Here is a 139,634-nt window from a genome sequence, read left to right as displayed (position 1 = left end):
CCTTGCAAGGCCTTGCAAGCCACACTTTTACAACAATTTTTTTTTTCAAGGGATGGGGATAGGTATTGTGTTAAACACATCATGAGAATATGTAGAAAGAAAAACTGATTCTACTGGTGCCAGAGGCTGTGAAGAAATCCGATGTGTATACGGTGATATGGGGGTTAGAAGGAATTTTTAGATGTTTGGCTGGGCAGCCTCAGGCCAAACATCGGACATTAGGCACAAGTCCCTCCCGCAAGCGGGAGGATGCTTGAGCCCCGCAAGCACAGGGAGGAACTTGTGTTAAGTTTGCTCCCGCCTGAGGTAAATAGCGACCCAAATGACTCCCCCGGTGGAGCGTCATTTCTGGGTTTGGGGCGCTAAACATGGGATAGCGACCCAGTTTAGTGCCTGCAATGGAGATTCTCTAAGCCCTGTGGAGAGCCCTCCAGGAGGGGTCCCCCGGACCCTCCGTTTGATTAGTTAAGCTAGACTAATATATAAATAGTATCACTCTATCCGCATTGCTCATATCACTTGCAACACCACTTCAACCACTACTAGATATCCTGAGTGGGATATCCAGTAAGAAATCCAGGATACCCTGTATCCCAAAGCACACTCTGTAATTGTTATAGGAGTGTGCCAAAGCACACTCTGTTATAGGAGTGTGCCAAAGCACACTCTGTTATAGGAGTGTGCCAAAGCACACTCTGTTATAGGAGTGTGCCAAAGCACACTCTGTTATAGGAGTGTGCCAAAGCACACTCTGTTATAGGAGTGTGCCAAAGCACACTCTGTTATAGGAGTGTGCCAAAGCACACTCTGTTATAGGAGTGTGCCAAAGCACACTCTGTTATAGGAGTGTGCCAAAGCACACTCTGTTATAGGAGTGTGCCAAAGCACACTCTGTTATAGGAGTGTGCCAAAGCACACTCTGTTATAGGAGTGTGCCAAAGCACACTCCGTTATAGGAGTGTGCCAAAGCACACTCCGTTATAGGAGTGTGCCAAAGCACACTCCGTTATAGGAGTGTGCCAAAGCACACTCCGTTATAGGAGTGTGCCAAAGCACACTCCGTTATAGGAGTGTGCCAAAGCACACTCCGTTATAGGAGTGTGCCAAAGCACACTCCGTTATAGGAGTGTGCCAAAGCACACTCCGTTATAGGAGTGTGCCAAAGCACACTCCGTTATAGGAGTGTGCCAAAGCACACTCCGTTATAGGAGTGTGCCAAAGCACACTCCGTTATAGGAGTGTGCCAAAGCACACTCCGTTATAGGAGTGTGCCAAAGCACACTCCGTTATAGGAGTGTGCCAAAGCACACTCCGTTATAGGAGTGTGCCACCAGGCGGTGGATGCTACTAGCTAAGTCTCCTGAAGCTTGTGAATGTTGTTGGCAATGGAATGATTATTTTCTCTCTTTGGTTGTAACCCTCAAACAGCAAAGTTTGAGTAGGTTGCCACAGGATCCCTCGGAAGGCAATTTGTACCAAGTCCTGCGCTCCACTACCAAGTCAGCAGGAGGAGAGGTGCTACGGCTCCGCGGCCCGGATGGTTCTATTGTCCACAATAAGGACAAACAAGCTGAGCTTCTCTTCAGAGGGACTTCGGTCACTAATGTACCTATTGACTTGGAAGACACTCATTTTAAGCTCTCAGTTTGTTTTGTCAGCTAACCGCCAGTGACGGTTGCGGAAATCCATTTGGCGATCCAGAGAATCAGACCAAAGAAGGCGCTGGGCATAGATGGCATTGCTAATGAACTTCTTAAGTCTCTCTCTGACCACATTGCGGGAAACCTAACAAGCCTGTATAACAATATACTAATGAAGAGCAAATTTCCAACAATCTGGAAGGTTGCTGTAACAGCTATCATCAGGAAGCATGGCAAGCCTGATTACACCAATCCCTCGGCGTATCGACCAATTGCTCTGCTCAGCACCATGGAGAAGCTATTTGAGCTGATTGGGGCCAGGTGGATCACTGCATGGGCAGAGGAGTTGGGAGTCCTGGCGGAAGGGCATTTTGGCGGTAGGAAAGGCTCAGGGACAGAGGAATCTCTGTTTGCACTCAAGCACTGGGTTAAATCCAAGTGGCAAGAGGGTAAAGTGGTGGCTGGGCTTTTTTCTGGACATGAAGTCCGCCTATCCCTTGGTGCACCCAAAGAGGCTCATCCATTATCTTTTCCAAATGAAATGCCCTACATACCTGGTAATGATCATTGCAGACTTTTTGAAAGACAGGTCAACCACCATAAGACTTGATGACTTCATGTTGGAGGTGTTCCCTATCCAGATTGGCTTACCACAGGGTTCCCCTTTGTCAGTGATACTCTACATATTATACTTTTTTTTTGCTGAATCAATGTTTTTCCACTTCCCTGGACACAGTGTCAATCGGCTATGTAGACAATGTTGTGCATTTGGTATTGGCGCAGACAGCGGCAGCAACTATGGAGGGGCTTGCCAAGGAGGTTCTTTGATCTCTCCAATGGGGTGAAACCCACGGAGCAATCTTTGACCAGGCCAAGGCGCAGTTCTTGTGGTTGACCAAAGGTAAACCACCCAAGGGGGAGTTTGTTTTTTGTGCTCAAAGACTACCATTGATGTGCGAAGTCAAGTGGCTTGGAGTGTGGCTGGACAGGAAGATGCTCTTCAACAGGAATTTTAAGGCTTTGGAGGAGAAAGATCACAGAACAATGAATCAGCTAAGGATTTTTGGAAATACTAGATAGGGTTCCAGGGAGGTGGACCGTGTGAGGCTGATAAAAACTCTTCTTTTACCCAGGTTGACCTATGGAGCAGCGCTGTGGGCCACGGGTCCAAACAGAGGGAAGGTAAGCTGCCCTAGCTACCAAATTGGACAGACTGGAGTGGCAGCCATATTCATGTTGTAGGTTTTTTGCTCAACGTCGAACGCTATCATCCAATTGAGATCCACGGCTCCAGGTTTCCAACAGGAGGCTATAAGGACTAGCTTCTCTTTCTTTTATAGGAAATTGATCACAGTCAAAGCTAACAACACGGTCCAAATGTTGTACAGTTCAAAAGTGTTCCTGAGAACCTTTTGCTGAGTGTGGAAAGGGATGAATGAGGTTACCTCTGCCTTTCATGGGTCACTAGAAACTAAAACAAGCCCCCCAATCTACGATTGGAAGGTTTATGTAGTGATAGTGGAGGTGTATCAAAAGATAGCCTACTTTGAGCAGGTGGCTTAAGGGTTATGGTGATGTAGCTGATGAGTAAATGTTGTAATGAGGTTGTAATTTGTATGTGAGGGTTTTATAACCACAATATAGAGTGGGGCTAATACTGTAGAGTGAGCAAGTGTTGTACTGTTATGGGGTAAGCTGAGTCCAAGTAGTTTGCTGAGAGAAATTACAACTGGGGGGAGGAGAGCCTCCTTAAATAGAAAAGAGTGAGACATTTTAGCTCCAGGGGAACAAGAGAATGAGGGGTTTTAGCTGCCCTGAAGACTACAATGAGGTATTTTGGCTGGTGGTTGACAGGTCACATGAGGTCATGATGTCATATGAGCAAATTTAGCTAGTGAAAAATAGGAGGTGAGATGTTTTAGCTGGCCTGGCCTGTCAAATGATGTCATCTGTCAACTGTCAGACTGCAGCCCCTATTACACTAGTCTGCATGCACCTGCATAAGACTGTATAAGCCTGCATCAAGTGTGCATAACACTGCATGACACTGCATGACATGTGCATAGCACAATGAAATGAGTGCAGCTGATGAGGTAAAGTATATGTAAAGGTTTAGACAAGCTGTCAGGGTGGTCCATGTAACGGATTACATGTCCTGGGTAAGTGTGGTTCATGTAACGGATTACATGACCTGAGTATGGTGTTTGTGTGTGTGAAACTGGCTGATGATGTCTTGAAAGGGTTTTAACTGGTGGTCCAGAGGGGTGTAAGATGTGTTGTCCATGGTGTCCTGTGTAGTTTTGGCCGTAGAATCCAGTGGTGCCGCCGTATTGGTTGATTTGTGAGTGTACATATGAGAAAAAAGGAAATTTTGAAATGGGCTTAGATGGGCAACCATAAAGCATACCACAACATTCATCCTATCAAGCAGGGCCAATTCCACGGCTAGATTTGCTGATTCGGTGTGAAATGGCTTGGCAGCGGACTTGGTGGATCAGGCAATGGCCAAGGATCCAGAGACCATCTCTCTCTCTTTCGAGTTCGGGAGAACCCCATCAAGGGGGCTGGAATACTTGAATCTTGGGTTGTCAAAAGACAAGGCAATATCCTCTGTTAAGTCTTTAGTTTTGTCTCTTGCTTTGCATCCGGGGACATTGTTGGTTTTCAGTGATGGGTTGTTTCACCCAGAGAAAGGAGGGGCGGGAGCGGCAGTCTGCATTGAGGCCAATAGCTTTAGCACATACTCACTAGGGAGTAAGGCAACTTGTCTCAAACCACAAGAGTGAGACAGAGGGGATCTTGGCGGCTCTTGGGCTGGCCAAGAAACTTTTTGTGGCTTTGAGACACCAAAACCTTTTGATCTTTGTCAACAATCAAGGCGTCATCATCAGGACCAAGGATCCAGCGGCGCCCAGACCGGGACAGGACCTGTTTATGCAAATTGATCATGCTCTCTCCGAGTTCCCTGAAGGATTGAAAATATCATTTTTTTGGTGCCCAGGCCACAGAGACATTGCGGGCAATGAATTAGCGGATCATTTGGCTAAGGAAGCGCTGGAGTCCCCCTCCTCGCCATCCCTTAGTGTTGGAAGCAATTTTAAGAAGGTCCAGCGACTGATGTTGGCAGTCCCCTCTCCAACAAAAGCCATCCCTTCAAAATTACCTATTGCTTTCAGCTCGTTGATCCATGAGAGCGGCGCCTTTAGCTGTACATTGTTCGGAGCGTCAAGCCATGGGGGGTTCCCTATGCTTGACCTCCTAGGGCGACCCAAGCGTCACATTGCTGTGAGCGGCTCCAGGCCGCCCAATGTGTGGGTCAACTGCGTGAGGCGGCCCCTCGAGGCTGGGCAAGGCGTGGGATTACCATAGCTTTCTGCCCAGCGCGTCTGCGCGCACATTGCGCGTCAGGCGGCGAGTGGCCAGTCCTCCGCGAGACAGCTTGAGCGCTTAGCCGAAGGCTTCTTTGAGGAGGGCCTAATGTAAGCCCCAAACCTCGGCTTCTGAGAGCCTGAGACATTAGGTAGGCCCATTACTCTAAGAAGGTGACTAAACGAAATGATTCCTTATGGGTAAAGGAGACAGGATGAATTCGACCACACACAAATTACTAAAGGAGAGAGTTGGTTAAGATGGATAAGGCGGAGGCCTTCTCCGCCGGAGAGCAGTGTCGGATATACAACTCGTAGCCGCTAGACGTCCATCTGCCTAGTCGGCAGATCTGGGGTACGGGGACTCCTAGAGCGTGGCGGAGAGATGCGCCCCCAACCCTAAACGAGTGGCCTGAGAGGCCGTGGAAACCTCCGGCTTGCAAGAGGGCTTGGAAGGCCTGCACCATGGCGGGGCGAGTCAAGTTGAGGCGGCTTGAACCGTTGGAGTAGCTGAATAGCTAAGGGTCACGCAGGTCGGGAGGTTGGACACCGGTGATGTGTGGAGCATAGCGTCCCGTGCTAAGAGGGCAGCAGCCTTGGGGGGGTGCCCTTTGCTTACAGTGTAGGTTAGCTCGGCTAGCCGGGCCATCCCCCAGAACGCCACTACTGCCAGGTCCAAAAGTGCCGAGTTGAAAGGGGAGCTCCCCCTCGAGCGACTTGCCAGGTAGAGTAGGTGGTGAATTTGTATCGCCGTCTTGGGTGTTCGGGCGGTTGAGGCGGCATCTAGCCAGGCTGAGGACCGGATTATCACGACTACTTTTGCGGCTGACTCGTATGGGTACCGCATGTCGTGGTATATGTGCCAGGCCTTCAGGCCAAAGAGGTATTGTGAGATGGTCCGCGCTGTCACCTCCCTTGGTGCTTGTTCCCCAACTGCTCGGCCTGCCCACCACAGAGGAAATAGATGTCGTGTGGTGAGGCGGGTAACAATGATTGGGCGGAGGAAGTTTCCCGCTTAAAGCGGATGCACTTTTTCACACCGGTGTAATTTTTAGTATAATCCAGAGAGAGAACCTATGGTGACAGCAGTTTTGTATCGGTAAGCAACAACGACGACAGTGATTCAGACTCCCAGCAATAACACACCTATGGTGACAGCAGTTTTGTATCGGTAAGCAACAACGACGACAGTGATTCAGACTCCCAGCAATAACACACCTGCGATAACGCAGGATTGTTTTTGGTTTTTGGTTTTTTATGGTGAAGGACGCGCAAGAGTTTTTAGTTAGTCTCTTCTTCACTTTGATATTGTAAACGCGTGAATTTTATTTCAATGATAACAACAATAATAATGTAAGAAAAGATAAGCGAACCTATGGTGACAGCAGTTTTGTATTGGTAAGCAACAACGACAACAGCGATTCAGACTCCCAGCAATAACACACCTAACAAAAATAGAATAATTGAGAAATAAAAGATAATAAGAAACATTGATTAGAAAATAAGTTAAGAACAGTGAGGTTGATAAATGGGAAAGGCCTACCTGCGATAACGCAGGATTGTTTTTGGTTTTTGGTTTTTTTATGGTGAAGGACGCGCAAGAGTTTTTAGTCTGTGATTGTGTTTGATATAGAGAGGGAAGAAGGAATAAGGTAGATAGAAGATGTTTTCAGTTGTGTTGTCTTGATGATGAGTTTTTCGGGATATGATGAGAAAGGGGGTTGCTTACTAGTCTCTTCTTCACTTTGATATTGTAAACGCGTGAAGAAGAGACCAGTCCGGTTGTTCGCTTGAGCTTGGTTTTGACGGTGGGGGACAGATCAATTAGGTTAGGGTTACGACCGGTACTTTTCCGGATGCGAGTGAAAATTGGCTTTGCTGCGTATATAATTGGTACGCGGAGTCGCGCAAAAATTATATGTATTTCAACAGTCCCCCTCAATTTGAACGGCATCCGATAATCCAATCATATTTCGGAATTTGATGAATGGGGTTTTTCCTAGATTTTTGGTGAGAATGTCGGCGATCATGTTGGAAGTGTAAACGTGTTTCATTTTGAAGGTGCCCGCGTGAACGTGTTCGCGGATCCAATGATGTTCGATGGCTACGTGTTTTACGCGTCCGTGATGGACCGGGTTCTGTGCTAGATGGATTGCGCTGAGATTATCGCAAATCATTTCAAGGGGAACTTGGACGGGAATATTCAGTTCCTTCATGAGCTTGGTTAACCATAGTGCCTCTTGACCGGCTTCCGTTATTGCGCGATATTCTGCTTCGGTGGATGATAGTGCGACGGTTGGTTGAAGTTGACTTCTCCAGCTAATGGCTCCGTCCATGAATTTGAACACATATCCGGTAGTAGACCGGAGAGTAGATTTATCTCCCGCCCAATCGGCATCGCTTGCAATTTCCGGAAATGTCCAACTTGGATTCGCTGATAGATCTTTCACCCGCTTTGACCTGTATTTGATTTGAAGATTAATAGTTGACTTTAAATATCGGAGTACATGAATAAAGGCGTCCCAGTGCTGTTGATTTGGCCTCTCCAGGAATCTTGATAGGACGCCTACCGCGAAACTAATATCGGGCCTTGTGCAAATTGCGATATACATCAGCGATCCTACGGCTTTGCGATATTGTTGATTTTGTTTTGTGAATGCGAGCGAATCTTCTTCGGATGACTTGGTTAGCTTTGTGTTGTATCCAAAAGGTGTGCTGGTGGGTCGGCAATTTGACATATTGAACTTCTCCAGGACATGCTTGATCATTCCTTTCTGGTGTAATGAGTAATTACCAATCTCGTCCCGATCTATTTCAATCCCAACTGCAAACTTCGCGACTCCTAAGTCTTCCATTGCCCAGCGCTGTTTGATCTCGTTTTTCACAGAAGATATCTCGTCTCCTGTGATTATCATGTCGTCTACATGTAGATATAGAATGCTTTCTTTGCCGTTCCGGCATCGATAGAAAACACAAGAGTCGGCTTCAGTCTTGATGAATCCTATTGTTTTGAGAAATTTTTCCACCTCGAGGTGCCACAAGCGGGCCGATTGCTTCAGTCCGTAAATCGATTTGTGCAAACGCCATACTTTCTCCTTTCCGCCTTGTTCGAAACCTTCCGGTTGTTCCATGTATATCTCCTCATCGAGATCACTGTTTAGAAAAGCAGCCACAGCATCCATTTGCTCAATGATCCAGTTTTTCTGTGCTGCCAGTGCGACAATCAGTCTTAGGGATGAAGGCTTGCCTGTCGGAGAGAAGGTTTGATCGTAGTTGACCCCTTCTTCTTGAGTGTATCCTTTAGCGACGAAACGAGCTTTGTATTTTGAGATGCTACCGTCAGGAATTGTCTTGACTTTGAATACCCAACGGCCTTTAATTACCTTGCGGTTCCGAGGGCGAGGAGTTAAGCTGTAGACATGTTTAGACTTCATGCCTTCAATCTCTTTATTGCATGCCTCCAACCATCTTGACTTGAATTTCAATAGTTGCAGGTCTTTGAATTTCTTCGGCTCGAATTTTGGGTCTTCATACTTATCCGCTTCATCCTTGATTTTGCCTTCAACGAGATATGCACGTCTTGGAAGTTGACTGATACGGGTTGATCTTTGAATATAGTTTGGGTGGTCCGGATGGTTGATTGGTGGTTTTGGTGGGATCACCTTGAGTCTTGGGGTATTTGAGCTAATTTCTTCTGGTTGATTTGGTGAAGTATTTGTTGGACTGTTGTCCGAGGAATCGGAGTCTGAAGCGGATTCAATGGGAACATTTTCAGGTGATCCGGTCGGTTGATCTTCAGTATTGGGTTCAATCAAGAATTCGTTGGGTTCTTTGTCGCCTCTCTCGGGAAAAATTTCTTCATCGAAGGTGACATCATGCGTGTTAATGACGCGATGGTTTTCGTAGTCAAAAATTAGGTAATTTTGATTGAATTCATCAAAACCAACAAGGAAGCCTTTTCGAGATGTTGGGCTGAATTTGTTGTCCCTTATCTCTCTGCGATTATGAATATACGCTAAGCATCCAAAGGTTCTGATGTATTTAAGATTCGGTTTGTGATTGTACCATAACTCATAAGCGCACTCTGGTTTACCGTTCCTTGATCTGTTGAATATCCTGTTTTGTATGAAGACTGCGGCGTCGCATGCAAGGCTCCAGTATCGTGTAGGGACTCCACTTTGCAACATCAACGATCTGGCTTTAGTTGAGATGGTGCGCATGAAACGCTTGACCAATCCGTTCTGTTGCGGTGTGTAAGGAGCAGTTGTGTTCTTGACGATACCAAGGGTTTCGCAAAAAGGAATCAATAGAGAATTGATGAACTCGCTGCCTCCATTGGTAGTGATCATTTTAACTTTTCTCTTGCAATGTCTCTCAGCTTTGGTTATGAATGAGTTTATTGCTTCGAAGACCTCTTCCTTTGTTTTTGATTTCAGAAAAATAATAAAAACCATACGAGTATATTCATCGACAATTAACATAAAATAGGAATGATTGAAGATACAAGGCGCTCTAATTATTCCGCTGAGATCAATATGTATGTTGTCTAGAGGGAACTGAGAATACGGCTTAGTACCGGAGAATGGGAGTTTGGTGGATTTACTCATTCGGCATGTTTCACATGATTCGGTTTTTGTAGAGCTGTCGTCTAGGGTTTTCCTTAGATATGAGGGGTTCAAGTGTCCTAATCTATTGTGATCTGTGTTGAATGTTTGATAGTCAGCGTCATTTTCATTTGAAGCAGTAGTTGAAATTTCTCGTACCGGTTCAATCTTGACGATCATCAAATTGTTCACGTATCGGCCTCGAAGAAAGGTTTCATCATCAAAGGCAATAATAAACTTTTGAGAGTCACTAGGGTCGGAAACCTCGATTGCACCCTTTTGCTTGAGCGCGCCAGCGGCGATCAGATTGTTTCTGAGAGCTGGTATGTACAGGGAATTTCGGAGTGTGAATTTATCGATTGTAACTCCTTTTATCATGACATCGCCCGTGGCTTCAACCTTGAGTTCTTCAGATCCGGCAGTCATGATGGATTCTTGAGTTTGGGCCGTGTTCTTGACGTTGTGAAAGAAAACGTAATCGTTGAACATATGATTTGAAGCTCCGGAGTCCCAGATGGCTTCAAACTTTGGATGTACTAGATTCACTTCGTTACCAAAAGCTGCAAAAACTTACTCCTTCTTCTTGGGTCCGGTATTCACGACAGTATGATTTGCTGCGTCTGGGATTGAGTTGACCGGCTGAGTGACTGATTCGGTTACTTGAGTGTTATTGGCGCGCTGCTTTGGGGGAAGAAGACCTCGGGATTCAAACCATTCCTTCTCTGCTTTAGCATTTTCGGGTTTTTTGAAACATTTTGACGCGGGGTGTGGGCCAACGCAGGATGTCGGTGTGCATCTAGGTCTGTTGGGATCTCGAGGTTCCTTTTTGAATGTGTTGCTGGCTAATTTGAGTTTGCTGAGTCCATCATTGACTTTTCCGCCTGCAGTGAAGTTGAATTCGCTGTTTTCGTCTTCGTACTGTTTGAGTGCCGAGATGACGGCGCGGCTAGTGATTGGCTTAACTGTGCGGAGAATGTTTCTGACTTCGGCCATATGAGTGTCGTGTAGAGAGTGGAGCAGTCGTCTGCCAAGGTAGGATTTGTCGTAAAATCCGCCTCGGTTCAAGAATTCGTTTTTAAGTGTTATGAAATTATCGATGTGGTTGGATATCGATGTTTTATAGTCTTGTTGGAATTTTTCAATCTTGGCTTGGACGAGGTAAATGTTAGCTTCGTTGTCTGATTGGTGAAAATCTTTGACTAATTCCCATAGGTGTGCGGGCTCGTGGTTCATTTCGGGTACTAGTTTTCCCGGTTTTGCTTGTGCTTCTGGGTCAGCTTCGAGTTCTTCTTCTGTCGGTTCGACCATTTCTCTAACCCTAGCGATATGAACGTCTGGTAAGGATGATCTGAATCGGTTTGAGTTATTGTCATCCATTCTGGAGAAAAGACAACAACAACGACAGTGATTCAGACTCCCAGCAATAACACACCTGCGATAACGCAGGATTGTTTTTGGTTTTTGGTTTTTTATGGTGAAGGACGCGCAAGAGTTTTTAGTTAGTCTCTTCTTCACTTTGATATTGTAAACGCGTGAATTTTATTTCAATGATAACAACAATAATAATGTAAGAAAAGATAAGCGAACCTATGGTGACAGCAGTTTTGTATTGGTAAGCAACAACGACAACAGCGATTCAGACTCCCAGCAATAACACACCTAACAAAAATAGAATAATTGAGAAATAAAAGATAATAAGAAACATTGATTAGAAAATAAGTTAAGAACAGTGAGGTTGATAAATGGGAAAGGCCTACCTGCGATAACGCAGGATTGTTTTTGGTTTTTGGTTTTTTATGGTGAAGGACGCGCAAGAGTTTTTAGTCTGTGATTGTGTTTGATATAGAGAGGGAAGAAGGAATAAGGTAGATAGAAGATGTTTTCAGTTGTGTTGTCTTGATGATGAGTTTTTCGGGATATGATGAGAAAGGGGGTTGCTTACTAGTCTCTTCTTCACTTTGATATTGTAAACGCGTGAAGAAGAGACCAGTCCGGTTGTTCGCTTGAGCTTGGTTTTGACGGTGGGGGACAGATCAATTAGGTTAGGGTTACGACCGGTACTTTTCCGGATGCGAGTGAAAATTGGCTTTGCTGCGTATAATTGGTACGCGGAGTCGCGCAAAAATTATATGTATTTCAACAACCGGCGTTGTACAGGAGCAGTGTGTTCCATCTCCACCCAAAAAGGGTGTGCAAGTCCAAGGCCGAGGGGGTTTTTGCACTCGTCCCAACAGAAAGAAAAGCCACGATGCGCGGGAGGTGGTATTGGGCAGGCATGATTCCTAGTCGCCGAGAGGAGTACAGAGATGATTGGGTAGATAGTTATTTCTTAGAGGGAGGTAGATCCAATGGGTAGTAGGAAGGATGCATGGTAGAGGCCTGCAAACCCAATGCTTAAATACAAGAGTGGCGTCGTGCCTACGCAACCTCTGTTAAGAAGGGGGACAAATCTAAAGGAACCGCCACCCGGATCTGGTGTCTTGCCTGCAAGCCTGCGCGGTCTCCACGCGACAATCCGTCTGCGCGGTTGTTAGCCGAAGTAACCGTCCGTGCCATCAAGTCAATGTCCTGGGATATCAGGAGGTCTTGTATGACCTTCCACCCCCCGTTAACGCATCTGGTGCTTTTGCTTCAACCTTGATTGGTCTTATCTTGACAGCCCGCACGTGTGGTTGTGTGAGGAGTTGAATCTCAGCTAACAGACCGACCTCAACAGTGATGAGCGGTTTCTGAATCTACTTCTACCCCTCTAACACAGCGACTTTGTCTGCTCTTGACCTGCCAAACCTGCGTATCATCAGCAGAGAATGGTTCCGAACAGAGATGGACAATGCATAAATCATGCTGGAGGCAACATCCAAGTCAAATTTCTTCATGATTTTAGGGTTCACATTATTGGGATCTTCCCAATGGGGAACGACTGTCTGGGCTCCTGTAAAAATGCACTTTGCAATTTTCAAATCTGATTGATTCAGGCTTTCTACGCATCTGCGGAAGCAATAAATTATATGCTTGTAATATTGGACAGCTTGACCCAAGCTCCATCGGCTGGCAAATGTACATAGATGTAAGTCATATTTAAGATTGCGAATCTACCCAGATTGAGGATAATACCGGCAAAAACTTACACTGTGGGATCGGATTTGCTGTGGTGGTCTGGGTAGCAGCCTGTGGCTCTTCAACACTAAACACAAGAGGTAAATCATTGCGGGTTGATAAGCCTCCTCGGGCATACTGTTCAAGGGTGCATGTACTCCTAACAAGGCAGGGGCTACAACTCATTGTGGGAAGAAGGCTTGGAAATGCACGTTCTGGACCCGACATCGGGCAAGATTGAGGAGATCAAATGTAGGGCGAGTCGCGGCTGCGAAGCCTCACCGGCAGACGTGAGAGGTAAGTCATCACTGGTGGACAGGGGCTGGGGTATGACTGCAGTTGTTGGATTCGCCGTCCCTCCGGCAAGGGTAAGGAGGTCTGAGCACTTGTCTCCTGAAGCTCTGGGGACTGAATCCTTGGAGAGAGATTCGGAAATGGTTCGGTGGATGATTGTGGACGGTGGATCGAGGACAGGGATGAGGTTGGGTCTGAAGCTTTAGCGGGTGTCAGAAAGAAGATAGGTGTTGAAGTCGAGTTTCTGAGGGGGTAAAAGGAATGAGATAGTGGAGTTGTAGGGTTTCAAAAGGACTGCGGTTGACTTCGGATGGAAAACTAGAAAACAAAAAAAAAGGAAACTGACAATGAGCGATACGCGCTCTGAGTCAAGAATGAAGGACTGAGTGAGACTGGTGTGGTGGCAGCCGCTGAGTGTACCAGTGGCATAAATACTCACCTGTCTACCCTGGAGGACCTTGGAGCGCCCTTGTGCGTTGCTGTGGTTGGTCCTCCAGTCCGCTTGCTGGTTTCTCCGCGGTACTCGGTCCGAGTTTGTCCCGCGTAGCTCTGCTTTGTCGTACGTGCGCGTATCGTGGGTTGCGGTTCAGCTAGGTGTCCGGCTTCATGGGCTTGTATGAGCGTCCATCTAGCTGTGGAGTGGGAGGGGCGCCTAACATGGACCTTAGCCCCTTCTGCTGCGCGCCAGTAACTCCCAATAAATCAACTTGCATTGGGTCATAGCGCGCTGAAAGGATTTTTATTTTGTATTAACAGAATTTTTGATCCTCTATGTCCCAATTGCGGGGCTAGGGAGACAGTCCTTCACTTCATGAACTTTTGTCAACACACAAGAAAGCATTGGACAGAATTGCAGCAACGACTACGAAGATCAAAACTTCACTTCAAAGCTGACCGGCTCGACTTAGTCCTCAAGAATCGGAAAGCGGAAGACGCAGTGGCCCAATTCCTGCTTGAAACCAATTGATTCTCTGATCACTGGAATTCTTAAGTCTTTGTGACTTTTCTTTTTCCTTTTCTTTTATGTCTTGTGTCTCTTAAATCGTGTTTAAACATCAATCTCTCAACCCTAATTTTTTCATCTCGCTAGCGGTCTCACGTAGTTGTGTTTGAAGATTGTTTGTGTCTTGTCACTTTCACAAAGATGTTACCTAGTTTCATAGTGTGGAATGCCATAGGCCAAAATTCACTTAAAAAAAAGGGCCCGATGGGCGTGAGAGTGGGGAGCCCAATCCGAGAATCCGACCAGATATTCCGGGTATTTACCGGATATCACGTGACCGCTACAGGATATTCCGCGCGGGAAATCCAACAGCATGCACCTGTGACAGGTGCCCACGCGTTGCATCGGTTGAGTATCGGATGACCTGTACATAAATATGTAAACAAAAAATATGAAGATACCGGTCACAGTCACCCGCAAGCAGCACTCATCAACGATTTCCCTGGCGAAGAACTCGCATGGCTTAGTACGATCCGAAACAATCATCGTTGAATTGCAGGGAGGGCTTGAATCCTCGTCAAAAGATGTCGAGGCGGACGATCCCCAGACAGTACTAGAAGGCGCCGAAATCGGTCTGATAGACCTGTCGAATTTGGTAAGTTTCCTAGCAAATCCACCTGCTGAGAGAAAAGAAATGGGGATGAAGTGCACATGATACTTATCAACCTTTTGATCCTGTTTCTGCAAAACCACGCAACCAACTCCAAACATACCCCGTACATTGGATATCCAGGAAAAGCCGATGTTACGAATCGGGAATCATGAGCTTGAAGGCAAATGTATCAAGCTTGCAAAACCATTGGTCGTCATGCGCAGACAACAACTAGTTCAGATTAAATACCCAGGGATCGATGAAGCGCAGAATTCAGCGGGTGGAACCAAAGAGACGACCAACAGATTTGACATTGTGGATGTTATCGAACGAAAGCTAATATTCTCTAAAAGACCTCAACCCATCGTCGTCCTTTAGCATCGGGAAGTGTACATACATATTTTCTGGGAGCAGTTGAACCCCTGTATCTCAAACCATTCCGAACACCCGTCACTTCAACCTTAGCCAGTATCCCGCGTGGGATATCCGGCAAAAAGTCCGGGATATCTGTTGAGGGACCGCGGATCAAGCCAGATATCTGAAACCCGAGGTTCCAAAACCTGCGGATATGGGCGGATATTTCTGGATCTGAAGCGGGGCCCTTCGGGATGCAGAGGCTCAGCGGAATAGACACACGCACAAGACAAGAGGAAACTGGCAAATGGCCGGAATATGAAAAGGAACTGAGGGAAAAAACCTCTGCAAGAGAGAGGATGCCTTGTAAGGGCACCTCAAACAGAAACACAAGGACAAACAACCACAGCCGCAACACCGCAGGGCTAATTCAACAAGGCTGTGGTGCCACGACTGCGCGGCCGTATTCTTCAGCGAGCTTAGCTAAGCCTCTCCAAGAAGGCACGAAGCGTCTCTGAAGGAGAGGTTAGGACTAAAGTCCCACTCTTTGCCTGAGGCTAAAGATGGCAAACGGGTACCCGCCCACACCCGTTTGGGACCGCCTGGCGTGTCCGGGTCCGGGTACGTGTGCCTGACGGGTACGTACCCGGGTACCCTCCATTCAAACCCGCCAACCCCGCCCCCGGAGGGGGTGGGGGTGGCGGCGCTGTGCCCGCGTGTACTACTACTTCATATCAAAGCCCGCCATGATATCTGCATATCCAGCATCTCACCCGGAACCAACCACCATGTCAGGCCGCAAGCAAAAAAAACCAAACACCTCACTTGAATCGTCTGTTGCTTCCTCTCCAAATCCTCAATCTACTCCAAAAGACACCAAGCCCGATGAAAGCAAATCGGCTACCGCAGAGCCTCCATCAGGAACTACACTGACCAATTGGGAGGAGCTAGGTTAGTAATCATGATATATTATTTTATCAATCAAGAAATTGTGTTCTGACCCTACCTTTCACTTCCTTGAATTTCAGAAAAGGCCCAGAAGATTGCTGCAAACACCATCAGCGCAAGCTATAAATCTTACTCAACACCGGAGCTATCTAATCAAGTAGACAAGCATGGCCGCCAAATGATTGCATATCCATGCAAAATGTAAGTAGTTTTTTTTGTTGACTGACTACTTGCTGAGATCCCAACTCCTCCCTGATAATCCCTCAAATCTGACTCCAAATGTGGAACCAAGATCAACCGCCCCACCGGCGACTCTTCTTGCAGCAACTTGATCAAGCATGCTGCAAACTGTCTTTGGAAACAAAACAAAAAAACAACCACCCGGTTGCTTGCAAGTGTTGGAATCAAGGGGACGGGGGATATCAATCCCAAAGAAGTAAGTCTTCTAATTTTTGACAACAAGCTGTAGACCTAATGTTTATCTTTTGTTCTTATTTAGGTTTCACAATTGTGTGCAACCTGGTGTGCCAAGGCCACAAGGCCCTTTTTGGCGCTTGCTGATGATAGCCATTGGGTCATCCTCCATCCGGTTGTTGTTGCTCATTTACCATCCAGAAGGACGGTTTCAAGGGATATCCATATAGAGATGGCCACGGGTATCCAACACCCGTGGGCGGGTATCCGCTTGGCGGGTGCGGGTGCGGGTGTTGTGTTTTGCCAGGAAAAAATTAGCCGGTACACCTGCCTGTCTCAGAGTTTGTGAGCTTGTGACTTGGGCCGCAAACCCCAAGACCTTGTGCCGCAGTGGCCAGACTTTTCTGCAGCTGCAGACAATTTTGCCAGGAAAAAATTAGCGGGTACCTGCCTGTAAGAGCTGGGGGCTCTTCACTGGGGCTAGGGCAATGGCACACAGAGAGACAACGGTCTCAATGTTTCTGATGCCAATGGGGTCTTTATTTCATCTAGCTCAGGAGAGATAGTAAGTTGGTTGGGGATCTCTCTGTGTCTAGGTACAACATCAAAGAAGAGAAGGAAAGGAAAAGAGAAGAAGGAATAGTGGCTTACCTAGCTCAGGAGAGATAGTCAGTTTGTCGGGGATCTCTGCTGAGCTAGGAGGGCGGAGGCGACAATGCTATATGGGGTCGAAGTTGGTTCTTGTGTAAGGTTTTGTGAAACCCGTGGCGCTCGCGGCGCGGGGGTTTTACAGTCTCCCCCCTATATTGAGAAGAAAGAGAGGGTGAGGGACATAACGGCGAGAGAAAGGCTGGTAATTGGTGCGGCGAAGGTGCATAGAAGGGGGTAGGGAGTAATTCAGAGCAGGTGTGAAAGGAGAACGTGAGGTTTGGGGTGCGGGCCATTGAGAGTAGCCATGAAGATCGGGACTGGTGTTGGCTGATTGTCTACATGTGTTAGCGGCCCTTGTTTTGCAACGGTGTGTTATCCTTGGCGGTTGGCTTGGGGTGATTGGACAAATGAGGTCAATTGGAAAGGTAGAGTGTAAAGGAATGATTGTTACGGTGGGTGCATGTCGCAGTAGCGGTCAATGGGTGGGAGTGATGTGCCGGATCAGAAATTTAGCCGTCAGAGCTTCACAAACCGTACCTCGTAAGCACCTGCCCGCATGGAACTGATGTAGAACCCGGTGTGGTGATTTATATAGGCGAGCGCGGTAGAATGTCCACGCGGGGATAGCGCGGGCGGGGAATGCACAAAGCCGCTCAGGCATGGTGCATTCCGGTGACATAAGCACTGAGGATGAGGTCAGGAAAGCACGCTAGGAAAGCTTACGGAAAGTCATGCGCGGATTGGAATGCACGGATTGCGGATTTCGGATTGGGTATTTGGATTGGAGCGGAAAAAGACAGGGCTGGACTGCGGCGGGACTACACACGTGGACTGGTAGCAGCGGCGCGTCAGCGGGTGAGCCATGACAGCTCGAGTGGGTTCCATCAGCGGGTGGAACCGGGGTGAAGGCAGTGGCAAGAGAACGACTGACGGGGGCTAGACAGAGGACGGTGGGAGGGCAAGCGTCGGAGAGGAGCGGAGTCTGGGAAAGTGACGAGCGGGATAGCGGGCGGAGTAGGCGGACTAGTGCGGGAAAGTGTCAGACGTGCGGTATTGGGTGGGAACGGCGATGTGTGTGGAGGGGAGGACGGAAAGGGTTTTTTGGCTCTCTTTTTGAGAAAGGGGGGAATTATGATCTTTTATCTAACGTATTACGGATTACACTCATCATCATTTGTACTTAAAACTACGGACGTACAAGAGTTATTGAGAGATTATCTGTGTTCTTATCCTTATTCGAGAGTTACTTGCGGATTATTGTGCTTGCGAATTATTGTGGAGCTTTATTCACTTGCGGATTATTACGCTATAGATCAGGCTCAGTAGAGGAGCGCTGAAGGCTAGCGGAAAGTAGCAGTGCGGAGCCGAGTTACCGACAATCACACAGCCCGGACATCAATATTCTTGAAGGAGGCGGTTAGCGGACATTCTTCACCAGCCAACCAGCTTTCATTCTCACAAGTGGGGGTCTGGCCGGGAACCCAACTTTGTGTTGTTATCGGATACTCGGGAACTAGACTTGCGCGGAAACGTTGAATGAACCCTTCGGAAGGCGAATTCTTTACTCCAGGCGATGAAGAAGCTCAGATCGGATCAGGCGGCTCGGACAGCGGAGACACAGTAATTGCGGAAAACGGAGAAGGCTCTTCTTCAAGACCTGCCGAAACACAATTGTGGTTGGGCTTAGCGGGAGGACCGAGACTAGGACAGACATCTTTTTCGCTGGTGCGGAGCCAGTTTTCACCTAATCAGTCAATCGCGGCGAGGAGGCGACAGCTGTATCAGCGGAGCACCCTGAACAATTGACCAGCGGTGTCAGCGGGAGGAACGACGAGCGGAACTTACGGAGTTCGACCAGAAGAGATAGAAGACGAGACCATGGAAGAAGCGCTAGGTGGACAACAACCTGCGGCTCCTGCGCCAAGCGGAGCAAAGATACGGCCCAGGGATTATCTGCACCTTAAGTTTTCAGAGGCGGAGGTGGAGCGTTTTATCGACCGGTTCGAAAGAGCGGCTCTGCAAGAAGGTCTGACGGATGCGGATAAAGCGTACCAGGTGGTCAACTTCTTTCCGGAAGGCAAGGACTTGCGGGAAGTGGAGGACATGAAGGGGTTCGAGAGTAAGGATTGGACCAAGCTCAAGGAGGAGATACTTGAAAGGTGGGAAGATCACGGACCCAGGTATCGGGAGAGTGACTTGGAGAAAGTGGCTTTGGAGCGTGCGGAAAAGGGCGGTGTGCGGACGAGAGCGGAGTATGTGTCCTACATTACCAGTTTTGACCAGGTTCTGCGGTATCTGGAGCAGAATGAGATCATGACGGCCGATATGGGTACGACAAAGTGGATTTTCTTGAAGGGATTCGACCGGACTTTCACTGAGAAGGTGCTTTGGGGACTTAACAAGCAAGGACTGATGGTCAAACCACGACTAGGTGGGCCAAAACTGCTGCCCAGCATGAAGGAGCTGCGCTCCGCTGTCAAGGCGGAACTCAAAGTGTTGGAGCTCATGAACGACAGCCAAGGAGATGCAGTTGCAAGGGCGGAACCGGCTCCGCAGGTGCCGGTTACGGTCAAGGACGTGAGTGACCTGGCGGATACGCTGAAAGAATTGAAGCTGTTTATGCAGAGAGCGGCGCACAAGCAACCAAAGGAACAACAGACGGTCGTGCCACCAGCAGCCGCTCCCGCCGCTCCTCAAACGGATGGTGCTCCGCAGGCTGGCGGGATGCCGCCGTGGAGGCGAGGACCTCCGGTGTGTGACTACTGCAAGGAAACTGGCCATATGCGGAATCAGTGCGAGTACTTCGAAACGGACCGGGCTGCGGGAAAAGTTTCCACGTGGGGACGCGCTTTCTTTTGGCCGGATTGTACGCCAGTGGATGGACCGGTTCCTAGGGACGTGGTGCGGGCCGGGCAAACTTCGGCGAAGGGAAAAGAGGTGGAAGGGAAAGTGAATATTGGGATGGTCAAGGGCATGGTGTGGAAGCCGCCGGCAGTGGCCAGCAGTGTGAAGTGCGTGCAAACGGGGGAAGTCTTCTTAGGGGAGCGTTTGGAGAAGATGGATTTGGATCCCGTTCCCGCTCCTAGAGCCAGACCGGAGCCGGTCAAGCAGCTTCCGGTAGCTCCGATGGCGGGGGGCAATAAGAAAAAGGCGGCAGAAGTTGCACGGCGAGCAATGGGCGCGGAAACCACGGTAGCCCTTACCTTGAGGGAGCTGGCGGCAATCTCCCCGGTGATGGCGGACGAGATGATCAGCGTGTTGAAGGAGGCGTCAGGTGAAAGGAAGCCAGCGGCGACGGCTGTCACCACTAACGCGGAAAGTGCGGAGGTTAAGTGTGCGGAGTTTGGACACTTGCTGGATTCAATTCCCGTTCTACCATCTACGGCCGTATCCTGTCCACTGGGATACGTGAGTATGAGGGTAGGAAACGTTACAAAATGGGCTATGATTGACACAGGGTCCATGATCAACATTCTCCCAGCGGATTTGGCGTCGGAGGCTAACTTGGTGTTGCAGAAGACTCACATAAAAATCCGCACAATGGGCGGGTTTACTTGTGAAGTGGACGGGATAGCGGAGGCGGAGACCGTGGAGGTGGCGAAAGTGGTCAAGAAGTTATTGTTCTTGGTAACTAGGTCTCACAAGATCATCCTTGGTCAACCAGCACTGTTTGCTTTCCGAGCGCAACTGCGTTTCTGTCCCGCAAGGCAAGAGGAAGTGATGCGGGTGGAAGGGACTCACGGGAAGCAGTACAAGATGATCATCTGCCAGCCTAAAAGCGGAGATTGGGTGACGGAGGTGGGCGAAGGGGCACCGCAGCACTGTGCAGAGCCTCCTGCGGAGGATTTTTAGTTGTTGGCCGAGCTATCCGGGCGGAGGGAGCTTTGACTCAGCCTGGACGGTCGACATTAAAGAAGCAGGAGGGTATTGGCGGAAGTACGGCGAGGCAGTCCAATACCAAAGTGAGCTTTCCAACGTGTGCATCTCTGAGTGTGGAAGGATCAAAGCACTACCCCAGCGCCACTGTGGTGAGCCGTTACTCTGCGACAGGGACGAGTGACAAGCGGAAAGCGGGAATGGATGAGGGCGGAAAAATCGGTACGGAAACCGGGAACTGCGTGGCGGAGGCGAGTAGTGTACAAGTAAGTCCTCCCAAGTATGCACTTCCGAGTTGGCTTTCTACAAAACCCTACCATTGTGCCACGGTCGTGAGCGAAATGAGACGTCCGCGCAGGGGTTTGATTGTGGCTAGGACAATCGGCGACGACGGTGAAGCAAGAATGGGCCGGGTCAACGGTGGAAGGTATAAACCGGTGGCGAGGAAGGTGCGGCCGCGGAACGTAGCAATGCCGCAGGAGCTCAACCCGCCATTGAGGGAGATCAAGTGGAGCCGGGATCCGTTCAAGACTCCTCTGCATCGGGTTCCGCCAAGGTTTGAGCCGACAAAGCGGATTACGGCGGAACGGATGGCCAGTCTCAACTTTGGGCCACCGGAATGGCTCCACGAGGAGGAGTTTCACTTATTGGCCGGAGCTATTACGTTGCGGGAGAAGGCGTTGTCATTCAGACCGGAAGATCGGGGCTTACTCAAGCGGTGCATTGGGGATCCTTATCAAATCCCCACGGTTCCGCATGAGCCATGGCAGATACGGCCTATCCCTATACCGGCGGCGATTTGTGGGGAGATGACGGAACTGGTGCGGGGACGGTTGCGGACAGGGTTGTATGAGCAATCATGCTCCAGTTACTCTAGTCCGATCTTTGCGGTAATTAAGCAGGACAAGAAGAGTCTGCGGATCGTGCACGACTTGCAACGGCTTAATTCGGTCACTATACGGGACACTGGATTACCGCCACGCATAGAGGAATTCATTGACACTATGGCGGGGCGGGTTTGCTATGGTCTGGTGGACGTAATGGGCGGATACGACCAGCGGGAATTGCACGCGGAGTCAAGGCCGCTGACGGCGTTTGAGACACAATTGGGGCGCTTGCAGCTTACTCGGCTTCCGCAGGGGGCTACCAATTCGGTGGCGGTGTATCGGGCGCAGATGTCCTGGATCCTTCAGGACGAGTTACCTCACACGGCGCAAATATTTATTGATGATGCGGCCGTGAAAGGACCAAGGAGTGATTACGGCGGAGCGGCGTTGGCGGAAAATCCTAATATTTGTCGGTTTATCTGGGAGTATGCAGTGGCGCTGGAGTGGGTTTTGTTTCGGATCAAGGAAGCGGGTCTTACGGTGTCAGGAAAGAAGTTTGCGGTTTGTGTACCGGCGCTGGAGGTCCTAGGGCACGAGGTGTCTAAAGGCGGACAGCGGGTCGCGGAACCTAAGCGAAACAAGATACTGGATTGGCCGAAACCACGCACGGCGTCTCATATCCTGCAGTTCCTTGGGTTATGTAGTTTTGTGCGCATGTTTATCGAGAGGTTTGCGGAAATTGCGAGTCCAATGCGGAGATTGACACGTAAGAATGCGGAGTGGAACTGGACCCAAGAGTGTGATGAGGCGTTCGCAATGCTGAAGGACATTGTCAGACACTGAGACACTAAGTCCATGTGTCTACAATGCAGAGTACATGTCTTATAGCCTAATGGTTAAAGACTTCTTTAATGATTGACTCATGTACATAAAGTCAAGAGTTCAATTCCCTGTCATTACATGAATTATGTACCTTTTATTTCAATGTACTATTATTATGTATTTAGTACCTATTTCACACTCTTTTGAGTATGTAATTAATCTTATTTCACATTGATTACATATCTGTTTATACAGAGAGAGATAATCTTATCTCTCTGTGTATTTATCCTGATTAAGCTGAATATATTTACAAATAGGGTGATTACATACATATTTATGTAAATCCCCTTCTGAATTCCGTGTTCACTCCTCCTTCGAGTTAAGGATCCCTCAGGACCTTGACTCAAAGGAGGGAGCTGATCCTGTAATATAAAAGGGGGGATCTTTCCCCTGGAGAGATTTCCCCCCAATATTATTACACATAAAAAACCCGCCAACCTTACTACAATCAATAGTGAGTGGGGTTTATAATAATCAAACTAACCTTATTTCTCTCTACAGTCTTCTTTGCCTTCAACTTGTGCATTTTCTAGTTACAGGTGATTTTTATCACACCTGTAACTTAGAAAATAATCCTTCTTTGTTCTAAAGCTACGGCGCCGGCTCGAGTCATCGCCGCGTCCCCTTACTTTTGTAAGGGAGCTAGCCCCTCCGCTACCTAGCGTCGAGGTGTGGTTTATTCCCACTGGCTCTTTGAGCTATAGTGCGGCCCCATCTCCGCTGGCCGCTGCCCAAGCCGCTACAGCGTGAACTTAAAATCCATCAGAGCCACGTCACATAAGAGACGAGCCCTGACAGACATAGTAGGCCGAAAGATCTTGTTAAAGGAACTCGACTACAATAGCAGCGGAATTCGTTTGGCAGTGGACTCAAGTGAATTTGGCGCGGGCGGAGTACTCACCCAGGAAGAAGACGGGAAGGATCGGCCCGTGCTGTATGAATTGGTGATGTTTACGGATGTGGAGTCGCGGTATTCCCAGCCGAAGTTGGAGCTGTGCGGAGTGGCAAAAATCGTGCGGAGATTGCAACACATACTGTGGGGCGTCTATTTCGAATTACTGGTCGATGCGGAGGCGTTGGTGCGGATGATCAATTGTCCGTCGCTGCCTAATGCCCCAATGACGAGGTGGGTGGCATTCTTGCAGTTGTTTTCTTTCGAAGTGGTGCACGTGCTGGGCAAGGCGTTCACAATGCCAGACGCGCTTTCCCGCATTCCCCTGGATGACGATGAGGATCAATTCGCGCTGGCGGAACAGCTGGACGTGGAGCGGCGGATTCTCGACGTGCGAATGGCGAAGGACGCGGTCGCGGAGGAGGGTGGAGGCTTGCCAGTGACTCAGACGCCGAGGTATGAGTACTTGGTGGTGTTCCTGACGACTCTTCGTTATCCTGCGGGAATTGGTCCAACAGTTCATCGCTGGATCAAACGTAAAGCGGCGAATTTCTTCGTGCATGAGGGTCAACTATGGCGTCGGAGCTCACCGGTGCAACTGGTGGTAGTGACTCGGCGCATTGATCAGGAAGCTGTCCTGCGGAGTTTACATGAGGAGTTGGGTCATCGAGGCAAAGCGGAAACTAGACGGAGAGTTCAGTCGCGGTTTTGGTGGCCGAGTGTTACAAGGAGTGTGCAGCAATGGGTGCGGAGTTGCGAGCAATGCCAGAGGCGTAGTCAGCGTTTGCCTAAAGAGATCGGGAAGACTACGGAAACGGACACGCTATTTAGTAGGATATCAATGGATGCGGTGCACATCAAGGCAGGGAAGTTCAAGTACCTGATCGTGGCGCGAGATGATCTTTCTGGTTGGGTGGAGGCGCGGCCTCTGGTGAATCTTACGGCGGCAAAAGTCAAACAGTTTTTGGAAGAGGACTGGTTTGCGCGGTTCGGGAGTGTGCGACTCATCACGGTGGATGGCGGTGCAGAATTTCGTGGCGGCTTGCGGAAATTGGTGGAGTTGTGCGGTGCCAAGTTTGGCAAAGTAACAGAGTACTACCCTGAAGGTGCGGGAATGGTTGAGCGTGGCCATCAGCGGATAAAGAGCGCTCTGGTGAAATTGTGTGGCGAGGACGGTAAGAAGTGGCAGCAGTATCTGCCCGCTGTTTTGTTCGCAGATCGGATTTCCACTAAGCGGACGACGGGGTATTTGCCGTACGGGATGTTGTTTGGGTGCCAGCCGGTCTTGCCGGTAGATATAGAGATGTTCACGTATCTGGCGGTGGATTGGTGGAAAGTTAAATCGGCGGACAATTTGCTTTTGGCGCGAGCGGAGCAGTTGTTGCGGCAGGATTCAGTTATCGCGAAGGCGGCGGCGCGCCTTAAGGAGAGTCGTGCTAAGGCGGTCCAATACTGGGACCGTCGGTGTTCTCATCGCTTGCGGGATTCTCTCCGCAAGGGGGAATTGGTTCTTCTTTACAATCGTAGCCTCGAGTCTCAGTGGGGCAAGTTGTTTGCTAACCGGTGGAATGGTCCTTATTGCGTTGTGTTGCAATTCCCTGGTGGAAGTTATCAGCTGGAGGAACTGGACGGGACGCTTCTGAAGCGGCGGGCGGCGGCGACGCATGTCAAGCGGTTTTACGCACGGGGTTCTACGGGTTTCGATCAGACCACGGAATCGGATGACTCTGAGGAGGAGGTTCGGGTCCCTGAGGACGCCTTTTCTTCAGGGAGCTCAGAGGGTGCGGAGGGCCCGGGCGCGGCGGCTAGCGACGAAGATTCCGGTTCGGAAGCTGCGTCGGAGGAGGACGGTGCGGAGCAGACACCTCCGCCGTTGCGGCGGAGTCGGCGTTTGCGGACCGCTGGGGACAGCGCTAAAAACGCTGGGGCGGGGAAAGCCGTGGCAGGCAAAAGCCACAAGTGATTATTGGTGAGGGGGTGCGCTATCTGGTCTACAGCCAGGTTACATAGCCACCCCAGAATGTTTGTTATCTTATAGAGTAGGTGCGGGGTACGGGGATTTTGTGCGGAAAAATCCTTCTGGGGCGGACCAGGTACCTTGCGGAATTTCTCTCTCGTGGATTGCGGCTTTTCTGGTTTTTCTTTTGTGGATTGCGTTTTCTCTGGTTTCTCTCTCTCATGGATTGTGGTTTCTTTCTGGATGGTGTATGGTAAAAGGTGGTAAAAAAAAAAAAAAAAAAAAAAAAAAAGAAGGATAAAAATGGAAAAAGGAAGTGCGGGGACTAAGTGGTTCTCATTCTGGGGCGGTCCAGGCACTTATAAATATTTTTTTCGGGACGGCGGACCTCTGTTTTTGCTTACTTTGCTTTGGATTCTTGGTAGCTCTCTCTAGGCGGAAACTATCCGGGTGCGGAACATAGACTGCGCGTGTATTACGAGCATTGTTTCCGCAGGATAGGGCTATATACAAGGGGGAGACGACAAAAGAAAGAGAAGACAAAGCGGAAAAAAAGGGAAGCTAGGGAAGTCTGGAGTCAGAGGAGCGGCGGGTACGCTCCGTACAAATGCGCTCCGCAGGGATAGGAGTGTCATAGTCTGCGGCGGTGGGTTGTGCGGGGTGCGGCTTGTTCCATAACGCTTCCTCCATGTTCTGTTGAGCTTTTAGAGTACGTTTGTCGGCGGGAACGACAATGGCCAGCTCGAGTCGTTCGACGAGCTGGTTGATGCCAACAAGGAAGAATGCGTACCTACGGCGGCGTTGTGCGGGTGTTATTGCGGAGATGTGGAGCAGAGCGCGGTACATATCTCGCGGAAGGCGCCTATGAAGTCGAGTACGGCGGCGGCGGGGAACACGGCTTGTTCCCAGAGGGGGTTGTCGGGGAAGGTGTCGCGTAGTTCGCGGGAGATTTCCGCGAGTTGTCGATTTAGCAACGCAGCTTCGGTGTCCGCGGCAGGTGGATGGGTACCAACGAGGCTTGAGGGCGTGGAGTCGGAGAGTCAGGAGATGCGGCGCGAACAGTAGCGGCTGACGGGGCAAGGAGGCGAGGCGCTTTTGGAGTGGTATCAACCGGCGGAGAAGGCGGGTCCGTGGACTCCAACGTGTGGATCGAGGCCGCGCGGGCGGTTCTGGCTTGCGGGATTTCGGCATGCGGAACGGACTGCGGGGAGCTGGGCGGCGAGCCAGAAGGAGTATGGGACGAGTCTTCAGGTGCCATCTCGGTGTCCCTTGCTGGGGTGGCTGGAGCGGAAAGAGCGGTCAATGGTTAGCGACGGCTCAACAAGTAGAAGCGGAAAGTTACTTACCGGGAGCCTGGGGAAACGTGGGCTCTGGAGAAGGAACGATCGGCGTTGGGTCACGTGGACGAGCGGAAAGACGGGCCGCAAGACCCAGAGTCTGAGAACCGGCTGGGCATGGACGCTTTGAGGATTGATCCGTAGAATCTGCCGAGGGGCGCTTTGAACCAGCAGTGGGAGAAGGCGCGGCAGCCGAGGAAGGTCCAGCAGCAGGTGTTGATGCGGGTTCTTGAGGACGTTTGAGACGCTTGTTGACTAAAGGTCTGTTGACGCCGTGTTTACGGGCCCACACCTGGGCTTGTTGGACGTATTCTTTGGCGCTTGAGCAGTTGGCACGATTGGGTGGCGGCGTCATAAGATCTTCACCGTGTGCGGAGGGCTACTTGGTGCGGGAACTGACCGAGATAACAGACGGGGAACGTTCCGCACGAGAGCTTCGGGATCCAGACGGCGGTGGACGGTTTTGAGATTTGCGGTTTCTGCGGGAGCTGTCGGATTTGGGAGTGAAGGCAGAGCAGCGGCGTTTCGAATCCCTACAGTTGTTACACGCACGACCAGCGCGGGAGTAGACGCAGGGTAATCCGAGTCGAGTACAGCAATCGCAAGCTACCATATTGAGCGGGGAGAGATGTGTGGGAAAGGAGGATGATGTGTATGGGGATGTATGAGGAGTGTGGGAGCAGGCGAATGTGTGGGAAGATCCTGGGGGCAGGACTTCAAAACTGAGGCGGATGTGGTGATTTATATAGGAGAGCACGGTAGAATGTCCACGCGGGGATAGCGCGGGCGGGGAATGCACAAAGCCGCTCAGGCATGGTGCATTCTGGTGACATAAGCACTGAGGATGAGGTCAGGAAAGCACGCTAGGAAAGCTTACGGAAAGTCAGGCGCGGATTGGAATGCACGGATTGCGGATCGCGGATCACGGATTGCGGATTCCGGATCGGAGCGGAAAAAGACAGGGCTGGACTGCGGGGGGACTACACACGTGGACTGGTAGCAGCGGCGCGTCCGCGGGTGAGCCATGACAGCTCGAGCGGGTTCCATCAGCGGGTGGAACCGGGGTGAAGGCGGTGGCGAGAGAACGACTGACGGGGGCTAGACAGAGGACGGTGGGAGGGCAAGCGTCGGAGAGGAGCAGAGTCTGGGAAAGTGACGAGCGGGATAGCGGGCGGAGTAGGCGGACTAGTGCGGGATCAGGTGGGAACGGCGATGTGTGTGGAGGGGAGGACGGAAAGGGTTTTTCGGCTCTCTTTTTGAGAAAGGGGGGAATTATGATCTTTTATCTAACGTATTACGGATTACACTCATCATCATTTGTACTTACAACTACGGATGTACAAGAGTTATTGAGAGATTATCTGTGTTCTTATCCTTATTCGAGAGTTACTTGCGGATTATTGTGCTTGCGATGTGCGGAGCTTTATTCACTTGCGGATTATTACGCTATAGATCAGGCTCAGTAGAGGAGCGCTGAAGGCTAGCGGAAAGTAGCAGTGCGGAGCCAAGTTACCGACATCAATATTCTTGAAGGAGGCGGTTAGCGGACATTCTTCACCAGCCAACCAGCTTTCATTCTCACACCGGCGGCAAGGCAGACAAGGGAGTACACACCCAAATTCCTCATAATTTTCCTTGGAGAATTCCCCTTCTACTCTATTGAGCAGCAAGGAGTCGAATGCGGGGTGCTCCAGAATTAAGGCCTCTCCTTCCGCGAACAGGTGGTGCTCCGCATCAAGGATCTCTGTGGTTGCCATGTAGGCCGACGGGTTGTCATCCGGTGTGGGGATTCTGGTGTTCATCTTGTCGGCAAGTGATGATTTGATGTCGTTGAGTGTTGCAATGGCTGCCACATGGTACTCCTCAAAGTCAGTGTTGTCGTATATGTCAGCCGATCCCTCCTGTGGTGCCTCTCCATCGTCAGCAACGGCTGCTACCCCAGCTGGACGTCCCGTTGGTCAACCCGGCTGCGCCAATCCTGCTTGTGTTCCTGCGCCGTGGTGCTACATATTCCGCTGGTTTGGGCGGCACCTCAAAGGTTGGGGGGATGTCAACGGGTCCACGGTAGGCTGGTCCTGGGCAAGTCCCGGCTGCATTCCCGCAGTATTGTTTACAGTGGTGGCATTTCCCCACCGAGTCTAGGTATGAGTGGATTTGCCAGATGTATTCTTCGCGGGGGACATTGCCTATGTTTGGGTTTTGTTGTGATGATGTGTTGGCAGCTCCCGCCCTGGGGCAATAAGTTTTCTTTGGGAGGGCGTCATAGCAGTTTCCCACTTGTCGGATAAACTCTTTGAATTTGAACTCTTTGCATTTGAGGAGATCCAGTTTGTTGACTTCGTTCTCCAATTTGGTTGGGAGTCCAAACGCCATCCCCTCCGCAAGTTGGAAGTCGGACAGGGAATGTTGTTTGAAATTGATCATCCATTGGAGCGTCCGAGCACAGGTTTTGTACTGGCTGAACGTTTCAGAGGCAAGCATTTTCAGATATCAGACCTTTTTCTGTAGTAGTGTGCCACTGCAATGGGAGGACTGCCTCAAAAAGATCTTCTTTGACTTCAGGCCAGGTCCGCGCGATCATCTTCTGGGCTTCAGCTTGAAAGAACGAGAGCAAGTTGGTTTCCAAGATTAAGCGTCCAATGATGAGGATTTTATCCCAATCCTTTGTGACATCCTTAGACGTGAAAAAGATTTCCACACCGTTGATCCACACCAGAAAAGGCTCAATGTCCATGTATGGGCCCACGTACTTTGGTGCGTCAGATTTGTTGAAACAGCAATGTTTGACATGGTCTATTGCTACCGTCTGGGAGCGTCCAGTTGTTAGGGGTCCCTCGAGTAGTCTCGCAAAAGCGTCCTCCAACCGCGCTGCGCGGATAGCGGCCGTTTCCTCGGCCCGTGCCATTCAAGCTGCATATTCTACTTGATAGTGTTGACGGGAGCGTCCGACATTTCCTTATTGGGGGGATTTTTTGGTTGGCTGTCTTTGGGAGGACTCGGAGAAGAGGGGTTGACTGATGGTTCTTGAGGATAATGTGTAGGGGAGATTTGCAGGCCTGATGGAAGGGACGCTGGTGCTGATCCAACCACCAGTGGAATGTCGAAACGGTTTGTGGCGGGGTTGATATTGACAGCGTCGAGGGTTGAGTCTTCAGTCCCGCCGGGTCGGTCAGCTACTGCAGGTTCGCGGATTTGGGTGGAGGCTAATGTTTCTTGTTGGAGTCGCCTCTGCTCTGCTCGTGCTCATTGCAAGATTTCTTCAGGACGGGATTGGTTTATCCAGCCAATCCACGATCTGCATGATCGGGGCATCCAATCACCTTGACTTCGCGCAGAGCCTCAAACATTCAGCCAATTGGCTGAAATTGGGCTAGTTTGTACGCAAAAGGCTAGCTCTATCCTGGTTGCAACAGATAATCTCCTTGCTTACACCCTTGGATAGCGGTGAGGTTGTGGGTTCAACCCACACTTTTTGTCCGGCAGCAGGCTGCACAGCTGCAATGTCACAATTGGGACATGGTTGGGTGAAGGTGGGGGACTCCGTTGTGCCAACGTTTGACCCACCATTCCGCTTTGGGGATGTTGTGGTTGCAGTGGACCCACGTTGGTCACCAAGCCAGAGTGTTTGGTTAGCCCAACCATCCAAGCACACGTTGGGCCAATGTCCCAGTTGCCTGTTGCGGTTCTGTTTTCTTTTCTTTCCTGTTTTTCTTTGTCCTGTGTGCTTCCAACGTTTCACTTGTCTTTCTTCATTTCTGTGACATGTTGTATGTAGGCATCTAGCTCAACGGAAGTACGTGGAAGTTCCCTTTCCTCATCCTTCCACGCACGTACTCACCATCCTCGTCCGTTGAGCTAGGTGAGTCTTTTCCTTTTTCTTTTTCTTTTTCTTTTCTCTTGTCATTGCAATGAAACTTATCCTTCCACGCACGTACTCACCATCCTTGTCCGTTGAGCTAGTTTCATTGCAAGATTGCCCGGTGGTGTAGTGCTTTTGGGTAGTACTAGTATGCGCGGGTATTGGGCCAGGTCCTTGGCGCCATTGGGACGTGGGGATCCACGACACCCCAGAAGGGTACACCACGGGCAAAGCTCAACAAAATTATTTCTATTTCCAACCATTATGGTTGGTCTGCCTGCAAGGGGGGACCGTTGCCAGACGGTCGGCGTTTCCACTGGAAAATTCCAGGAACCCTGCACGGTGGTTGCGGGAGGCCGGCAAAAAGGGTGGAAGTTAGGAGGTCAATTTGACGTACCTTGCCCAGCAAGCTTTGACCGTTGAAAAACAGACCTCCGGTCAGCCGGCAAAGACCCCGTCAACATTGCAACCACCCCACCTATCCGCATCAAGTCAAACCACGGGCAAACTTAAGGGTTGACCGACCGCAAGGGCAAATTGGCCGCCCAACCCAAGCCTCAGCAGACCGGGGGTCAGGTTCATTTGACCCTATTCAACGGCTATTTGCTGTTCCATCACCCCTCCCCGAAGCGAAATATTGGCTTGTCCCAGCTCATCAGCTGGTCACACCTCCTCATTGATCATTTTTGATTGTTTTCAGCTCACTCTGCACCAGGAACCTCACTTGACACACTGAGCAAAGTCAGGTGAAGAAACACAGGCCACCAGGGATTTTTTTGGGTTTTTATTGCATTTTAAACTTTTTTTTAGGCTTTAATACAGTTTTTTCTACTTTTTTTTGTTTTCATTTTTTGGCTTTTTTTTTGAGTAATGATTAATGAGAAGTAAGAAAAGAAGAGATGAATCAAGGGTGGTATAGATGAGGAAATCACTTGAACCAAACGCAATGAGATCGCCTGTTCTAATCGGCAAGGGGAACTTCTCTCATCACAAGAGCATGGACCTTGTTGTTTGTCGGATTGGGTCTGAGTTGGGCCATCATTGCCCGGGCCTCCACATTGGTTTAGAGAGGGTTTGGGATCTGCACCAGTTCAATCGGAACGTTGGTAAACATGAGATTGCCGGGGAATAGCTCCCAGTCCCTGCGCAAAATGAGCAGGCCATGCCTAAGTCACAGTTCCCAGATTTATTAGTATACATAAAGGGGCTCGAAGGGGCTGGTGATATGAAGAACTGAGCTACTCACGCTTGTATTTACAGATACAACTTCTCCTGCAACACCTCCAAATGGTCATCAATCAGGTCCCACTGGGACCGCATATCTCTGGGTTCATAGTGCACAAGCGGCGAGTTGAGTTGTGGTTGAGAATTAAGTTTGGTTCAAGTATTGTCGGCGATTCACAGCGCTGTTCGGGGTTGAAACTGGCAATCTATTTGCACAACTAGTTCAAACAGCTTGGGGGTCAGCCCCAGCTCTCGTACTTGGGTTCTTGCCAAACATTCATCAGAAGCTGTCCGCGGAGAGGCCAGGCAAAAAAAAAAGGCTGGGTTAGCGCAATCTAACTAAAAAAAGGGAGCAAACGTACCAAGTTCCGCATGTGAGTCCGGTTGTGCTTGACCATGGCTTGCTGCAGGAAGGTGATAAGGCTTGCCTTTGCCTCGTGAGTGTTCAGAAGTCCTGGGGGGGGGGGGGGGGTTGTCCTCCTGAAAGCGACTGGTTGCTGTAAAACACTTCCGAATTGCTTTTGTGTGCAATTTGGAATGGTTACGGGCTGTGACGGGTGGTGATTGGCTCAAAATGGGGGCCACAAAATTCACCCAGCCAAAAGGGAGGCTTGAACCAGCAACATGTTGCTGATCTACCTTCACCGGAACTCCTTCACCACTACATCGCTAAACAAGCCATGTGGAGCCAGGCGTGATTTGTGCTTATGAGCCTGCATCTGCGAGGCTTGATTGGTCATGTACAGAAGTTTTCCAGGAAAAATACAGGAAAGAGATTCCAGTGTGTATTTCCTGGAATGAAGTCAAAACGTTTTCGACTTTGTTCCAATGCGACCCTTTTTTTGGGGGTTTGGTTTTAACCCAAATTGTGATTGGAATGATTCCGGTCCTTTTACCATACCAGAAGCATTCCGATTGGTTTTTGGTCCTTTGACCATACCAGAATGATTCTGGGTGGTTTTCAGTTTTTTGTACCATCCAGTAAATTTACTGGATGGAAACTTTAAAACCTCGCCCGTGGTGTACCCCAAGGCGCCGTAATATCTGGGGGCGCCCACAGGCGCTTTGTGGCGCCTCTAGAACCTTCGGTCATGATGGCGCCCCGTACCGTCCCAGTGGCTCGAGGGTGATGGGAGGACCCTGGAAACCCCCTATAGAGGTGGGTAACCAAAATGTATGAATTTTTTGGCCAAAACCAAAAAGGGTACTCACCAAATATGTATGAATGGCCTTTTTTTGGCATGAGGGTACGCACGGAAAATGTACTTTTTTTCTCATGGGCTTGGGGGGTTGGTAACAAAGATTGTATGAAAGTTCAGGGTTGAGCAGAAAAGCACCCCGGCAACCCCCCCCCCCCCCCAAGGCCAGTCAACAATTTGTTTTTTTCAACTGCCCGCTGGCAAGGAGGAGGGGTTCTAGGGGGTCTGAGAGCCCACAACTAGTAGCCGGCTTAATCCTGTTTAATCTAGATTCTACTTGAATACACAGAAATTCCAGCTAATTCTCAAAAAGGTAGAAACATGTCCGGGCTCATCAGAGCAAATCAGAGCTCATCTGGACTTGTTCAGAATTATCTCCAGCCTGGTCCAGCTCATTTCATTGCATATCCCTTCATTTCAATCTCCAGAAAAAAATCCAAAGTTCAATTCATCTTTGTAAAAATGTTGGTCAATACTATTGTTCCAGATCTGTTTGACAAATTCTTCTCAATCTCTCTATCAGATTCACAGATACCTCGCGGAACACAAAATGACTTAATCTTTTGGCAGTTTAGCTCTCCTGCAAATATCCCTGAAGATGAGAGAATATGGTATGTTGTGAATAAAAGCATGGATGTGGTCTTTGGTGTTGAAAACTGCAAATAAAATCTCAGGTGTGGAAATTTTGGCATTGAAGTTGTGCTTGAGTACTTGAAGAAAGCTCTTGGTCATCCCTCTTGGAATGCGGAAAAGCTCCCAATTAAAACAGTCACAATTGATCTTTTTTGGTTTTTAATCTATTTGTTTTTCATTTTTTTTTGACTTAAAATGCTACAGCTGCCTATAAAATGCTATGCAGTGAAAAGAACGGCAAGCTGGCTGCGCAAAAAGGCCCGCTGTGGGGTTTCTGGGCCAAAAAAAAGGGTACGCACCAAATTTGTATGGATTTTTGGGCAGAGCCCTGAGGCTACGCACCAAACCGGTATGAATGCCTTGTGAAAATGTATGAATTTCGGCCAAATCTTGGATTTTTGGTTACCCACCTCTATAGGGGGTTTCCAGGGTCCTGTGATGGGATCGACGCAGCGACATCAGCCGATCCCCCCGGCTGTGTAGTTGAGAAGGCGTTGACACGGGTGTTCACTGCTGTCATGATCCAAATATTTATTACTTGAGAGAACGCTGCACCGGCCTAATCTCAGAGTCAGGCAATCGTTGAAGTCTATTTGTCAATATTTTTCCAGGTCAAACTTCAGTCAACCCACCACAGCCCTGTGGTCTTCCGGAGGGATGAATTATGGAGATGATCAGGCGGATCGAACTTTCAAGGCGCTATCTCAGAATAAGCTGATCTTGCCCCTTCGCGGCCATCGTGCCGGCCGGCTGACAAATATGCACCATGACCGGGGATCTCAGGCAAAACCTCATCAGCATTTCCATCGGATCCTTTGTTGGATCAGATCACTCTTGAACCAGCTTGGATGCTTGCGACCAATCGGAGGATGTCCTCCTCGGACTTTCGGGGTCTCCGGTTGATGTTTCCTTTTTTTCAATAAAATAACTCACCTTCCCACTCGAAAAGTGGGAAGGTTGAAGCTTGAGTATGCTTGTCTGCCCAGGTTTGCCCCAAAACACGAAGGCCGCTCTAAATTTTTATACATATCAGGCGGTGTTCGAGAAACAAGACACAACGGTGACACCGATTTGATCATATCATCATCATTGTTCACCCTTCCCCCTCTTCAGTCCCGCAGGGCCAACCTCCAAGCTTATGATGAAATGGCTCGATTGTGCGACAGTCAGACGACTTGACCTTGCAGTGCGCTCCCCCCTAGAAATCAATCTCATCTCAATTGAAATGAAGTGAGCTGTTGCCTTGTATTATTTTCAAGAAAAGATTGCACGCTGTCCTGCCGCGTGTGGCCGGCACTGAGATCCGGTGGAATTCCAAACGTGCATATCGGATCCACAAGTGACAAAGGCATTGCTTCTCTCCCTTGCGCAGGTTTTTTTCTTCGTTCTTTTCATTTTTGCGAGTTGCACTTTTTCCACAAAACTGGTCTTTAAGTTTCCCCTTTTCATTTGGACTTGGATAGCCGAGAAGAACAAGAAGTAGAGTAAAGCTATACCATCATACTTGGTCAAGCTGCAGAGCTGTGTAAACAGATATTCCGAATGATCGAGTAAATATGTATCGGAACGGGAACTCCCGGATTTCACAGGACCCGGATCTGGTTGGCCGTTGATGCATACCATCGCCTCCTCAGTCATGCAAGCTGGCCAGCACCCGGCTTAAACCACTCATCGTGACGCGCCCTCCACCGCATTCATTTTTAGAATGAACGCTGTTTCCCTGATGATCGACTGGCAGGGCCAGACTCGCCTCCAGCCATGGCCAGACTCGCCGGCTTGGCTGGCGGAAAGGAGAGAGAAATTCATAGTTCGGGCGGAGTTGCTGGCGGAGTCATAGAACCAGCAGCCAAAGGTGCTTGAGAGACGCGTATAAATGCACCCAACTCATCCTCTTCTCTAGTTGTTTTGCACCAGACATAGCATTAAATAATAATAGTCTTCCATCTGGTACAATACTCATTCCAACCCCCGTTCAGCATAGGATACTGCAGCAAGCGCCAAACAATCTTACAACTGTTTGCTTCTTTTCTTTCCTCGGTGATCCCAACGATCACCTTCCGGCCCAGTCGCCAGAGAATAGTAGCGATATAAATATCGGAGCTAAAATCTTGTTCGAAACTATCTAGGCGATTGGCTATTACTCGCTGACCTGTGCTGTCCTGATCATCCCAACCCGCCGAAGGAAAAACTTAAAAGTAATAGAATACATATCTGAGGATGTGGACTCGTCCCTCTTCGCCCATTTTGTTCTTCCTTTTCTATTACGCTGTTGCCATCATCAACGCGTCACCGCTTAGGCCTTCTCAGTATGCTCCAGCGGCTTCAGCCCATCCCCATCAATATATCTTAAGTCCACACTTCGACATTAACGCCAAACCGAAAACACGCAAATACACCTTTCATGTCACTGAGACTACAGCTGCTTTGGATGGCTTCCTGCGACCGGTGTTGGCCATAAATGGTCAAATACCTGGTCCCCTGATACAGGTTTGTGGGCGCGTATTTGTGGAATCTACCCGGAAGCTAGTCGTTGATTATAAGGCTGTTCTAACTGTAATAAACTTCGGGTTTTGGCCTAATCCCAGGCAAATGAAGGTGATCGATTGGAGATCACCGTAATAAATCAGATGTCAGTTGGATTGACCTTACATTGGCATGGTCTCTATCAGGCGAGTATTCAAACTTGCATTATAATTTATGCGATTTTGTTTGGCAGTTGCGTAAAGTTTTAAACCAGACTTGCTAATACAAGCTTTATTCATGGCCTTTATACATCCCAACCTATCCTTTCTACGTGAATCTCGAATCCGCATAATTTCGATCGTATGTATAACATCTCTTGCGTCTGTGAATGCAAATAGAATGGAACAAAGTTGAGTGATATTATACCTGTTTTGCGTTGAAACCCCGAGAAGGGAACCCCGTTGCTGACTCTTTTTTCTTAGCTGGGAAGACGGTGTGACTGGTAAGTATATGCAAACTTGGCAGAATCGAAAGAAACGTTTAATTCCTCTCGCCTGGTTTTGAAAGATTGCTCTGCTTTTTCCTAGGCGTAACCCAATGCCCTATCCCTCCCGATGGGGGAAGTTTCACTTACGAGTTTAGCTTGCATGGACAGTTGAGTTTCGATGTTTTTCAGTTGTGCCAAGGACAAAAATGCCAATGGTATTGATACTGAAAAATGTCTTCACATGAATTTTTTTGGTCATCTAGGTTCGGAACGTTCTGTGAGCATCAATAGCCTGCATCCATCTACTACCGGTCGAACAAAGTTAAAATCAGAAGAAAACTTGGGACTAACCACAAAATCTGTTGTTTCTTATCATGTAACATCGCATCCTACTATGCCGGCGCACAGGGTATCAGTGAGTTGGGAAACACTTTTTCTTCCTCACCGACAACGGCGCTCATGTGATTGGTTTTAGTTCTCACCACCAGAATTTGATGGCCGACGGGATAAATGGCCCATTAATCATCCATTCGCCACGAGATCCACTCAAGAGGCACATTGATTTTGATCAAGAGGTCGTTTTGATGCTAGCGGATTGGTATCACAAGTTGAGTATTTACAGCATCTTCCTTGAAATTGCATCCATGGTCTGCAGGACAGTTGATCTTGTTGGGTTTTTCTGTCTTCATCAGCACTTCGACCGATATTGTTGAGCACATGCTGAGCGAAGCGGGTTATTTTGGGACGCCAGCTGCTCCCGGCGCTAACTCTGCACTAATTAACGGAGTCGGTGAATGGAATTGCTCGCAAGCGAGTAAAGCACAGGAATGCGAACAGATACACTCCCCGCCAGAATTCACCTTCAAGGCCGGCGATAAGATAAGATTTCGCCTTGTAAACGCAGGCGTACATGCTATGTTCTTCTACTCCGTCGATGAGCACACCCTAAACGTAACAGAAGCTGATGGAACCGGTGTATATGGCCGTAAGTTCAGGTCATCAGTGCTTACACTGTCTTTGATCCTTTTCCTGTTCCCCGGACGGCTTGTCTCGCGTTTTGACTAATCTGTCTGATATTATAGCTTCCGCTATGCACCGTGTCTGGCTCCACAACGGACAGAGGTATTCCGTAGTAATCAAAACAAAGAAAGAAGACGCAGGCAGAAGCTTCTACCTGAGAGCTACTATGGATTCTGATTGCTGGGCCTGGTAAGCTTGGATGGTTTTTTATTCTTCTCAGATTCAGATACCCAGTTACACAGGCTTAACAATTTCGTTTTTATTGTTATCAATTTTGAAGGGTTCCCGACGATATTCAACTCACTGCGTTTGGCATCCTCAGACTTGTTGATGGCGAATCCAAGAGACAAACAATCTCCACTGCTCGACCGCAGACACAGGACTGGCCAGACGAAATCTTAGGAGACTGTGTCGACCTGCCGACCAGTAGTCTTGTTCCTATTTTGCAAGAAAGCGTCCCCACTTCAGTTGCAGGCTTTGGAGGCTTTAAGGCTGGTTTCGGGTTTCAATTTATCAACAATACTGCACTACACATAACACGTGCTGAAGCGGTCAGATTAGCCCAACAAGCCAATTCCAGCGGCTTGTCTCTAACCACTAATCCACGAACGGAAGAGCTTGAAACATCAAACGACCTGGGTAGCTTTTTGAGGAACGGGAGTCGGACCAGTCGCACGTTACTCAACGCGCGAAGTAAAACGGTGCAAGGTCTCTGGAAGGCAGGTGACTTTGAAGCTTCAAATCATGATTTGAGTAGAAGACAAGTGTTAGTTGGCCAGGACGATCTACCCCGCGGGAATAGAACCAGTCCACTAGGAGTTACCCGCACAGGAGGGCCTCCTCCAACTCCTGTAGGGACGATTGGGAAGTTCTTTCTGAATAATATCAGCTGGGCCAGTAAGTTACTTTCTGAAGACTATGACCTGAACCACGCAAATCGCCTTCGCACGAAACGACGTGCATTTACTGATTTGGATCCCTCCTAACAGCATACCCTTACCGACCCGTGCTACATGATTTGACACCTGGCGGTGTGGGGGCTGTCAATGACTCCAACGTGGCCAATGTTATAGTAGGTTTCAAACACTTGAGGACTCATTCGAGCTCAGCCCGCTTATTTACACGCGCCTGTTTTAAGTATCCGACCTCAGATTGGTACGATCTTTATCTGGCGAATATAGACCCGGCGGGGAGTCATCCTTACCACTTGGTAATGATTATTTCGTGTTTCATTGAGACGGCGGTCGAAGTACATATATTCCAATCTGACTTGATGGTTGCCCTACCCATCAATCAGCACGCGCTGGACATGCATATCGTTGCAGAGGGGAAAGGCTTACCTACTCCTGCAAATCTTGCAAATGTTACTTATAATACGGTCAATCCCCTCCGAAGGTATGCGGTGATTTCGCACGATGCTCCATTCGAATTTTCCATGCCGACTTAAACTGTTGATCTTCCGTTCTGACTTAATGACATTTGGTCGTGAAATTACAGGGATACAATTGTTGTGCCTCCAGCTTCATTCACCGTGCTTCGACTTCGCGCTGATATTCCGGGTGCTTGGATTGTCGTATGTCCCAGTTTCAACTTCCAAGTTTCTGCGTGTCGCACATTTTTACACATCACCATCTTGTTTGCTAATTTCTACTGCATCAGCACTGTCACATCGGATGGCACATGTGAGTAGCACGATCATTCCATTAATCAGATTCATTCGCAAGTCCATTTCTCCCTACATTCAGCAAAACTGACTCCAGCTTTCCACAAAAAAAACATCGACCATGGCCCACAGAGCTGCTGGTGCGTGTTTGAATATCCATCAACAAATGTAGGTTGCTTTTCGGAGAAGTTAATGCTGAATTTTGTTCCATCACAAAATGCGCATATGTATATCCAGGTTTCGCGGGTGTTGTGGTTGTGCAACCGGATGCGATCAAAGAATTCCAGATACCGCAGAAGAACTACGATCTCTGCAAGGCTCGAGTAGGACCATTGGATACTATCGAACCCGGATTGTAAAGTATCAAATTACTCCGGGAAAATTAGCTCTCGTCCTACTTCTATCCACCTTCAATAAGGTGCTTTTTTTCTAACTGGGACACACCTGCGACAGTTTCTTCACAGCTCATATTCAAAAAATGGAGGAATGGAAAGTAACATGTGTAAACACCCTCCTCTAAAATCCGGCCTCAGAATCGTTCCTTGTATTCCCCCCTCAGAATCGTGTAAAAAATAAACACTTCCCATATACTTTCGTCTTACATCTTTATTTATCTTGCTTATCCATGTCTAGTAATCTGCGAAAACTCCACCAATTTCTGGAGTATTTTCAATGAGAATATATGTAAGTACTGTCGAGTCTTTTGCCGAGTTGGACAATGCGAGGGTCCCTGCGGGACGGAGCCCGTCGACTCAGTTAAGTTAGAGTGATTTGCGGAGGCTCGCTTCGCGAGGGGTACATACTTCGCGTCAGCCAGGCTGCACCAGAGTCTGGTATTAAGTTGGCAAGTCACTTGACAACCATTTTGCTTCTTATCCAGTCGATAATGATTTTGTCGCTGGAATCACAGGAAGAGATGGGATTTTTGGGCTTGGATATGTGCCAAACCTACAATTCTTGAGCCCTCCTCCCGGGTGGTCGGTGACAGGAGTTGCGTCAGCTGCGTGGTGCAATCTGAAATCTGTGGAGCGGCATGTAAATAAGTCCGAGTCGTTCCAGTCACCACCCTCAATATAGCCCTGGCCGAGACTGAAGGCTATGGCATCCTCAACCGGCGGCAAACCAAAAAAACGGGCTCACATCGTTCGTTCAGGAAACGCCGGAAACTCATCCAAATCAGCCGCTCCCGCTCCGCCGACCGAACCTGACAAAGACCGGCCCCCACCTCTATTTCCACCGGGCTCGAAAACCCCCGTCCAACTTCTCCACGAGCGATGCCGACATAACAACTGGGAGAAACCTTCAATCGATATTGTGTGTTGACTGTTTCTTCATTCGAGATGCGCTTGCGAACTCAAGGCTATCGAATCCGGCTGACTTGAAATGAAGAACTTTCTGACATTAGAGACGGTATTCAGAAGGTTTCACAGCTGTGGTGTCGCTGGTAAAGAAAGACAAAAAGGATGCCTCAGTCAGGCATACCGTCCGAATGGAGCCTCGACCACCTCTCAACCGAGCGACAGCGGAGGAAGCGAAACATTGGGCAGCAACTTATGCCCTCTTCAGGGTAGGTAATTATTTGTGCAGAAATCATGATACCAGTGGGATTATCCGCTGCTCCCAATACACGTCCGATTTTCGCTTGTCTTCCTGGAAAACATCGCGGTTGAACAACCTTTCTGATGCTGATATCTTTTTTGGTACCAGTTTTGTAACAACATGCCTTTGCATCGCGTGCTCCCGCCAGGTCCAAAGGATTACTGGGTAAATCTTGAACAGGAGAAAAAGACGGCTCCCACTCATCGAGATTGGGAATTCGACACTGATCCCTTCCAGGCTGCCGTTGAAGTCAAAAAGCGGCAACAGGTACGAGAGCAGAAGCATGAACAATCTACGATTACTCAAGAGGGCGGGAACCCAGGCGAAGGGAAGAAACCGCTCCCAAAGTGTTGGTCTCTGGCACCTGAGGTCAAGATGGACCACACACTACGAGATCGAATTGAGCAAATTATTAGAGGCCTTCTTACTCGTATCCACATGTCTGAAGCTGAGCCGACATCCCAGAACGCGCAACTACATATTCAAAACATTCCCCAGCCGTCTGCCCTTGAAAGCAAACAACTTTCCGACGAATTAATCAAAATAGGATTCCGGCCAGGACACGTCGCCACAGCTCTAGATCATCTATCCAAGATTCGTAATGCCTCGGAATCGGCCTCTAACAACAAGACATCTCAGTTAGCCCGCACACTGCTCAAAAGTTTCCAAGGATCGAGTGATCGCGATGCACTGCTTCAATATTTGACTGTTGTAGTTCCGGAAGATGATCTCCCTATCCGATTTCGCCCAACCGAAAAATCCGCATCGTTTGTGACCGCGATGTCAAGTGGTGCACGCGGAGGATCTAATGGACAAGATTTGGAAATAAGATGGATGGTGGAGCGACTTCATAGGCTACATGGCTTTCCCTTAGAGGCGATCTCGACCGCGCTCAATGGTCCAGTGGGAGCCCGGGAAAGTATTGCTTTGGAAACTTTGGCACGCCGGCTCGCAGGTTGGGATATTGATAGTCCGTTGAGGCACGCCGATATAGCAATGCAGGAAACCGACGAAGTGAAGAAAATGCTTGAATCAAGAGACCAGAAACGTGCGATAGAAATGGAAGCTTTAGAATCTATTTACGGCGGTGACCGATATCGAACGGTACAGGACGCTCCTGGAACTGACTTCGAAATCTTGATATCGTCTGTATCGCCTGCGAAAGAGGATCTATGGCTACGGATTTCATTTCACACATACTCATTGTACCCTACCGCCACGTCTTTGACATCTACACCATGCATACCCACATTCTCCATCGTCTCATCGACTGTTCCTTCATACTTAAGACTTGCTCTCCTGAAGAAAACTCTCGAACAATTTGCCGATCCAACAAGCGGATGGTGCTCCATGATGGATGAAGGTGAAGGGGGTGTAATCTTTGAGATGGTCAACTTCCTTGAAGAAACATGGTCTCTTCTGGCCAAAGAACCACCGGATGTCGCCGATGTTATGTACAACTTTGTGATGGAGAAGCAACTGCCCCAATCAGCATCTACACCCCCGGCAGTGGCTTCGATCAACCCTCGCAGCAAATCGAAGCAACAAGCAAACGTACAACCGCTAAGGCGGATACATGAAACAGATCACCGTCTAATGAAGGAGCAGTGCGCTTTGGTCGCAAACCCCGCCTACGGGTCAGTCTTTAAAGATCGCCAGGCTCTTCCTGCATGGTCAAGTCGATCGGAGTTTCTGAAGGCCCTGTCAGATCCTGTCATCCGCGTTGTAGTTGTTGCTGGTGAAACCGGTAGCGGAAAAACTACTCAGCTTCCTCAATTTGTTCTAGAATCAGAATTCGAGGCGGGGCGAGGTAGCTTAGTCAACATCATTTGCACCCAACCACGTCGAGTGAGCGCGATTGGAGTCGCGACGCGTGTTGCCAGTGAAAGACTCGAGAGTATTGACGAGAAAGACGGAGTCGTGGGATATGTGATTCGAGGCGAGAAAAGGAGTGGACGTCACACAAGTAAGCTATCTATTTGTTGGCAGCTACAAGTGCATTAATTTCATTCAATCTTGAACAGAATTGTTGTTTGCAACAAGCGGTGTACTGCTCAGGCGTTTAGCCACAAGCGATCCCCAACTATTAGGCGTTTCACATTTATTTGTAGATGAGGTAGATACATCTCTTGAATTTGAAATTGTATCGTGCGACATACCTGATACACGCTGATATGTTTTTCTATCCATATTCTTTTCCATTTCTTGCATACATATCTACCACTCATATCTAGGTTCACGAAAGGAGCATGGAAGGGGATTTGCTTTTGCTTGAACTTCGAGAAATATTGAAGCACAATGCCACAATCAAGATCGTACTGATGTCAGCAACTGTAAGGCAGCATCAGGCGTTACATTGGTTCGATGATCTCCGCGGCTGAAATTATCTTTTCTGTTCATCAGGCGAACCAGGATTTGTTTGCAAAGTACTTCGGAACAGCCCAAAGAATTAACATTCCAGGGATGACTTATCGTAAGCTTGCCGCTTTACAACAGTTTCAACTATACTGATCATATACATTTGTTGGTTATAATGACAGCGGTGAAGAATTTCTACCTGGAAGACTATTTGAAACGGCTTAAATATACACCAGCCAATTCTAAATCACGCCCCGATCGCGACGCAACGCAGAGGAAACAAACTGAAGCACTCTGCAGAACATTCATGGCAATGGGCTACAATGAAAGCGAAAGCCGCGTTCTTGGTTCAGCTTCTAAAGCGACTCGTATTATCGATGAAAACATGATCGGATCTATTGTTTTAGATATTCTGAATAGTGACACTTCTCAGCAGGGCGATGGAAATTTAGGCGTTGCGCTGGTTTTTGTTTCTGGGGTCGCCGAAATTGTCGCCGCGATCAAAGCTATCGAGAATGTTTGCAGAAAGCGCGTTGAATGCCTTCCTTTACACAGTCAGCTATCGAGCGCTGAGCAGAAGCGGGTCTTCCATCCAGTTCATTCCTCGAGGATGAAAGTAGTGGTTGCGACCAACATTGCCGAAACGTCTATAACAATCCCCGATGTTCGCTATGTGATTGACAGGTATTGCCATATATCCAAAATTATGGACGCTTCCTACTTGATGATACTAACGCAATGTTGAACATCTCATGGGGACTGCTAGTGGTCGAGAGAAGCAAATGGAACTCGATCAAGAGGTTGGAATGACGCGACTGGTTGAAGTCAATTGCTCGCAAGCAGCCGCCAAACAAAGACGGGGTCGGGCTGGCAGAACGACGTTTGTCGTTTCCTTGTAATCTGAACCGTCTTACCATTGATCTCCCACTGAAACCTTACATTTCCATAGCTCTGGGGTCGCGTACAAACTTTTTACCAGAATCTGCGAACGCGAAACAATGCCAGTTGATACGAAACCTGAAATCTTGCGCACTCCTTTGGAGGCTCTGTTCCTCCAAGTGAAAGCAATAAGAGAGAAAGAGGATGTGCCGGTAAGTATTCTCAGATCACTCGCAGTGGGGCAGTTGGTTAATGACAGGCGTAAACATTTTTGTCAGATAGACCTATTTACAAAAAGCGCTCACCCCGCCCCTTCAGAGTGCTGTTGACCGGGCCATCGAGAATCTAGAAGTTGTGGGAGCGTTCTATGATGGCTCGTTAACGGCACTGGGGAAGCATCTTGCCCAACTACCTCTCGACGTTCGTCTCGGAAAACTTTTAATTCTAGGCGCAATATTTAAGGTTTTTGAACCGACATTAACATTGGCGTAAGTGATGACCAAAAAATTGGCTTTACATGGTACGCTAACGGCCATCCAATTTGTTAGCGCTATGCTTTCCGTCAACAAGGTACCATTTTTTGCTTTATCTTGCTGTTTTAGCTTATTGCTAACCGCAGGTCAACCTTGTAGCCACTTTTCGTCAACTCGTTTGAGAAACGAGAAGAAAGTAGTCTCGCAAGAATGAAGTTCAAAACGGCCAATAGCGATTTGTTGACCAACATTAAAGCGTTTGATGAGTATCTCCGTATCCAGCGCGAATCGGGTAATGGCAGCGCACGGGAATTTTGTGAAGTCAATTCATCACTCTCCGTCTAAATGTCATTATTGTTTACCACTCATACTGTTCATGATACTTACACCTTATTGGCTTATGTTCCAGGCAAACTTTTTATCCATGTCGACCATCCGAGACATAATCTCCACCCGCTCAGATTTGCTCTCTCAAATGCAGGAGCGGGGCTTCGTTCCCAGATCTTATGGGAAGAACAATTTGCACAGATTAGCTCTTGCGGCCGCAAAAAATGGGGATCATCCCGATGAGATCAATTTGAACAGAAACAGCGAAAAGTTAAATTTGCTCAAATCAGTTTTTGCCGCGGGATTGAGTCAAGTGGTTCGAATCGAAGTCCCCCAAACAAAATATAATCAAATTGCCAGTGGGACCATAGAAAAAGATATTGACTCCAAGGCTGTCAAATTTTACGATCCGAAAATTGGTGCGTACGGATCATTTAATCCCTAAATGATCTGCTCAACGTACTTATTCTCGTTTACTGTACATTCCACTGCGCATCGAAGGGCGGGTATTTCTACATCCATCTTCGATCTTGTTCAAGTCTGCTCAAGAGTTGAAAGCTGCATTCTTAGCTTATTTCGCGCGATCAGCCAGTGGTTCTGATAGCAACGCAAAGGTGTTCCTACGTGATGGTACAACAGTGAGTTGCCTCTAAATCAATATTCTTCATTCATTTAAGTCTTCTATCACCGATACATTAGGATGTGGGGTTCTTTTTGTATATTCGGACCTGACATGCTCATTATCTCTCGGGGTGGCTAGGTTCCTCTGTTCGGTATGCTGCTGTTGTTTGGGTCTGGTTCGATCAAACTAAATCATGAGTGTAGAGGGCTATCAATTCAAACAAGATCGTTGGAGGATGGCCGAGAGACGAACGAAAACTTCATCAAGCTTCGAGCACCAATGCGGATCGGCACGTTGTGCAATCAATTGAGACATCTCCTGGATACTCTTTTACTCATGGTCGTCGATCAGCCAGAAAAATTGACCAATAACTGGGAGAACGACGCCGATGCTCAACAAGTGGTTGACTGTGTTGTCAATCTAATCCAGTCTGATGGATCGGCATTCGCACCGTGACGAACCCGTTCATGTGATCTGCCACTTCTGTTCAAAATGTTGCCGTCGTTTTCCTTATCCTCCTTAAAGCACGAGCTTGAGAGTGAGTATGCATTTCCTTGCGATCATCTTTCTTGTATCTCATTCCACACGTTCCATCAGCGCCTTAAGCTATTCATAGGTTTGACTTGACTTGGAACATATAATTTTAGTTTTACGTTGATTCAAATCAATTAAGGACAGCTGACTATGCTAGAATAGGGGGGTTCACAATAGGATAAAAATAAAACTTCAGAGTCAATTTTAAGGCCTTTATCAACAAATTTTTAAAAATCTGCCAAGATATACAGGACTGGGTGGCCCTGAGAATCAGAGCAAGTTCTTCATTTTTTAAAAAAAAAATCATAAAGGCCTTAAAACTACGCCGCTGCAGGGTGTAACCCCCCCCCCCCCACTCCAGCTCCCCTGGGAAGCCCCTGGCCCCCCACTCAATTTGTGTGGACCCTTTCATGAAATTTCAGAAGACTGGTGGTGAGCAAAGGTCTGAATGATGGGGCTGAGGAATGAAGCAAACAGGAAAACTAATCATCTATGAAGTGTCAAAATAAGAGCATCTCCAGGTTTAGTTATGTGTAGGGTTGTGGCTTGTAGTATAAAGAGGGTAGAGTATCTTTGGTCCTTCCACTAGGGCAACCTGGGATGCTGTAGTTCCAGCTACCATTGTCCCCTGACCTCTCCAATGTTGCGCTTGCACAGTTTGAGAGGTGAAGAGTGGGCCCCCCACTGGTCACAGCCTTTGCTGCGGGCCGGGGGCCTTCACGTCCATCCCTTTTGACCCGTGCGCTTGACGCGGGCTGGGGGTGTGCCTGTAGACACAGCAATTTTGCTGATGTTGGAGGGCTAGGTTGAGTTTTCTAAGGCTGTGGTTTTGTGTTTTGTGTGAAATATTTTTTATTTTGTTTAGCTTTTTGTATAGGAGAAACCCTTGTATTTTGTTTTGTGATTTGATGTATGTATAAGGGGAACCCTTGATTTTTTTTGAGGCTCTCAGTTTTGTTTGGATTTAATAAACTTGGATTATTTTCTCAATCAAATGTTTAAAAACTTTGAGTGAAGAAATAGAGAATCTGAAAAATGTGTAAAATATGAGAAAAAGCATGCAATGCATAAAAGGATGGTCTTGTGAATGATGGTTGAGAATTACATGAGATACGGGGGATGTAACAAAATTAGGGCTGAAATATCTGGTTCTCTCACGCAAGAATTCCTGAATTCATACTAGGTGGGTTCACAATACGATAAAAATAAAACTTTAGAGCCAATTTTAAGGCCTTTACAGACAATTTTTTAAAAAATGACAAACACCCTGTGATTGCCAGGGGACACCTTATCCTGTACATCCAGCCATATTTCTAAAAAGTTGTTGGTGAAGGCCTTAAAATTGACTCTAAAGTTTTATTTTTATCCTATTGTGAACCCCCCTACTGTGTTTTGCAGAATGGTTGGATTTTTCTCAAATTTTCTGGTTTTGCTATGCACTTACTTTAAATTAAACTTGACACCAAACCTTAGGCCAACCTTGCATTCAAGGTTTTTTAAGCACATGCAGACAAAGATCCACACCTAACTTTAAACCCAACCTTCAGATTGACTCCTGCCTGGGATATCCTTCTGTAACAACCCAGTGCTTGGTTGGCCCCTCCCTGCCCCCTCCATATGGGCAGAGGGCAGCGGCCGATGGCCATGGGCAGTGGAGGGTAGGGTGAAGAAGGCGCTCCGGTTCTGAATATGAACTCAATTTGTCTCTAACCCATCTCCAAGACAATCTACTGGAGGATGTTGGCTCCGGGGGGTGGATTTGGCCTTGGGCCTCATCTGACATCTGTCAGGTGCATCATGCGGAAAAGATATAAAAGTTATGTGATTGCCCCCAGTCAATGAAACCAGAAATTTTGGAGAATGAAGCAAGCATTCTGCAAAACACAGTAAGTCCCTCCGGCAAAGCCTCAGGCAAGAGAGGGACTTATTTAAGTTCGCCCCACGCACTGGTCCGGCCTTAGGCAAACGCAAGCACTCTAGAAAATGTGACATCACAAAGAAATCCACCCGCACGCCCCCGCAGGCTGCCAATTCTGCCAACAAAGAGGGGGAGGATAATGATAGCAACTCCCAATCCAGCCAACATCCATCCAAGCGTGCTCGGGGCTCTCAATCAAGCTTGGAGCCATTTGTGCCCTTAGACCCATTGCTTGAGGTCCTTATTTAGGCCTTGTTCACAACACTGATTGATTAATATCCTGTTTTCCTGCTTGTTGCTTGTATTTTCTGCTTTGAAAGCTAAGTACTTGCTTGCAATGTGTTTGAGTCTACAAGATTTTTGCTCTCTGACTGCTACATATTAAATCCATGTGAATCCAATACACTACCTCTGAAAATCCTCACTCGTGATACATGCACAACTTTTTGATGCTATTTAGAAACATATATGCTACTGTTTTTCTAGGCTTTCCATTTATAATTGATGAAAAATAGAAATATCCAAAGTATTTCCAACCCGTTGACTTTGCAAGGCTGCAATCAATGAGACAGTCCCTCTCTTGCCTGAGGCTTTGCCAGAGGGACTTATGACTAATCTGCATTTCTCGCATGAGAGATCCGGATAATTGACCACACTCATGGTTATATTCCTCATTACTCCGTCATTTCTCAATCCTTCCTCACGCCATCATCTTTTCCGGACAATCACCAATATTGCTTGCCTGCTTCTGGCATCGATCGAGGCCAATCGGGCTGGTTGAACGTGTGTTCTTCGCCTCCGAATGCCTCTCCGATCTGAATTCCTCTCCTCCCAAAACCAAAAGGTGACCGTGAATAAACTCTTGGAGCTGAGGGGCCCCAATGAGATGACCACGGGCGTTCTGAGCGCGCTGATTTGAGCAACGGAGGTGGTCAAATGTGGCATGTCTTGGCCTACAGACTTGATGCCAGCCCCCGGTGAATTTTCACTCAAGAAATGAAAGACTTCCATTGGGTTGTTACTTACTGAAAGGCATAAGACCCTTATATTTCACAAGACTCTTGTATTTGCATAAGGGTCTTTGAGGATGGGTGAGGGGAGGTGCGGGTCATATCGAACTTGCGGGGACGTGGGGAAACACTCGCGGCCAAATTCGGCGTTTCCGGCGTTTCAATAAATCAACCGCAAACTAGCCTTTAAGGAGGTCTCTCGCGCGGGCTGCGCATGGGCTTCGAGGTCGGATTATGAGTTACGCTCAGGTGCGACTCGACTGATGTACAAAACTGAGGAAAATACGGGAGGGGAATGGTTAGCAAGATGGCCAATGTCTTGAAAAACAGCTGAAGGTGGTTTAAATATCAAACCATTGTTCCCCCTCAGAAAGGCATCCCCATAACTGTTCCGCTTGATCCCATTGACATACTCCTCGGTATTTTCAAGAGCGATGTTCATGTAGCCATCCAAACAAGACAAAATACCTGAAAGAGGGAACACGAAGGAAACTGGAATGGTCAGTCGGGTGTCTTACATTGACAGAAAACAGAAAACAGGTCTCAAGGCTTTACCTTGATAATCGACTCCACTATTCAGCCTAACTGTTACTTGATGACCCACGACTTGTTTGAGGAAATCAGATGGAGTTCCGCCGGTACCTGAGGCTGGACCGGGTACGTTCAATGCCTTGTCATCAGATGGAGAGCCCTTTTCGTTTTGATCGGACATCCTCAGTTTATTTCCGGTCGAATCTTGTAGAGGTGTGTGGTCTGGGTCTGTTACCTTGATTCGAAATTTTTTGCCCCGACCGCGGGGAGTTCCCCGAGCCCAATTCAGTCGCCGCGGGAACTCACTACAAGACTCGAGGATTACCCGTTCAGCCCTGCCCCTGGTCATACCGATGCACCACCACCACCTACCACCACACGATCACACTTTTGCTATCGGTGGCGTAAGTTATGATCTTTTCTATGGTCCTTAGCTTGTAAAGGTTTCATTTATTAACTAACTCGTAATTCTCTTCTGGCTCACAGTTTTGACCTGAGATCACGTATACTACTCACGATGGCGTCGGTTCGGATGAGTAACCACCTGAATGGATTTATGAAAAGTTCAATAATACGATGTCATGGTAGCCCATATAATACCCGACGACCCTCAAGCTTAGCACCTCAATCCAGAAGGATGCTCTCTAATTTTAATCAGCTCAGAGGATCCGGCTTGGTACCCATGGTCATCGAGCGTGAAGGACGCGGAGGAGAGCGCGCCTTTGATATCTTTTCTAGGCTTCTGAGGGAACGGGTCATATTTGTTGGTGGAGAGGTAAGTCCACCCCATTAATGACACTTTTTTTTTGAGATTAGCTGGCTCTAACAACACGCAAGTGGTCGATTTATGCTAAAGTAGTATCACATCCCTTTTTAAATACTCGACTTGATCAATATACCACCGGGGTGATTCAAAACTGGCATAGATCAATGACGCTGATGCCAATTTGATAGTAGCTCAGTTGCTTTATTTGGAGGCTGAAAGTCCAGATCCCATCGAGGTGAATATTTTGGAAATGTAGATAATCAACCATCTTCAACCAGGGTTCCTGATGAATTACTGAAAAAATGTCATAATTTTGCATCACACGACGAAATAAATCAAATCGGAATACGCTTACGCAAGCTGTATATGTCAGTCAGAAAATCCAACTTCTCCCCGAAACAAAGTGGAAATCCAGTTCGGTTGGCTGATCTTATCAAGTTGTCGCAGAAATTCACCTGGGGGTAGCGTAACAGCTGGCTTAGCAATTTATGATACTGTGAGTACCATGAAATACAACACTCATCCTCGGCAGATTTTGCTCTGAGCTATTACTCTTTCATTTTCTTTGCAAATATAGATGCAATATATCAGATCATCAGTACACACAATCTGCATCGGACAGGCTTGCTCGATGGGTTCAATCCTTTTAGGAGCTGGTGCAAAAGGTTTTCGCAAAGCCTTGCCGAACTCAACTATCATGATCCACCGTAAGCCTGGGGACAGTAGCTTACTTGACAGATCTGCAAAACATGAAACAAGCGCTTATCGTTAACCTTTTGACGCTGGATATAAACAAAACTATCGCGCACACCGGCATCGTAATCAGAACCATCCGGAGGATCAAGTGGGCAAGCATCAGATATGGCCATTCGAGCCAACGAAATCTTACGCTTGAAGAAGCGATTAATCGAGATCTATGCTAAGCATTGTGGGCGAGAGGGAGAAAGTCATATGGACCGATGCAATCGATTTGGTTTGTAGATAAGATTTTCATTTTTAAATGCATCAACCTGGCCAGAAATTTAACCTAACTAAGGGTTTTTGGCTTCTTTCGCTTACTTTTGATTGTGGGTGGCCCCGATGTGCTTTTTCGATGCTTACATGTTGTTAAATCATCAGAACAAGCTCTAGAGAGAGATAAGTTCATGGACGGTATAAGTGCCCAAGCTTTTGGCATCATTGATCACGTGGTCGCTTCTCGTTCTTCCCAGCCAAACGATAACTAGTCCTCGAGCAAGAAAGACCTGGTAGGGTGGCATGGACTCACGAAACTTAAAGGCGGTTTGGTTACCTGAAGGTGCATTAATCTTATATTTGAGTATAGTGACTTCGAGTGGGAAATGAATCGGTAAGATGGCTTCAACGCGTATTGTGTTATGCACATATCAGTATATGACAACATTTCATAATTCCATATGTCAACCCCCCATCATGTTTGTTTCGTTTATATCATCAGTTTCAACTTTCAACTGTTTTCCACTTTCAAATTACAACACCGGTGCTGCACAGACAGCTTCGGATCCAAGTGTTATCACTCCTTCTCCGAAACGTTAAAACATTGTTTGTTCCAAAACTAAGAACCCATTATCAAAAGATATACCCATCTGTAACATTTCAGTTTATTTTATTCTTGCTTGCGGTTTCTCTAGAAGCTGATCATAAGCCATCAGATTCAGAGATACTGGCACAAATAGTTATGAAAAAATAAAAGAAGCCAGTGAAATGCATGTAATAGAACAGGGAAGAAGAAGAATGGAGAGAAGCGCCTGGCAGATGTGAAAAGCATTGGGCTGATTATTGGCAATTGGGATGCTGAGGAGTTGCAGTATTAATTGTGTTGTTGAGATATCACATCCAGATTCAGAAACCCAATCTTTACAAATTTCAGGATGACCAAAGGACAAATGAATGGTGGAATCAAGGTGCTAAAATTAATGGGAAAATCTAATTTCCAACAACAATTTTTATCTAAGTGAAGGGATAAATCTGGCAAATTCCTGGGGGTAATTCTGCTGGTAGGCAAAATAAATAAATAGCTCAACTGTCTTAGTTGACAACTCCATGTTTGAAAAAACCTTTCTCTCTGCCTTGAAATAATATTCCATCAGGTATAATTGTAATGGATTGAATAAATTTGCTGTGTTCATTGGGTCATCTTCCCAGATGGTAGATGGAATTGGGCCTTTGACGTGACCTATCAAAGGAAACATTCCGTTAGGCTGGAAAATTGCATTTGTAGACTTTTCTACAATATTTTCAAGTCTTTTTGCATGCTCTGCTTCTCCTAGGTCAAAATAGGAACTAAGGCGTCGGTGAAGAATATGTAAATTGTTGATTAGGTGTCGAGAATATTCGCTGAATTGTTCAAAATTCATGATTGATTTGCTTTTTTGCTTTATGGGCCTAATATAATAAAATTCTGGGTGTTGTTTGCAGGGTATTAGTGCTATTGGTAATCTTGCATGATACCTTATTGTATAATCTTTCTGAATATGAAGTGCTGCTTCTGGACATGATTGTATGAAAGTGTTAAGACATTTTTGCAGCAGTTTGGATGTTTCTTGAGTCCAACTTTTGTAAGCCATGTTCAAGTAGTTTGTTTGAGAAGGTAAATCTGATAGAAATTGCAATTTTTGCTTAAAACTTGAATCCGCTGTGATCTGTGGTGATAGAGGTTCTAGCCTTGTTTCCTTTATGAGACTATACTTCAATATGTCTGCAAAATTAACTATGACAGTTTACATGAGAATTTGAGAGTTTTGGAAAAAATGAATCATTTGAATGTCAGTTCAATGCTTCTGACCTCTTTGATAATCATAAAGGTTAACAGAACTCACTCCCTGCAATACTTCTACCAATGCTTTGAAAATATTTTTTTACCAGTTCAGCTCCAAACTGGTCTGTGGTTTTTGTAATTTTTCTCTCAGAGAAGTAATGCAAAAATTGGTGTTGAATCTTTCCAAGTTTGAAATCTTTAGGGTCCAAGTCTACAGCACCTGCAAGGGGGAAACCATATGTGGGATGAAAGATTTTTTCAAGTGACCACTTGAACATGCCATCTCTCAGAATTTCAAAAACTGATTCAGGTATTTGGAGATGTATTGAAATCTGAAGATAGTGATAATCCATCCATTTTGACAACTGTTTGTATAGTGACACAAGGTCTGAGTGATTTTGAACTTCCTTGGTGACTGCGTTCACAATTTGAATCAATGTGAATGCCCTAATAGTTGTTGGATAATGATGAATTATTGTCATTTTGACATCTGCTGTGGGTGGTATTTTTTCTTCCGCAACAGTCTTGTCAACCATGCTAACATCCACCGATTTCATGAGCATTTGACCAAAAGTTGAGCTGTAAACATTCAAACTAGGGTCTGTGACATCTGGCCGAGTGATAATAGGTAGGAATTCAGTTGGAGAAGTTAAACTATCAGCTTGACTGAGGTACGAATTAGTACCAGTCCTAACCGTTGAGGAATGTTCATCTGGGGGAGTTAATAGCTGAATGTTCGCCCAATTGCTGCTAGACGGATCTGCTGTTGAAGTGGCGGTCAAATAAAATTAGCTCACTTTCTGTTCAAACGTGATTCTTCGTTTCCCCAGACAGTTTACGTAACTTTGTAGGCTCACCTGAAGTAGGACGCTTTGGACTTGCGAGACCGTAACGGTCGCCAGGAAAAATTTGGTTGGGTATCCAGAGATTTTCAAGATAAGTGGACATATGAGTTGGATTTTCATAATAGTCATACTGATTGGTTCCATGATAGGCCGGTTGTGGATTTGGTCTATGAGCAGCTATGGCTGCCATTGGGTTGTTTCAGCGTTTAAACTTCGAATGTTAAGCAGGAAGCGCGGAAAGAATTGGACTGTTACCATCATCTGAGCGAACTAAAGGAGCCGTTGCGAAGTTTTGATCGGTTTGTTCTTGAGCGTATCGGGGCCTCTTTGGACCTGGTTGCTCGTCTTCCATAATTCCTGTGCCAAGCTGAGAAGCGAAAGATTGGGAAATATCCCAAGCCTCCTGCTGTTCGGTCGGAGTCAACCTACCAAGATCGGGACACAGCTCGGCAAACACATCTGTGGCTGAAATTTCTCGCTGTCGGTGTCCTTCCTGACACGAATTTGCAGGTAAAACTTGGATCAGATTCATGGCCGTAATTGTGCTTAAATAGTAAATCATGACCAGTATGAAAGGCCAATATGAGGGGGAAAAATTGAAAGGTGGTTTGAGTATGGAAGTCATGATAGTATGTATTGGGGAATGCGAAGATCTAGATAGTCGGACGCAGGTTTGTAGAAAGAAAAGCTCACTGACACGAGGCTTGATTCAGACAGAAAGATATTGCCAGTGCAGCCCCGGATCTGTAAAAACCCCGGGGGAGGAAGAAAAGGTACCACCCGACTACACGATTGTAGCGGGCGTCAACTCTCCCCCAGAGAGGTATACACCAGGCCATAACACTCCCCCGCAAGCCAATATCACTGATAACAGAGGTGATATTGGATTGGACACCAAATGGACTGGTGTGAAACTACATACAAATCTAAGTGTTACTCCCCGACAGACTTGTTAACTGTCAACTTTCACGCATACTGGCTACTATACTAATGCTATTTTTTAAAGACTATACTATGATTTATCTTAAAATGGGACTTTTGGCACCCATGAACCGTGGAACTATTTTAAGGCAACCACACTCCTAAACCAATAATCAATAATATGCTTGTATGTAAGACTAGGAGTAGCTAACACAGTTATGTCATGTTATGTGAGGGTTACAAGCTGGGGAGATGTGACATGTGCAAGATGCAGGCAATGGGAATTGAACACGCGACAGAGGTAACGCTGGGCTCATAACCTGTAAAAACCCCGGGGAAGGAAGAAAAGGTACCACCCGACTACACGATCGTAGCGGGCGTCAACTCTCCCCCAGAGAGGTATACACCAGGCCATAACAGGATCAACCCAACTATTACGTATGAGCTTCATGTCAAGGTGCAAGCTTCATGAAGTGTTTATAAAACTATTCTTTCACTTTGTTTATGTGCCTTCCATGACACAAGTTCACCTGTGGGCACCTACATACCCCATAGTATGCAATACCTGAGAACCCCGCCTAGGTCACTGCATACCGCCTTTTTTGCAGGCAAAATAAAGTCCCTGGGAAACCCAGAAGACCCAAAAGACCTGGGTCTCGGACTTGGCAAATTTGTGTGAAGTCCCCTTTTGTAGCCGGACCGGTGATACACCGGTCTTTACTACAGTCAACTGATGATAGTACTGCTACATCACGACCACCGGCTTATATCACATCCCCCCCGTCCGCATCACATCGGCCCCACAGTCATATGCCCCCGGGCGGAATCAACATGACCTTCTCTCCCCGCCATGCCTACACCCTCAGAACTCTACACCCTCCCGAACGCCATCCTCTGGTCTTACAGCTAGACACAACTTACCACTTGATCTCTCCGACACTTCAGGTCTCTTATTATCCCCATATCCAACCCCTGACTACTTCTAAACCACCACTTTACGAAATTTTTCCTCTTCTCTCCTCATTAGCTTACTTCAAGCCGCCGCTGGAGGACATTAGAATATCTAAACATATCATTTTTCTTATCACTCATAATTTACCTGTTTTTTGTTGGGTCACTCATGATTTGCTAGCATCCAGTCGGATCACTCATAGAATGCTCGTCTTCTGCAACTTGTTCATAAATGACGTGATTTTTGTTAGTTGCCAGCAATGAAGCAGTTGTGCTACTTGGCTAGTGTTTGCATTGTATCTTGTTGAGAAGCACCCGATAGGACCTGATAGATGGAGATAAACAAGAAGAGGCACAAGCCCCCAAGTTCATGACGCGACAAGACAAGTTTGAGAAAATTATTTGGAAAAAATATTCATGACACAACGAGCCAGTGGCAAACAAGCTAGGTGCGACACAACCACAAGCAACCACAAGCGATAAGAATTTGTAAGTCGGTCAAAGTTTGAGACAGGATCTCAGGGAGGCAGGATAACAAGAGAGCACGAGATGAGAGAAATGAGACATTCACAGCGAGACAACAGACATGATAAACCAGAGATAAATGACTTCAAAGTTGCAAGTTGCAAGCGGAAAGGCGCGGTCGGTTCGAGTATCAAATAGGTCATAGCAATTTCAAGGTAATTGGACAACAGGAGGTAAAACCGTTGACTGAGAGCAGTCGGAGACGAGTTTTCAAGCGGATCAGGGAGTGGTAGGAGTCACTGATCTTTCCTCCCGGAAGATACCAGTCGAGTTGATGAGGGCATGATCATGCCTCGTCAGCATGCGGCGCTTGGGAGCGACTCCATCATCCGATTCCGAGGATGATGTATCGTCTTCTGATTCGAAGATACGGCTCTTAGTCTTGCGAGGACGTTTTGAGCAACTAGCCTTACCTGCCTTGGAGCGAACAGGTCGTTTGGGGCCAACTCTTTTCACACCGTTTCTGGAGTGATGCTCACTTGTGATTCGGGTACTGTTAAGCCAAACAGTTATACGGGGGGCTTCGTCCGGGTCTTCAGAGTCGGGCTCGTGCCCAAGAGAACGAATCCGATCGTCTGAGGCCTCGGCAGGTGGACCAATCAGTCGGACCCACCCGTTTGCAAAGGCCGTCAGAATGCGGCGAGTCCGCGCAATCCGCATGTCTGAAGGACGAGCACAAAAGTCCGCTGGTACAACACCCTTGCTGTTCGGCAGGACCTGCAGAGTAACGTCGAGGTCACGCAGCTTTTGCTCAGTTTTCGTACCGGGCCATCCTTTGGTCCAAACTCCACCAGTGGCTTCGCCTGTAGGCCAAATTGTTAGTCAGAATGTGGAATTGCCTGATAGGGGGTATAGCTTACACAAGGCCTCCTTGAGTTTTGCTCGAACCTCAGCAGCGTTTGCAAGCTTGCTACCTATGACAATGAAAAATCAAATAAGCACAACAATACCGACCATACAAAGCTGAAATTGACATACCTAAGTCATGTGGACAATCTCCGTCTTTGGGATCTTTCCCAGAGCGGCGTTTGCGCTTGTTACTTGGTTTGGGATAAGCACCAGTGATTGCCTTGACTGCTTGCTGGCCGTTGACGAAGTTGTAGAACAGTTGGCAAGTGTTGGTGCCCCCTTCGAGGACGTCGAGGAACTCTTCACCAATGAAGCTACCTCCGGTGATGAGTTCGGGATTGTGAGGGTCACGCGATGCAATGGCAAAGAAGCCCTCAACCTGATGGGACACGCTCAAGTTTTTGAGCTGCAAGTAACAAATAGGAACTTCAGCGAATAACATGGGAAGAAAGGGTACTGGGATGTAACTCACATCCCGTTTGACCTTTCGGATCCACATTTTGAGTTTGAACCGCTCTCGCTTTTTCCATTGGGCAACGGCGTCGGGCAAGTCCTCGGAGGCTGGTGCAACAGAGTCCGGGGGGGTTATAGTATCGAGAAAGTCTTGATCTCGCCATTGATCCTGTGTATCAAAATCCAGGAGACGCCAGAGCTCGCCACAAGAGACCATTCGATCCTGAAATGGAATTGATTCTGAGGAGGGAGAACGTTAGTACATAATAGTTGGCCAGAAATACAGGTGATAGAGCTTACTGTCGTGGTAAATGGGGCTTGCTTCCTCGTCATATTTACAAAAATTGTTGAAATTGGTGGGTCCGCGGATTCAAACCTCATTGCCGAGATAATTCAAGGCAGGTTGCGCATGTAGCATCCTCTCAATTATGATGAGGTGGACGGACCTCTGATACTGACGGTACGCCTCCTCAAGGGCAAGCTTATCATCAGCAGTCAAACGAAGATACTCGGCATATCTGGCAGCTCGGGCACACAGCTCGTCTAGCGAGTCGTTTTGGATTTGTTCCATGACTTCTGGGGGGGCGCGTTTCCTGGGCGCTGGAGGGGCTGCATCTGACGAATCTGGGTCATCAAGGAATGAGACACGACGAGGGGCAGGCGGGGTCTCGGGTTGTGGAAGCTGGAAAATAGAGGGTGTTGTCGGTGCCCGCTGGGCGTTAGGCGATGTTTCTTTGGAGGGAGCTGGTGGTTGTGGGGGGGTGGCACAGCAGGAGTAGGCGGACTCGGATCAGATGGAGCATCCCCATTGGGACGAGAAGGTGTCGCGGCTTTTTTCCGGGGTGCCCGCTTTTTTGGGGCCGGTTTGGAAGGTTGAGAAGTCGGACTAAAGTGCACAGGGGGAGGGAGGCTTGGCGATAACATAGGACCACTGGGAAGGAAGTTTGGATTTTGTGGAGGGTTGTGACGTGCAGCAGGGTTTGCACCCCAGTTGATTGGGCCAGCGAGTGGAGAAGTGTAGGTGTACTGCAAACTCGGTGGATGATGGTCTTGCGACAACTGTTGGACACGGGTCGAAGTGGGATGCTCGGATGGGGATTCAAGGAACAACAGATTGGGGTGGGGGCCGCGCGGCCCAATCTGACCCGAGTACATGGCATGAGAGTCAGGGGTGGAAGAAGGGAATCGTCCGGCTGATTAAGGGACACCCAAATGTGGATAGCTAATTAACCAAAATTTCATAAAATTGTTCATAAAGGGGCTCTAAAGTGCTTTTTGAAACTCTATTGTGAGCCCCCCTGATTTGATAGCCCCAGGATTTTTTATTTTTCTTGTGCTGGTATGGTATACTTTATTTTTCTTTGCTGGGGCCAGCTTGCCAATGGATGATTATATAAACCACAATAAGGCATCTGCACCTAGTTTTACCCCGTCTTATTCTTATAAGTAGGGCTTATACACCCAGTTTTACCCCTGGTTACTGAATATATCATCCAATGAGGAAGAGTTCCTTAATTTACTAGTGGTAGTAGTGTACTGGAGATTATAAAAACAGCTTTACTATACTGCAAGGGCCCCAGTTACAGTCAAGTCAAGGCCAGCCATTGTACTTAGGTGGAACTTTTGCCAAGTTTATATCTTGAATGCACAATATGGGGAAGAATGATCAAGGACAGAGATTTGCAGGCAAGTGACTTGAATTTTTTGCCAGGTTTTTCTTCCAGTTGATGTGTAAATAGCTCCAGTAGTGTAGCTGTTGTGGTGGCAGCACAGCACTCATTCATGAGCTTTGCACTGGGATTGACTCAAGGGCATTGGGGGGTTTCACAACAAGAGTCTAGCAAGAACTCCCCCCAAGCAAGCTCTCATAGTGATCCTCCCCCTGTGGATTGTTCTGTGTGGAATTGGATTGTGGGCAGTTTCGGCGGAGTGCCGGTCGGTTGCTAGGCCCCGGGGAGCCGCGGCGGTAGCCCCCCTGGATCCTCCAGCACTTCCCTTCTTCTTCTTCTTCCTCTTCCCTCCCCACCCCTCTCCAGCCACCAACGACCACCACCACCACCCACCACCATGAGCCTCCCACTGGCAGCACTCGACAGCCAGCACCCCAGCCTCAGCCCAGCCACAACCCCACCCGCAGACGACCTCGACACATTCGAGATATTCGACCCCCGCGGACTCTTCTCGCCCCCAAGCAACAGCACCAACCTCCTCTGGCTCAAAACAACTGCAGCCACCAACCCAAGCACCCCGCGGATGATCAGCCCAGTCGAGTCGCCCATCTCCCCATGCAGCGTAAGCATCCCACTCACTCTCTCCACACACACACACACACACACACCGCCCAAGCAGCCACACCAGACAAGCCTCAGCTGGCCTATTTCCCCCCCCCCCCCCCCTTCACTCCACTTTTTCTTTTCGGTTTGCAGCGTCACCCAAAGTAGGCCTGGGGGGGGGAACGGTCGCGTATCAAACGGTCAACCTCACAGAAAAATCCTCCTCCTCAGCAATTGCTCAAACACCAGCAGCCCATGCTAACCATTGCACTCTCTCCCCCCCCCCCTCCACAGTCACTCCCCTTCTGTCGCTCCCCACCGACGAGCATGTCCATGAACCAGTCCGCATCGCTTGTCCGCGGACGATCGCCCCCTCCCCGGTTCCTCTCCGAGCCCCACTCCACCCCCTCGCCCTCCTCCTCCGCCACATCCTCCCCCTCCCCGCCCCACCATCCCGCACCGAGCATCCCCCACACACGCCACAACTACCCCCTCAGCCACCACCGCCCCGCACCCATCGTCACCTCGGGCTTCCGAGACTCCTCCCTGCCCTCGCGCCTCTCCTACCTGCGCTCGGACGACCGGCTCGACTCGGTCTCCTCGCTCGCCTACTCCGACATGGATGCCTCGCCAGCTGTCAATTTCCTGTCCGCTTTTGCTGATGCAACCATTCCGTCGATTAGAGCTGAGATGTCTCCTATTCCAACAGTGCCCTCGGAGCTTGTGGAGGAGGGTGACCAGGTGGCCGGGTACATGGTCGGCCAGATCATCGGCCGGGGCGGCTTCAGCGTCGTCCGCGAGGCCCGCCATCCGGCCACTGAGCAGCGCGTCGCCGTCAAGATCGTCCGCAGGGCTCCCCCTAGATCCCACCAACACTCTCGCTTCCCTCCCCAGCCAGTCTCCCTACACGCCTCCATCAGCTCTCGTGACCGCTCCTCGTCGGTGGCCATGACCGTCAACGGCCATCTCGTCAACTCGGCACACCTGCCCCTGCCGACCAGTGCGACCGAGGATCTGGCGAATGCGCTGCTCAAGCAGGAGATCCGCGTCTGGTCCAGCTTGAGCCCCCACCCCAACCTGGTCCCCCTGCTCTCGCTCCACGAGACGCCCACTCAGACCCTCCTGTTCATGCCCATGTGCGAAGGCGGCAACCTGCTCCAGCTGCTCAACCAAGTCAAGCTGAACCCGCACGAGCAAGACAAGCTGTACGCCCTCTTTGCCTGGCCCTCCTTCACCTCATCATCCTCCCCACCGCTCGGCCAGTCTGGCTCTTCTTCTTCCTCTTCTTCTTCTGCTGCTGGCCCTGGCCCCTCTTCCTCTTCGGGCGGCGGCGGCGGCCTCCGCCTCGACCTGGTCCGGCCGATCTTCTGGCAAATCGTCCAGGGCCTCACATACCTGCACAACGAGGCCGGCATCGTCCACAAGGACATCAAGCTCGAAAACATCCTCATCCAGCAGGGCCAGATCAAAATCTCCGACTTCGGCCTGGCCACCTACCCCTCCCCGGGCCGGCCGCTCGACCCCGCCCGGGCCGCCGCCAAGGGGAAAGCCTCTTCGAGCTGGAACCGCGACCTCTCCCTGCCCAAGACGTTCAGCGCGCTCCCACGGATCAACGAGGGCCGGATCGCCGGCCACGTCGACCCCCGCTCGATGACCTGGAGCCTCTCCTCCAATCACACCCGCACCCGGCTTCCCCCGCAACTCGACAACTCGATCTTCGCATCCCAGCCGGTCAAGGAAGACGACAACGACGAGGATCTGAGCAGGCCACAGGACGACGACCCGTTCGCGTCGCTCGACATGTTTCCCACCGCCGCCGGATCGCTGGCCTACACGCCTCCCGAGCAGCTCCGCTCAGAGACCCCTCTCGCCTGCCCCTCGCTCGACATCTGGGCCCTCGGCTGTGTGCTCTACGGGCTCTTGGAAGGCCATCTCCCGTTCCAGGACGACTTCGAGCCCCGGCTGAGACTCAAGATCATGAACGGCCAGTTTGACTTCCCCGCCGCCCTCGTCGTCTCCCCGGCCGACCAGGCCGGCCAGGCCTCCAGCGAAGCCGAGACCAAGATGAGCGTGGCTAAGGTCCTCCAGGGCTGTCTCGCCGTGGACAGGAACAGCCGCTGGGTGGTCTCGGAGATCGGCGGCTCCGGCTGGCTCGCGCGCCCCGACAAGTCCTCCTCCGACGACGGACGCCACCGCCGCGAAGCGACGACCAGCGACGACTCGGCCCGCTCCGTCTCGACGGCCTCGAGCGGCGCCTCGGGGTCGTCGGCGGACGGGTTCCCCCTGGACGCGTCCGTGGCCAGCCCGACCTTCTTGCCGCCCGACTGCCTTCCACACGACCCGGCCTGTCTCGAGGCCGCCAGCCCAGAGGAGTCTCCGCTCGACTTACACGCCCTGCTCGTCGCCGTCGACCCGTCGCCCTCCTCCCCGCCGGGCTCCGACAGGCCCGCTAGGCCCAGACGCCGCGCCCCCGCGCCCTTCGCCCGCCGCACGCTCCTCGGCCCCGGCTTCCCTGTCCCACGCACCGCGCCGCCTGTCGTCGGAGGAGGAGGAGGGGGGCCCCGTTCGTTGTCTCGGTCGCGGTCGAGGACTCGCAGCCCGTTCTGTGCCAACAAATGACCCCGCCCCCGCCCCACTTACCCCGCCGGTCTCCGCGTTGATCGCCTCCGGAATCGGCTTCCTCCCACCCCCCCATCCTCTGCTCTCCCATGTATGTTTCTCCCCCCCCCCCCCCCCCCCCCCCCCCCCCCCCCCCCCCCCCCCCCCCCCCCCGTCCCTCTCCCATTCCCCCCCTTTCATTGTGCAGTCACTTTGCCCCCTTTTTTCTCTCTCTCGCTCCATGACTTCCACAATTCGATTCTTGTGCGTATGTGTGTGTGTGTGTACAAAACCTGCCCGCCCTGCCCTCTTGTTGCTAGGACCCCCCCCCCCCCCAAAAAAAAAAGATGTTCATGTGATGGCGTACGTCTGTCGCTGGTGCCCCGTCGTTCCGTTTTCAGTTTATTTTGTGGTGGTGGTGTGGGGATGCGTCGGAGACGACGCGGAGGTGTGTGTTTGTGTGATGTGTGGGTGGAGTGAGATCCGGGCTTGAGTGGTGGAGATGGATTGGATGTGTGGGACAACAGTTTTGGGCACCATGTTTTTTGTTGCTCACGCTCTGGCCATACAGCTGGACGCATGGCATGGTCTGTTCAGGCGTGCAAAATAAGTTCCCACAGATGGTTATGAAGGCCAAGAATGAAAAGTGTGAAGATTATCCAATTTTGTGCAAATGACTCGGAATCTGTGTTATTACTTATGGCCCTCTCTGTGTGGAGGGAGGCCACTGTCCAGCAGGGACCAGCTGACAAAATGCAGCAAGTACTGCTCAACTGCTTTGTTGATGATTTTCGATTGGCCACTGGTTCTGCGGGGGTAGGCTGTTGACGGCCAAAGTCAAATCACCAGGTGTGTGCCCATCTCTCTAGTGATCTGAGATATAAAGATTGTCTGACACAATAGTATTGGGTGTCCAATATAGGAGTGCACTTATACATGCTGCACCTTATTAAGAGATCCCTATAAACAAAGAAAAATGCGATAAAAAATCAGGAATGATGGGTGGAAAACATGCTCTGCAACCATCACCGGGCCTAGGAATGCAAACCCCAGCCTGTGAATGCATCTCTCTAAACAGTTGCAACTATAGCACATAAAAGACAAGATCTTCCAGAGTAACAAGAATTGTAGATGAGCAAGGTTTGTATGAACCAGAAGATCTTAGCTACAGGAAATGTCCAGCAATACACTCTCAAAGGGATGCCGTGATCCCTGGAGTAAGGCTCATCCTCTGTTTGTGATGATGAGCCTAAGAAACAACAAAGCTAACCAAAGGCCAAAAAACCAATGGGAGGACAGAGACCTGCAGAGTATAAAGTGACAACTTGGTCCCTATGTTTGGATCCACACCTGCACTTTACCCCGCACACACTCCAGCACTCTTTTCCCTGACTAAACCATCCACAAAAAGCTAGCTGCCGTTCTGTTTGCCAAAGCATTGCCGAAAGAGCAAGGACCTTTTCCCACACTCCCACTGCTTCGCGGCGCTTCCTCAAAACCTAAGAGTCCTTATCGTCCTCAAGCCTCCCAGACTTACTCACCACCTCATTGACACCCTTCTTGGGGCTATAGATTGATCTAGTGTGTATTTCTGTTTTGGATCTCCATAGGCAACGGTGGGCCAATACACTAACATTATTTGTTAGCATAGTGTAATTTAGCCAAAACCAGCTAACAATAACAACATTTTCTGTCATCTTGTTTTTTGTGTTGCTAACAATACAGGAACTTGCCCAGGAAATAGTGATGGATAACAGCAATAACATGCCTGTTATTGTTGTTATTACTGTTATTTCCCGTTATTGTTAGTATGGATACTTGTATCTGAGATAACAAATAACATGAATTTGTTGAGGGTAATAGAGGTGACACAAGTACTTAGAGAGACTTGACAAAGTGTCAAGGACATAGTCCGAGCACAGTGAGTCAAAGCATAATAATCATTCAATGTGGAAGAAGAAACAGCAGGAAAAACAACTAGACTATATGCACATGTATCATAGGCTAAGTTGTGGGTGCATGAGTTAGAAGCATAACACAACAGAGAGATTCTAATATCTCAACGGAATTTGGGAGTCAATAAAATGGCTACACTAACAGTTATTGTCCAATAACGTTAGTGTAGTGCAGTGGCCCATTGCTGCCATAGGGGTTTCTGAGAAAACCAAACCTGAGATCGAGTAAATCACGTGTTAATAACAAGGGAAATGAAAGTGGCACTGTCACTGATGTGGAGCTTGGTTGAGTGCAGATGGTGCAGTAAAATCTGATACAGCTATCTAAGGGGTAGAAAGCTTTTACTAGCCAGCTGAAATTTATGGCAAGCAATGAACTTCACCATTTTCATCAAGCTGTCTACTGTAATCACAATCCAATTCAATCCCACACTGATCATCTTTCCTGGGTCTCATTCACACTCTCTCTTGGGGTCAATCCTCACTTCCCATCATTTGGCAACGCATGTTTTGATTTTTCTGTTAGTCTCCTGCCATGATGTATGGCCACAGGATGGAGGACTGTTGGACTGGCCCATAAGCACTCACAACCAACCACCCAGCTGGCAGCCACAAGCGTCTGCAGCCTAGTTGGCAAAGGCAACACTCTAGTATGTGTCTCAGCATAGCTGAGGTTGTCAGTTTGACTCTCACCAGACACATCTTCATTTTACACTCTCTACAATCAGTAGAGGAATTGCTGTGCAATAACAAAGGTATCACAATTTTTGATAACACTACTCACCTGACTTTGGGCAGAAGCACCATCAAATAAATAACCTTTGGGATGATCAAACCCACCTTTGAAGTTCTTCCCGGGCTTGTTGGCCTTTTGTTATTTTTATTGGAATATTGGAAAAAATTGACTTCTGCATTGGTTTCAGTGGTTACATTCCCATACCAAGTGAGATAAAAAATGATTCGTTAGATGTTTGGCCCATACAAGACAACAAAAGGATAGTGTCAACCCCCTCCCTCCCGTGGGGTTCACCAGACCACAAGACTGTCACAGATAGATACATAACCCATTCCTCTTCCTTCCCTGGCTCAGCATAGAACTGATCTCCTCTCTCTCTGTGCCAGGTAAGCCTTTCATTCCCTTTCTTGTCTTTCTTTTCTCTCATGATCTTCTAGTTGTACTTAGGAGAGAACTGGTCTCCTCTCTCTCTGAGCCAGCCTTCCATATGCAATATACTTACTTGGGCAAAAATTACCGTGCCTGATGATATGGTTCCTGCAGATTGACAGTGAGAATTATTCTTGTCCTTGCATGTTTTTCTAGGATGATTGACAATGGGCTCACTTCCATAAGTTGGCACTGATTTTTCTGCAAGGGTCCTTTGTGAATCAGGGTGATTTTGGACAAATCCAGGGCATGCCAGGGAAGTTCAAGCCCAGGAAGATTGCTGGGGGCCTGTTGTGTTCAACCTGGTTTGGTGGGGTTGAATGACCTTTGGAAATCATAATTAAAGGGGAAAGGTGTGAATCAAGTCTTGGGAAAAGATCTGCAATGATGCCAAGTGCACTGCAACAGGGGTGATACCTCAATCACCTAGAGTAAACTTGGACCTTCAGTTGCACAGCCTCAAAATCAGCTATTGCTCTACTACATAGTATGTATACGGCTGCACACTAGACCTGCTATTCAATATGTAGCAGGCTGTGCACCAGATCCGCTATTCATGGGCCAATTACTGTGCTAATTTTTTAGCTTTCAACCCACTAAAAGGACATACAGCAATGCTTTTAGCAGATTTAGTAAATATTGCCAAATTCCCGCAATGTTTTTTAGACAACTGTACCCATACAGGGCACCCAAGGGTGTGTACCAGAGGTACTTTTTGTGTGTACTGCTGGTACGTTTTGTGTTTTTCCTTCAAAAACTTGTGCCATGTCTTGTGGCGCTCCAGGTCATGGAGGGTTCCCTTCACAGCTGTCATTGGGTCCCACCAGGTGACTATACAGTGGTTATCCGCCAGGTGTGGTAGACGGAAAAGTGGAAAAATAAAAGGTTTTTTCTAGGTGACATAATTACTCATACCAGGCCTCAGGATACCACTAAATGGACCCCAGAAATGGATTCTACGGCCAATTTCACCCATATTCACCACTGGAATGGTCATTACAACCTCACTGGATTATAAGTTACACCTCATTGGACCCCACCAAATACCTATCACACGGCCAGCCCCAGCAACCCAGCTGTCACCTGCCTCAGCTCAAGTTTCACAGTAGTACACTCATACACATCACAGGATACAAAAATACATCTCCATTTCAGGCTACACTCATTACATATTAACTACATACACTCCTTTATATACATAGTATGGCATCATTTACACTGTTTCTGCAGCCTCAGACTTTGTGTATGCACTAATTACCCCTGTATGACAGCTCATGCAGTCTACTGTCACCTTATGCATGCTTTAGAATGTTCTGTTGTATATTCTGACATCATGTATGCACCCCTGGCATGTTTAGAATGTTTTGTTGTATATTCTGACACCATTCATGCGCCTCATGACATCATTTGTATCTACTCCCACCAGCTAAAATCCCTTGTCCTGCTGTCTAGATTATCTGAAACCCTAACCCACAGGGCCCTCCGGGGCTCCACTTTTGTCTATAAAAGGAGCTCTCTCCACCCCCAGTGGCCTGCTCCCCAGTTCCTCACCCAGAACCCACAAGTCACCCAACACTCATCCACACTCAAATCCTAAAAACCTTATAACAACCCTTTTAATAAAGAAATTAAACCCTTATAACAGATTAATTAACACACTTACACTTTGCCAGTCAAACAGATTTCATCTGGAACAGACCAGGCCTATCACTTAATAAAACTTGCCAAGCTGAGCTTGGTGGGTCTTGTTGACTGATAACACAAGGGCAGAGCTTGCAAGTCCATCATACCCTTCAAAATTGAGCGAAAGGGTTTCATTACCACTTTTTAATCTTACACCGGGGGTGCCAGTTACCCTCTAACGGGTCCAAATGGTTATCTTGAAGATGTAGCCACTTGGTCACTAAATTCCACCAGTGCTGTGGTATACATAGAAGTGGAAAATTCAAAATTTCTTTCTAATACATTTAATTACTCATCCTAGGCTTCAATATCCCACCAAATGAACCCCAGAAATGGACTCTACAGCCAATTTCACCCCTATTCACCATTGGAGGTGTCACTCAAGCCCTGCTGGATGGGAAGTTACGCCCCTTTGCACCCCATTGAAGCCTATCACATGTTTGACACACCCATTCACCAGCCTGTCATCAGCCTCAAGTCAAGGATCTCAGCATTATACTTGAACACATCACTGGATACAGACATAGATCTCCCCATCAGTCTATCTTCATTAAATAGTATCAATTATTCCCTTATTTCCATACAATGACATCATTTTGCACTGCCTCTGCGCCTCAGACCTCATTTACACACTTACTGCATCTGTATGACACTTGATTCAGCCTACTTTCATTTTATGCCATATTCATGCAGCACCACTGCAGCCTTCTGACATCATTTATGTACCCTGACATATTATGACATCACTTATACCTACTGCCAACACCACACAGCGGGAAGCGCAGTGTTTTTTGACCCGCTTTGCTAAGCTTTTAGTTCAGCAGCAGGTGAGCTGCTGCGCTTTTTGCTGATTGATCTGACTCCTGAGGGGGGAAAAAGACAAGATTTCAGTGGCCTGCAGCGGAAAACCGCTGTGCTGCGCGCTGAAAAGCGGCCAATGTTGCTGACAAGAGCGCTGAGCGCTGAAAAGCGGTGAAGCTTGCTGGAATAAGCGCTGAGTGCTGAAAAGTGGTCAATCTTTTCACTGCTGTCCATCTTGTGGTTGCTATAACTTAACATTTGGACTCCATAGCACACAAAACGGGGGTGTTTCTTGCGCTACCCTTAGTGGGCCCAGGAGCCGCAGTGCTCTGCGTTAGAAACACCTTTTGTAGCGAAAAGCAAAGAAAAGTGCCTCCAGCCGCTGCACCGCTTTTGCTGCGCTATTTTGCAGTGAAAGCGGGAAAAAAACTCTTTGCTACCTGAGGATCAAAATCTGCATAGCATTTTTTTTGCTGCGCTGACACTGAAAACAGCGCCTGGCCACTGACACTATTGCTTTTGGGCACCAGGAAAAGCGGGTGGCTGCTGCACTTTGCTATTTTGGTGCTTTTGTCAGCAAAGCACAGCTGTTGCGGTGTTGCTACTACCACCAGCTCAAATGCCTCATACCTTTGTCCAGACTAGCTGAAACCTTAACCCAGGAGGCTAAAATCTCTCACATTTGTCCATAACAGGAGCTCTCTCCTCCCCCCAGTTGTCTTCTCTCCAGCTCAGTACTCACTGTTGTGACACTGTCTGATAACTTGACTGTGACACCTGTCACAGCTATTGTTCATAGCATATATAGTTCTCTTTCCTCACATTATGATGAAAGTATCACATTCTCCGCAAGTCTGCTCTCCAACAATCACCAGTTATTTACATACCACTTTCACACTTACCATCACCATGATAAGCTAAACAGACATCTGAGGACAGAAACACAATACCCCAAGGGGTGAGTGTACATGTTTGTGGAAACATGTTTCATTGCATTTTCAGTGTGATGAAAGATGAAAAGAGAGGAAAGAAAAGAAAGAAAGGAGGAGAAAGAAAGAGAACAAGAACTTTACCTGAGGACAGAAACATGATACCCCAAGGGGTGAGTGTACGTGTTTGTGGAAGGATGAGAAAGGGTCCTTCCACGTACGGCTGCCTCAGGTTAGGTTCTCTCTGTGTGAAACCTGTGTAATAGGTATGGAGCAGGTGAGAAAAGCGCTAGATTCCTAGAGGGTCTAGCTCAACACACCACAACCCTTATATTTGCAAATAATCACTGAACTCACTCTCAACTCTCACATACCTGTTGTTGAAAAACTTCATCTGGAACAGACCAGACCTATCACTTGATTCACTACAAAAGGGGTTGCATTGGTTACAACCCCCTGTGGTGAGGTTGACCGGGGTCAGCCAACACTGCAAGAAAAACTCTAGAAACTGCTTGCAGTTGAGATGCAGCAAGCTTCAATCAAGCTTCAGCTCAAGCTGGAGTCAAGCACCCAAATTCCGTGCTGGTGCACCTTGAGTCTGTACCTTGTTCAGCATCTCAATGTTGAACATGCTGTAGTGCTCATGCAGTAGGCTGAGGCAAATGAGCATCCCCCTGAGCACCCTTTTATTTTCTTTTATTAAACACTCCATGCACCATTGAATCCAGCCAGAATAGCATAAACAGGGTATGTGCACATGAAAGGGATATGTACAGATGAAAGAAATATGTACGCATGAAAGGGGAATGTGAGGAGGTGTATTAACACACAAAAGGGATATGTACACATGATGAAAGGGGTATGTATGCATGAAAGGGGTATGTGAGGAGGTGTATTAACACATAAAAGGGATATGTACACATGATGAAAGGGGTATGTATGCATGAAAGGGGTATGTGCAGTAAGGGGTATTTGCACATGAAAGGGATATGTAAACATCAAAGGGGTATGTAAAACTGAATGATAAAAGGGGTATTAAAAGGGATCTGAAAAACTCAAAGGGGACATGTAAACATGAAAGGGTCATGAACACATGATGAAAGGGGTATGTACACATTGTGAAAGGGATACATGCACATGAAAGGGATATACACACATGAAAGGGGTATGTGCACATAAAGGGCTATGTACACATTATGAAAGGGGTGAATGCATACAAAAGGGTGCACATGAAAGGGGTATATGCACAAGAAAGGGGTATGTGCACATGAAAGGGGAATTTGAACAGGTATCAACTCCTGTACTTAGTTTTTTGTACCTTAGACTCACTCTTGCATAAATTAGACAATGTGCATGGAATCAACCAGTACTTGCTTCTTGAATGAGGCACAGCTTGCCTTGAGCTCTTGCATCTCAACTGCGGGCAGTTTCTAGAGTTTTTCTTGCAGTGCAATATAATATTGGTCTGGGAGACAGGTCTTAGGCCCCGTTTGGCTGCCGCGTTGAACGTCATAAATGGTCAAATTTATGACACACAAGCCAAAGTTTGCCCCCGTTGCCACCAAACATTTGAAACCCCTGGGGGTTGCACGTCATAAATTTGACCATTTATGATGTATAGCACGGCAGCCAAACGGGGCCTCATATTGGCAGGGCCCACTGCTACATTACAACAAAGGAAAAATTGATTGGTAGGCCCCACTGAGATAAGATTGGTCTGGGAGACCAATCCTACATTGTTCAAACTTATTGTGGGGGGTTGTCACTATTTAGGCTGCAAGCATGCATTTTGGTGTGAGGCAATGCCACAGCTGTAGTTCCAAGGGCTCCCAGATGTTTCCTAATGAATTCCCTCCCAGAATCAAATATTTTCTCACTTTTTGTGATGTTGTAACACAGTGAAAACCTGCAAAAACGGTTGGAAAGCCTGCTATTTTGGCTATGAGCATGCATTTTGGGGTGATGAAATGCCACAGCTGTAGTTCTCAGGACACCCAAAATTATCCAACTGAATTCCCCCTCAGGATCAAATCTTTGCTACCACTTTATGAGAACTGCTATACCATGTCTTTGAACTGCTATACATGCAGGCCCCAGGAAAAGTACAAAATGTTTGTAGTGCATGATTCTTGCTGCCCCCTGATTGTGCAAATTCCAGAGGCTTTTTTGGACAAGAACTTCCAGATGATGTTTGACAATTCAAAATCAACAAACCGTATTTTTGGGTTGCTTTATGTCAATCATCCAAGATTTTTCTAGCCACAGCCCCTGTGTTCTAGCTTGTACAGCCTCTCTGTCAACTAGAGATGTTGACTTCAAACCCGTTGCGGGTATCCGCTATCCTCTGGCGGGTATCTGCCAAGGCTGGCGGATACCCGCCAGGGGATGCGGATGCGGATGCGGATGTCTGGTTTGCTGGTAAAAAACAGAGGATACCCGGGTATTCCGTTGGTTATCCGCTCATCCCAGGGTCTTTGCGCCGCAGCTGCACAACACACAATCTTTGACCCAGCCTCTGTACTCTTGGCCCCGCACCCCGCACCCCGCCCGCCCCTTGGCCCCGTTCCCCGACCCCTGCTCCCCTATATGTCCTCCCACCCCAACTATATCCTCCGATCCGGACCATATCATCCTACCACCACATCATGAACCGACGCAAGCGCCCCCAATCGATCATTCCACCATCACCATCACCAGAACACGAGGCCAATCGAACCACCGTGGAGTCACAAGATGAACGTGACAATGGAGAATCATCCACCCCTATGGCAACCGATTCAACCGACGAGCAGCGCCTTCGTAAGTACTTCAAGAATATTCTAGTCATTCATCGCTCCTCCAGCTAACCCTTTTGCATGTAGATCATGCACAGAGGCTCGCATGCAACCAAGTCAGTTCAGCTTATGCTTCCCATGAGACACCGACACTTTCCGATCAGCTCCATAAATTCAAACGCCGCATGATCGCATGGAAGTGTAAGACGTGAGTTTATTTTCTGCTATTTCGCAAGACCAACCATCACCGACCGCAAACCCATCATCAATCTCCGAGCGCCCCTTGTCCCCCAGTATGTACCCTGATCGCTCGCACGGCTTAAGGCTGACGACCATCAGGGCACTAAAGGGGCTCGTGTGGTTCTCGGCCGCCTTCAACCACCCCATCTCTGTCAACTGAGCTTAAACCAGTCGCCTCCAACGCCCGTAGCCACGACATGCTATTTCTATCAATGGATGAAAACTAATCAAAGACTTGCACCTTTCAGATGTTGTAAGACTATCAATCGACCAACATACGAATCATCGTGCAGCAATCTCCTCACGCATGCAGGCCGATGTCTGAGGAAGCAGCAAATACCTTCAAGTAACAAGACACTGGCATCGGTTGGCATATCCGGCACGGGAGACATTGACCCACGGGAGGTGGGTGTTTTTTGATCAGTAGAAGATCATATTTTCATTCAACTGAATCGTCTGTTGACTCTCACTCTCTTTAGGTTACACAAAGATGTGCCATCTGGTGCGCCGAGGGTGCCAAGCCGTTCTCGGCCTTGGAAGATAGAAGCCTCAAGAACGTTCTACATCCGACAATCCTCAAGTATCTACCAAGTCGAAATACGGTCGCCAAGGCCGTCCACATGTTATACTTAGCGGTTCAGGAAAGGTTATGTATGGAATTGAAGGTGCGCCCATGTTTCATTTTGTTTGATTTCCTTTTTGATTGACTATTGCTTGAGATATTCAGCACCATGAGGGGGCGCTGTACTTAGGAGTGGATGCATGGCAGACTCCCAATGGTTATGACATCATTGGCACGGTGATATACCGCCTTTCCGAAGATAGTGCCGGTAATGTTGGATTAGAAGCATCCCCGCTCGACTTCGTTCAGCTTAAAGAGCAGCACACCGGTGAATACTTGGCTTGAATGGTCCAGTATATCGTTGAGAAGTTTGGCTTGACCAATCGGGTGAGAATTGTCTTTTCATATTCTGGCTTGATTTCACTTCCCTCTAACCCTGCTCTTTGCTCTCTTCCTCTCTTTAGATCTTTGGTATCGTCTCTGACAACGCGGCAAATAACAAGACAATGATTGGTGAGTTGGCTAAACTCAATTGGAAGCGTTTCCAAGGGGAGACGCAGTGGATACGGTGCTTTGCACATATCCTAAATCTTATCGTCAAGGCCATACTTCGACCGTTTGCACGTGTCAAAAAAACGACCTCAGGGGCTGCCGAGTTTGAGGATTCGGATGAAGAAGAGGAATCATGTGATCTTATTGATAAGTATGCCAATAACTGACACTCTCAGTATTTTGGTGTTCAAACTAGCTGATATGTGATAATTGCATCTACAGCTTCAAAGATCCTGACCAACGTGAATCAGATGATGAAGCGGATTCTATCCGAAGCAATCAACCATCAGAAATTGATACCGCCGATGAACCTACAGAAATCGATGGTGAGCTCGCTGACGAAGATGAGCTCACTTTGGCTGATCTGGAAGACCTCGAAGAGGAAGGACCAGGAGATACTTATAGTTCAGAAATGTGTCGCCGAACCCTTGCAAAGGCAAGTTTGTTTCACTCAGTCTCACATGATCGTTACATTATCTTCTGTCAGTTAACAATGACCCAACGGTTCCCTACAGTTCCGAGGGATTGCAAACAAGCTCAAGAAGTCTCCAAACTCCAAAGCGAAGTTCGTCGAGGTTTGCAAAGAAAACCAAGTCGAAAAACCGCACAGCATCAAGCGTGACGTCCCAACACGCTGGAACTCCACCTACATGCAAATTAAGAGCATCGTCCGATGTGAGGATGCCCTGTAAGTACAATTGAATTGTTAACACTCTGCGGGTCATCAAACCTGACATCTTGTTCATACCAGCATCATATGGCAGCGCGATAAGCAGTTCGGGACGCCGCGCAACCTTCATGTGACCCAAGAGGACCTTGACTTGGCAGCCGACCTGGTCCAGCTCCTCAAACCTTTCTACGAAATTACACTGGAAATATCGAAAACAGGATCAGCTCGCGTGGCTCAGGTGGTTGTGATGATCGATCAAATAACAGCAAATCTGTCGACGGTGATTGCAAATACAGATGGACACTACCCTCCTGCTTTAAGAAACGCCTGCCGATCGGGCCTTGCAATCACAAACAAGTATTACTCTCTTACTGACTGCTCACCGATTTACAGGATAGCCATGGGTGAGTCTTTTCATCAAGCCCATTTCTATTTCATGATAAATGTTTCTAATGAATTCAATTGTTTTTCTAAACTTGAAGTGCTGCATCCATCTTTTAAAGATGAATACTTTAAGCTAGCTAAGTGGCCTCAGTCCTGGATCGACGAGGCAATAAATCTCACTTGGGACATGTATAATACCTGGTATAAGCCAAGACAACCTACCGCAGCGCCAAAACCAGCCAAAAAAGGATCCCCAAAGGTAACTCAAAGCTCTCCTCTAGATTCTTTGTCCTTGTCTGACTTAATCTTCCTACAGCCATCCGGCGTTTTGGCAGGGCTCGGGGCGGCCGCATTAGCAAGATCAGCCGAAGCTTCGTCGGACCCCGTGGATATATGGCTCAGCGGTGGGCTCTTTTTGGAAGACGGCGAACCACTTAACGGTCTCACTTGGTGGGCGGAGCAGAAACGCAGTGGAAATACACATCATGGGCTGTTACAAATGGCCCTCGACGTCTTGTCTTGCCCAGGTAGGTGAGATTTTCCTCAAGTATCTCATCATTTTATGGTTTCCTGAATGTGATCTTGGTTGATTAATAGCGACGACAGTCGATGTGGAGCGTACCTTCAATTTTGGCCGGGAGTATGTCTCTGCCAGGAGACACAACCTCCATCCAAAATCGGTAGGTCGAGGCATGGCCTTGTCGTTCTACTCAAAGAACGACAAGATTCCACCTCTTGCTCTTCACGAGTACTTAGAAAAGCGCAAGAACAAGATCAAGTTGAGAATGAAGGCTCCTGTGGTGACAGTGGATTGATATTGTCATCACAGTGATGCCATATAGCAATGAAAACATAACTTTTGTGTCTTAGTGAGTTTTGAGGGGCGGGTATCCGCTGATACCCGCGCGGGTATCCGCCCATAACAGCGGGTATCCGCCATCGGATGCGGATGCGGATGCGGATGTGAGAAATTGGGAAAAAAAAGCAGCGGGTATCCGAACACGCGCGGGTACCCGGATGCAAAGTCAACATCTCTACTGTCAACCGCATGAAGTGCAGGAGAGGCTTGTGTCTAAAATGTGCATGCTTGTGTGTCATGGTTGGGCTTCTGAGGTCCTTTTTGTTTGTAAAAATCATGTAAAATACACACAACCACCCAGTGGATAATAATTTTTGGCAGGGTGTGCCCAAGATGGGGGTCTTCATCCCCATCAAGAAGGATTTTGATTTTTTCAAAAATTGTATGTGTAGGATTTTTTACAAGCCAATTTTAGTCCAACATGACTTTGTTTTTTTTTCTTCAAACCAAACCATTCCTTATGTAATCAATAGAGGACAAGACTGTCATCCCAGGATGGTAAATAGAAAAATTTTGGAGGAATTTTATGAAGGAGGAATGCTGATTGAGAAGCCAAGAATCAACTTCAGTTCAATCTTGAAGAGTCCGATTTTCAGATTTTTGTGATCTTGCAAAAATTCCTGCTGGTCCAATTTTTGATGTTTTCCTTTGAAAATTGGATGAGGAGGTCCGCACCATTCTCCTCTATCTCCAACCCAACTTTTTACCTATGGTGAGATGGATGTACAGGAGGTGCAGCCATCCAAAGGTCGGCTACACCAAAACTGGCCAACCATGACGCGGTTGTAAGCCGGTTTTAGACTCAAGTCCCTCCTTTGGAGGGGTTGCTCCGCGACCAGGGCTGCCCGCCCCGCAGAAGAGGGACTTCACAAGTTTGCCCTGGGGTGTGCCCTGAGAAACAATTTAGACTGCAAGATATTGATGGTGGGCACACATAAAAATTTCCAATGACTATTTCCCCCAGGAAATTAGACACTTTGGCCTACATATAATGAACTTTGTTGGTTGTCCACCAGAAACTGTTTAGGCCTTGCAAGCCCACAGATTATTTGGTGTTAGACTTGTTGGAATTGCATGTGTCTCACTCCTTCTCACTCTCTTTCTTTCCCTTTCCCTTGCCTAGCACTCATTGTTTTCCCTCCAGTTGCACATGCAATTTCACCAAAAGTCCCACATCTTGCAGTCCCCTCAGATGTAATTGCTTAAATCTTTCCAGAGTCCACATAGAATATAGAAATCCATCATCAGTTCTCCTGTGCATGGTTTCCTGGGGTCTCTAAAGGATACAACCCCTTGTGGTGTGAGCACTTTTATGCCATGCAAGCCAGCAGCTCCCAGCCCTTCCATGGCCCCTTTTGTGTTTGCCCTCTGAGGTCCTTGAGTTTTTTTTTTCTCTAGGTCATCTCTCCTCCACCTCATCCTCCTGTCCTCATCACAACAATACTTCCTGAAATGCCAAAATGGCCCATGTGGTCATGTAATGTTTGCCGGCCAACTGCAAACTCTCAGGGCCTCCAAAAGCCCTTGGGAGACCAGGGCAGCAGGAATCTGTCTGGGCCATGGGAAGCCCCTTTTTTTTCTTTTTTTTTAAAGTGCAATTTTGCCCTTGCCATTGCACACTATGAATATGATGTTATCTACCTACATGTGTTTGTAGTTTGTTTTTTCAGTACTTGTTTCTATGGGGCCAAGTTCTGTAGAGGATGTGGTGATCTTAACAACTAGGGACAATGAGTTGTGACGTGGGTTTGTGGGGTGGATGGGGTGCAACCATTTTTCAGGTTGATTCAATTGGGTAACGGGTGTTGAAATTGAAAAGTTTTCTATGGGAAGCCCATGAATGTAGTGTTGGGCCCACAGGAACTTAGGCCCTGTGGACAACATGGAAGCCCACGAGCGACAGCGGACAGCCTTCGTTTTACTGCTGTACTTGTGTTATGTATGCGGACTCCCCCTTCTCCGGTCGACGCAATGCGACACGTGGTTTCTGCACCACTCCGCCCGGGGAAGAAGCTGGAGATTAGTTAAGCTAAGCGAGTGGTACACCGCAACCACGTGTCGAATCTGATCTTTGGGCTTCCTTCTTGGCTGCTGAAGTCTGGCTATGGATATGGCCGTGGCCCGTATGGGCCGGGACGCAGGAAGAAGGGAGCATATTGAGGAAAGGCATACTACTATATACTCCGACTCTTCGTCGCCATGCTTTCGTCCGCCACTTCCGCCTTATTGGGTCATCGGAGTCCGGAGCCAGGCTGGTTCGCTCGCCGTGCTCGCTCTGTGCCGATGGACTGTTCTCTGGGATCCAGGCCCCAGTGAGCACATTCGATTGTCCCGTCTCGAGTAGTTCGAAAACTCAAGACAACCGTGTCCCATCCGCCAATACATACATTTATTCCAGTGCCGTCTCCGTCCGCGCTCGCCTCTCCAGCAGCTTCTCTCGTTCCAGGGACCAGCACGCTTGTTCCAGGAGGACCAAGCATTCCATCTTCTCGCCTCAGCCCCCACCCGCCCGCCCTCCGTTCCGGCTTCGATCCTCCAGTCATTCCTCCGCCTCCCGTGTGCTGTTGGGCGATCCAGCGAACTACATGGCCTGCATGGCAAGAGAGTATTTACATAGACCCATAGAATCATGCTTTTAGCCTTCGACCTAAAATACCTCCACCTCATCAACACGACTGCTGCTAGCCGGGTGCCTTTTCATTTAAAGCTCTCGCACCTTCCTCCGTCCTTTGCCACCCTTAACACTCCAAAAGTGCATAAATAAAGCACCCGATCGATTGGCTTCTCCATATCGCCAGTCTTTTTGCTGATCCGACATTACCCTCAGCTTCCTCTGATAATCGTCTCATTCCCAGTCGCCTTCGATTCGATCGCAAGCTGGGTTCCCCCACCCATTCGGCTTGCCTTGGATTCGCTAATCTTGCTCTTCAACACAAACCTTCCGTGCGTCAAGCTCGAACTGAAGGTTTGCAGTCCACAGTAACTCACCCGAGCTCCGACTGCGTCCCCCAGACATCTTGCCAGTCCTTGAACGATGGAATGCCATGATGAACCTACTGTCACGCGATCCTCCAGTGAATCAGACTGCACTTCGTACCCACAACTGTCAGAAATCACTCTGGCTTCAGATCCTACCTCGTCCTCCTTCCAATCCTTAGACCTCATGACCAACAACTTCTATACGGCCACCACCGGCCTGATAACTGATTTCTCATCAGGCCCTCTCAGTCCGGTGCCCGGGGGCTCTCATGGCGACCATTCCACGGAGCCTCACAATCCCAGATCCAGTCCTTACCATCCTTCCAGTACTCGCACTCCAGCCCAGACACCCTCGTCTTCCCCCAAAAAGGCCACGCCACCCGCGTCCAATCCCTCCTCCGACTTGTCTATCCACCGCCATCCTACACCTCAGCGCTTGAGTGTCCTCCGCCAGGGCGGAACGGCAAACGTGCTCGACTTGGCCAGCTTGGTCCGATCAGCCCGTGATCGAGCTCAGCAATCCAAGGAATTCATCTGCTCGCCTCCCACGTACAACTATTATACCTCCACATCCTCCTTGGATTCACCTCCCGTCCGCCCCAGCCTCAGCGAATCGATAGACGGAAAGCCTAGCACCCTAGGCCCCTCCCTAGAACCCCGGTCTGCCTTGGTATCTCAGTCCTCTCAACACATTGCCGGGCCCGCATGGCCATACTGCCTATCGGAAAACAAGCTACGATCATACACGCCAGCTGAGCTCGACTCCTCTCCCTCCTCGTCCGTTCGACTCCCCAGCGTCGATGCCCAAAGCCTGGCCGAGCTGACATCGACCAGAAGCCAGCAGCCGCGGCTCTCCTCATCTCTGTTGGACGATGCAGACCAGGAGGAGGAGATCGAGTCGATGGAGTTGCGTGCGTCCGATCCGACGTCCGAGCTGGAAGCCATAGCGATGGCTTCCTGTCTGCCGATCTCGATGGACACCATGCGCTCCTCAGCCGGCCCAAGGAAGCGGAAGCCCCAACGGAGTAAGTCTCAGGGCGGGGGTCTCTACGCTTTCTGGGCAGGCGGCCCCCCCGAAACCGTTCCGGGATCCTCCGTCGATTCCTGCGCCGCGACCCATTCCAGCCTCCCGCCGGTCACACGCGCCCGGCCCCGCGCCTGCTCCGGGCCGTCCCCAAGCGATCCTCAGCTCGTCTCGAGCTCCGCCGTCCCGGTAAGTCTTTCGCCTCTTCCCACCGCCTCTGTCTCTGTCTCTGTCTCTGTCTCTTTCTCTTTCTCGTCCTTGCCCCTCTTCTCCCTGTCTGCGTGTCTGGTCACTCTGTCACATGTCTGCTGGCCGCTGCTGTACGCACACATGCATCTGTGCAGCCCCAATGAACAATCGTCAGCCCCGCGGCCTATGCTGCTCTCCTGCTTCAACATGTTGAACGCCGTTGGCGTTCGCCGCGGATGTATTGGATGGTTGGCATTCATGGGGCGTACATATCCTCCCTGCCCTTCGCCATGGAAACCACCCTGAACCACCGGACTACACCTTATGTCTTGTATGTACTATCGGAATGTCTACAACATTTCAGGGTCAGTATAGTGGTGGGCTTGGCGAACAGGGTTGTGCTCCATGCCCGCCAGACTTGAACTATACTTTACTGGGAGCTACTACACATATGTCAAGGTTGCCCTTTGAGGTCTGTTCAAAATGTGCTGAGGATGGTGTGCGACTTGTCAGGCTGGTCCGAAAAGATCGGGAATCAAATCTCAGATTCGCACTGTTATTTCGTACAAAGACAAGTGTATGTAACTAAACACGTACAGCCAGATTTCAATAGTTATCATTTTAAACATTTGAAGGCTTGGCCACTCCAGCTGTCGTCTCAAGCAGCCTGGCTGTTTGCATATGTATGAGGTCATCCTCCAGCTCCGCCCAGCCACCCCGACACCGGCCTCAGATCATAGTTCTTTTCGGCAAGTGCAAGTGCACGCATTCCTTCATTCGGTTCGCAACTGTACTAAATAAATATGTAAGCGTCGGAGTTGAAGAGTTGATTTCTAGGTTGATTGCCGTTCAGTAATCAGAGTTGTTTAATGGCAACAAGCTTTATGGAAGCTATCCGAACCAATTTTAATCTCCAACAGGTCTACAAACAACTCTTTCATAGCGAAAACCCATTTTCTTATGCATCACCCTGCTGGCGGCAGCCTCGTCTTCAGCATTCCTCCTGATCATCAGCTGGCGCTATGTCCTCCCCGGCCATCGCCGGGTCCAAGGGGGCAAGTCATCATCTCGACTTATGTATCTACCGCTTCCCTCAGCCGGCATCATCCCAATGCAGCAATCCCATCATCATCCTCCCACTATCCTCAGCAGCAGAATCTCAGACTGCAGTCGCTCTGACTATGCAGATATCCGCTGGTTCGTTCAAGTTCAGCCACCCTCTCCTTGTCTGCTGCATATCCTCCAGAGGTAGAGATATGTACCCCCATGGGATACCGGGCTACATGGCTCCCTCGCCTGGCCAGCGTCTCTGCTTTGGCTTGCAAGGGTCTATATAATCCCCCCTCCTCGCCTGGGCTCTTTGCCTGCACCCTCTCCCCTCTAAAGGCCTCGGGCGACCACCCTAGAACGACCGCTGTCTGTCTGTGTCATCTCACTCCGTTGGCTGCATACTAACCGTGCTTTCCTTTTTGGTGGGGCCACTCTCTCCCACTGCAAAACCTTCTTCGCCTCTGCCCAGAAGAAGCCGCCCCAGATCTCGTCCTCTACCATGCGCAAGAAGAGTGGCTTCTTCCGCCGAAAGCTCAGCACCTCATTGTCTCAAGCCGATCTAAAGTGTGAACAGTTACCCACGGCCAACTCTCACCAGCCACTCCAGCTGGCCTTCTCGTCAACATTCGCCGAGCCACTCGTCCCCCGCCACCCTCTCACCAACGACATATCCCAGCAGCATCAGCAAGACAAAGCCCTCAACTCAACCCCTCCAGTGCCCAACATCCCCTCCTCTTATCATCGCAGTTCGAGCTCTCAGCCGAATAATAATATTAGTCATTCGCCCATGCCTCTCAAGTCCCGTCTCTCGAGCGCCGGCTCCACGCGCCAATCCCTAGCCCGTCCCGCCTCGGCTGGTCACTCGCAAGATTCAGAAGACTCCAGACAGGACCAATCGACGCCAACCAATTCGAAAACTCTTGCCAATTCCCATCAAGAAGCTTTCCGCAAGTCGATGTCTGCCTCTCAGCTCACCCGCCATGGCTCCCCCTCTGAATCCCTCTTCTCGCCGAGCGCTTCTAGCAGGTCCCACAGCCCTGCACGCAGCTCTACCAAGCAGCATCCCCCCTTGCCATCCCCTTCTTCTCAGCCCAAGTCCTCTTGGTTGCATTCAACCTCCAGGGCCTTGGTATCTTACACCGAGCAGCGCGCAGATCCTTTGAGCCCTCGTGCAGCCCAATCACGTCCCCCAAGCTCAACCAACCTACCCCCCTCATCCCTCTCCAAGACGCGCACCATCCCCGCACCCTTTGATTTACGCTCCGGCAAAACTCGCCCCGTGCTAACCCCCACCACCTTTCTGGGCTCCAGCTCGAGCACTCTGGGTGGAGCTGATAGCGGCCAGCTCGGCTCGTCTGCTGGCCCAGCCAGTCAACATGCCTCAGCATCTATCTCATCGTCATTACTCTCATCGGACTCCCCTTCACAAACCCACCGGTTATCCAACCTCTCCAGCACCGGGCTGAGCGAGGAGGATAAACTCCGACTGAGTCTCGAGCGTTGGAATCTTGATCAAGATGGCGTCCTCCGAGGGGGTCTCTCCTCCATATCTCCTCAGACTCCTAAAGCATGTCAGTCTTCTCTTGCTCTCCATCCTTCTGAACCAATCGAACATATGCAACAAGTTGTTCACTCCACTGGCTTTGACTTGCAATCAGCTCCTGATATTGACACTCTTTCATCATCTGGTTCGATGTCATCATTCTTCTCAGCTGCATCTGATCTAATCGACCCCAGCAACCCTCACGCCCAAGACGGGGGCATTTCTGAGCGGGTCTTCAACAAGCCGCTCGTCCTCAACCCGGCTACGAGCCATCAGTACAACCTAAACAAAAACCCCCCTCCTCCAGACAGCGCCGCACTCTCCGCCTCTACCTGCTTGCCCAGCCTGGTCAATCCGAACCGCACCGCTATCCAGTCCAGATATCCGGCCGAGCCGCTTGACAAGTCCCTCAGTCAGTCCCGGATCAGAGCCCTCAATCTCGACCACTCGAGCCCGATCCCATCCTCCAGCCTGGCAATTGTCACATCTCCTGCCCTCAGCTCCCAGCAAAGCCCCTCGAGCGACGGCTCAACCATCCAGGTTAATCCCGGCTCGATCTCCTCGCCCAATCTTAGTACTACTTCCGGGCTGTCCAGCCCCCAGGGAATTGTCTCTCGAGCGAGCTCGATGAAAGAAAGTCGAGAACTCACTTTCAGCCCGCTCACTTCCGTTCGATCTGTCAATCTTCGACGCCGAGGTTACACCGAGGATGACTGTGCCCTGGCCCCGAAGATCCTCGGAAGTCAGTTCCCTGCCGCCTCCAGACGTCCTCAAATCTCATCACAGCCTGTCTCCCGCACCACCAGCGCTGAAACAGCTCCCGGCAGTACAGTCGAGCCCCTGCTGGGACTACTCACACATGAGGATGAAGATAGTGAAACCGACGATCCTTTATCTCTTCTATCGCCGAGCATCCGGCTCGTATCATCATCTGATAGTACTACTTCTGAGCCAGGCCACTCTAACTCTGTCAATACAACTAATCAAAGCACGCATCCCATGTCGACAGCCTCATCTTCCAAACCCCCCATTAGCCCTAATACACAATCACATCCCCGATCAACCCTTTTCAACCGTGGAGATCTCTCTGCATTCTCCAAATCGTCTGGGCATGTCTCCTCCAGCATCAGGACTCATCAGCCTCAGTCATCTAAACCCGCTCCTCCCAAGAGAGGTAACGCAGGCTTAGGCATCAAACCGATTGTCGAGCCTGATCGTTCTATCATTCAACATATTCCTCAGCTCCAGAGGCGCGATCTCGACCAAGCACAGCCGACCAAGCTCGGACCCGCTAGTGACGATATTCGTACACCCCGCAATCACCAATCCTCACCCAACTTGAGGAGCCTTCGCCCGTCAACCCCACCCGATTCCTCTTTCTTCTCCGTCATCGTCTCGGGGCCTCAACAGCCTGAAGAGGACTCGCGGACAATTCTGCCTCCAAGTCGGGAAAACCTCGCCGCTCATTCCAACCCACATTCACTGCCGACTTCAGCACCCTCCCCTAATCTAGAGCACTCAGACAAGCCAGATTCCGTTCATTCCAACCCGCCACACTCGCTCCACGTTCCGGGCATGACGTTACAAGCAAACGCCCACAGGCTTGCCGAGCTCTTCTGGCAGGAGGACGAGTCGATTATCAAGCGTCGGAAGCTGACCGAATGGCTCGGTAGCCCCGAGACATCCGAGAACCAACTCCAAGCGCTAACGCGTCGCGCGTTCATGGACAAGTTCGACTTCAAAGACCTCAGAATCGATCTTGCCTTCAGGAAGCTCTGCACGAAGATGTATCTCAAGGGTGAAACTCAACAAGTCGACCGCATCTTGGCCGAGTTCAGTCGAAGGTATTGGGAACAAAATCAATCTAATATTTATGTCAATGCTGGTTAGTTGCTCCTACATGTTTTTCTCTTTCTCTTTATTGAGGTATATCATTACTCATCTTTCCCTCTCCCCGTGATATTTCTCGTGTAGATATGGTACATGCTATGTCGTATTCGATTCTTTTGCTCAATACCGATCTTCACGTCGTCGACACTACCTCACGCATGTCACGCTCTCAATTCATCCGCAACACCATGGAGACCGTCTACGCGCAACTGTCTCAGTTCGACCTTCCCGAAGCAAACCGGTCGAAGGCCTCGATTATCGAACCGTCTCGGCCTTCCTCGACCACAGCCGACACGTATAGGGCGAATTTCAAAATGGCCAGTAACGGGAGCATGGCGACGCGAAATCGACGAACTTCATTTGTCGATCTCACCCGCGTTCTACCCGCTTCGGGTACCTCCTCCCACACTGCAGCTCGCCCCTCGATGGAGCGGTGGCGGGATGCCCTTCGGACTGGCTCCCAACCCGTCATAAAAACTTCCCGCCGAAGCCACAGCATCACTTCCTGGCCCAGTGAGGACGATCTTCCAGCAACTTCCGGCGTCTACTCTCCTCTACCAGGCAGTAGCAGCACCGATCATGAGCGTCATGCGTCCCTCGACACTGGCGCATCTTGCTCCCCTGCCGCCAGTCGGGCTGATGATCTCCCAAGCACAGTGAATCTCAGATCAGCTGAAAATGGTTCCCCCGCTCCGAAGGCCTCCACCAAAGCCCAGTTTGAAAAGGAAGTCGAATCCCTATTAAAGGTGATTTCTTGTTTCTTGTCCTTTCCTCCAAATTTCAATTGCTTTCATTGAATTGATGCTGATGGTGATGTTTGGTTCTTATTAGGATATTTATATGGCCGTCAAAAGTCATCCGATTGCTCAAAATCTCGCCGAACCTCAATCTCAGGAGCCTGGAGCTTATGGAAGTCTTCAACGGATGGCTAGTCGCCGCAACCATTACACGCACGGCGTCGCTGACTCTATCGGGACTCACAAGCGTGCCAGCTTGCGCGGGTTCGGTGGATTTGCTGCTCTGCTCTCCGCTGGCCCTGATACGCCAGGTGGACGACCCAATAGTCCAACACCTAGTGCGAGTACCTCCGTTTCTAGTTTGCCTTCGGGTATGATGGTAGGTTTTCTCTGTCTTTCCCTCTTTCAATACGTTGATTGACCTTCGGTTTTGGAATTTTGTGATCTATCCAGGGTTATTCATCGAACGCAGGCTCATCGCTGAACCTCACCAATCTGACCACTCCATCAATCGGCTTTGTCTCAAATCTTTCCCAATCAATCATCCGTGAACAACACGAAGAAGAGTCACTCGAGTCGAGCCAAGTTGATGATGAGCAGACGAGGGATAGCGAGCTGGCGCTTCTGGGGGCCCCATGGGCCAAAGAGGGCATTCTCCAGCGCAAGCAGTATTGGGAATCGAAGGGCAAAAGACACAAGGATCGAGGTTGGGCCCAAGTGTTTGTGGTGATCCAGACGGGTGTCCTCAAGATGTTCCAGTTCGGCAATAGTGGCGGCTCTTCTGCTGGCGCCGGCATGGCGGCCGGTTCAACTTCCAATGAAGTCGGAGCCACGACAACGATCAGCTCTGAAGGTGTATCGGGAGTCGGGGGAGGGAATTGGCTGCCGAACGCACAGCTATTAGGTGCAATCACCCTCTCACATGCGCTAACGAGTGTCCTAGTCTCCGGATACAGCAAGGAGCGAGCCCACGTCTTCGTCTTAACGCTCTCGACTGGGGCTTCGTATTTCTTCCAAGCGGGGACGGAGGAGCTCGTCTACGAGTGGGTATCGACGTGCAATTACTGGGCTGCCCGGCTGAGCAAGGAGCCGCTGACGGGCGGCGTGTCGAACATGGAGTACGGCTGGAACAAGCTGTTGGAGGCGGACGCACCGGTTGCGGTGGAGAAGAAGGAAGATCTGCGAGAGTGCCAGGGCGATCAAGAGGAGATGATGAGCATCGTCAGCGGCCACTCGGGTCACAGTCACAAGGGACGCCGGCTGCGGGACCGGCTCTTCAACGGCCTGCCCCTTGGGACCCCACACTCGCCCACCTTAGTCACCCAGACCAATCGAGCCAGCGACGCCGAACACTGGTCCCACTCCGCCACCAGCATCGACACCCAGGGCACCACCTCCCAGCCCGAGTCTAAAACCGCCTCTAACCTCCATATCGACCGCCCCCCCGCTCAAGCTGCTGTCCCTGAGAAACTTACCATCAGCGACTGGAACCCTCCCGTGCCACCCATGGCCCTCAGCTCCCTCCCCGAACACGTCCAACTCGAGAGCCTTAGACGACATAACTCGCATATCCAAGTCGAGCTCGAGAGACACAATTTACTGAGGAGACCGATGGTCAATATGGTCAGTCTTCTTCTCCCTCCCCTCTTTTTTTTTCTCATCAGCCCTCACTAATTGTTTTTATTTTTATTTTGCGATGATGATGATGGACGATTCAGTACTGGAACCGGCCGATCTATCTGCAAAAAGCGATGGCTAATTGGGAGAAAAAGTCGCAATATTTGATGGCCGAGATCATCAAATACACCACCTATTTGAACGCCTTAGAGTCGACCATCAAGCTCAAATTATCGCTCTCCAAAGCCTCGCCGACGGCGTTTTCTCATTAAGTCCTTTTCCGTCTCGGGCTTTCTTGCGGGTTTTATTTCTCGCGGCCTTGGTTGGGGCAGAGCTTTACTAGGGACAGGGTCAATACCACACGTTGGCATCGTCTTTCGAGCGGCTCAGTCCATGTATACTTTCTTTATCTCCGTCGGCTTAGGGTTCTGACGAGCGGCTCTCAGTTTTTTATCCCCCCCACCGCCTCCCGAAATCTCGGACATGTAATGTAAATCGATTGTCTATAGCCCTATATTTATGTACTTGTGTGTGGACAATCTAATACCATGTCATTATGGGTTTGAACCGTCTTAACGTGTATTCGAGGCTTGTTAAGAGCCTCGATCAGGCTACAAAAACCCCGTGCCTGGTGATTTGCTGCCGTTCATAGCGAGATCATATTAGCACTGTTCACGTAAGAAATCTATGACCATGGTGAGAGATATACATCAGCATACTTTCCCAGCCAAATTGGCTGGCACAATGGGATAAACTTTATTTCAATCTTGCTGATGTTTAGCTTACGTGAACAGTGCTATTACAAGTATGCAGCTTGTGCAGGTTTTCCAGTCATCACATGGGCATACTTGAGCTGGCTTCTTTCTTCACCTTTTGGGATCTTGAGGTGGCTGAAAGGATTGTGCAACTTGGCTCTTTCCTTCCTGCTTGGCCAGTAGTCTTCACACCTCTCCATACTGGACTTTGGGTCAACTTTTGCGGTTGCAAAAGGATTGTGTTTATGCACTCCAACAAATTGTGAACTAATTGGTTTCAAATTACACTATGATAATAATAGTAACAACAGTAGGCCTTTGAAATATGTTACAATATTTGGGCCCAAATCTGTAATGCATCAGACACTATTGCTAACAGAAACATGTTATTTTTGTGGAAAAATTATTGAATTCTTGATACTTCACAATACGTCACTAAATGTTACACACTGTATCAGTGAACAACAGCCTGTAATGGGGGTTATCAAGGGTGTTTTTTAAGCCCTTGAGTCTATTGATGACTTTTTTCTGAAGCTTGATGCACTGAACTGTCTGTATTCCAGGCTCTTTCCAGTGTCTGCCACCTTGGCAATAACCCACTCGCACCATATATATACGAGTCATGTCTAACTTGTCCTCTCCACCCTCAAACAACTGCTTAATATGGTTGCCACATTTCCTCTGGCCCATCCAGTGCTTTTTGCCTTCATGTTATTGACAGCCCCATTTGACAGGTGCACATCCATTTGGCTTTTGTCAGCTGATTTGGCCATGGCATTCCACTAATTTCCTTCTAGGTGTGCTGCAGAAGGGTGAGAATCAGTTCAGGTGGTGATCTGTGACTTTGGCGCATTCTAAAATCAGAACCTGAATGGCCACACAATGTTTGGCCACAATACCAATTGACCACTCACAACAGTGGGCCATTACACTATGCTGTGTTAATGGCCATATATAAGCTTGCTGGTGTAGTAATCCTTTTTGAAAGCCACTTATCTTGTATTGTTGGCATGCTGTTAACACTGCTAGGCCTGAACAACCTTTAGCAGCTTTTTCTGCTAAAATGTGGTGTAACACAGCATAGTGGGCATGTTTTTTCTTTTGCAAATGGTTAGTGTTAGCACAATTCATCCAACATCTAACAGAAAATGTCTGTAGTGTTGGTGGTATTGGATGACTTCCCATTGATTCTAGTAGCCTCCCTGATCTCAACTTACACATCCAAACTCTCAATATTCATTAAAAAGGAAATTGTTTTCCTAAGCTTGTAGTTCATTGCTTTCATGTATGCTGGTTAATTCTGGTAGGTGTCTTGATTTAATATTTAGAGGGGAATCTAGAGCTCCCTAAATGCTGATGGGAAGTCATCCATTATGCTGCCCTACACTGCACTCATGCTAACAGTTAGCATGGCTGGCCTATGTAGTGTTGCCACCAATTTACCAAACATATCCCCGGGCTCCTGTATGGCTTTGACACAATCAAGAAATGGGCCTGCAGGCCTAGGTCTTGCTCTGTAGAGCACTTTGAGTCACAAAAGGCCCATGGCCATCAGGAGGCTCACACCAAACTGTCTGGTGACTATGCAATTGTCCCACAGGAACTTACTTGGGTCTCCAAATTTCAAAGGCCTAGTAGGAAGTTATCTGAGCCTCCAAAGACCTGTGGAGTGTAGGATGACTGCTAGTTTGCTCATACTTCACTGCTTGTTGGTTTTAGAAATCTCGTGAGTCTCAACTCACCGGCCAAATTGGCTTCTGAAAAATTTTCAATGTGCAAGGGAACCTCCTTATTTCATAGAAACTGGCTAGGCCTTAGGAAATGGCCCAAACAAAACTGTTTGGGCCTTCAAAGCACAAGGAGATGGCTATCGTGCGCAACGTGCGTTGGGAGGTTGTTGGGGTGTACAATCAACTCCGTCCATCGGAGGCGCCTCGCGCTCCTCGGAGGAGGGAGTATTGCATTGAGTTTGCTGATCCTGTTGGATAATTTGAAGGCCTTGGGGCAACCTATTTACATACACACACTTGCTCTCGTCCTCCCAAGTCTCCCCCATCAGCCTTTCTGTCCTTCATCTCCTCTCCCCTAACCTCATCGCCTGACATCGCTGCCCCCTTACAGGCTCTTATCCTTTCCCTTTTAAGCGCTCAGAAAGTAAAAATGCCGTCAGCTACTGCCCCTTCAACCATGAACGCCAGGACGGCCGAGTTGGTGCGACATCTCAATACCACCGCCATCGCTCACTCAGCCGAGTCCTATCCAGGTGAGCAGCCATTCCCAGAATCCAGTCATCTCAACTGAGCCCCCCTTGCTTCGAATCTCAAAACAATCGCTCCCCAGGCATGCATAAACTCAGATCGCTACGGGCCGCGGCTACATTGAGAGACCCTTTCATCAATGAAGACACCGGATTCCCTCTCGAGCTTCGTCATCGGATGGGTATCCGTGGTCTACTACCCCCTGCTATCGAAACCTTGGATCAACAAATGGCCAGGGTTTTAGATCAGATGAGAACCAAAAGAACTTCGATCGGACAGGTTGAGTTCCTTCTCTCTCCCACAGCCTTACAGAAAGACTGCGGCGAATCGCTGAAACGCTTTGCTTCTAAAATTACAACGATCGGATTGTGACGTCATCTAGTACATTTACTTATCAAACTTGAGACAGAGTAATGTAAACTTGTTTTACCATGTCCTATTAACAAATACCTCCGAGGTTGTTCCGCTGGTTTACACACCAGTCGTAGGAGAAGCCTGCACCAAGTGGTTAGTTGATAATATGATCGAAATCCTCGTAGCATAAAAAAAACAAGTTGATTAATATTTTGTTACATACCCACAGGTCTCACATTTACCAGCGTCCTGGTAAGCAATCAAGTTTCTAAGCCTTTGTGAATCGGTGTATTCGATTCAACCACCACGAAGAAGGTGATATGGAGGACGATTCTAAAGCTGAGATTGTTGGGAGACGACAGAGGGGCTATATGTGTCTTGGAATGATAGAGGATGCATCCGTGATGTATTGAAAAACTGGCCTTTACCTGAGGAGGCTAGAATTTGTGTGGTCACCGATGGCTCAAGAATTTTAGGTAAGCGCATGGGTTTTCATTTTCCTCAGAAAAACAACAATACCCAAGATCAGATCAACTGATATCTTTTTCTTTTCTTTTTTGCACAAAAGGCTTGGGTGATTTGGGTATCGGTGGTAGTGCGTGTCCCATGTCCTTTTTTCCGATCAAAAACAAATTACGAATATTGGATAGATTGTCGATGCGTCGCTACTAAGACTAAATTTTCGACTTTCTTTTCGTCTCAAAGTGGGAATTTCTGTTGGAAAACTATCGCTCTACGTGGCGGCTGCAGGGTGAGTTACGCAGAACCCACACTTACGCTGGGATGTTTGCTGAAGAATTACGAGTTGCGTAGTATTCGACCTTGGGCGACTGTACCGATCTGCATCGATCTTGGCACCGACAACGAGAAGAATTTGGCTGATCCACTCTACTTGGGACTGAGGATGAAAAGACGCTCGAAAGAAGAAGTGAGTCATTAGGTCTTTCTGCCCAACTGGGAGAAATGCTGTCGGCAACCGCTGGGCCATTCATATTGACGGACTATAAACTTGCGACATAGGCTTTGGAGTTTATGGACGAGTTCATGGCCGCTGTGCATGCCGAGTTTCCAGAATTGGTTATCCAACATGAAGATTTTGCAACCGAGCGCGCATTTGACGTATGTGACTTGAATTGCTTCTCTATCTTGCGAAGTCTCACTAATTCGGACAAAATTAAACAGTATTTAAAACGCTATCAACACAGTTATCCAATGTTCAACGAGTAAGTTTTCTTTTGGGATTCCGTGAGTTCCAATATGCCTTCTAACAGCTGATGGGTCATTACTAGTGACATTCAAGGGACTGGAGCTGTCATCTTGGGTGGGTTCATCAACGCTGCTCGTCTCTCCACCGCCGCAAGTGGAAAGGATCTGCGGGATCAACGAATCGTATTCATGGGGGCTGGAAGTGCTGGTGTTGGAGTGGCCAAGCAACTGCTCTCCTTCTTTATAAACTTGGGCTTCTCGGAAGAAGAAGCAAAGGAGAGGGTGTGGTTAGTCGACACTAAGGTGTGTTCTAGTTCCGTGAAATTTTGTTGCATGAGAATAGTCTAAAAGTTTGAATTAATTTTGGGTTGAACCACTCTCCTAGGGCTTAGTAACTTCTGATCGAGGTGACAAGCTAGCCGCACACAAGACGTTTTTTGCTCGTCAACCAGGGGGACCTCAGATCAAAACCCTTATCGAGGTGATCAAGCACGTGAAGCCTACAGCATTGATTGGCCTCGCAGCGACAGCGAATCTGTTTGATGAAGCCGTTGTCAAACTGATGGCGGAGTTGAATCCTCGCCCAATCATCTTCCCTCTCTCAAATCCTGTGGGTATGCCTCAAACTATATACCAGTTGAAGCGAAATACTAAAAACCGTCGCCACTTCTTAACGCACCAAAACTCTTCACAGGTCCATTTGGCCGAATGTACCTTTGACGAGGCGGTGAAATGGACCGACGGGCAGGTGCTATTTGCATCAGGTAGGTTCCCCTTCAGATTGACGCAATCTCCTAAATAACAATTTACTTGGCAGATGGTATGAGATGATAACATTGGTACTTCCAGGCTCTCCGTTTGCCAGCTGTGGATGGCGTGGACAGACCATCGAGCCGGGGCAAGGGAACAACATGTATGTGTTTCCTGGAATCGGATTGGGGGCGATCTTGGCAAGGGTCAAGACAATCTCGGATAAGATGATCGAAGCTTCAGCCTTGGCATTGTCGGATGCTTTGACAGATGAAGAAAAAGCATGCGGACTCTTATACCCCAGATTGAACAGGTCAGCAGGATTCGGAACCCTACTCAGACATTCTTGCCTTTCTTTCTTCAAATTAGACGTGCCTTACTGATTTCGGGAGTTTTCGTCTTGTAAACGTAGGATAAGAGATATCAGTACCTCGGTAGCGTTGCGTGTCATCCGACAAGCCCAAGAAGAGGTCCGCTGATGACTTTTCCTGTGTAGAAAGATTTGTGGGATGATTTGATAGCTAACATAAATCTTCATTCCGGCCATCCAAAAAATTAATTTCAAAAAGGGGTTGGTCGGAAATCCGGTGGTTGGAAACTTAGGCGATGACGAGTTGCAAAAATATATCGAACAGAAAGAATATTGGCCTGCTTTCATGTCGGGTGAACACATCGATTTAGCTATCAGAAGCTGATTTATCAAACCGTGACCCTTAACAATAAAATGACCACGTACATTTGAATAGATAAAGCAGTCAGATCATAAAATGGATCACGGGTCGAAGTTTCCTTTTTCTTTTTTGAGAGAAAGCCTCAGTGTCTTGATTGCATTAATCCGAAAGGAACAAGGCTTCACTTCATCCAACTGCGCTGATCTTAGTACAACTATAGCGGACTAAATAATTCCTTGGCTTTAATGACTATCACCTTTGTTTTCTTGATCAAATGTTTGCTAGCAACCCCATTTTTTTTAGAATCAGCCTTCTTGAGTCTGGATAGCAGGCAGTAGATGCTGTCATCCATGTAGCCTGATCCCATACATACAGTCGGAAATGACCCATTGCCCCAGGCAGAGGCGAACGATATGCACAAGATCAAACAAGAAAATGACTTCATTGAACCTGGATAGATGTATCAGTTCAGCTGTAGCTCGATGTGTTCATCTTGACACTGGAACTCTGATATTGTACCACAGCAACTCCGGTTGATACGGTTACTCGGCTAGGGTATTCTAGCGACTGAGTAGGTGGATTGCTGACTCAAACTGATTCGAAATTGTAGGCTGCTGAGTCACACTCTCTCTCCCTCAATACGTCTTCCTGTTGACCGACCACTCCGGATCAACTTTTTCAAGGATGCAGCGAACAGAGTCTGGAGGTCATAGGTCCTTCTTTCTTTATTTTGTTTGCGGGAAGAAGAAGGTACAAGAAAAGGGCAAGCGAGAAGAGAAAGATGATCATTTGGTTTTTTTATGAGCAGTCGTACCAGGGAAGTGAGTGAGCCAGACGAAAGAGAATAGGAGGAAGCTAGCCAAGACGCTAAGTGTACCCGAGTAATAGGGGAAAGCGCCCAGGATGAATCGTTCGTATTGGTCGTGATCGAGGGGAGTGACGGAGACTTGGATGCCTTTCTCTAGATGGGTGTACCCAGTTCTCCGACGGTAATCGAGCTTGAAGGTAAACACGCCGTGTCGATCGGGGGCTCGAAAGACAGTCGAGTAGGTGGTATGTGTTCCTTTGGCTGATTTGGTCGGCGTCATAGTCACTCGCAGATGGGGGTCGAGCATGGTGAACTCGAGTTGGAGGTCCTTCAACGGACATGGACCCCATCTTCCGTTCTGCAACATCTGCACATCCACTCTGTACTCCTGTTATCCAAATCAAGTGCGCATCGGCTCGTTCAGTCAGCCGGTTGGAAAGAGAGAGAGAGAGCTAAGAAGGTTCAACAGCTGACAATTTCGTCGTTGACCCGGTATCGAGGCGGCTCTTGTTCTCCACCCACTTTCGAATGGGTCGCTGATACGATCCGAAGTACCCCGGCTTCCTGGAATACCCATTTTGTGAGATGGTCGATTACCTTGCGATTTCCCGTCGATGTTCTAGGAGAGAACATGAAATTTCAAGATCAACAATAACGACAGATAAACAATTAGCGAGTGTTTTTTTATTTTTTTTATTTCTTCAGGTGAGTGATCAACAAGAAACCTCTCATGGAGAAAGGACCGACTTTTTGCCGTCAGGAAGCGTGAGCTCGGTGTTGATGAATTCGTCTGAGAAGAAATCTACACTGCCGACGAAGACTATCCTGGATTGTTTTTTGGTTTGGAAGGCGCTGATGAGGCCGATTTCGTCGCCGATGATAAACGGGTTGGGGTCGCTCTCTTTACTTTTAGCTTCAGCACTGTAAGCCAGAGGGCTGGCCCTCAAGGCGCTCATGAGCAGGGGGTTCTTGCCGACCGCATGGCCGATTCCGCGGAACAAGACCGGCAGGTTGGTGCTTCTCACTGAGGGAGGGATGACGATTTGGTCTTCGACTAGAGGGTTGAGCTCGAGTGTGGTGTAGATTGTCAGCGGGTCTTGAGCAAGGTGATGGAAGTTGTCGATCACTGAGGTCGCCGCATTGTCGAAGTCTACGTCGAACTCTCGTCCAAAGTCGCGCCAGTATTCCGAGATTTTCGTCGATCCTGCTAGCATAATGTTGCCTCCATATTCGAGGAATCCCACCAGTGATTGGGGCGAAAGGTCGGCAGGGGAAGCTGTGTGTTTACACAAAAAAAAAAAAAAAGAAAAAACAGGGAATAAATCCAATGGAGCTGAATTCTCAGACTAGACACTTCCCCGGCTTATGAAAATTGCAGCTGCAAAAGAGATAGGGAACTTGGTGCCTACATTTCGCGGTGGGCGAAAACAGAACCAGGTGATCGAATGCAGGCTCCCCGAACTCGACCAGGGCAGGCGTTGCGTCCTTGGCTGCACGAAACGATAGCTGATGGTTCCGGGCTTAAAGGAAGACGGAAAACAGCTCAATGGGTATTTTTCTTTCTTTGTTTCTTCCTGATATCTGATTGAAGGTACATACCGGTCAAGGAAGACCAGAGCATCTGATAGTTCGATCGCTCGACGCCATCCTCGATGACGACCAGGATCTTGTCAGCCGAGACGCCGGGGTGGAGGGCGACGAATCCGAGGAGAGTGGGGGCCAAGAGAGCGAACAGTTGGGAGGCTTTCATTTCTTCTCTTCTGTGTCCTTCGGCTGCTGCTAGGGTGCGTGGGGTGCCGTTGGCTGCCAGCTGGGCTTGTTGGCGCTTCGGGCCCCCCGTTCCCTGTGACGCAGCCCCGTCTGGATGCCCGGGGGTGGTGTTGGTGAGTGGAATCTCGACCAAAAAAAGAAGAAAAAGATATTTACATACATATGGACTCCCTCGAGCGGATCGCCGGCTGGCGAGCCATCCACAGCCAACTCACCACCCTCCTCGGACACTCCCAGCACTTCGCCACCACCACCGCACACACCCCCATCCAGCTCGAGCACTACCACCACTACTTCCACAACCACACACAAAACACCGAGCACCAGCACATCCTCAGCCTCATCGACAGCCTCTACCAGATCACCAACCACGGCAAACTCATCAGCGGCTGCACCGGCCTCATCCAGCTGGTCGCAGACCTCTGCGCACGCTCGATCGACCATCTCCAAGCCAGCCTGCCCCTCCTGCGCGCAAACAACCTGCTGCTCATCCCCACGCACACCCAGGCACCCTTCCTCAGACTGCCCGACCCTGCACCCCACTCCCAGATCATCCAGCACGCCGCCGGCCTGCTCACCCAGATCATCAAGTTCTCCTCCCCACAGCTCTCAACCGAACACGTCAAGCTCATCATCCACCTCTTCATCAACCGCATCGGCCTCAGAACCAGCTTCGAAGCCCACCTCACCATCGTCCTCGACTACATCGACACCCTCGTCACCTTCGGATACGTCCCCACTCGCCCGCTCCTCAGCCAGGAACTCGATGGTGCCGCACTGCTGATCGACCTCGTCCGCTTCGTCGCTAGGATCGTCGGCCTCCAGCCACTCCAGGCTACCGTCAATGTCCTCAGGGCTCTCGAACCCAAGCAGCACTCCGATCTCATCGATCTCTCATCATCTGGTCAGCTTCTATAACGTAAATATATGGCTGTAGATATATATGACTCTAAATATCTATCTATCTATCTATATACTGACCTCTCTCTCTCTACTAGACCTTACTATCCCATTGCAACTCGTAGTCGAAGCTACCACCCCTCTAGACCCTGCCATCATCCAACAGGCCAAGGCGTGCATGAAGGACTTGATCCGATCACCAGCCAACCAAGCCATCAAGTCACTCCTCTCCACCCTGACGGCAGACGACCCCAGGATCGACGAATGCTCAAAGGTCGGCGCCATCCGCTGTCTCAGGTATGCCTTCGAAGACTACGACCAGATCTACAAGCAGGCCAGGCCAGCAGCAGCCAGCTCGGCCGAAGAAGAAGCAAGCGGGGTAGCCACCAGCCTCACCCTGCTCGGCCTAGGCCTCCTGCTCGTCAAGGAGCCTCTCGAGCACATCCTCTCATCCCCCAGCCGAACCAGTCTGGCCATCGATCACGAGATCCTCATGCTCATCTACGATCGTCTCTACTTTCGTCTACAGCCCAACAAGACTTCGATCATCGCCAACCTGATGAAGGAAGACGACCTCGACTGCTGTCTAGAGCTCATGCTACTCTTCTCCAAAGAACGTCTCCCGCATTGGATCAATGATTCTGAATGGTCTTTGGACTTCGATCTAGGTCAGGTTTATATATATATATATCACCCCCACTCGACAAAGAAACAAAAACAAAAACTGACTATTTGTATATAGATGACAGCATTCTTCCATCTCCCCAGGATCAGCTCAAAGACACACAAGGAACTAATCAGTCTCCCCTGGTACCCTTCGGAAAGATATTCACACTGCTCTTTATCCGACGCGCAGAAGAGACTCGCTGTGCTGCTGCTGATGGTGCTCAAGACAAACTGTTGGAATTGATGAGCTGGAATCTGATCACCATCGACAAGTACTACAGCCTTTCGATCATCCTCTCCCGATACCTCTCCACCCCACTCAAGCTATCCCTGATCGATCAAATCCAATCCGATCAAGTCTGTTCACCCGAAAATCCATCTTGGCTCTCCAACCTCGTCCTCCTTCTCGACGGTTTCTTTGAATTCGATGTGGATCGCACCACCCTCACCAATAATAACAATAATAATAATAATAATAACATTAACAAATCGACTGTCAAATCATCAGCTCCATCAGGCTCTTCCTCACCTGCTGACTCTCAAGTCCGACTGCTTCGGTTGATCCATGAGATCTTTATGGAAATCAGGGACCTGGAAGAGTGGAGAGAAGAACTCTTACAAGAGGTCGTCATCCCCACGCTCAGCCGGTTTCTTTTACTGCCGGACCTTCGCTCCTGCGACAATCCAGTTCTGATCGACTTGGTCATGGATCTCATCAGAGAGGTCACTCACAACGAACTCGTCAACGAGCTTCTCTCTAATCAAGACCAAACAGTCGGCGAACAGGAAAGCCACCAAGATCCCACCGGCAACAAGTCGTTAGATACCTACGACCGGCTTCGCAAGTTACTCATGACAACGGCCAAGATGGGCCAGCTGATCGATATTGAGGACATCACCCAACTCACCCAATCAACAAGAAGCACTCAGCAGTCTGATCTTGATTCAATTCCGCCGGCCCAGAACGAAGCAATCCCCAATCTAAGTCTCCCCAGCACCCCCTTCAGCACCCCTTCATCTCTGCCACTCAAAGCTTCAACCACTACCAGCACAACAATCTCTAACACCATCTTCAGCCCTCATCGTCTCTCATCTAATAACAACGAACAAGCTTCTCAGCGTTGCGATCCGGTCTTCGCCAAGCGGCAGCATGATCTTAGCTACAAGGCTGTCGTCACCTTGATCAGAATGCTGACCGACAGTCTCAAGATCTCGACCGGCTACTCCAACGCCAAATGTGTTTCGATCTTTGTCGATCTAATCGGCCTGCTTCGACCGGCAAACGGGCTCATCAATTCTTCTTCAAATCCACACAGCCATCAAGCTCAATCCGGGCTTCCTCATTCATTCAGCTTGGGTGATTTGGACCATGATCTCCAACGTAAGGCCGATGAATCTCAGATCGATAATCGCGCCCGTCTAGCAATCTTGAAATGCTTGCTGAGGTTAAGAGCCGACGAGGAACATCGCATCCAGTTCGTCAGAGACTTGGAAATCGAAGGATTGGCTCAAATCATTGGCAGGGTCATTGATCCATCCCGATCAGATGCGTACGTCCCCTCTCTTCTCACTCGCATATGTACAACTCAGTGATATTGACTCTGCATTCACATCGTTTCCAATAGATCTGCGCTTCCTTCTCCTGATAAAAAGGCGTGTGTCAGCCCTGCAACTTCTAAGCCACGCGCTGCACCTACCTTTTTTCGTGAGAATTGTGAACCTGGAGCGACCAACATGGGAAAGAGGTCGGCCTCGATGACCACCAATGCAACGGCTACGATCGGAACGACTGAGCCTTTGGACGAAGGCAAGCCACTCTGGACCGTTCCAGACAACTTGAATGAGTTTGGATGGGAGCCCAAGATTGAAACCCAGTCAACTCACTGCCTGGTCACGTACGACCACATCGTCCGCAAAGATTGGGATCCCTCTCAGGATCACCTCTCGGTCAAGAACAACAGTCCCAGTACCTGTCATCACGTCGTTCGGCACATGACCATCCTGCCGATCCCCGACTACCTGGCAGTCTTGATCGCCATCCTGCGCTACGAAGTGGATTGGGAACTGGTCTCTTATGTACTCTGCCACCTGCCTGGCCAGCTCAGTAATAAACATTTCACTTGCGAGCCCCGCGCCTCACAGCAGATCCATCAATTACGCCGGTTTCTCTGCAGCGGAATCAAAACTGATACCCTGCTCCACCAAGTCCGCTTCCCGCCGCGTCAGAGGGTCAAGTTGACCGATGCACATGCGATCTCCTACCAAACCCTTTCCACCTTGATCGCATACAAGGCGCTTTTTGACAAATCGCAAGCGGATGAGATGGTCGGCGCGTTCGTCAAAGGGCTGAGCAAGTACAAAGATACCGCCAAGGCCTGCATCCATGCACTCTCTCTAGCCTGCCATGAGCTACAACCTTCCATCACTAAATTCCTTCCCGAGATCCTGCGTGGGTTGACGAAAATCGTCTCCTCAGCCTTCGTCTCGGTCCACATTCTAGAGCTACTGGGCTTTCTGGGTCAGATCCCTTCGCTCTATGCAAATCTCACAGAGGAAGAGTTTAAGATGATCTTCGGTATATCCTTACAATACATCACCACCCATAATCAACTCCAGCAGCTAGAGGAGTCCCGATCTGCACACGCATCCGCCAACCACCACACACCCCCAAGGGCTGCTGGGATCTCGACATCAGAAATCTCGCTCGCCGAGGACGTCGAGTTGGCATTCCAGCAATACGTCTATTTCATGGCATTCTACATCATTGCGCTCTGGTTCGTCTCACTCAAGCTTCCGGAACGCAAGAAGTATGTCACCTTCATCACCCGCAAGCTCGTCCAAGCGTGTGAGGGCAAGCAGGGCCTTGACGAGCCTACAGAAGTGTGCTTTGATATGCTGAATCGGTACACCTATTCGAATGCCGAGCCGAAACCAAGGATGAAGCAGTCCAAATTCAATCAGATCATCAACTCATCCCTGGGCAAGTCGGTCCGGACGACCAGCTGGATCATCGGCAACTCGATCCTGACCATCAAATGTCTCAGTCGGCCTGGCTGGACGGAGGTCTGTGTGAAGCGACCGAGTGGAATGGTCAAGATGATCTGGGAATTGGAGAACCTCAGCGGCGACTATGGCGCCTCGGAGCAAGACGTCTTGGAGATGGTGATCCGACACCGGGACACGCTGAACTCGGCTGCTCCGGAAGATGATGGCTTGGGAGATGAAACGGCTGATGCTCAGCAGCAACAGAAGGCTGAAAAGCCTCCTGGTGATCGATCCCCGCACCAGCCCCGGGGAGAAGTCAGTTTGGAGTCGGTCCTCGAGCAGTCTGAAGAAATCACTCGGACGACAGGCATCGAGCCTAACTACACCAACCTGTCGGTTGAGCCTAGCTTCTTTGCCCTTCAACTGTTCCCGTTCGGAGATCTTGGAAGCCCGACGCTTGAAGATTCGCCCTCGAATTTCAGGCCACTCAAGGTGCCCGACCAGCCGATCTTTCAGCGGGCGGTCGAGATGATCGACTACCTGCCCGTCGTGGATTTCCACAAGATCGGGGTGATCTATGTGGGCCCGGGCCAGACGACGGAGGAGGAGATCTTGGGGAACCGGGAAGGCTCGAAGGCGTACATCAACTTCCTGAGCTCGCTCGGCCAGCTGGTGCGGTTGAAGGGGTGCGAACATTATAACACGGGAGGACTGGACTCGAAGAACGACTCTAATGGGAAGTTTGCGTACATGTGGGGCGACGACATCACGCAGATCTGCTTCCATATCGCCACGCTGATGCCGACGAGTCGCGACGAACAGCCCTCGGGCCCGGACCCGATCATGGCCAAGAAGGCGTTGATCGGCAACGACTTTGTGGTCATCGTCTTCAACGATTCCGGCCAGGAGTACCGCTTCGACTGTCTGAAGTCCCAATTCAACTTCATCAACATCATCATCGAGCCCAACACGCCCATCAACTCCACCCTCAACTTGCATGCCGGAGTCCAGCAGGAACTCAAGTTCTTCAAGATCAGTCTTCAGCGCAAGAAAGGCTTGCCCAAGATCGGCCCGATCGCCGAGAACTTCAAGATGATCTCGAGCTCTTGTCTCTCCGACTTCGTCCGCCGTCTCTCGCTGCATTGCAACACTTTCTCGCAGGTCTATCTCGCCTGTGTCGGCACCGACCACCGCTCCCCGGCCCCGGCCCCGTCGGCGTCGGCGCAGCAGACGCAGGACGACCATCCCAATCCGCTCAGACTCCATCTCCATCCCGGCCGGAGGAAGCTCGAGTTCGTCAGTAACTGGCGGGCCCGGCTGCGCGAGATCAAGCGGCTGAAGGAGCGCATCGCCAAGCTCGTCCCCGCTCCCGCACCCTCCGCCGCTCCCGACGACCCCGGCGGCAAGATCCCGCTCGTCGTGCCCCCGCCATCGACATCGATAACAACGAACTCGACGACGACGACGACTGTTGGGTCTTCGTCTTCATCGACGACTGGCCCAGCCTCGACTCTCTCGACGCCGGCGCCCGCCCCGCTGCCGCTCCTCGACCCGCTCCCGCCCTCCCATCCCTCCACATCGCCCGCTCCTCTCGCCGCAACCTCGAACACCACGCCCGCCTCGCTCGCCCCTCTCCCTGCTGCCTCCTCCTCATCTCCCTCGTCGGCCGCCAGCACGCCCGGCCCTCCTAATCCTGCATCCACTTCGACACCCACTATGTCGGCGACCACGACGACGAGGAGACTCTCGAGTATGATGTTCGACGTCGACTTGTTGGCCCAGAACCTCGACTTCAGCTCCTGGACCGACTAGCATCTCCTCTTCCTTTCTGTTCTGGCCTTGTCTCTTTTTTTTGTGGCTTGTTTTTTTTTTTGTTTTTTTGGTGTGCATCTGTTTGGTTATTTGGGGTTGTCGTTGGGGTTCTCTGTCGGGCTGTCTTCTAGGCTTTCTCTTTTCTGTGGGCGCGGGGAGGCGTTGGGGTGGGCCGGGTGGTGGTGATCTGACTCTTGTTTTCCTTTTTTTCCTTTTGGGCGTGCGGTAATTTATTTATTTTTTTGCTTCGACGCTTGAAATGGCCTCATCTTTCAACTAAAAAACAATCCGTTATGCAGGGTCTTGTGGAGTTGGCTGGTTGCACGACTGGATTCGGCAGACCTAGTGTGTCTGTTCATAAGGTGTGGGGCAGGCTTCTGGCATGAGATGCGCATGTCAGCTCTCCGGCCCGTCCAGAAGAGCATTGCTGCTGGATGCTGCGATCATTTTTGGGTTTTCGTTCTTGTGCTTTGAATATCAGAGTAGGTCTTGAGAAAATGTGAGCGGACAGCTGCATCCATGCCTGTGACGTGTTCTTCTCCGGCCCTGCTACATCTATGCTATGGAGCCAGTATTGGTCCCAGCTGAAACTTGGTGCAGCAGCCCTCCTGTCAACTCTCATGTGTATAAAGTGGAGTGGTACAGTCTCGGGATGGACAACTATTCCCAGGTAACTATGATAGTTTCTCTTGTTCTCGTTTTTCATAGAGTTACAGCCAGTTCGTAATTCACAGGGAGTACAAAGGAGCCTTGCAACAAGTGAAAATGGCAGCAGGCTGAAATTGGGTGGTGTCAATGCTGGCAAATCTGGCATGACTCGACAGAATATGTACATTGGATTGTGATTAATGTACAAAGGAATCTAGGCTTGAAAGTGTTGACTTAATGACTTGGCTTCTTCTTCCATGTCCTCCTGTGTGCGTGCAACACGTTCTTCATTGTCAATTTTCAGTTGGCTTACTTGCTGTTTGTCAGATTGGTCATTGCTGGCAGTGGAGCCATCGAATCGATTCAGATGATCGTAGATCTGCGCAAATCTTGTTCTCAGTCGACCAATTCACAAAGGGGTTGCAGCGAGGGAGATAAGACAAGAAAGAAATGTGGTGTGGTGTTGGGAAAACACCAACCTTATCATTCGGAACGAAATCGTTGGGGCGTCTGGGAATAACATGCACGTGGAGGTGTGGGACCTGTGATATGATCAACCAATCAGCATATGTTAAGTCCACTGAGGGATGATGGTGGGGACGAGTGTCTAACTGACCGATTGTCCAGCAAACGGGCCATCCTATCGAGCAGATTCCCGCCAAGAAAACGGTCCCACATTAACCGGGTCATGTAATTGCTTGAAGAAGAGAGCGTATACAGATATTTTTGAAAGCGAGATGGCTCACTTGGATGGCCACAGTGAGACTGCTGGCTTTGTGGACCGATTCCATGACCGAGCCCACTCGTTGAACCGAGCCGAAAAGGTCGGCAACTTCATCCCGACTGAGATCTGCAAGTCGCTTCGCTTCGGTTCGTTTAGGGATCACCAGGACATCTGTGTATCCGGGGGTGATGTGTTTTATGTTTGTTTGTTTATGATGCTTTGAATACAGTCAACTCTCCACTATCAGATTGCAGCAAAAAGCTGAAGAGAATATAATGAAGTATGATGCTGTCCTAAACTCTCAACTTACGCCCCGGTGCAATCGGTTTGAGGTTGACTATCGCAAACGAGTGATCAGACCGGAAAAAGACCTGGTTCCTGTTTCATGAAATCAAACGTTTTTTCGGGGGGTCATGATAAGCTTTTCAGATCATGTCTTGCTTCGGTGGGGCCAATACGACGGGACTGCCTGGCCCAAGATGTGTTCAGCAAGTGCGACGTATATTGACCCACGTGACATCAAAGCTCGAGAACTTGAGGCTTGAAGACATTCGGATCGAGCCGTGGAGGATGATGGCGGGGCCGGTGGAGAGATGGTTCCGAGCGTTCAAGATAGTCCGGAGCAGCATCTGGTCTTCGGCGGCGGTTGAGCGCCGGCCCGCCGCCGAGCCCAGCTGCTCGCGGGACCCCCTGGGACCCCGAGCTTACCCAGTGAGAGCCCCGGAGGCAGCCCCGTGTTGTGGCTGGGGTCACGTACTCGGCTGCGGCTCAGCCAGCCGGAGGAGATAACATCAGGATGCTCTTAACACAAGTCCCTTCCTTCCGGGGGGGCGCGAAGCGCCTCCGAACCCGAAGGGACGCTCTCCGTCCCTTCGGGACGCGGGGTCGGCCCCCCCCCCGACCCTCCGAGCGAGAGGCTTAGTTGAGCTCGTGTTTCTACACACCCGGACGATCGGGGCGCCCACTTAACGCGGTCGGGGGCGCCACCTGGGCCCCGCAAGAGGGGAACGGCGCGTTGCTCCCCGGCATCTGTACAGCATATCCAAAATTGCTTTGCCGTACAGGCCCCGCGCCATACCTGAGTACAAGATGGCGCCGACCTGGGTCGACAACTTTTAAACGGGGCCTAAGTTACATAGTTCGGGCCGCACGCGTCTCCCGCCACCGGGCCGTCTCCGAGACAAGGTAAACTTTACACCCAGGGAGAAGTGTTGCTGGTGTGCCTCATCGATAGTAGATACACACGGCCAGCCTCTCTGGCGTCGACCGTTGTAGCGCCTGGAAGGTGTTGCAGAAGCTTTCCGATCCGAATGGATGGGGCTGTCAGGAAGGTATCCAGCGCGGCTGGTTTGGGTTAGCCCCAGCAGTGGATGGGCTACCGTAGTATGCGGTCCCAATGTGTACAATATACCCCGTCGAGGATTGAATTAAGGGTCGAAGGATTAAAGCCTTACATGCAAGCCTAAAGCCTTGTGTTGCCATGGATAGGATGTGGTTTATCTGCACCCCGCGAAACCGGCTCCGCAATCAAGTCACCCTTCCTGGCCCCTGGCAGACCAGCTTGCAAGGTACTGGCCTATAAAAAGTAGAGGGTTGTTGCCCCTGCTCCACTTCCTCATCTAATCTTCAGCGTTGCCTTTTCCATCACATTAATCTTTACATTTCTTTCAGTTGCGGGTCGTCTTTTACCAGTTCTCCATTCAAGATCTCTCTCGTCTCATCAGATTAACCCCTCTCAACGATGCTAGCCGGAAATATGCAACGGGCCATCCTCATGGCTATTTTCCTCTTCGCGAGTCTTTCGCTTGCTGCTCCAGCTGATGAGGCAAGAGCCGAGGGGACACGTATTGGCCTCGACGCAGAGTCCGGCTCTGGTGCTCCCCAACGGGTCTTCGATTTCAAGATCACTCCCGACATGAAAACTGAAGACTTGGATAACACCAACTCGGCTCTGAGGAAACTCATTGCATACATTGTCAAAGGTGCCTCAAAGGCTTCTAGATATGTTAAAATCCTGCAACCAGATAACTCGGCGCCTGAAATAAAGTTGAGGATTCTCGACAACTCAATCCTCGTCCCAGGCAGCGGCCCTCCACAATTCGGTTTCAGGTAATGATGCCTCTACTCGGCCGTTTGTTTTTAGCCATTTACTTAAATACATATTATCTACCTTGCCTCGGCAGACGAACGGATGTCAATCCTGTCATTGACAGAACCACCACTCTCTCTGGGACCACAACCTGGTATCAGGTGCGTGCTGCCTCTCGCCAGAGCGCTACTCGCAATGTAGACTCAGCAGCTGAACCAAAGCATCCTTATCCGTAGACGATCCGATTGGCCTCAGATGCTCCGCTTGTACTTGAGCATGGATACCTTCTGGCTAGCATTGAAGGTCCTGTAAGTTCTCAATCCTGATTCCCACTCCTAACAACGTGCTGACTTGTCTCCTTGCTTTCTTTAATCGTTGCAGACAGGTAAGACTACTCATCAATCCACAAGTCATACATTTCATGACGCTAATCTTTATCCTAACCAGGTGATCATGTCTTCGACATTTTCTGCGGGTCCGACTTTGACGCCAAAAATTACGAACACAAGCCCAGCAGCAACAGCAAAACCATCAGAGTGCGAGACTGGACCACCAAGACGCTACTCGAGCTTCCCCTGGTATATGACCAAAGCTACAACTTTGCCGTCACCGTTGACTGGGATAAGAAGTAAGGTTTGAAAGATCCGCTGCGCGATTATTTATTGGGGCAAAGATTATTGACAATCGCTCGTATCTGCAACATGTTCTCTCCTATCAGCACCCTTACAGTTTATTCTTCCATCGGTACCGATCCTCTGAAGATGGCTTCAGGTCCCACGGCCAATGACCCCAAAGCAATGTCTCCAGACATCAGGCAAAAGGGAGAATACCACATTCAATTGATTAAATTGTGCGCTTGATTCTCATTGCTCTGCTTCCTCATTGTGTATCCCAAAGGAGAGCATCATTTTGATTTGGCAAAAACTGACTGAATATTGTGCTCTTTTGCAACACTTTTGCCAATGCTAGCCCCCTCGCTGACAAAAAGACCCCAGCTGACAAAACATGGGATACCCCCCACTACGGCTTCCAAGTAAGCGCAAAGCCACTGCCACCATGTCTGATCTATTTTTACTCTGAGAAAAGTGTGCGTTCTCTGACAACTTTCATGTGCTGCTGTCTCCCTTAGCCACATATCAACAAGGAACATGTCTTCTTCTCAAACGTCTTCGCCACCTCGGGAAAAGAGATCGAACAGCCCAAATTCACTGTCCCAGCGACCAAGAAAATCTAGGCCCGCCAGTGATGTTGCTCAGCTGCTTTTCTTCAGTTTCCCATTGCAATTTTGTGATTTCTGTTTTCTCCGCATAGCCAGGATGGCACTTTTTCCGGAAAAAGCAGTGTGTTTCAGTAGTTGACGGAATTGCTTGAGGTTTAGAACGCTTGTATCGGTGCGAAGCACTCTAGGACATTGTATTCAGTTGTAATTTCATCTAGTTTTTGTATCCTAGTCATTGCTTTTGCGCGGCCGAGCTTGCTTTGGGAGTACGCCAGTTGGGTCTGAATGGACCTGAAGTGGGCAAGTCTCTGATGGGCACGGAGAGAGGAAGTTCAGAGCGATGAGCTTGGGAACTTCTATCAATGGGGGATTCATATATGAATCTCCCGGGTGTATTTGCGCGTGTGTCTTTGCATGACACTGTGCTGCATGACTGAAGCAGCCTAGCCCCAGCTCCGATCCATCAGGGCTTCCCACTTAGCCGCCTCCATGTACAGACCTGTTTGCTCCCCCGCAATCCATTCGGCTGTCGTTCTCTCACCTAGTACTTGCCCCGGAGCACTGGTGCAGCGCCCCGCGGCAAGTGCGGGATGGAGAGGTCAAGAAGGGGGGTCCCCTTCCTTGCCTCAACTATGTAGGGAAGAGAAATGAACTAAAGCTAGCCCAAAAGAGCTTGCGACTTTGGCCGCAAACTCTGAGACCATCCGCACCGGGCACGAACACGGTGAAGAGTTAAGTGTCGCATTTTTCCGTGCGACACCCAGACGAAATCACGCGCAGTCACTGCGCAAGCTGCACAGTCACTGCGGATGCAACCCCAACGAACTCGTCTGGGTGTTGCAACATAAATTCCTCACCGTGTAAGTTAGCCCGGATTAGGGCACTTAGTTCAACCCCGCACCCGCATCGGGTTGGATCAACCGGGGATCAACTTGACCCGGAGCTCCGTTTGGAGCTAGTGGGGTCTAAATGTAGACCCCACTAACAGCAATGGGCCACTGCACTACACTAACGTTATTGGACAATAACTGTTAGTGTAGCCATTTTATTGACTCCCAAATTCATGTTATTTGTTATCTGAGATACAAGTATCCATACTAACAATAACAGGAAATAACAGCAATAACAACAATAACAGGCCTTTTATTGCTACTAACAGGATACAATAACAGTTATTTCTGTTATCCATCACTATTTCCTGGGCAAGTTCCTGTATTGTTAGCAACACAAAAAACAAGATAACAGAAAATGTTGTTATTGTTAGCTGGTTTTGGCTAAAATACACTACACTAACAAATAACGTTAGTGTATTGGCCCACCGTTGCCACTAATCCTGGGACTAATCCCAAAATGAATATTCATCATGCTTGTTAGCATGAAATTTATGTGTTTAGGTGCCAAACACATAACATAAAGACAACTAAACACATAACCTCTGACGGCCTTGGACCTGCTAATCCCCACCCATGCGCATGGCTGATCAGATTAGCCTATTCCAATTGTAATCCAAGCTAGTTAGCCCAGGCTAATCTAGCCACGTATGCAGATGCTCTGAGAGTTTGAGCCGCAGCGGCAAGAGTTTTCCGCAGCTCTTGACATCTGTGCGCGCGGACCATGCTTGGGGGATCCCCGGGGGGGGGGGGAGGGGGGGTGCAGGAAGGCGGTGTCAAATAGAAAGCGGGACGTATAGTTCAAGTTGAATGTCTGCCTTCCTTCTAGGACAGTTCCGGGCTTGTTTGGTAGTCAACACTGAAACTCCGCAACATACAAATCCCTTCAGCACTCCTCTGTGAGTCTGATACAATCCGCCTAGTCCACAAAGGATTCAAATGCTCCGCTTCCACACGCAAAAACTCCGCAAAAGGTATGATTTTTAGGGTAGGTAAAAACTCTCCGCACGCTTGTAATCCGTAAAGTGACACACAAGAAAACAGCTACTAGAATTTTGGTACCGTAAGAGTAGTAAGTAGAAATGCTACAATAGTCCGAGAAAAGCTGTCCCCCTCTGATCTCATACCCCCACTCCGTCTGCACCACCGTCCTCCATTCCCACCCAACATTGTCTGCATCCCTCTTTCCCACACTAACAAACTCCGCCTGCATTGCCTCCAAGCCTAGCACATCTCCAATGCCTGTTCTCCCACACACCGCGACTAGCCTCCCGAGTTAGTCTCTACCCGGCGCTTCCACCCAACGTCATCCGCTAATGATGTCTGCTTCCGCCGCCCCAGTACACCTATGTCAGCCTCAAGCGCGTGCAGCCAAAGAGTCCCCTCCACGCGCCAAGAGACTGCTTCCAGAGCGCGCGCAGGAGTTACCTCCACGCACCAAGAGATTGACTCTAAGGAGTGTGTGGATCAAATACCTCCCCACGCCAAGAGTATCATTGAGCATATGGGTCCCGAGTACTAGTGACTGTTTCAGTTAGTACTAAGTACATATCCCTTTCATGTGCAAATACCCCTTTGCTTACTGCACATACTCCTTTCATACATACAAACCCCTTTCATGCATACATACCCCTTTCATCATGTGTAAATATCCCTTTTATATGCTAATACACCTTCTCATATTCCCCTTTCATGCTTACATATTCATTTCTTATGTACATATCCCTTTGATGTGTACACAACCTTTCTATGTTATTCTGGCTGGATTCAATGGCACATGGAGTGTTTAATAAAATAGAATAAAAGGGTGCTCAGGGGGATGCTCATTTTCAAGGCTGAACACTTGCCTCTGCCTACTGCATGATCACTACAGAATGTTCAGCATTGGGATGCTGAACAAGGTATACACTCAAGGTGCACCAGCACAGAATTTGGGTGCTTGACTCCAGCTTGAGCTGAGGCTTGATTCAAGCTTGCTGCATCTCAACTGCAAGCAGTTTCTAGATTTTTTCTTGCAGTGTGGAGCTCCCAAAAGCTCTGGAATTCAGCATGGGTTGACACAGGCAACTGTCCATCTATGTTGATTTGTCCGTATGATGTCTGGCTTGGTTATGCAAGTTGCCGGTTCCAACATTGTGGAGATCTCTTGGCAATGTTGGGAAACTTGCACTACATTCACCAATGTTTCCAAAACTCATTGATCTTTACCCAGTCAAAATTCTGTCTTTTTGTTAACAATGCCAGTCATCTGCGTGATCACACTTATGCACCCATAATTTTTCATTTACATTCAGCTAATCTTTATCTCATTTCCTTGGTTGCTTTGTCAACCATTCCAAGGCACAGTGCTGAGATGGCCTGTACCACAGCAACAAATTCCAATTTTGGATTTCAATTTCAATTTCACTTTCTTCAAAATATGAAATCCATACACCCAGTATTGCTGAAACCACATAATGAGCAACACTTAGTACACCATTTTTGAGAAATTTAAATCCCATGTTCATTTGCAAAAATTGGTGTCTATGGTACAGGCACCGGGTGCAAAAGTGTGACATGAATGTGGATCAGGTTAACCTGTCCTGCAGGTGTTACATGACAGGCAGCACCTGTGAAATTACAGGTCAATTGGTCAGACCAGGCACCTGCACAAAAGCTGCCTGACCTGTCACATGCCCAGTGACTGTGCACTGGGTTTGACAGAGCTGTCATTCTCATGACAGCTACATAACTTAAAGTCATGCATTTCTGACAGGTCATGGTACACGCAGGTCTGTCATGACTTGTGGCAGGACTGTGTAACCTGGTTTGACATATTTTTGCACGCAGTCAGGCGACGATTCTGAAGCAGTAAGTTGGATGGAAATTTTATGATAAATGACATACAAAATGTTGAAGAAACCGCCATGAACTAGCTCACTTCCAAAGCTCACAACCACACAACAATTTCAAGCTTGAGTTTTCCAGCTCACAATAACCAATTGATTAAGCACGACCATATTGCTTGTGAAGTCTAGCGCTTCAAGTGCTTGCAACTCGAAGCCGAGGGGGGAAAACAGACTTGATGTTTGTATTGCGGGGGATCGGGCGAATTGTAAGTTCTGTCCCGTATTGTGAGGACGATCTCCGCCATGGTTTTGAAATCCTAGGATACACTGATACACCGTCAGTGCACGACATGAGGAAGAAAACCTATCTTGTTACTCACAGTGCCCCGCTTCAGGTTGGCTATCCTTCCGCACCAACCGTTGGGATTTTCGTCGTTTCTGTTGGAAAATAATTCAAATTACACGATGAATATGCAATGTGTTCAAATAGCCGCGCACCTTTGTGTTCTCCCCCTGAACTCAGCAAGGAAGTTCTTCTGAGTACGACTTCATTGCTACAACTCCGTCGAACATCCAAGCCCTTAATCAACTTTCGATAAAACGTCCTAGTTTCGCTGTTTGGTTCCAATTCAAAAATTCGTCTGAGATTCAGAAGATTCAGGAGGAGCACGGATCAGACGCAAGTGGAGGTACAACTTTATTCTCTTTCTTTCTCTCATATCTTGCTCATTGTTTCTTATTAACTCTCATTTCTTTTAGGCTTGCTTTGTCTGTTTTCCTTTTTATTCCTGTCAAAGTCTTCTTAAGAATCTTTTTCGAATTATAGTAAGGACCCAAACTATAAGAAGGTACATGATTTCATTCTTTCAATCATTGTTTCTTCATTTATTTATCTTTTAACCTTTTTATTCTTGTTTTCCAGTATCTACTACTACTAGCTATAGTTTGTGTGCTGCAATAAAGTTTAAAAGATCTCAAATTCCTACAGTTTCTCACCATGTATTGCTCGGTCAACTCGCCGACTTAGCATCCCCAACTGAGAAACATGTCAGAACGCTGGTCAGCAAATCAACAGACTTGAAAAAGCAGTGATGTTTGAGTACTTACGGGCCGGAAGAGGCGTGCATTTTCTCTCCCGCAGTCAGAGGTTTGCCCTCCTGGACGAGTCTGAATATATCCCGCTCTTGAAGCTCGGTTAGCTGGTTGTACATCGCAGCAGTCAGCCCACGAGCAAGGAATATCTCTTGCTGCTCCTCCGTAAGGAGCTTTCTTGACGGCTGCGGCGGATCGGATTGCTTGAAAAACAGCGGCTGCTTCGGCTTGCTGAAGATTGTGCCAGGATAACGAGCAGTCAGACATCTAGTAACGAAGGGCACGGGGGGCCGAATAAGCCAGTACGTACATGTACCAAGGGATTACCCCATCGAGGAACCTAAGCAGGTGAGGAGAAGGATCAAAAACAAGGATGGGGCAGTCAGCGACCGAAGCATAGAAACCACAGGAATAAATATAGCTCTCACAGTTTGATACTCGTGAGGCGTTGCTTGCCGTCCATGCAAACCCATCGGGCTTTGCGTTTTCTCCCGGAACGATTGACAGTAGCTGGTCGTTCGTTGAAGAGCAAAGTTGAGAGTGATTGAAAGATGGTCTTACATCATGGCTATTTCCCTTGGCCTACTGTGTCTGTGCCTGTGTCTTCTTTTTTGATTATTTTCTTCCGGTCACCAACTTGCAAGTTGGTTCAATCTAGCCCATTGATCAGCTTTTCTCTTTTTGTGAGCTCTTAAGCTGAGTAGAAATATGGACACATTGTTGCTCTACGTTGTTGTTTCTTCAGCTTCATCGGCTTAAACCCTGTTGTAAGGACGCATGATCTTGGGTGTGATGGCTTCATCCATAGACAAGCTGCACAGTGGGCATGTGACGTACATGGGCCCAGAAAGACATGCACTGCAAAAAAAACTTGGTCAACTGCTTGCAGTTGACACGCAGGATACTTGAGTCAAGCTGCCATTGTAACTCCACCTGGATGCACAAGTGCCTTTGTTGGCAGTCACTGTGCAAGGTGCCCAGTGACTGTGCTTTGAAGCTTGGGTTGAGTCAAACCTTGAGTAAGGCTGGTGTAACACCACACGCTTCCTCAGAGTTACCACATGTCAACTGCTCACAGTTGACGCAGTTTTTTTTACAGTGATGGAGAGTGGAAACTTGAATGGAGTCATTGGTGGCAGAACATACCAGGCCTCACATCAAACTCGGTTACCGTCTCATGATCAGGTAATCAGAGAGGAAAAGGTATTTACATCGCTTTGCTCTGAGTTGAATTTTCTCCCCAAATGATCATTCACGGCACAGCTACAAGGGGATTTAATTCCCAGGCCCTGCAAAATCACATCAACACCAGAGCATTACCCAATCATGCATGCTGCTTCCCGAAGGCTCTTCGAGAATTAGGGAGTCTTTAATTCACACATGTGCGGTGGGTGGGTGGCGCGGTACTCTTATCTCTTCTGGATCGCGTTCATGGAAGTGTATTGACCAGAAAAGCAGTTATTCACGCTGTCAACTAGAGAGAATGGATCCAAAAAAAACATTACACATTTACACACGTCTCATTTCTTCTGACCCAATCGACAAGCTCACTATTATGTATGTGGCGGACTGGATAAATTACTTAGAAGGAATTGAAGGAAGCAGAGAGAAGAGGCCAACAAATAAGAATGCAGAGAAGATGATATGATTAACTACTTTCGTCGCCAGAACTGGCTAAATCGATGATCTTTGGCTTTTTCTTGGGAGCTTTCTCATTACCCCCCTCGGTTTTAGGGACGCGGGGTCGGCCCCCCCCCCCCCGACCCTCCGAGCGAGAGGCTTAGTTAAGCTCGGGCCACACCGTGGAGCAACACCAACATACACGCTCACGCTCCCATAGGTTATGAGCCTTGAAGGCATCTTGTCAACCTTGCCCAGTCAGAAGCTGAAGAACAATCTACCAACAAACCATCCCGGATCAATCTCATCTTACCAACAAACAAATACCAGAAGCCCCGGCAAAGCCTCAGGTAAGAGAGGGACTTGGTTAAGTTCAGGATATTTACAGGTTGCCGGTTGCATTGGTCTGTATTTTATTTTCAAGCCGGGTCAAAACTCAAGAGTTCATACTGATTCTACATCACTTGTAGTGCAAAAAGGGGTTTATATCGATTATACTGATTGACAAGCTGAGGTTGTAGTTGTGCAGTGTATGTGTGTAAGTATTAAATGAGATAAATAAATAGTACAGAAGATGAGTGCCAGGTCCGATGGAGAAGGGAGTACTTGGGGATACAACGATTGAGTAGCGAGGGGCAGCCGGGATTTGAGCTCGAGCAGCTCTAAGCCGTCCGTGAGTGACGGTGAAGGGGACATAATAAGTGCCTTCGTGAACATCAGGGAACTCACCTCGTATCTGTCAGCTCTCCGGAATCATATGTTATTTTGGAAAATGTTAGAAAGCTCATCGAATTCGGACTTCAGGCTGAAAAACAGGGTTTTGAAGAGGTTTTCGGTTGGATGGTGATCATGTCCAGTGGGCAAAGGCACGATGTGCATGGCTAATGAGACTAGACATGAATTCAAGCGGTCTTCAGGTATGCAGGACCAGCTCCCAAGGGTTTGCCTTCGATTATGTTCGTCATCTTCATCGTTCAGAGCATACAAAATCTCCATAACATGCTCGATTGATTCGTAGAAAGAGGATACCCGTCTATCTAATTTATGGATATCAAGAGAGCATATGCGAGGATCGAGTGAGAACATTGGTTTGCCACTTGGGGTTATCACTATTCTCCTAAAGAATATTCGGGCTAGCTTGATCAACGGAACAGCCAACTCGAATAGATGGACTACCTCTAACTTGAGGGGTATCAATTGAGATCGAGGCACCCAGCCAGGTCGGGCAGGGGTGTATTCAGCTGGATCGATTTGGGATCTTCCTTGCCCCAAGGAATTCGAAAAATTGATTCGGAAGGTCACGTCCGTCAGAAGCTCGTCGAGTGACTGCAGTGACTTTTGCCAATGCTCTTGGATGATATCAAGGTCGTTTTTTTTGGAAAATCTAATCATGGCATCGACAGCCTGGACGCATGAATCCGTAGCCTCAATGACTTGATCCCGGTCCTCGGCTGAAAACATTCCTCTGCTATCAAAATGGAGATAAGCTTGGATCAAGTGACGTATTTTGACGTTCACCAGTTCAAGGAAATTCTCAATGAGACAATCGCATCTAGCTTGCTTGAGAGGGCCGTGAGTAGAGTCGTTCCTGGCTGGGGCTAGCAAGTAACGCCATGGAGCGAGGGATTCAATATTTTTTTTGATTTGCATTATGCTGGGGTGGAGGTTCGATGTGATCTCCAAGGCATCCTTGAAGTTTGGTTCTGGAGCTGTTGGGAGGGCGCGAAGGTCTAATGATCCTAGCAAATTGAGGAGTTGCTGTCGCAGTGAAGGCAAAAGGCTCATTTCTAGCTGGATTAAGAGAGCTTCTCGAGCGTTTAGCTCGTCGATTGAGTAAACTGGCTCGGTTTCTCGATAAGGCCTGGCATCGGTCATTCGACATAGTTGTGCCAGTCTATGCAACTCCTCAACAAGTTGAACTGGATTGGGAGAAATTAAGCAGCATCGAGTCAGTCTCAAGGGTTGAAAAAGGTCGTTAAACCCGGACGAAATTAATTTATGTACCAGCAGTTGTTTCTACCGAGATAGCTTCGGGATCTAACATAGCTTGATGCGGTCCAGTCGGGGGATTCCTTTGGTTTCTCGAAGACCAGCTATGATCACAGACGCTGGAAAATCTGAAAGAGGTAAAGCTGGATTGATATCGCCGAGCGAGGGTCTGGGTAGCGGTTTGGATACGCAAGCAAATAATCGATGCAGTTTCTTTCGGGAGGATGGAATGAAGCAAAGGTGTGGGTTATGTTGCGATGTGCCCGATGGCCTCGACTTATAGAGGCCATCGGGTTTGGCTAAAAGTAAGAGGATGACAAAAGCGTGAGGTAGGTGAGGAGAGACATTGAAGAAAGCGGACCCATCGGGGCCGCGTACAGCAAGTAAAACGGAAGCCTGGAGGGGCAGAACACCAAAGACGGCTCAGTGGAGCCGCGAAAGGAATCATCCTGGAGGGGATAGTCGAATCTGACCCCGCTAGAGTCAGAGGCGGCCGGCTTCGCCACCTCTTCAGGCTCTCCCTGTCCATCAGGACGGCCGCCGAGAAAGGCATCGGCCTTTTCTCCCTCTTTCTTTCTTATCTCTCTCATCGTATGCATGCATACTAGCCAAAAGCAGCGTGAGGCAGCTTTGATATTCGTTATGTCCTCAGTCCTCATAAAACACGGTTCACTTCGACATCCCGGGGACGCGATCGGCTGGGAGTCGCAAGGCCGCTTCGCTCCTGCAAGAAAGTAGAAAGTACGGCCTAAACTTGCTCAGTCGACTTTTTCCAGTCATGGTTTACCCCTCAGAGCCAAGACGTCCGTCCAACAGAAAGGGGCAACCTTTGAGCCAGCCGTTAACCCGGACCGCTTTGGATGGCGTCCCCGGGGATGATGTGATACATTCGGCGGGGCCAGTGGTGCCGCCGAGCGCCAGGCGACGCTTTCTCAAGTCCCTCGTCTCCAGCTTGTGGCGAGCAAGGGAACATTATCGAGGAGTACAGCACCAACCCTCGACCGCAGGGAGAGTCTCTTATGGCCAAGTGGCCGTGTCTCGCGAGTGATGATATGTTGGGGCCTGCAGTGGTACAACCCTATGCACCAACCCCGGCCCTCGTTATTGGCTCGCTGCTGGGTGCATTGGTAATGGGATGAGCCAACATACCAATTGGCAATGGAAGAACAGTCCCCAACTTGCCAAACAGGCCTGGCGGTGTAGGTCAGCGTGGTATCGGAGACATGTGAATGCCGATTGATTGGGCGCGCTTTATCTTGGCAAGTGTAGAGATTCCAGGTTTAAAAAAGCATAAGCACCAGTTCAAGGCCACATGATTACCCGCTTAAGGCTTAAGCAGCTGGAGTAGAACAAGAGGACGTGCATATCTACATGGACCAGATAGCTCTCCACCCGCGTTGTTTCGATTGATCCATGTTAGCTTGAGAGAGGCCAAGTTACATGCGGCCTGGGCTTTTCGAGCAGTACGATGAACGATTCGCCTCGTAACACAAGTTCTCCATTCGGTAGGAGCCCTCCTGTCACTGCCTACATTATTCTTTTCACGACTGTTATCAGCTCTCATCCTCACTCCGACTAAATCAGTTGGATTCACTGTCCTCTTGAATATCCCGGAAGCTGCTGCAGCATCTTTCAACCTAGTCCTACCATTCCGAAACGAAACCGAAATTCAACGCACAACACCAGGCTTTCTTATACCAGTTTTTAGCCAAAGATCTTTAGCCTATAGGTCCTCGAATTCAAGATGTTTGTGGCCAAATGGTCACTCCCCTTTCTACACATACTCTTGTTCAACGCGGTATTTCAATCTCGCGCAGGCGAGCCACATTCTCAACTTAGCACTCGGGCTCCTCCGACAACCGCGCCTAAACTCGTGTTCGCTCACTTCATGTTCGTGCCATTTGCTTTACAATGCGGAGTGCTCCTTTGTAGCGCGAATTGACCATTTTTGTTATCAGTGCTGGATTGACGATCAATTACACGCGGGATGATTGGAAAAATCAAATTACCCTGGCGGCCTCTCATGGAATAGATGCCTTCGCTCTCAACGTAGGAACTCCAGACAGTTGGCAAGTTGATCAGGTTTGCAGTGCTCAAATGTAATCATGTTTTCCACGAAGTGGTGAATTGACCTCGTCGATATGTATCAGGTCACCACGGCATATGATGTGGCAACACAAGTTACTGGAACCAACGGCCAACCATTTCAATTGTTCCTTTCGTTGGATAGTAAGCTATGCTTTCAAGTAGAATTTTCTTTGTAGAGCGTGATTGGATGTTCAACTGCACTCTTGCTTTGTTTACAGTGTCTGTTATCCAAACTGCCAATCAAGTCTCCAGCTGGGTCACGAAGTTTGCTCCGATGAAGTCACAATTGCGTAAGAATCATATTACTGGTTGAAAGCAGTCTCACTCATGAACCCAATGACCAACAACCGGATATGATTTTGACAGTTATTGGAGGCAAAGCTTTTGTCTCGACATTCGCGGGCGAAAACAATTCATTTGGTGGTGAGTCTAAACATCTTCCCATGGAAATATTATGACGAACCTGGAGCTAATGCTCCTAACCACTCAGCCACCAACACCTCGATGGGCTGGAATGCTGCATTAAAGGCCCCCCTAGCTGCATTAAGCCCACCTATGCAAGCTGCCTTCGTACCTGTCTGGAGCAGCTTGAACCCCAGCACAGCTGTGTCCACGAACCCAGTCGTGGATGGCATAATGACTTGGAAAGCCTGGTAAGCGCACCTTCTACTATACTCAAGCAGAAGAAGTGATATGGCTCTCAGCTCACCTTAATTCCGCAGGCCCACGGGGAATGACACCATAAGCACATCGGTCGACTTGCAATTTCAAGCTGATGCCAAGAAAAATGGCAAGGTGAGCTACTCCTTCGTTCGTCTTACTCTGGCGTAGTATTACTGATCAATCCAATCTGACTGCATCCATCCTTTTGCCCAGCTGTACATGGCATCTGTCAGCCCGTGCTTCTACACGCATTATTCTGACAAAAACTTCATGTTCAAATCAGTCAGTTTGTGATTTTTCCGCACATCGTTCATCCATGCATGAGTGGCACGATACTCATTTGCAGAACGCTTTTTGCGCGATAGGACGACAACCTTTATGTTAACCGATGGAAAGAGCTCATTGCCATGCCTACCCAGCCCGATTTCATTCAAATTGTGTCTTGGAATGACTATGGCGAATCTCATTACATTGGCCCTATAGCGGGAAGTCCACCTGCTGGCACAAACTGGATGTGAGTAAATGGGCGTCACATAAAAAAACTTTGCGCAGTTCCACCAACACAGTACCTTTCGCAGTTCGGGATTTGATCATCAGGCATGGTTGGATATGACAGATTATTTTATTAAATGGTATAAGACCGGCTCTCCCCCTACGATCACTCAAGATAAAGTGTACTATAATTATAGGCCCCACTCAGCCACGGCCGTTGCAGGTGATTCGCATTTTTTCTCATGACAAAAGAACACGAACTAAAAATTGTTAAATATGCATTGGTTATAGACACCGACCCCTTAGGACCTCCTCCAAATGCAACGGTATCGAAGGATGCAGTTCATGCTGCTGTGTTCCTCACCCCTGACTCGCCTGCTCAGCAGCTCAAGATAACCATTGGCACCGCGAGTCAAGTGTTTAATCAAATGAAACCGGGGTCGATTTCCACATTTTCAGCACCATGGAGCGGCAACGGTGGGGATGTCCGGGTGGAGCTGTTAGATGGCTCAGGAAAGCCATTACTCAGCGGAAGTGGAAAACGTTCGATTAGTAATGCCATTCGCGAATACAACTTCAGTTGAGCCATTTTATCTACCGCGCTAGTGACAATCTCCAAACCAACTAACACCATCGGAATCTATCGTGTAAGACTATGCCAGCGAGTTGTTGACGAAGGAAGTTGCATCTAATGCGACATCTTCTCCCACCAAATCCAACGCGAAGTCGGACTCCCCGCATGTTGAGATTTCATCCTTATTGTACATCAGTGCAATCACAGGAACGGTGGCTCTATTTTTATACTCCTTTTGAAAGTGAGTCAATTCCACGTGAATCATCAAGTGTTTAAACCACGACACTCATTTTTTTCTTCCTTCACTCGTATTTTGTTTCTCTGGCCCTTAATCTCTTAATCATCAATCAGAGGCATGTCTCAATATGTATCCTATCAATATCACTCGTTGGATTTTATTGTCATTATCTCTTGCAGTCTTCATATGCTCATTATTTTTAGCTATGTACCCATAGGCGCTGTTCCAAACGCTCTTTGAGTCAATTTATATTTTTCATGTCATGTTTTGATAGAATTTTGACTATTCTGCAACATGATTACCTCCAATGTAAAGCTTCTGGTATGTGGCATCTGCTGCATTTGCAGACCTCTGGAGATGTCAGGTGCAGCCACATCAAATCCAACACCACTAACATTGGCTTTGATGTGGCCATCAGCAATCATGACATACAGCTAAACCATTCCAAGCCTGAAAAAATTGATCTAGTAGGGGGGACCACAATTGAACTATACTAAACTTTGGAGCTAAATTTAAGGCAGTTATGAACAAAGTTTTAAAATTTTGGTCAAATGCACGGCAACAAGTGATACTGATCAATCAGTGCAACTTGTCAATTTTTAAAAAAAAAAATCATAAACACCTTAAAATGTGTCCCAAAGTTTTGCAAATTTTTAATTGTGAACCACCCTTTTAATTTTTTGTGAAATTCTGCTTACATCATAATTGTCATCTTTTGTTGGTACCATGATTCAAAACATGTTGTTATTCAATTCAACCTCAGATTCTGCAAGTATACCAGGAAGCTTCAAATAATAACCAAAAATACACAGAGACTGATAAAGATCCTGTCTATTGATTTGTCAAAACAATCTTGAAATACTTCTGTAAAAATATGTGTTTGATTTCTCTTCATGCCAAAGTGCTCAGAACTGCTGATCCCGCCAACATCCACATGTACACATATGTGTTTTCAACCAGTACATATATTACATTTACACATAGATCCCATCAAGGGTGTGCTGTTATGTTACCCGTAATTGGTAATGTAACTGTAATGTAAATGTAAACCTAATTTAGTTACAATATCCACCGGCAAAAAAGGGCCCTTTTTCCTTCTTATATTGCCCAGAATCCAGATAGTTTAAACAAACTGGGCTACATTACATTTTTGGCCAAATTTAGGTAAGTTGGCTGTAAATTTCCAAGAGAGGTGTCAATTGATGGCTGTTTCAATCAATATGAGCACATATTGGGCTCAATTTGATGCTAAACAGTCAAGAATTTCAGTTCAACGGAGGTTTACACAGATGATTGAACCCACAACCTGCACAAGAGGCAAGGCTTGACACTATAGGCAGACAGCTGTCACTCCCACAAGCAGTGTCACCTAATTTTGGCGACCACAGTAACTGTGCAGGTGACGTTGTGTGCGGGAGTGTCACCTGTTTGCCTGTTGTGTGAGCTAAACTCATTATGCAAAAGCAATTTTGTTTTGCAAATATGTTGCAAAACTCAGCAGGTATGTTATCCAAAAACACAAAAAATAAAAAATAAAAAAGATTACATTACATTACATTATCAAAACAAAATTCTGTGTTACTCAAATGGATGATTTGGATGACTAAAAAAAGCTACAGTATTAGTATCCAAAAGGGCCTCTTTAATTTACCGTAACACAACTGCCCAACCTTAATCCCATTCATTACTTGGCAATTTGACACAAATCCAATTCTGGCCTGTTGTGTGAGCACAGGAAATACCCCACAAAGATTTACACATCACATGTTAGATAATCTCATTGTAGATGTGATTTTCCTCAAGCCAAGGAATCATAACCAAAATTAGTACATTAATTCACACATACATTGAACAAATTCCCAAAATAGATTAGTACTTTCTTTCACATCACCTTGCACATCTTTCCCACAGAAGATCTTTTTTTTACAGTTGCGCGCGGCATTCTACTGTACAGAGCTGCCCGCAAAACTTGTTGGGCTACGCGGGGGAAAACCCCGACTGGGTCGGGGGTCCAGCACTCTAAAAGAGTACATTTTTGGAGTCTACAGAGTGTGTAGATTCCAAATCTAAAGTGGCAACCAATTTGGTCCAGCCATTTTTTTTTTTTTGTTCACAGCCCATATTTTGGGACCCACCTCCAAATACGGGCATAAGTACATATGTATGGGGTCCTAAACCCATACTTATGCCTCCTGGTTGGGCACTAAACCCACAAATGAAGGCAGAAACTGTCATGCAGTGCTTTCAGGAGTGCCTGGTGGGTCTAAAACCAAAGCTGGGACACCATACCATGTCCCAGCCGCCCAAAAATATGTGAAAAAACTGTATTTTTTCCAGGTTTTGGGCCCCAACATTTGGGACCAGCCCAAAACCTTGTACAGTAGAATGCCGCGCGCAACTGTACACTACATAAACCACTCTCAAGTCTCAGAAGTGATTTTTTCTGTAAAATGAGGCCTCTCTTGCACCTTCTTGTTTTCCTTTTCTCCCATGTCTGCAATAATGTATCAATTCACAAATATTCATCACCATCCATCACATCCAAAATTGAAGATATTGAATTCCCAGATCTAGTAAAAATTTGTCTTATTAAATTAAGAATAAGATCCCCCTAAATCCATTTTGCCACACCTCTCAAACCTTATCTTCAATCCAATAATGATTTGCAAGCTAAACAGCAACAATAAAACATAAAGATATCCACAATTTGAATCTTTAGCTGGGTCCCGTGGGGACCCTGCAGGCAGCTTGCTTGCAAGCTAAATGGGTTTGGGTGTGGATTATTGTTTACAGAAATTGACCCAGCCCAACCTGCCTGCAAGTTAAACGGTTTTGGGGCAGGTCACCATTAAGTCATCAACCTGGCCCAACCCACCAAATAATCTTGGGGGACAACCCGGGGGGGGGGCAAGGAAGTCTCACACCCGCCCAATTGGCATGCCCACCAAGCATGAATAACACTAGGAAAACCAGCCAAATGCTAGTGTCATTTGAAGATTTATCTTTATTAGAAGTTTGCCCAATCAACTTTTGAAGGCTTGAACTGCATCAAGCCCAATATAAAACATGGCATGAGAATGAATGACATGTTTATACAATGGTATTTATTTTTACTGCATGGAATGAAGTTTTAACGGGCTGTTGAGTATCACCCAAAGTGCAGCTTTTGATTAATTCCCTGTACTTCCTGCTCCCCACACTGCAACAGCTATGTTACATCTAGTGGCAAGTGTGGTGATTTTTGCCCCACTTTGGTACAGTTTTAGAGGCAGAATGGGCGCTACACCTTTTGCTACTTTTTCAAGGTGAAATAATGTGTGAAAATATCAAGCTATTTTAAGCAGCAAGTAGCAGCATTCCACTACGCTTCTTGATATAGTAGCGGAAGAAATTTTTTGGCACCAATGTAGTGTCATTCAAATCTCAGTACTCAACATCATAAAGTGGAAGATTGATGATTAATTATCATGTGTGGTATCATTCACAGAAAGGCGGACTTGCCTGCTACACTTTGGTACAAAAGAGGCCCCTTCCCTATGCTTTTGGTGCTACAGAGCACTAATAGAGCCAAAGGTGCAACTTCTGCAGCTATGCTAAACTGAAGAAAAAGCAAAAAAGGAAAATTTCTTTGCTAAACACAGGTTGAATTTGCAGTAGCAGTGCTGGTGCTTTGCTACCACTCCAAGTAGTGGTATTTTGCTAGTGCTAACACTACTCAGGATCTAGAGTAGACATTTTTTGCTTTGTTGCGCAGAAGTGCTGCTTTTTGCAGTGAAGCATAGCTCTTGAAGTGTTGCAGATCCAAGGGGAGCTCCAGCTTTCAAGTCCAAAGAAAGTAGGTTTTTCTCAGCAATATTTAATGAAAATGACACAAGAAGGAAGGCAAGATACCTGGCTGCTGGGAAATGTTTGTCACATCCAAGCTAAACTATGAAAAAAGCTCAAGAAACTGCTGCCATTTGACATGCAATATAAAAAAGGTGCCTTTGTAATACTTATGGTGTTCAAAGTTGGTTTGAATATTTTTATGCATGCATAAATCATAAAATCATAAAAATATTTTGGTGAGGAAATTTTGTATTACATAATCAGACAGTCATATCCCCTGCAAAAAAGATTTTATGATTTTATGGTTTATGCATGCATAAAATTATGCAAACCAACTTTGAACACCATAACTGCATGTCAACTGGCAGCAGTTTCTTTTTGTTTTTCTAGTGAAGGGTGAGATCAGACAAAAGTGCTATCCACAGTTAAATTGGCAGTTGCCAAAAGTACAGTGAAAATCTGAAATCTTTCACCCCAGGACTGCCACTTTACAAGCCTAAGCTTGCTTCGACCCAGGCCTTCTCTTGCCAGAGGCTTTGCCAGAGGGACTTGTGACTTTGATTGCGAGGGGATTGTGTTGCTAGCCTGGGAAAGGACGTCGCGTTGTCGAGGTTGCGAGCACAGCACTGTGCCCGCCTTGCCCGGCCCCCGGCCCACTCCCACCGGCTCTCGGTGACATGACGATGGCTGGGCTGAGTCGGAGGAAGGTAGACTGACCAGGAGCCAACAAAATTATCCGAACCAGCCGAGAACCACCCTGACTTCCAGCGAACATCCTACCCCTTCCACACCAGCCTCATGGTCGTATTCACGGCTCAGCATCTCTTTCCATTCGCATTCGTAAGTCTCGAATTGATAAATCGTATGAGTTTGACGGTCTCTTGGAGTAAGACAAATACTTATTCTTTTGATATACCTTATCCATTCTGCCGATCATCTGCCCCTTCTCTCTGGTCCTCTCACACAAGCTAGCGCGACGTAGCGATCGGGATCTGGCACAAGTATCCAAACGAGCATTCGACACATATTACATCCGTCGATGTCCTCGATAGGTCCTTCTTACCCGATGGCACCATTCGTACCGAAAGATTGATCTCTATTCGCCAGCATGCCCCACGTTGGATCATGAAGGTATGAATTGTCTTGATCTGCGGCGGGTCAAAAAGCATGTCAGCCGGGTCCTGATCTCATTCTTCTGTTTTTGCCCGCTTGGTTGTATTCGATTTCTGCAGTTGGTCGGAGGCGCGGAGGAACAGTACGTTCGAGAGGTCATATTCTACAAGGTGTGAGTTGATTGAACAGCGAACAGTATCCCAACCTCTTCCGATTTCCAAGGACCCAACCATATCCAACCTCCCGGGTTGATTCTGGGCTAATTAATGATACCTTTCAGTCCCAGCTCAGCCGATCAATCACCGATGGTTCTGATGGGCTCAGTCAATCTATCAATGTCGTCGATCTTGGTCTGCCGAGAGCAAATCCGTTACCAACCTTTTCATCCTCAAGCGAGCAACTTCGTTCAACGTGCTGATATCCAGGCCCAAGGCACGCTAGCAATCGGGGAATCCTGGGGAATTCTGGGATCCAAACTCGAATCCTGGGCTCGAGACAGGTAAAATTTGATCCATCAGCATTATTTCACCCAGCTTTTCTTTTCTCAATTTTGATATCCCATTTTTCCCGCACTGCTCTGGTCGTAAATTGCAGATTCGCAACGAATGCAGAATCAGGACGATTAGGGTTCAACAATGTTCTCACTACACTCTTCCAAAACAGCCAAGGACGAGGGAGTTCAGGGGGTGAAGACAGTCGGCAACGATCCTCCAACGGTCCATCGAACACAAGTCTTACTAATGACAGCGAGAAGCAAGTTCTCCCCGCAGACCCGACATCTGCCTCAATTCGGCTGGCCTAACAACACACTCTCATCATCCCATCTTCTCACCCCTACCTCCGCAGACCAAAAAACCTGTAAACTACTTCTTCCTCGGATCCCCAAAACCGAAGTCCAAGGTTTATTTGTTTAAAACCTGTATTGTATTTATTCCTCCTAATACTCCATGGCGATCCAATTCTTCTGATAGTTTTCTTCGTAGCTCTCGTTTTAAGCAGATCAATCGGCTGGAGATTGTTTGACTGTTCCCGCCTCCTCGTTCCTGATTCGCTGAGCAATCTGCTTGATGCTATCTATCTATTTATTTACTTATCTCTTCTGTCATCAGCCCGTTGATTTCACTCTCCCTATTTCATCTCAACCATCGGATTTACAGTTTTTGCATATAAACACACACTTATTAGTCTCACTCAATAGAATAGATCTTCCTTAGCCATCACAACTTCTTTTATTTATTATTTCACTAAATATATCAACATTGAAGTCTTGTACATCTAGTAGTGAAAAGTATAGAAGCTTTCTTTTCTTTGAAGAATGATAAAATGAGCCACTTCAGAGAATCTAATGGTATCGGCCCAGTAGGGAAGTTCGCAGAGCACCATACAGCCAAGCCAAAACTAACAGGAGGAAATTTTTGCCTACGCACGGAGTTGTGTTTCGAAGCGAGTTACGACTAGCTAGAGTAGCAAGAAAACTGAGGAGCATCAACAAGTTGAGTGCTACTCGGGTGCCACTTTTTTTTTTTCTTTGTCAGCCTCTCTTTCTAGATAGCCATGGTGGCAGAGGTGAGCAAAACAGCTCAAGTGCAGCAGAAGCTCTTAGTTCAGCTCTGAAATTGATGAAGATTTCATGCAGACTCGCTCAAAAGGAAAGAAGAGATCGAATTCAAAACTGATCCAATAGATCAGGTCTCCACACCTAAGAAAATCTGAACCATAAAGGTTAATTAAAGCCAGAATGATAACAAGAAAAACAAAGGTTGAGTCATGCCAAGCCAAGGAAAAATTCTCCTAGATTTTTATCAAATCCAGCAGAGGGAATAACAGCCGGTTGATTTGGATCACCCTCGAGCAATTTCTGTTGATCGGTTTCCAGCTTAATTTTTTTGAGAGTTTTCTTCTCCATCACCAGTTCCTTCCAATCCGTCTCTCCCTCCTCTTCATCATCATCATCGTCATTATCTTGGTCATCTTGATTAGTAGCGGGCAAGGTCGGGTCCCCATTACTTCTCTTGAATCCGCCTCCTTCCTTCTCCCTGATTCGTTTCAGCCGTTTTTGCTCTTTCGAGATCTTGGCGTTAATTTTCTTAGACCAGGCCGCCTTTTCGGGCAACTTTTTCTGTTCCAATTCTAAGATTTTCTTGTCAATTGGGGTAGTCGTTTGACTAGATTGTTTGCTCGTCGTAGTCGATCCGGTCGACGTGCTGTTGGTTTGGTTGGACTCTTTGATCATTTTTTGCGCCTCTACTGTTTGTTTGTGTTTCTCCTGTCGTTGAGCTTCCTTCATTGGATCCAGATACGAATATTGGGCCCACTTTGAGTGACAGAGAAGAGACAATTGAATAATGTGGGTAAAAGGGGCAAACAAATTTACATTGAAAAGGTCCGATCAACAATGATTTTGTTAATTCCAGCCACAAGAGCACTGCGCTTACGTTGAATTCGTCTTGCCCCACCTCGAATCCATCGGGGGTAACTAACTCGAGTTGACTTCGAAATTTCTTCAATTCCGGCATCTTCGGCAATTTGATCAATCCGAATCCGTGAAAGGCAAGCGACAATAGATCAAGCTGGTCTAGCTTAAATATGTAAGAGGCCTCGTGTTTCGAATAGAACTGGACATATGAAACAAACGCTTTGACGCCCTGAAGGATTCATTTCGGTCAAAGCAGTTAAGGATCAGCGCAACTCCACCGAGGAAAGTTCTCTTTGGTAAGGGCCATGATGAAACAGAGGAGTTGACAAGAAGGACAGCGACAACTGACACGATCGTGCAAGGCACGATCTGTTTTGATAATGTTTTTGATTTTACTGATCAATTTATCGGCGGTTGAATCCGTAGTAATTTCGGATCCTTCACTTTCAGCCCGACTCGATCTAGAAGCCGATCGGATGTAAGGGAGGGATGTTAACTGTAAATTCTTGAGCTTCAGATAATCTACAGCAAACAAAGAACATGTTTGTTAATATCGCGATATTTGAAGAGAAACGAAAATTGCCGGGACCAACCAACATAGTCCAGTTCTCGATTTGATTGAAGGAAAACGATTGCTCGTCCACTTTTCCCTGCCCTTGCCGTGCGACCGATCCGATGGAAGAAATTGCGGACATCTTTCGGAGGATCGAACTGAATAACAACATCGACATCTGGAAGATCTAAGCCTCGAGCCGCCAGATCCGTACAGAGTAACACGGCCGGGGACAACGGATTAGAGCTCTTGAAGGCTGTGAACGTCATCGATCTTCGAGTTGGGCTTTGTTGACCATGCAGTGAATGAACCGAAAATGATTTTAATTCATCGAGCACCGAAAGAATCTGAGGGTATCTCAGAACAGCGGGAGTCATATCAGCAGTTTTGTACGTTGTCATTGTGTTGGAGATACCAAAGAGAAAGACAAAAAAGGAGATTCGAACATACCTTGTAGAAATATTCTACACAAGCACAAGTAGCAAAATAAACGATTAATTTTCTGGCCCCAGGGGCTTTTTGCTTTGGTTCTGGGTAGGCGAGGTGATTGAGTAACCGAACCAACTGGGGCATCTTCCAAGCGACTTTCGGGACGGCAATATACTCGTTTCTTAGAGTCGCGGGACCAGCCTCGTTTTCCCGAAGGTTTTGATTTGATGTTTGGACTTTTACAACCACCTTAACTGGGTTCCGTAGACCAGCTCTGATCAGTTCAGTTAAGCCGTCGTTTAGCAAGGTCGCTGAAAATAGACCCGTCCTTCTCTGCTTCGGTAACTTGCCCAAAATATTAGAAAGTACAGGGGCAAAACCCAAGTCAAGTAGCCTAAGGCATTAGCAAACAGTCTTGATGAGTATATCATCTTATATAGGTTAAGATTGATGAGGGTAAGGGGTGATACAAAGAGCTCGACTGACCTATCAGCTTCATCAAGTACTAAAACTTCCAAACTTTTCAGGTTGACAAGGGTCTTCAATGGCACCTTCTGTTTGATTTCGGAGAGATCATTGGTTTTGCGCTTGGTGAGACTACTATAACCGAACAAGAATTCTTCTAATCTTCCAGGTGTAGCCACGAGGATATTGGCGCCATTCTCTTGGAATTCAGACATATCGTGTTTGATCGAGCGGCCCCCAGTGCCCCCGATCAGTAACATTGCTTTGAGAAATGGCGCAGTAGGGGTTGACGACGAGTCGGGTTGATCGGAGGTGGAGGGACGGTTATCTAGAAATTGATTTAAGACTTGGAACGTCTGACTTGCCAATTCCCTGTGGGTGTACAAGGATGTAGCATAGGACATGAGGTTTTGAATCTGTCCGACATCAGGGTGTAGCCAGATGGAGCTGGTTCATACGTGCTGTATCTACCTTGTTGGGCTGATGATTATTGCAGCGACATGGGACTTGGGGCGTTGTTCCAACTGAACAAGCCTCTCGATGATAGGAATCAGGAATGCCAGAGTCTTTCCCGATCCAGTCACTGCCTTTGTATGGCCAGTTGAAAAAAAAAGGTAAATGCCAAGAAGATCGAAAACCATGAGGTTAGAATACACGAATTCTGTAAGGAGGAATCAAATCGGATTGACCTGGACGACGACATCTTTATTTTGTAAGAATAGAGGGATGGTATGCGCTTGAACAGGGGTCATCTGATGGAAGCCTAACGATTTGATGGTATCTGAGCTGTGAAGATAAGTAAGTTAGTCCCAGAGTTCAGCCGGAGGATTATCTTGTTCGAAGGACTCACACCCATGATGTTAGTGGTGGTTTGAGATCATCGAATTTGTTTGTCTTGCTTGGTTCGATGGCCATAATATTTTGTTTCCGGATGTCTTGTTGCTGTCGAAGCTGAGATGGATAGCAAAAGTTTTCTTTCTTTTTTTTTTTCCAAAGTGGGCCACTCTATGCTCTCTGGTCGGGCCGTCGGGCGACCCGTGGGCCCGACCGGGTATCTCCTCCCCAAGCTTCCATCGGCACAGCACTTCCGAAAACAACGAGCCAAGGACAGGACGATGGCGGAAGTGAACGCGGCCACCGAAGCCGAGCCGAAGCTCTCAATCCAGGAACAGCTTCTGCTCGCCCAGGCCGTCCACCAAGCCCAGCCGCGCGAAGGAACCGAGCAGACGGTCGATTGGGAACAAGTCGCCGAGCTGCTCCATGGATTCCAGCAGGCGAGGAAGACCGAAGACTGGCACTGGCTGCATGGCACATCCTTCAACCCCGAGGTGCGGCCGCATATGAATTGGTGTCTGTCTGATACTGGCTCGAGACCGAGTGTTGTTTATCGATCCTGCGTCTCCCTCTGTTGAGATACATTATCTATCTTCTTCGAATAATGCCCATTCAAATAAATAGGTCTGCTCCAACGTTTACGCGAACATCTGCAAGACCTATCTCGAAGATAAGCTAGACCAGAAGGCATCTTTGGACGCACACCAGACCCTAACCGTCGCCCGTCAGCTGTACGAGGTTCACCTGAAGTCCATTGCAGAGGCTCTCCTGGAAGAGGAGAAGAGATCTCAAAGCCTTCAAACGGAAATAGAGGCTATCAAACGTGGAGAATGGGATGATAAGCTCAGACTGATTGCAGATTGCGACAAACCGACTAGTCCAGAGGCTCCGCAAGTCCAATCTCCAAAGCCCCCCGACTCCCATCCTGCCAGCCCATCAAATCCCGAAATTCCGGAGCAGGTAGAGGAGAACGACGTGGATAAACAAAGCGAGCCGGGCAGCAGCTGTCAGTCTCGAATTTGGGTCGCGAATCTTTCTAATTTTTCCGATCTGCGGTGGGAGAGTGAAGATGTTCGCAAGCACTTATATCATTTTGTTCACCCATTCTGTCAACGGTCACAGTAGCAGCTCCGGTTTCTCTGGGGCGGTCGGCAGCGAAAAAATCCCCAATATCGAGGACCAAGCGTGCTGCTAAAAAGGAGATACAAGATCCCTCTAACAGCACCGAAGTTCCTCCCAAAAATAATGATGCCTCCTTGGGCAACGCCGACGTGCCGAAAAGCCGCAAACGAAAAGCTGCTCCTACCAGCGTTTCTCAACGGAAGCTCGATAAAACTCCACGCCCAGAACCCGAGAAACGTGAGCTCGTTCGTGTACCATCAACGAGAGCTGCTATTCTGTCTATGTTTGCCAACAAACTTACTTTTTCTGAATGTATAGCATCTGTGACAACTGCAAGCGATTCATCAGAATCACCCAAGGGGGCCGAAAGCCCAGCCTCAGATGACGACGAAACCGTGATACAACAGCTCATCGGCTCACGTGACCGTCCCACTCCAAGTGGGCCAGTTACGCGCAAGACCCGCAAAGTCGAGTTGGAAGCAAATGAGCCTGTAGAGACCAAGCCTTCAAGCCATAAACCTCCACAGAATAAAAAAATCAAGTCCGAGCATGAAGATCCTCCCGATCCCAAGACTCCAAAGATTTTAGATAAAAGCTTAAGGAGTCGGACGGCCAAAGTAACATGTACGTGATAACCCACAATCAAGATCCCCGAATCGCCAGTTCACTCATGCTTTCCCTTCGGCTTCTTTTCTTAGTGACGCCTAATAAAGAAAAGACGACAGTCCAAGAGGAGCCAGCCCAAGACTCCGAAACTAATCCTTCTTCAACCAAGCCGTTAAACCACGAGTCCCCTGGGACTAATGTGAGCACGAAAGGGCCCGAGGAGTCTCATTCGGCGGCACATTCACCGAGCTCCAACAAGAAATTGCATCTAGACAATGATCATTCGGCCGATGCTAGTCGAGTGGGCACTCCCAACTCAGCCTGTGAGTAGATATTCTCGAATGCTTGTAGGTATATACGAATACTCACGCTGATCACACTCCTCCTTGATGTTTTTTTCTTCTCTGTGGGCGGTGGATTTTGTGGTGCTCGAGAAGCTTTTGCGACGGGGATCACCGATGGGAACTCGACAGCGAACCAGACCCCGAACTCAGCCAAGCTACCGCTCTTCCCGGCAGATGCGAGCTCGGCAGGGCCGCGGCATGGGTCCTCGTCGACCACTAGTGACCCGACCTCGTTCAGGAGACGAATGCTCAAGACCCATTCGTCGGTCCAATCCAACCCGATCTCCTCTATCTTCCGCGACCCCGTCAAGGAGTCCGAAGCTCCCGGATACACTTCGATCGTCAAAAGACCCATGGATCTTCGCACTCTTGCTAAGAAGTTGAGGGACGGTAAAGTCACCACTACTGAGGAGTACCGCAGAGATTTGATGTTGATGTTGGCTAATGCGGTCATGTTTAATCATGAGGATAGCGAGGTGACTAAACATGCAAAAGAGTTGATGGTCGAATGTGATAGGTCTGTCCAAAGGCTTTGCATCTTGGTTTTCTTGGAAACTAACCGTCAATCCTGTTTTTGTATCTCGACATATGCCAAATCTATCCAATTCATTTCTCAGATTAGTTTCAATCTTCATGAGGGGGTCTCGTTACTAATCTGAGTAAAATAAAAAAAGCATCAAACTAGCGCAAGTTTTTATTTACTTTGATAATCTAAGAAGTGGTGTAACGTAGTTCAGGTTGTATGGGCCAACAGATAAAACTTAGAAGCAAGGCTTTGTGCCAAGCAAATTTTTAAGGTTTAAAGTTTTGAGAACAACAAAACCCAGCCAAATCCAGATTCTAGGCTCTGGGTGATAGCGCTCAAGTCCCTCCTGCCGAGGGCTATCGGAGTCCTTCGCAAGACCACACGCCCGCAGCAGCGAGGGACTTCGGTCAAGTTCGAGTCCGCTCACCCTTGTTGGCTGGTGAATACTTGATCTCAATCAAAAGTCCAGTACATAAAGTCTATTTTAGCCAAGAGGAAGTCCTCCTGGATGACCTCGTAGGTGAAAAACCTTAAGCGCTCAACTTGTGAAACCCCCGAATGCGGCATTCTAGTCCCGTGGTTTTCACTCACTTTGGCCAGGAAACAAGTCAACTTGCTGCCGAAAGATGCGAATGTCGTGATTTTTCATGATTGGAAGTCTTTTTGTCTTGCGGAATTTGTTGGAATTTGTCCGCCTCGAGTCCACGCCCTGGTGCACCATCATTGCGCGGATGCTTGCCCCGTTGGCGCAGGACGACGCGCAGTGATGTTTTTGGAGGGTTTGGCCACCATCGCGCCGCCTCCGACAAACATCCACCCTCGATCGACCCACCATAAAATTTCACGATGCCTCACCCCACCGCCGGAGGTCAGTAAAGCAGACACGTTCATATCATTAGCTCTGATCTGCTCAGCCTACCATCATACTGATTCGTCAACGTATTCTCTCGATTCACCTTGAAAAAGAGAAGTTATACCAGAGCCAGCTTTTACCTATTTGGCACTGATAATCTCGTCGCTCACGATCGGATATTGGGTTGGCCTGGGCAGATCACTGGGATACACTCGAGGGAATGCTAATCATCCACGCCGGACTGACAGCGATAGCGATGACAACTTGAGGCGGAATGAGAAACCGCCGGGGGACTCTTCGGAATCAGAGCTGGATAGCCATGATGAAGCTGATTTGAAATCTGTCCAGCCAAGCTGGAGCGAGGAAAGCAAACTGGTAGGCCAGTTTCCATTTTTATTCTTAATTGCGCGACATTGGACTCACAGTCATGTCTCTTTTGTGATTCGTGTCTAGGTACTTGTTGTACGGGGCGATTTAGGAATGACCAAGGGTAAAATAGCGGCGCAGTGTAGGCGAGCATTTCCGAAAAAGTACTATGGGAAAAAATACGCATTTATTAATACTTTCTTATTCATTTACGCACTCCTTTAGTCATGCAACGCTAGCTTGCTACAAGACGCTGGTCAAGTCCAACCCCGCTTTACTCCGACATTGGGAAAGGAGTGGACAAGCGAAAATCGCGTTAAAACTTGAAAAGACCGAATGCGGCACGGAAGAGGACGAAATGCTTCTGCTGAAAGCTAAAGCAAGGAGTCTTGGACTCTGTGCCCAAGATATTTGTGATGCGTAAGTCCATGCTGCCCAAATCCGTAATACAAGCCATCCGATCTAACATGTGTGATTAATTTCAAAGAGGAAGGACCCAGATCGCTGCAGGTAGTCGAACAGTTCTGGGAATTGGCCCTGGCCCTGTGGGACTGATTAACCAAGTGAGCTCACAACGATCCCTGTATGAACTAATTTGAACTTCCACCTGCTGACTTGACCCCTCGTTGCGTTACAGGTGACCCGACACTTGAAGCTTTTGTAACCGATTCTTGACCAAAAGTGGGCTGAAAGACCGCTTGCATAACCTTTGATCATGTCGCTTCCAGTTTGATGCTTTCCTCTCGAATTCCTCCATGAGACCTTACTGTTTGATTTTGACTTTGAAAACTTGAGTTTAAATTTTCCAGCATCTTTGAGTTGCTGGAGCCTGGATGGAAATCAAGGCAACATAGAACCGTATGTACATAACATCTATTTTGCAACAATAAAAAAGTTGATGTTGTTACGAACTTGCCACAAGTGGACACATCACTCTCAAAATCGAGTTCTAAAATTCTCCAAATCTGCTCCGGCTTGTCATAAATACCACCCAAAAAGTGGTGCGCACTTGGCGTCGGCTGAAATTCAAAAGAAAACCTGGCCATTTTCAAGCCTGCGTAGTGGTTGGAGCCACATCAATACAAATCATTCTTTGAAATATGTCCATTGAGCTGTTGCAGTTATAAAAAAGCAGATGATCACTTCCAGGGTGCATGACATTGACAACTTGAAATAAAATGACATGTTATTTATCTATGATAAATATCTAGGAGACGCTGTGATATATTTCATTAGAGATGTGTGTGTTTATTGTGATAAAAGGGTTTCAAAGCTATATTCCACAATCAAAAATTACAACTACGTGGCCAGTTAGATCAGTGCTAGGGAATTTCAGGTTTACCACATCTGCCATGAGGCAAGGTGAAAGATGAAGAAAGATATGATGATAGGAGCTCTTAGTAACCTGGCAGGGCCTGTACCGGATGTATCTTTACTCAAGATGGCTGCGGCGTAATCTGTGAAGATAATGATTAGCTTTTGGTTCATGAAATTTGTATGATACCACCGCACGAGGCTTACTAAAGTTATATGTTTTGATATCATTACTAATCGGTACATCTCCTTGTTTCTTCATCAGTTCTTTCCCAGTATTGTCGAGTAGTGCTACTTCTACTCGCCCGGTGTGTCCATTCCATGGGGCAGTAAAAGTATTGACTTCTGACCTAGTAATGTTGCTGAAGGACTGCTGCATGTCTCCTACTCTGATGCGCAATTGCGTAGCGGGTGATGAAGCGCTCAGATAAGTAGAGACGTAGATTGCATCCACTGAAACTGACGAATTGGTGGGCGGTGGGAGGGTGTCGGAGGCTGAGTAAAATAATCAGAGCCGACAATCAGAGAGGCTATTATGGGATGAAGAAGTGCTCTCGAGGGGACCACACGCACTAGCTATGGCGTTGACTGAATGAGGTCGGTAGTTGAAGTGAACAGTATCCTCTTCAATTGTTGGTCGGACTCCAGTCTTGTACCATTTTATGAAGTAATCTGACATCTTGAGCCACGCTTGATGATCAAAACCGTCCCTAGAGGTAGCAGGATGTGAGCTCCTCAACAGCCATTACAATTTTACTTCCATGCCGGACACTAACAACCAAGTCGTATCAGCCGGCGGGGTTCCTAGCCTAGGCCCAATGTAGTGTGACTCCCCATAGTCATTCCACGAAATGATTTGAATGAAATCGGGTGGAGTGGGCATCGACATTAATTTCATCCACCGACTGATGTATAAATTATCATCCTGATTGTGGAAACATAATTTTTTAAAAGATCACCTCTCGATTCATTGAACAATTATGTCCCCCTTGAGACGGGTACACAACTTATGATGTGCTTACCGATCGATAAATCCAGTTTTTGTCTTTATAATGGGTGAAAAAACACGGACTGACTCCCGCCATGTAAAGCTTATGAAGAAAAAAAAAAACATTTGGAAATGGCCTCAGAAAAAAAAACGCATGGGAAGAGACTATTTGCATTCAGGCTTACTTTTTGCGAAGCCTTAGCATTTGTCTGAAACTGATAGTCATCCAGTGTATTGGTATTCTCAGAACCAGTGGGCCTGCAAATCCAGAAAAGACCATTGTCAACTTGATCGGATATTGTGGCATCCAGCCCAAAACCGCTTCATGCAGCCTACCAAGAGTTCCATGTCATGATTCCATCAACCACCGGATGGTCCGAGACGGCGGTACTGGGATCTAGACTGGACCAAGCCGGGATGAAAAGCGCATCGAGCGAGGGGTTTCCTCGAGCCAACGGCGCTTTCAAAGCTGCTTGCCATCCAGATGATAAATCCTCTCCCCCGAGTTTATTTGCCTCTCCAGAAAAGGTCGAAACCAAGGGTCGCCCGTTGATAACTATGGAAATGATGAGCTTTGCGTTATCCTCACAGTTTACATCTTGCCCCGAGGGTCCAACAGCGGATTCACTTACGCAATTGAGCAGGTAGTGGAACAAAGCTTGTGACCCAGGTGGTGACATCTTCCGCGCTTTGAATAACTGACACTGCACATTTAGGAATACGCTATTTTAGAGAAGGTTCTTGCCCTATTCTGTGTCATGTGCCATCCTTCAACTTACTATCTAGGGATAAGAAAAGCTTAAATGCCTTTCCCGTTGTTGTCTTAATTGCGTCGGCCACCTCATACGCGTCTTTTACCTGTATAATGTATAGGCGTATAATAATGAGCTGCTGAGATCCATCAGACTTACTGCTGTGGGTGAGACATCGAGGTACGGACCTGTTGCAATTGCCACCCATCCGGCAAGCCCACGTTCAACGCAAACGCGTCGATGCCATGCGAAGCAGCGAGATTGCATTGCGAGCTCCAATCCGATCGTGTATAATTTACTGTCAAACCGGTACTTCAAGTAGCAAAGAGATGTTTCGTTCAGTTTGAAAGCATTTCTGGCAGCCATGGATAATAAGCTCGGAGGAGAGGAACCAACTGACATAAAATGAGCGAATACCAGCTTGGGAGCATTCGATGATTCCAGGCGGGCGCTAGACGTTGGATGGGATAATAACAGCAAGTCCAACAAAACCAACGTCTTCACGACCTGTCTAAGTGTGGATAACAAGCCTAACCTCATGTTAGAGGTGGGCTATTCAGCTGGGGGAGAAAACCCAAAGAAGGTTCCAGCTGGGGTCTGGAGGGAGGAAGCAGGCTTCTAATGAATATCACGGTTTGCAAAGGGTTACTTCAAGATCAAGCAACGTCGAGTTGGGCCTATCTTACGAAAAACACCAAAACAAATTCTGGATAGATTAAGTATTCGAGGACAGGAAATCTTTATCTCAAAAGGTTGGACGATAAACATCACGAGAATTTCAACATGTCTTGGCTGTCTTTGGAGGGATATTCCGCTCCCAATTTCCAATACTGGAGAGAAAAACCGCCTTGAATTTCGAACAACATGCGTGAAAGATACTCATTGTACGTCAGTCGGAGAGAGGAAACCGTTTTTATAGTCTGAATATTTTCCGACGTCGTCTTGCTGGGAGATGATGATGGACGTAAACTTCAAACCGTGAAAAGGGAAGGAGCCGCACCCCAGTAGGTAGCATACAGACTAATAGAACGTACGTGTACATACCCTGAGACTACATTGTGTCAGTGATAGTTGTTTCCGCTCCTCGATTTGCCTCGCCTTTGCTCGGCTGAGCTCGCTAGATTTCAGCTGGGGAGGGCCGGGACTTGGACTCAGACCTGCACGCAGCAGATACCTGTGACTGTCAGTGAACTTGTAACTCAAAGCCCTCCTGGCGCAAAGCACGGGCTCCCGGAGTCCGAGACTTGAAAGCCCCGTGACCCTTTTATGTACACATCGTGAGTGTGGTGTTATTGACAAATTTACATTTTTATTAGACTTCAACTCTGGCTCAACATCCTCACCTCCTACAACGGCCACCAACCCACACTGCCTCCCTTTCATCCTCACCTCCTACTACGGCCCCCGACCCGCGCCGCCTCCCTTTGGGATGCTAAGTTATACCTGTAAGCCCTGTGACCTTTACACATTGTGAGGTGGTGTTATCTTGCAGTTTTATTAGACTTTGACTCAGGCTCAACATCCTCACCTCCTACTACAGCCACCAAACCACACCTCCTCCCTTTGGGACACTAAGTTATACCTGTAAGCCCGTGACCCTTACACATCATGAGTGTGGTATTAATCTTGCATTTTTATTAGACTTTGACTTAGGCTCAACACCTTACCTCCAACTACAGCCACCAAGCCTATACCACTCTGCAAACAACAACCAACCACAAGATCCAGTAATGCCACAAAACCAACCAACTGCCTTTTCCAACACCGTAAGCACAGGAACCTCCTGACAAAGTCAAACCCAAAGAGCGCAGGCAAGGGATGCCCTGCAAGAACAATGGCAGCAGCAGATCTATGAACAGAATATTGCCATTGGACAACAACTTGAATACATTGAAGAGGAACCACCTCGTCAAGCAACACATTATCAAATGAAAGAAGGACAAAATCACCTTGTTGATCACCTTATTGGAAGCTATGCAGACAATGAAACTGGTGAGAACAAGCGGAATCTACCAAGTGCTGCCCATGCAGCATACTATTGAGCCCAATGTTATGCCAAGGCACGCAAAACCACTAGTCAGAAATGGACACAGCTTGAAGAAAGTGTGACTGCTACCTTATTAATATTTCAGAAATCTTCTCAGAATTGGATTTCCCATCCTGGTACCTTTGAATTATTGCCTAACGCATGTTCCTGCAGCCAAAATGATATCCATGTTTTTGTCAGAACTTGTGTTAGTTAGAAAGTGTCAATGAATTCAGATGAAAATAAAATAGACATACAAGAAACCATCTACCATAGGCATAGATACTGCTTGTTCAATTACCTTGATGCATATCATCTTCCACTGGTCTTGAAAATATTTTGCAAAAAATCTGCAATCAGCATCTGAAATTGCACCCTTTGAATACTTGTGAGCTTCAATGGCCAACTCCACCTCAGCTTGCTTCATCATTTCCTTGTAACATTGAGGTACAAGGTCCACACGCTTGTTTGTCTTGAGTTTTCTCTTTTTGAAGCACGCTGGTGGAACAGAATGAACACTTGATACAGATTGAGATGGAAGACTTGGAACCGGAATTGATGAAGGATGTGTAGGTGGGGTTGATGGAATGACATTGTTCTTTCCTCTTCCATGTACAGCTTTTGAACCATGACATGCCTCCCATTGGGCCAACTGCAGCTCCAGTATCCTCATAGCTTCAGCTTGCCCTGCTTGGAATATGTGGAACTTGACTTCAGCATGGACAGAGTAATATTCCTGATTGTCATCATACTCAACATCAACAATATTGTGATCTTGATGAAGTGGACTCGTTTGAGTAGGGACATGGGAGCCCTGGGTATGTTGGATTGTGTGGGGAATAGCATTCTGAAGTGGGTTTGCCTGAGGGGCTAAGTAGGACTGATACGTCTGGGGGTTGTTATGGACAGATGACTGATAGGACCAGGAGGCAAGGATGTTGAATGGTTAGAGCTACCACATTGGTAGTAAGACGAGTGGTTGTGGTGAGAAGAAGACAATTGAGAGCTGGCAAGAGAAGCAGAATGTTGTGAAGAAGTCATGTTGGGTCCACAACCAGAAATATCAGGTCCCACAATGTTGTGAGAGGAATGTGGGTACAATGGTGTGTTGTAGTGAGAAGAAGCAACTACGAGAGGTATAATTAATCCTTCTGGATGAGGAGGCAAGTTTGAGTTCAGAAGAGGAGAAGTTTGATGGAGTGTTGTAGTTTGAGGCAGATGAGGTTGACGTACCCTTTAGCAATCAGGGTGGCAAGAGGAGTGGATGAAGCGAAGAGGTAAGTGGTTTTCTGCTGAATATCAAGGAAATAGTAAGCTTTCAATCAGTATTTAATGGTAGCAATCAGGGGGTGAGAGGAACAAGTTAATGGGAAAAGGAAGCAGTCAGTTTTAAGCAGTGAAAGGGGCCGGGCCTACAGCACCCCTTCCAACTAAAAACAATGGCAAAAAAAGTGCTTCAAGATGAGTTTGACTTACCCTTTAGCAATCAGGGTGGCAAGAGGAGTGGATGAAGCAAAGAGGTAAGCGGTTGGTTGAAGTGGTTGAAGAGGCCGGGTGTGAACGCGGCTCAAGCCAACACAGGCAACTTCTGGCTTGCGCAAGTGCAGGTTACTGTTTTATTTACATAACCAATGTGCTTGCTTGTGGTTGCTGCGGGCTTGGGCTGTGTGCATGGGTCTGAGTCCAATTCCTGGCCCTCCCCAGCTGAAATCTAGTGATCTCAGCCAAGCAAAGGCAAGGCAAATCAAGGAACGGAAACAGACTATCACAATGTAGTCTCACGGTATGTACATGTATGTTCTATTAGTCTGTATGCTACTGACTGGGGTGAGGAGCCAAGAACTTGCTTTGAGCAAACACACTCCATTCATCTTCCCAAGGAAGCCATACGTCTTCCTGGAATAAATCTTCCCAAGAAGGTCAGCCGTCTTCCTGGAATACACAAACAAAGGACTATGGAGCCCTTATACCACTGCTTTCATCAGGCTATCATGATATTGCCAGCAGATAATAGGGGCCGGGCTATTCACCTGTTAGCTATTAGGCTTGATAGAAGCAAGGTGCTCAGCATGGTGTCTTCCTTTCAAATGCAGGGAGCATGGTGACTGTATGTATTTGTGTCAAATTATAAGACCTTGATTGATAAAAAACCTGTAAATTATCTCAATATCATTTGGGGACTGGTGACATCCTTTGTTATTATCCTTCATGGATGATGATTTCTAACCGCAACATTGTGGTCCTCCTACCATGATGTGTTGGAATATCTAAGAGACTATAAATCAGTTAAGATGATAGGACATGCACCCTTAGCTTTGGCGACAAGAGCCACTTGTCCATTCTCACCACATGCAAAAAGGTTCATGACCAAATTACAGGTTACACAGTCCTGTCACACATCATGACAGACCTGCTTGAGGAACCCGGAAAGCCCCAACCAAGGCTCAAGCTGCCTCATGTAAATCTTGCTAATTCCAGGTTTTGGATACGTGGGGAAATTGGGGTTTTGCCAAATGGACCCGGTTTGGATAGGTCATGAGGAGGATTTTTTGGGAGAAAGGCCCACTGGGGCAAAATTAGACAAAAAAAGCCTTTTTTGGTTGGGAATTGAACCCAAGACCTAAATATTTGGTTTTTCTTTCCAGGCAAACCCCAAAAATACCAATTACATTAGGACCATCTTGGAAAAATAAACCAATTTAGATATGTACAGTGGGTAGACAATAGTATCCACCACACTTTTTTGGAATCTATAATCTCCCCCCACCAACTTCAAGTCATTCCTTTCAGTGTGATGGTTCAAAACAGGCTTACAAAGATTAATATAATGAGAAAATAAAAATGGAAAAAGAAAGTTGTGATTTTTTAAAAAAGTTGAAAAAACACATGTTTTTCTTGCAAGCTTCATTCTTTTTT

General features: G+C 48.1%; 24 protein-coding genes across 24 annotated transcripts; 15 read left to right on the top strand and 9 right to left on the bottom strand.

Moving 5' to 3' along the window:
- Positions 1–14,396: 14,396 nt before the first annotated feature.
- On the top strand, positions 14,397–14,975 carry PtA15_1A170 (uncharacterized protein; the record flags this gene model as incomplete). The annotated part of the gene is made up of 2 exons (XM_053165169.1): positions 14,397–14,600; positions 14,739–14,975. 2 exons carry the CDS (start codon positions 14,397–14,399, stop codon positions 14,973–14,975), a joined length of 441 nt encoding a protein of 146 aa, XP_053016387.1.
- Positions 14,976–35,867: 20,892 nt separating this feature from the next.
- Positions 35,868–39,642, top strand: PtA15_1A169 (uncharacterized protein; the record flags this gene model as incomplete). The annotated part of the gene is made up of 16 exons (XM_053165167.1): positions 35,868–36,137; positions 36,236–36,370; positions 36,512–36,522; positions 36,596–36,615; positions 36,701–36,788; positions 37,076–37,207; positions 37,293–37,585; positions 37,683–37,809; positions 37,901–38,517; positions 38,610–38,692; positions 38,759–38,830; positions 38,918–39,015; positions 39,118–39,193; positions 39,280–39,302; positions 39,416–39,423; positions 39,521–39,642. 16 exons carry the CDS (start codon positions 35,868–35,870, stop codon positions 39,640–39,642), a joined length of 2,175 nt encoding a protein of 724 aa, XP_053016386.1.
- A 739-nt stretch (positions 39,643–40,381) lies between these two features.
- On the top strand, positions 40,382–45,997 carry PtA15_1A168 (uncharacterized protein; the record flags this gene model as incomplete). The annotated part of the gene is made up of 15 exons (XM_053165166.1): positions 40,382–40,597; positions 40,689–40,850; positions 40,991–42,839; positions 42,907–42,998; positions 43,117–43,215; positions 43,286–43,355; positions 43,423–43,924; positions 44,007–44,120; positions 44,190–44,331; positions 44,402–44,607; positions 44,668–44,689; positions 44,752–44,913; positions 45,002–45,338; positions 45,421–45,557; positions 45,680–45,997. 15 exons carry the CDS (start codon positions 40,382–40,384, stop codon positions 45,995–45,997), a joined length of 4,428 nt encoding a protein of 1,475 aa, XP_053016385.1.
- A 3,238-nt stretch (positions 45,998–49,235) lies between these two features.
- On the bottom strand, positions 49,236–49,715 carry PtA15_1A167 (uncharacterized protein; the record flags this gene model as incomplete). The annotated part of the gene is made up of 3 exons (XM_053165165.1): positions 49,236–49,276; positions 49,358–49,471; positions 49,559–49,715. 3 exons carry the CDS (start codon positions 49,713–49,715, stop codon positions 49,236–49,238), a joined length of 312 nt encoding a protein of 103 aa, XP_053016384.1.
- A 336-nt stretch (positions 49,716–50,051) lies between these two features.
- On the top strand, positions 50,052–51,526 carry PtA15_1A166 (uncharacterized protein; the record flags this gene model as incomplete). The annotated part of the gene is made up of 7 exons (XM_053165164.1): positions 50,052–50,309; positions 50,461–50,535; positions 50,661–50,668; positions 50,748–50,796; positions 50,878–51,007; positions 51,127–51,273; positions 51,420–51,526. 7 exons carry the CDS (start codon positions 50,052–50,054, stop codon positions 51,524–51,526), a joined length of 774 nt encoding a protein of 257 aa, XP_053016383.1.
- A 1,856-nt stretch (positions 51,527–53,382) lies between these two features.
- Positions 53,383–54,453, bottom strand: PtA15_1A165 (uncharacterized protein; the record flags this gene model as incomplete). Its single annotated transcript, XM_053165163.1, has 4 exons — positions 53,383–53,523; positions 53,619–53,839; positions 53,934–54,104; positions 54,177–54,453. The coding sequence occupies 4 exons, from the start codon at positions 54,451–54,453 to the stop codon at positions 53,383–53,385; spliced, it is 810 nt and encodes a 269-aa protein (XP_053016382.1).
- Positions 54,454–56,537: 2,084 nt separating this feature from the next.
- PtA15_1A164 (uncharacterized protein) lies at positions 56,538–57,837 on the bottom strand (the record flags this gene model as incomplete). Its single annotated transcript, XM_053165162.1, has 4 exons — positions 56,538–57,121; positions 57,179–57,232; positions 57,297–57,573; positions 57,640–57,837. The coding sequence occupies 4 exons, from the start codon at positions 57,835–57,837 to the stop codon at positions 56,538–56,540; spliced, it is 1,113 nt and encodes a 370-aa protein (XP_053016381.1).
- Positions 57,838–59,687: 1,850 nt separating this feature from the next.
- On the top strand, positions 59,688–62,553 carry PtA15_1A163 (uncharacterized protein; the record flags this gene model as incomplete). The annotated part of the gene is made up of 4 exons (XM_053165161.1): positions 59,688–59,912; positions 60,188–61,066; positions 61,277–62,341; positions 62,482–62,553. 4 exons carry the CDS (start codon positions 59,688–59,690, stop codon positions 62,551–62,553), a joined length of 2,241 nt encoding a protein of 746 aa, XP_053016380.1.
- Positions 62,554–77,264: 14,711 nt separating this feature from the next.
- PtA15_1A162 (uncharacterized protein) lies at positions 77,265–78,048 on the top strand (the record flags this gene model as incomplete). Its single annotated transcript, XM_053165160.1, has 4 exons — positions 77,265–77,377; positions 77,464–77,621; positions 77,705–77,817; positions 77,893–78,048. 4 exons carry the CDS (start codon positions 77,265–77,267, stop codon positions 78,046–78,048), a joined length of 540 nt encoding a protein of 179 aa, XP_053016379.1.
- A 51-nt stretch (positions 78,049–78,099) lies between these two features.
- Positions 78,100–86,366, top strand: PtA15_1A161 (uncharacterized protein; the record flags this gene model as incomplete). The annotated part of the gene is made up of 6 exons (XM_053165159.1): positions 78,100–79,257; positions 80,777–83,735; positions 83,825–84,486; positions 84,572–84,856; positions 84,931–86,100; positions 86,196–86,366. 6 exons carry the CDS (start codon positions 78,100–78,102, stop codon positions 86,364–86,366), a joined length of 6,405 nt encoding a protein of 2,134 aa, XP_053016378.1.
- A 2,643-nt stretch (positions 86,367–89,009) lies between these two features.
- PtA15_1A160 (uncharacterized protein) lies at positions 89,010–92,112 on the top strand (the record flags this gene model as incomplete). Its single annotated transcript, XM_053165158.1, has 16 exons — positions 89,010–89,112; positions 89,190–89,386; positions 89,490–89,614; positions 89,691–89,713; positions 89,824–89,937; positions 90,030–90,056; positions 90,167–90,212; positions 90,275–90,389; positions 90,482–90,580; positions 90,644–90,684; positions 90,751–90,970; positions 91,053–91,277; positions 91,362–91,431; positions 91,517–91,730; positions 91,830–91,887; positions 91,987–92,112. 16 exons carry the CDS (start codon positions 89,010–89,012, stop codon positions 92,110–92,112), a joined length of 1,803 nt encoding a protein of 600 aa, XP_053016377.1.
- A 761-nt stretch (positions 92,113–92,873) lies between these two features.
- PtA15_1A159 (uncharacterized protein) lies at positions 92,874–94,646 on the bottom strand (the record flags this gene model as incomplete). The annotated part of the gene is made up of 5 exons (XM_053165156.1): positions 92,874–93,284; positions 93,371–93,515; positions 93,644–94,172; positions 94,306–94,416; positions 94,496–94,646. 5 exons carry the CDS (start codon positions 94,644–94,646, stop codon positions 92,874–92,876), a joined length of 1,347 nt encoding a protein of 448 aa, XP_053016376.1.
- A 182-nt stretch (positions 94,647–94,828) lies between these two features.
- PtA15_1A158 (uncharacterized protein) lies at positions 94,829–101,029 on the top strand (the record flags this gene model as incomplete). Its single annotated transcript, XM_053165155.1, has 5 exons — positions 94,829–94,902; positions 95,005–95,570; positions 95,665–96,234; positions 96,309–97,782; positions 97,858–101,029. 5 exons carry the CDS (start codon positions 94,829–94,831, stop codon positions 101,027–101,029), a joined length of 5,856 nt encoding a protein of 1,951 aa, XP_053016375.1.
- Positions 101,030–101,891: 862 nt separating this feature from the next.
- On the bottom strand, positions 101,892–103,030 carry PtA15_1A157 (uncharacterized protein; the record flags this gene model as incomplete). The annotated part of the gene is made up of 6 exons (XM_053165154.1): positions 101,892–102,056; positions 102,157–102,219; positions 102,294–102,317; positions 102,424–102,572; positions 102,712–102,779; positions 102,915–103,030. The coding sequence occupies 6 exons, from the start codon at positions 103,028–103,030 to the stop codon at positions 101,892–101,894; spliced, it is 585 nt and encodes a 194-aa protein (XP_053016374.1).
- A 1,112-nt stretch (positions 103,031–104,142) lies between these two features.
- On the top strand, positions 104,143–104,879 carry PtA15_1A156 (uncharacterized protein; the record flags this gene model as incomplete). Its single annotated transcript, XM_053165153.1, has 4 exons — positions 104,143–104,510; positions 104,585–104,651; positions 104,727–104,793; positions 104,872–104,879. 4 exons carry the CDS (start codon positions 104,143–104,145, stop codon positions 104,877–104,879), a joined length of 510 nt encoding a protein of 169 aa, XP_053016373.1.
- Positions 104,880–105,191: 312 nt separating this feature from the next.
- PtA15_1A155 (uncharacterized protein) lies at positions 105,192–105,724 on the top strand (the record flags this gene model as incomplete). The annotated part of the gene is made up of 3 exons (XM_053165152.1): positions 105,192–105,340; positions 105,460–105,523; positions 105,620–105,724. 3 exons carry the CDS (start codon positions 105,192–105,194, stop codon positions 105,722–105,724), a joined length of 318 nt encoding a protein of 105 aa, XP_053016372.1.
- A 4,726-nt stretch (positions 105,725–110,450) lies between these two features.
- On the bottom strand, positions 110,451–110,982 carry PtA15_1A154 (uncharacterized protein; the record flags this gene model as incomplete). The annotated part of the gene is made up of 4 exons (XM_053165151.1): positions 110,451–110,463; positions 110,535–110,750; positions 110,830–110,859; positions 110,948–110,982. 4 exons carry the CDS (start codon positions 110,980–110,982, stop codon positions 110,451–110,453), a joined length of 294 nt encoding a protein of 97 aa, XP_053016371.1.
- A 1,941-nt stretch (positions 110,983–112,923) lies between these two features.
- On the bottom strand, positions 112,924–114,183 carry PtA15_1A153 (uncharacterized protein; the record flags this gene model as incomplete). The annotated part of the gene is made up of 3 exons (XM_053165150.1): positions 112,924–112,944; positions 113,010–114,058; positions 114,144–114,183. 3 exons carry the CDS (start codon positions 114,181–114,183, stop codon positions 112,924–112,926), a joined length of 1,110 nt encoding a protein of 369 aa, XP_053016370.1.
- A 1,689-nt stretch (positions 114,184–115,872) lies between these two features.
- PtA15_1A152 (uncharacterized protein) lies at positions 115,873–118,184 on the top strand (the record flags this gene model as incomplete). Its single annotated transcript, XM_053165149.1, has 12 exons — positions 115,873–116,018; positions 116,087–116,210; positions 116,279–116,357; positions 116,435–116,506; positions 116,583–116,639; positions 116,707–116,869; positions 116,939–117,011; positions 117,093–117,161; positions 117,245–117,393; positions 117,458–117,594; positions 117,663–117,950; positions 118,024–118,184. 12 exons carry the CDS (start codon positions 115,873–115,875, stop codon positions 118,182–118,184), a joined length of 1,518 nt encoding a protein of 505 aa, XP_053016369.1.
- Positions 118,185–122,694: 4,510 nt separating this feature from the next.
- Positions 122,695–123,926, top strand: PtA15_1A151 (uncharacterized protein; the record flags this gene model as incomplete). The annotated part of the gene is made up of 6 exons (XM_053165148.1): positions 122,695–122,718; positions 122,780–122,851; positions 122,984–123,142; positions 123,244–123,296; positions 123,405–123,623; positions 123,719–123,926. The coding sequence occupies 6 exons, from the start codon at positions 122,695–122,697 to the stop codon at positions 123,924–123,926; spliced, it is 735 nt and encodes a 244-aa protein (XP_053016368.1).
- Positions 123,927–124,889: 963 nt separating this feature from the next.
- On the bottom strand, positions 124,890–127,902 carry PtA15_1A150 (uncharacterized protein; the record flags this gene model as incomplete). Its single annotated transcript, XM_053165147.1, has 9 exons — positions 124,890–125,438; positions 125,560–125,769; positions 125,890–126,062; positions 126,134–126,440; positions 126,544–126,916; positions 127,009–127,359; positions 127,459–127,574; positions 127,677–127,773; positions 127,838–127,902. 9 exons carry the CDS (start codon positions 127,900–127,902, stop codon positions 124,890–124,892), a joined length of 2,241 nt encoding a protein of 746 aa, XP_053016367.1.
- Positions 127,903–127,994: 92 nt separating this feature from the next.
- PtA15_1A149 (uncharacterized protein) lies at positions 127,995–130,547 on the top strand (the record flags this gene model as incomplete). Its single annotated transcript, XM_053165145.1, has 7 exons — positions 127,995–128,315; positions 128,446–128,827; positions 128,944–129,180; positions 129,262–129,567; positions 129,642–129,872; positions 129,987–130,410; positions 130,511–130,547. 7 exons carry the CDS (start codon positions 127,995–127,997, stop codon positions 130,545–130,547), a joined length of 1,938 nt encoding a protein of 645 aa, XP_053016366.1.
- Positions 130,548–131,265: 718 nt separating this feature from the next.
- On the top strand, positions 131,266–132,302 carry PtA15_1A148 (uncharacterized protein; the record flags this gene model as incomplete). Its single annotated transcript, XM_053165144.1, has 6 exons — positions 131,266–131,287; positions 131,391–131,647; positions 131,726–131,784; positions 131,864–132,058; positions 132,126–132,201; positions 132,276–132,302. 6 exons carry the CDS (start codon positions 131,266–131,268, stop codon positions 132,300–132,302), a joined length of 636 nt encoding a protein of 211 aa, XP_053016365.1.
- A 674-nt stretch (positions 132,303–132,976) lies between these two features.
- PtA15_1A147 (uncharacterized protein) lies at positions 132,977–135,232 on the bottom strand (the record flags this gene model as incomplete). Its single annotated transcript, XM_053165143.1, has 11 exons — positions 132,977–133,095; positions 133,160–133,447; positions 133,526–133,662; positions 133,729–133,877; positions 133,975–134,043; positions 134,126–134,198; positions 134,277–134,496; positions 134,573–134,644; positions 134,720–134,798; positions 134,881–135,004; positions 135,093–135,232. 11 exons carry the CDS (start codon positions 135,230–135,232, stop codon positions 132,977–132,979), a joined length of 1,470 nt encoding a protein of 489 aa, XP_053016364.1.
- Between the last annotated feature and the right edge of the window lie 4,402 nt (positions 135,233–139,634).

The sequence above is a fragment of the Puccinia triticina genome, chromosome 1A (assembly GCF_026914185.1).
Source record: "Puccinia triticina chromosome 1A, complete sequence".
Taxonomy (NCBI): Eukaryota; Fungi; Basidiomycota; class Pucciniomycetes; order Pucciniales; family Pucciniaceae; genus Puccinia; species Puccinia triticina.
Note: the sequence above shows the minus strand (reverse complement) of the source record. Positions and strands in the feature narration are given on the sequence as shown.